Below are 121,896 nucleotides of genomic sequence, written 5' to 3' on the forward strand. Positions count from 1 at the left end.
TTGCAGCTTTCAAAATCCTCTCTTTATCTTTACTTTTTGACATTTAAATTTTAATGTCTTGGTGTGGATCTTTTTGGATACATCTTGTTTGGGACTCGCTTTGATTTCTGGACCTGGAAATGTGTTTTCTTCCCCAGATTAGGGAAGTTTCCAGTTATTATTTTTTTCAAACAACTTTTGTGCCCCATTCTCTTCTCCTTCTGAGATCCTTATAATATTAATGTTAGTGTGCTTGATGTTTTCCCAGAAGTCCCTTATACTAATGTTATTTTAAAAATCCTTTTTTCTTTTTGCTATTCTGTTTAGATGATTTCCATTACCCTGTCTCCCAGACTGTGAATCCATTCTTCTGTATTATTTAATTTGTTGTATATTCCCTCTAGTGTATTTTTCATTTCTGTTGCTATATTCTTCAGCTCTGGCTGGTACTTTGTTTCATTTTCCATCTCTTTATTAACATTCTGGTTTCATCTATTCTTCTCCTGAGTTCAGTAAACATCTTTATGATCATTTCTTTGAAGTGTTACCTGTATCCTCCTGATGAGGCTGGGTGTGGGTGCTGTGGGCATGCTGGTCAGTTGGGGTGGCCCTAGCCTGGCTGGCTGCAGACCCTGCCAGGACTGTTGTAGCGTCCTGGTGGGGGGGGGGATTACTGTCTTGTTCGCTGTGAGGCCCAGCCCAGGCACAGCATTACATGGAGCTTTTAGCAGAACAGACCCCATAGTGTTAGGAGCCTAAGAGGGGGATTCCAAAATGGCATTCTTCAGTGCTGGGATCAGCATGCCTGAGTGAGAAGCAAAAACGGCAGCCACCAGGGTCTCAGTTCCATGGGGAAGCCCAGCTGCCTCCCCCTCCAGGTACTCCAAGGTCAATGAGTTTCCTTCATCTGTGGCCTATCAGCTTTTCAACCTGGTGTTTTTGCACTGGTTTCTGGCTTGTGCACGTCCTTTAAGAGTGATTTTTCCTTTTCCTGCAATTCTATAGTTTTCCTGGAATCCTGTTGGTTTTCAAAACCAGGTGTTTTGGGGCTCACTTCACCGGTAAGGATCTAATGGTTAGGGTGCCCGACATAGAGCTCAAACCTCTCGATCCACAAGAAAATTTCCCTTCCTGACTGTAGAATGTTGCAGGTGAGGTGTGATTTTTTTTTTTTTTCCTTGATGAGACTATACTTGTACTTTTCTGTCTTGGTCATGTCTCTTGTAAAGGCTCTGCTCTTTGAGTTCCTAGGTCTCCTTCAAGGGGAATTATTCCATATGTAGTTGTATATTTGTTGTGTCTGTGGGAGAAGGTGAGCTCAGGATCTTCCTATGCCACCATCCTGAATGGGAATCCCTCAATCTGGAATTCTTAAAAGCGGATGCAATCAAATATTTGCATTGGTGATAAAAAAAAAATGGTGATAAGAAGATAATCTTAAAAAAATTAAAATGAATAAAACCAACTTTCTTAAGCCATTGTTGAACTCGTTGAAGCTACTCTGCTCATTACCAGGACCTCAGTTATGTATAGCTAAGCTCCTGGAGAGAAGACAGGCAAACACCCTCGAGGCATACATCATGGAAACAGTGACTGAACAATGTCTGGAATACACAAGGCAGGGCAAATCTCTGGGTGGCTCAATGGTTTAGCACCTGCCTTCAGCCCGGGACCTGATCCTGGAGACCTGGGATCGAGTCCCACGTTGGGCTCCCTGCATGGAGCCTGCTTCTGCCTCTACCTGTGTCTCTGCCTCTCTCTCTCTCTGTGTCTATCATGAATAAATAAAATAAAATCTTAAAAAAAAATACAAGGGGGAAATTTTTTTGGGGGGGGGAGATTTTTAAAATATATTTTATTTAAATTCAATTTGTACAATGGGGAGATTATTTGCTCTTCTCAAAGTGCTTCCCCGAGAGCAGCAAACATGGAGGCCCCTGTCCAGAGACAGAGCAGTAACTGGTGCCGTTTCCCTCCCTTGCCCCTCAGCATAAACACGCAGCAGCAGCCACATGCAGTAAACAGCACAACCCCGACACTAGCTACCTAACCTGCCTGCACCAGGGCCCAAGCCTTGCTCTCTGCCACTCCTGTCCTTTCTGGTCAAGTTTGCCTCAGCCCCTGCACAGCAGGCCGTGCCCCTAGAAGGTCAGTGGAGGCCTCTGCCCACACCATGCCTCCTGACCAGAGTTCTGCAAGGCTTCAGTTTTAGGGGAAGTAGCATCAGGTCTCATTTAACAGATCAGAGCATGCCTCGTTAAGACTTGCCACACTCTGGCCAAGCACCAAACACTGCCCGCATAGGCAAGGAAAAGCTGTGTAGACAACGGCCCGAAGGCTAGAGAGGCCAAAGCATGGCAGCCAACTGAGGACAGCACGCACCGGAGACGCTCCATGAAGTCCCAGGCCCTGGACACTACAGGCCCTCTTCGCAAAGCCGGTATCTCAGGAGCAGGAAACCTACCGGGCTTTTCTGACACACAGAAGAAGGTGGAGACTCGGCATTTTGCCTAAGATGGAGGAATTAATCCCAATGAAACAACAAGATCAATTCACAGTTGGAGATCTAAGCAAAAGAGATGTAAGTAACACGCCTGGTAGAGAGTTTGAAGAAACAATCATAAGGCTACTCATCGGGCTTGAAAAGAGAATCGAAGACTCCAGGGAGGCCCTTACCACAGAGATAAAAGAGTTAAAGAACAATCAGGCAGAAATGAGAAAAACAAGAACAGATTTGAAACAGGCTGGATACAATGAACACAAGGAAGAAGCAGAGGAACAAGTAAATGATATAGGAAATAAAATAATGGAAAATAATAAGGCTGAACAGAAGAGAGAATGAAGAATTGTGGAACATGAGAATAGACTTAGGGAACTCAGTGACTCATTCAAATGTAATAATATTCATATTATAGGAGTCCCAAAAGAAGAGAGAAGAAAGGGAGCAGAAAACATATTTGATGTAATAATAGCTGAGAACTTCTCTAATCTGGGGAAAGAAGCAGGTATCCAGACCCAGGAGGTACAGAGAACTCCCATCAAAATCAACAAAAGCAGACCAACACCCAGACATGATGGAATTAAATTTATAAAATATAGCAATAAAGAAAAAATCCTAAAGGCAGCAAGACAAAAGAAATCCCTAATTTATAAGGGAAGAGCCATCAGGGTAGCTGCAGATCTCTCCCAGGAACTTGGCAAGCGGCGGGGCGGGGGGGATGGGGGTACATTCAATGTGCTGAATGGGAAAAATCTTCAGCCAATAATACTCTCTCCAGCAAGGCTGTCGTTTAGAAAAGAAATAGTGATAAAGAGGTTCCCAAACAAAAACTAAAGGCATTCGTGACCACTAAATTAGCTCCTCAAGAACTGTTAAAGAGGACTCTTTGAGTGGAAAGGAAGGACCAAAAGTGACAAAGACCAGAAAGGAACAGAGAAAAATCTCCAGAAACAATAACAAAACAAGTAATAAAATGGCACTAAAGACACATCTATGAATAAAGACTCTGAACGTAAATGGACTAAATTGCTCTAACCGAAGGACCGAAGGTATCAGAATGGATTTAAAAAAAAAAAAAAGGCAACCCATCATGGTGCCTACAAGTGACTCATTTTAGACCCAAATACGCCTCCAGATTGAAAGTGAGGGGTTGGACATTAACCATGGAAATGGACTACCAAGGAGAGCTGGAGTAGCAGCACTTACATACCAGACAAACTAGATTACAGACCAAGGACTGCAGCCAGAGATGAAGGAGGACTTAGTAGGGGACTGTCCAACAAGAAGATGGAACAATTGTAAATATTTATGCCCCTAACGTGGGAGCACCCAAATATACAGAACAGTAACAAACATAAAGGAACTCACCGATAGTCCTACAATAATAGTAGGGGGCTTTAACACCCCACTCACATTAATGGGCAGAAAATCCAAAGGAAACAATGGATGGATTTATATGTAAATGGGTAAATAAATATATGTAATGGGTAAATAAAACCCATTTACATATAAATCCATCCTGCTTTGTTGAAGATGAATTGACCATAGAGTTGTGGGTCCGTTTCTGGGTTTTCTGTTCTGTTCCATTGATCTGTGTGTCTCTTTTTGTGCCAGGACCATACCGTCTTGACCATAGCTTTGTAGTACAGCTTGAAGTCCAAAATGCAGATGCCTACAGGTTTGCTTTTCTTTTTCACCATTGTTTGGGTTATTCGAGGTCTCTCGTGGTTCCATCCAAATTTTAGGATTGTTCCAGCTCTGTGAAGAATGATGATGGTATTTTGATAGGGATTGCCTTAGATGCGTAGACTGCTCTGGGCAGCATAGACATTTTAACACTATTTGTCCTTGTGATCCATGAGTCTGGAATGTTTTTTCATTTCTTTGTGTCATTTCTTTCATTGATGTTTTACAGTTAGCAGAGTACAGATCTTCTACATCTTTGATTGGGTTCATTCCTAGGCATCTCAGTGTTTTAGATACAACTGTACATGGAATCAATTCCTTGATTTTTTTTTTCTTCTGCTTCATTATTGGTGTGTAGAAATGCAACAGATTTCTGTACATTGATTTGTATCCTGTGACTTTACTGAATTTGCCTGTCAGTTCTAGCAATTTTTTGGTGGAGTCTTTTGGATTTTCTGTATGGAGTGTCATGTCATCTGTAAATAGTCAAAGGGTTGTTACTTCTTTGCTGATTTGGACACTTTTTATTTCTTTCTGTTGTCTGATTTCTGAGACTAGGACTGCTTCTCCCACTTTCCCTCTGATCTCTCTGGCTCTCTCTCTCAAATAAATTGATGGTTGACTGGATAAAGCAGTAGTGTATAAAAAAAAAAAACTAAAAAAAAAAAAGCAGTAGTGTGTGTGTGAATATATATATTTTATATATTATATTATATTATATTATATTATATTATATTATATTATATTATATTATATATATCATATATAGGGTATGTTCCAGCATAATTATTTTGAGATTCATATATCAGTATTTCATTTTTGTTGTTAAGAAATGTTTCTTTGTGTGGAGAGACCATAGATTGCTTACCCTTTCACCTGTTGATGGACATTTGGGTTGTTTGCTGTTTTTGACAATTACATAAGAAACTGTGAACATTTATGTACAAGTTTTGTATGGTCTTAAGGAAATTGTATGTAAGGAAATATGTGGATTACACGATAGGTGTATGTTTGACTTCTTAAGAAACCGCCAAACTTTTCCAAAGTGGTTGTACTGTTTCATATTCCGATAGCACCGTAGAAGCGTTCCGGATCCTGCAGCTTCCAGCCAACACTAAAATGATTAGTCTTTTTAACGTTAGTGATTTTAGCCAATGCATATCATTGTGGTTTTAAGCATTGCCCTAATGACCGAGGATGTTGAGGTCATTTTGTGTGTTTGTCATATGTATGTCTTCTTGGTCAAGTGTCTTTTCAGATATTTTCCTTGATACTGAGGTTTTTGAATGTTTCTCTGTTTGGGTTTGTCTGATGTTTCCTTTTTTACTGCATTTAGGTTGTGCATATTCAGCTGGAATACCATAAAAATATTTCCTTCTCAGAGCATCCGATCTGGAGCCACACTCTTTCTCCCTCCTCCACGTTGGTAACATAATCACTTCATCAACGTGTGGCCCCGGCTTCCCACTCCATAGTTCCTCTTTCCCTCCTTGAAACTATAAGCCGTCTATGGAGGGAGACTTTGAGACCATGGTAATTGTCCTGCTCCTCATCACACTCCCCTACATTTAGTATCCCTGGATGATTACTTCCCGAGCAGTCCTTAGTAGTATCATTGCAAAATTTTGATTTTTATGACTTAGCAGTCCTCCTACATTAGTTCACATTCTACTGTGAGAGAGAGCCTGCTACAGCGACTTCTCCCTCCCTCTCCCTCCCTCTCCCCATCTCCTCCTCATACCCTCCTCCTTCCCTCCCTCTCCCTCCCTCCTCCCCCACCCCTTGTACATGCCATCTCTACCTCCCTCCCTTGCCTTTCTACCTATCATTAGTTTTGACTCCTGGATTTCTAATGTATTCAGTGAGTTACAGATCATTCCTGTCCTTATATTGGTGCCCCAGATTTGGACAGAGTGTGATGCTTTTTGCTACCTTGTGTGTCCTCATCATTTTTTGAAAATGCCCTCATTTTGCGTCACAGAAAGATGTTCTAAGCTCCTCTTGTAACTTTACTGTTGCAGCTCTGAATTTAGTCATTTTTTCTAAGTGGGGAATGATATTTAGAAACTATGATCTGAATATTACATGTGCTTATTTCCACTAGCGTATAATTGCTTCTAGACCTTTTAAACAGATGGAGCCAGGAAGCCTATTTATCTATTATTTATTACTGAACTGGAAAAGTTGAACTACAACCTGGTGGGGAGAGACAGGGAGGGGTGGAAAGCCCTGATTTTTAGCATGTGCCGATTTCCAAGGTGTAAGTGTTCCCACCATGGATGGTTTCAAGCTACCATTATGAAATCACTAAATGTCTCTCTGGAAATAAATGTACAATTGGCTCTCATAAGTCAGTAGGAATGAACTCGGGTCCACCACCCTAGCTAACCATACTCATCTATCCATCTGCCTATCTATCCTCCCATCTGCCAAATTCCAATCCAACCCCATAGGGTTTTTTCTTGACTTCACTCATTTCACATTTTAACTTCCCTTCTTCCATAGTAGAATCCTATCTCTCAACAACATCAACATTTTAACTCATTTGCTAATTCCTACAAAATACAAAGAATTGTTTAAGAATGGCCACATCCCTATCACTACTCAAAACAAACCAGTTAAAGATGTATTTGCATTTGCCTAGACTGTAGGCATACACGTGAATCAATTTTTTAAAGTTCCTCGAATTTGTCCTCCTTTCCCCTTCAATTTGGTTATGTAGTTTATTCAAAATATAGTTGGCTTCACTTATAATTTTTTGAATTAATTTGGGGGGTTTCTCTTCATCTTTGACGATTCTTTGAATATGTAGAACATTAACATGATCCCAAAACTACAAAAATACATACCTTCAGTAATTTTCCTCTCTCCTCTATCCCTTCTACCCCATTCTACCCTATGGGGTCTCCAATTTCCTTAATTTCTCATTCTTGTGTTTCCTTTTGCAAAAACAAACAAACATGTATACTCTTATTTCCTTGCATTTTTTAGGCAAAGGTACCTTTCTACAGTTATTCTTTTGAACTTTTCATTGTTCTCTTTATAATATATCCTAGAAACCCCTTCCATAGCAGTTTATATAGATTTTTCTTTAAAAAAAAAAAAAAAACTTAAATCAGGGCAGCCCGGGTGGCTCAAGTGGTTTAGCACCGCCTTCGGCCCAGAGTCTGGTCCTGGAGACCCGGGATTGAGTCCCACGTCGGGCTCCCTGCATGGAGCCTGCTTCTCCCTCTGCCTGTGTCTCTGCTTCTCTCTCTCCTCTGTGTGTATTCTCAGAAATAAATAAATAAAATCTTAAAAAAAAAACCTTTAATCATCTTACTAGCTACTTAGTGCTCTACTGAGTATAAACTATAGTTTATAAAATCAGTGTCCGATAAGTGAGCAGTTAGGTTGTTTATAGTATTTTGAAATTACAACTAATGCTGCAGTGACCAACTTTGTGCATATGTGCCTGTGTATTTGCATAGTGTTGACGTGGAGCCCTCCTGCCGCAGCCATCCTGGCTAGGGGTATGCTCTACCAGCAGACATCCTGTGGCTAGGTTTCTCAGCCCCACCAGTGTCCTCTTCTCCAGGAGACCTACCCTGCCTACCCTGTTGAATACTGCAACTCTCCTGCTGCTGCCACCGCACTCTTGATTCCTCTTACCCTGTTCTGCTTTGTCCTTTATGCTGTAACATATCTCCTTCTAACATACTGTAACATTTACTTATATTAGGAGTTTATTGTCTATCTTTCCCTACTAGAATCAAATCCTCCTGAAGTCAAGAACTCTAATTTACTAACTGAAATGCAAGGAACAAAGCCTAGTACCTTTTAAGTGCCCAGTGGATTTTTGTTGAACAATGGGGGTTTGTGTTGAACTCATGTGGCTGGCTCATAGGATTTTTATTCAGGCAGGCTGAAGGGAAGATGACAAAGAGGATCGCAGTGTTCCATTAGTGGAAGAGTTGAACCTGGCATCTACTCACATTGAAATTACAGGCTTGCAGTTCACCAAGAGAGAAACTGGGCTGCCTTTTAAATGGACTGCTTAAGCCAATAGGTCTGTAATTTGTGGGATGCAATGAGTTGTTCTTTAAAAAAATGAGATAGGTGAGACAATAAATCCATTGGACAGCACATCTGTATATTTTTTAAATGTTATTTATTTGATGGGGGGAGAAAGAGAGAGAAAAAGAGAACAAGCAGGAGAGGGGCAGAGGGAGAGGGAAAAGCAGACTCCTCTCTGAGCAGGGAGCCCGATGTAGGGCTGGATCCCAGGACCCTGGGATCATGACCTGAGCTGAAGGCAGATGCTCAACCACTGAGCCACCCAGGCGCCCCTCAAAAACACTTTAAACTTTCACTATTGAAATGCACTTTTGACTTTTAAACATGTATTTTATGCCCATGTTGCAATTAATTAAAACGTGATACTAAAAATCCTAACTAGAAATCTTACTGCATAGTATCATGATTACATTCTTTAAATTATCATATACACATTACACTGGAGTGTCTCCAAACCCTATGTACAGTTTGTATGTCTGGATGCTGATTTATTAAGCAGAAAATAAATGGAAGGAAGAGCAAAGTATAGTTGACCCTTGAACAACTGAGCTTGAACTGCATGGATTTTTTTAAACATGGATTAAACATGGATTTTTTTTTCAGTAAATAAAGTACAGCACTATAAATACATTGTCCTTCTGATTTTCTTAATAACATTTTCTTTTCTCTAGCTTTATTATCAGAATACAGTATATTAATACATATACAAAATATGTTAATTGACTGTTTTTCTGGTCAACGGTAGGCTATTAATAGTTAAGTTCTGGGGGAAGTCAAAAGTTTTTCATAGATTTTTCTGACTGGTGGGGTGGTGGGTGGTGTCCCAAGGCTCCTTCACTGTTCAAGGGTCAGCTGTAGTCATTATCAGTGCTAGCTAGGTTTCCTTTGTCAAGAAAAATTTCTTTGGGGAGGGCAGTTTGAGGAATGTCTTCAATACAAGACATGGAATTAAAGTCGGTGTGGCTAGTATTTTGCTCAGAGGTATATAATCATCATATAATCAAATTTGTTTTCCTCAGCTTGGTGTCAGGATACAGGTTAGCTTCTAGCTGGGCTGAGCATTCAAGATGTGTGTGTTTTTAAAATTTCACTGGATTGCAAACCATTTGATAGCAACTTGGGCAAAATAGTATTGAAAAAATACTGTGTATGAATGGCCACCTGAACACCTTTCTCCTTTAAATCCTGAGTCTGGAGGCTGGGACAGGAGTTTTTATGTTAAGACTTATTCACACCATGGCATGCCAGGTTTTGTTGCCAAAAAGTTATGATTCAGAAGGACTGAAAACTAGGCTCTGGAGTTTCTTTAATTGGAGAATTACTGCTTGGATTCAGTTTTTATGGCTTGATCCCATAATGGATGAATTGGCCTACTTCTGAGAGAACACATTTCATGTAGGGTGGATCTGTGGGTGCGTATTTATCCCCTGGATTTATATAGTGTATATTTTATCCCAAAGAATGCTAAAAATATTTACTTGTTTAAGTAATAGAATAATGAACAAAAGTAGAAAGAGAAAGGAGGAAAGAAATAAATACGGCTACTTGGAAGAAGTAAGATAGAAAATAAAGCAAAGGCAATGTCAAAAAACAAATCCTACCAGCAGTCAGTGTAACCGATGTATTAAGAAACTAAGGTTATTTGATATTCGGTGCTGGAAAGTGTGATTATTACTGTTGTAATTTAAGGAAAGGGACAATCGCTTTGTTAGATGATGGATTTTACTTTTGACATTTTATATAGCAGATTTAAATACATCGAAGTATTGTTCAGTTCTAGAAGTCCAAATATTTACTTTGCAAACTTCTCAAATTTCACATCCGGAAAGTCATGCAAACTAAGTGAATAAGCTCCCCGAAAGCATTTCAGTGGCTCCTGAAGGTTATTAGTATAAAACAAATTTCTTAAAAAAATTTTTTTTTTCTTTTGCTCTTGAAGTCCTAACAATCTACTTGGGAAGACCACATATGGAATATTTGGAGAATAATACAGGGCTGAATAAAAACTAGTGCTTTCTTATAAACAAATACAAAGTTATGTGGTAGAGAGATATTTTTAGAAATTTAGAAATTGATATGTAATACAGACATCAGTAAAGGCTTCACAAAGGAAGATTGGATTTAAAGGATGAGGTGTAGGATGAAAAAGGCATCAAAACGGGACAATACTATGAAATGGGTATGAAAATATAAGTTAGTCAACTTCCCATAAAATAAATTGGTATGGAAAAAGTTATTAAAAAGCTGCAAATGTGGGGCACTGGGTGGCTCAGGGGTTGAACAACTGGCTTCGGCTCAGGGTGTGATCCTGGGGTCCTGGGATCCGGTCCCCGCAGGGAGCCTGCTTCTCCCTCTGCCTGTGTCTGCCTCTCTCTCTCTGTATCTCCCATGAATAAATAAATAAAATTCTAAGTAACCCACAAAACTGTAAATGTGCAAATCAAAACCACAGGGTATCCCCTCACATTCATTAGGATGCCTACTGTGCAACAGAAAAGAGCAAGGCCCGGGTGAAGATTTACAGAAATTGGAATGCTTGTGAACTGTTGGTAGGGATGTAAAATGGTGTGGCTACTGTGGAAAACATTATGGGATCCCTCTGCAAACTAAAAATAGAATCACCACATGATCCAGCACTTCCAACTCTAGGTATATATCCAAAAGAATTGGAATCAGGGTGTCAGAGCTGTTTGTACATCCATGTTTACAGCAGCATTGTTGCTGATCGGTAGAAGCAATCTGAGCGTCCCCTTCATGGATACAAGGAAAAACAAAGTGAGGTATCTACACAGAATTGAATATTATTTAGTCTTCAGAAGAAAACTGACACATGCTGCCATATGGATGGACCTTGAGGACATGACGCCAGGTAAAATAAGCCAGTCATGGAAACACGGATACCGTATTACTCCATTTATGTGAGACCCACTGCAGCAAGCTTACAGACGCAGAAAGGGACATGGTGCTTGTCGGGGGCTTGGGGCAAGGGACGATGGGGAGCTGTTGTTTAATGGGTGTAGAGTTTTTGGTTTGCGAGAAGAAAAAGTTCTGGAGATTGATTGTACAACCATGTGAAATAAACTTGGCACTACTGTCGTGCACCTAAGAATAATTAAGACAGTAAATTTCCTGTTCTGTGTAGCTAGTCACCATTTTAGAAAACTAAAAGGAATCAAGAGTTCTAAGGAATACACTTTATTGACTTGAAACATCCCTCCCTCCAAAAATAAAACCTAGATATGCTTGATATTCTTGCAGAGAATCCATAGATACTTCTCCGAGTCTAAATACTTGACCGTAGGTCTCATCCCTGTGTACAGGGAGAAGAACAATCACTAACTCTAAGTGATCATAAAGCCCCAGAACATGACAGCCATTCTAGAAGACTTCTATATGGTCTACATCCCATTGTCCCAGAAGGGAAGTTACCTGGATTTCCCCTGAGATAAACTGAAGTCCGTTGGGCTGGGCGCAGCTTGCTGACTTCTGTTCTCCTCCAGAACTAAAGGTCACAGATATGACCAATACTTGTGGGAGGATTGATTACCGGTATCTCTTGCTGACATTTCTCATTCTGGGATAGTAGTTCAGGTCTCCATCCTTTCTAAATATTTTTCAACTTTTAATACTTCTTAGTTATCCCTTCTTATTTTTAGTCTTCTTTTTTCTCAAACAGTTGCTCTTAAAAAAAAATTGTTACACTTATATCTGAGATTTTATTGGAATTGTTTATCCTAGTTTTCTACGAATCGTTACTTCAACTGAGAGGCATCTAATTTCTTTTTTTTTTTTTTTTTTATGATAGTCACAGAGAGAGAAAGAGAGAGAGAGGCAGAGACACAGGCAGAGGGAGAAGCAGGCTCCATGCACTGGGAGCCCGATGTGGGATTCGATCCCGGGTCTCCAGGATCGCGCCCTGGGCCAAAGGCAGGCGCCAAACCGCTGCGCCACCCAGGGATCCCAGGCATCTAATTTCTAAAACATTGTTTGCCTAGTAAATATATTATGACTACATCTTTATTCCTAAACCTATTTTGACTAAATTGTATTTTTTTTTTCCAGTTGAAGTTGAAACTGCTCATGACCAAGCATGTAAGCCTTCAGTAGTGGTCTTGCATAGAAAGGCCTAGACCTAGTCTATGGCTCTGCTGGCACATTTTTGTGCCGACTCATGGACTGTTCAGTGTTGTTTATAGGTTTCTCTGAACTTCTTGAACAGCAGAACTTGACTATTCAGAAGTCAGATGCCAGGTAGTTTGCAGATAAAGTTGACCTACGCTATTTCCTTCTACAATTTCTAGAGCCTTGTGAAGCAGAGACCCCAGTGACTAGTGGGTGTTGAGTCCCTTGCTCAAAAGTGGTGGTAATACCCATAAGTTTGAATTCCCTCTAGTGTTCACGTGACCGGTGGGGATGCGCCTGATTTAGAACTAGGACTTGCAGTTGTAGAAATACTGAGGGGTTAGGCTAAGGCTGGTGCTTAGGTGAATATATTCTCTAGCTGGTCCCAGCCAATATTTTTTTCAATGAATAAGAGGGGTTTGTTTTGTTTTTTAGATAATTCTCTTTTAACTTGAACTTTACCATGTACATCGGCTATCACCCCAGTTTATATTTTGTATTGCAAAAGGAGACAGGTGATCCTTATCAAACTACCACTAATATTGATTCTCCCAAACCACTAGTCCCTTTTGTGGAGTGGTTACTCATTCTGACCCTTTCATTCACACATTGGAGCTCTCATCTGCTGATTCGAGTGGCACTTTCTCTTCATAGTCTCTAAAAATAATTATTCATAGACTGCTGTGAAATATGAAAACAATATTATAGCAAACATTTAGGTGATTGACTCCTCAATTTTCTCCTCTCAAACCAAAGAAATTTCCTCCTTGATAGCTATTAAACTTAGTAGGACTGAATTTGTGCCTCCAGCTTGGGGCTCTGTGGCTGACCTAAGAAGGTTTCTGGGCCCAATGTGTATAGGGGTGCATCTATACCTCACGATGGGGTATGGAAGAAATCTTGAGAGTTGCTCCTAGGATTCCTGGAGGATTGAATTCAGGTAAAATCAAGAAGAATGATGGGCTCTACTCAATAACGCAGGGGAGGGTAAGGAAGACTGCGCCCTCCAAGGATTATGGAAACACATTCAAAGCCAGAAGAAAGTCTGCCTTAGAACGCAGAAGGAAGGAGTTAGAGGGGTAAGGGGGGGATGTACATTCTAGACTAGAACCCATGTGAGTCCACTTAGCTCATTAATGATATGATTATATACTGTTGTATCCATAGTGTCTTATATACCATGTTGGTTAAACAGGCGATATTGTTCAATAATCTTCAGAATCATCTGAGATGATGTGCAATGCACAAAACTCTCTTAAATAACTATAACTATTTCAAGGGAAGTCCAGTTTTTTTTTTTTTTTTTTTTTTTTTTTTAGAAACACAAGTTTTCGTACAGGAGTACTATTGCACTAAGGACACTGAGCCGATGAGCTGTAGAGAGAAAGAGATGGGATTGATCCAGGGCAGGAAAGAGTGATTCAGGTCAGGAAAAAGCACCCCTGGGAGGAGCAACCGCTGGTAGTTGGCTCTTTGAAGCTTTGGCAGCTCCATCAGGGGCAAGTGCTAGGTGCTGTGGGCCAAAGGACCATCCCTTGGGAGCAGGAGGAAAGGTGGCATTAGGAAGATGGTGGACCCTGCCCTCTCTGGCAGATTCAGTTAGATGGCCCTTGCAGAAGATGGTGAACCTGTGTCTAACGAGGCTTTAGCTCTATTAGTCTGGGTCCACCAGACAATCTCTAGTTAATTCTGTTTGGGAATTCAATCTTATGACCTGAGTAGGGAACGGGATCCTAATTTTCAGGCGTTCTGGTAGCTTGAGCCAATTACATAGGCCCTAAATAGTGAAGTGGCTCTCGGGCTCCAAGTTGGGAGGGAGTAATGAAAGGAAAATGAATCGCACATACTCTCTTCCAAAGTAGTCCTACTTCGTGCCAACCGATTCCATTTTTATCCTGTAATTTTCCTACCTCTCCTCACACACTGATTTCTCTGGCAGAGAGATGATCATAAATTTGTCATTTGGAGTTCTGCATGAACTTTCAACAATATCTTAGTTATAAAGACAACATTTTGCCTTTAAAAAATTAAACAGTTATTAAACTTTATTATGGCAATTTTCAAATAGAAAAAATGGAATTGTATAACCAACCCATATTTATCCATTATTCAGATCCAGTAAGATACAGTCACTCTTGTTTCACTTGACAACCACCTCCCGGATTATTATTTTTTTCTCTCCTCTGCTCCATCTTCCTCCAACATTCTGGTCACAGATGATTTTAAAGCAAATTCCAGACACTGTTATTTTGTAAATATTACTAGCACACCTGAACACCATTATTCCCTCTCCCCAAACAATATTCGGTTAATATCAAATGTCCAGCCAAGTGTTCTAAATAGCCTCAAATATTTCATAAATTTTTTGCAGTCAGTTTCTTCAAGTTAAAATCCACATAAAGTCTACACATTGCCTTTGGCTGATAGGACTCAAAAGTGTCTCTTTTAAATTTTTCTTTTAATCTATAAGTTCTCTTCCTCTTTTTTTCTTATTTTTCTTCATTAAGAAATCATGTCATTTGTTCTGCAAAATCCTCACATTCTTGATTTTTGCTGCTTGAGTATGTTTTTCTTACAAAACACATTATCTCATTTTATCTACGTGACAACTAGGCGGAAGAGATATTTTTGCTGTTAGCGTATGAATTGATCAGGATGCAGAAGATGAATTAAGCAGTTTGTCCAAACTTAGTAAGTAGCCGAACCACATCTAGAATCTCCACCATTCGTTGAAGAAACTGTCCTTTTTCCATTGGATATTCTTTTGAAGATTAGTTGACCACGGAGGTGAGGGTCCATTTCTGGGTTTTCTATTCTGTTCCATTGGACTCTGTGTTTGTTTTTGTGCCAGGACCATGCTGCCTTGATGACTACAGCTTTGTAATATAGCTTAAAGTCTGGAATTGTTGATGCTACCAGCTTTGGTTTTCTTTTTCAGCCTTCCTGTGGCTATTTGGGGTCTTTTCTCTTTCCATACAAATTTTGAGATTATTCCAGCTCGGAAAGAGGTCAATGGTATTTGGATAGAGATTGCATTGAATATGTAGATTGCTCTGCACAGTGTAGACATTTTAATAATATTTGTTCCTCCGATCCATGAGCATGAAATGTTTTTCCATTTCTTTGTGTCTTCCTCAGTTTCTTTCATAAATATGCCATAGTTTTAAGAGTATAGATCCTTTACCTCTTTGGTTAGGTTTATCCTTAGGTATCTTAGGGTTTTGGGTGCAATTGTAAAGGGATCGAGTCTGTGATTTCTCTTCTGTCACACAGTTAGTGTATAGAAATGCAACTGACTTCTGTGCATTGATTTTCTATCTTGCTACTTTGCTGAATTCCTATATGAATGAGTCCTAGCCCTTTTGGGTGGAGTCTTTGGATTTTCAACATCTGTGAAGAGTGAAAGTTTGACTTCTTTGCTAATTTAGATGCCTGTTATTTCTTTTTGTTGTCTGACTGCTGAGGCCAGGACTTCCAGCACTATGTTGAACAACAGCTGTGAGGGTGGACGTCCCTGTCGTGTTCCTGACCTTAGAGGAAATGCTCTTAGTTTTTCCCCATCACAGATGCTATTCAATGTGGGTTTTTTGTATATGGCTTTTGTGTTATTGAGTATGTTCCCTCTATCCCTACACCGAAGGGGGTTTTAATCAAGAAAGGATGCTGTGTTATGTCAAATGCTGTTTCTGCATCTATTGAGAGGATCATGTGGTTCTTGTCCTTTATTAATGTTGTGTCACATTGATTGATTTGCGGATGTTGAACCACCCTTGCAGCCCAGGAAAGGATCATTTGCTCATTTGGTTGAGGTGAATAATCCTCTTAATGCACTATTGGATCCTATTGACTAGTATCTTGGTGAGAACCTTTGCATCCATGCTCATCAGGGATATTGGGCTGTAATTCTCCTCTTTGGTGGGGTCTTTGGTTTCGGGAACAAGGTAATGCTGGCCTCATAGAATGCGCTTGGAAGTTTTCCTTTCATTTCTATTTTTTTGAAACAGCTTCAGCAGAATAGATATTAATGTTTGGTTAATAGGTATTAAGCGTTTGGTAGAATTCTGCTGGGAGGCCATCTGGCCCTAGAGTCCTGTTTGGGCGATTTTTGATAACTTCTTCAATTTCTTTGCTGGTTATAGGTCTGTTCAGGTTTTCTATTTCTTCCTGTTTCAGTTTTGGTAGTTTATATGTTTCTAGAAATGCATCCATTTCTTCCAGATTGCCTAATTTGTTGGCATTTAGGTGCTCGAAATATGTTCTTATAATTGTATTTCTTCAGTGTTGACTGTGATCTCTCCTCTTTCCCTTATAATTTTGAGTCCTTTTTCTTTTTGATAAATCTGGCTAGAGGTTTATCTCATTAATTATTTCAAAGGATCAGCTCCTGGTTTCATTTATTTGTTTGACTGTTCTTTTGATTTCTATTTCATTGATTTCTGCTCTAATATTTCCTGTTTCTCTTCTCCTTCTGCATTTAGGCTTTATTTGGTGTTCTTTCTCCAGCTCCTTTAGGTGTAAGGTTAGGTTGTGTAGTTGAGACTTTTCTTATTTCTTGAGAAGGCCTGTATTGCTGTATACTTCCCTCTCAGGACCATCTTTGCTGCATCCCAAAGGTTCTGAATTATTTTTTTCATTTCCATGAATTAAAAAAATATTTAAATTTCCTGTTGACCTATTTGCTAGTAGGATGCTCCTCAACCTTCATGTATTTGTGTTCCTTTCAAATTTTCTCTGTGATCGAGTTCAAGCTTTAAAACATCATAGTTTGTGGGGCGCCTGGGTGGCTCAGTGGTTGAGCATCTGCCTTCAGCTCAGGGTCCCAGGATCGAGTCCCACATTGGGCTCTCTGCGTGGAACCTGCTTCTCCCTCTGCCTGTGTCTCTGCCTCTGTGTGTCTATCATGAGTAAATACATAAAATATTTAATAATAAATAAAAATAAAAAAACATTATGGTCTGAAAATATGCAGTGGAATAATCCCAATCTTTTGGTCCTGGTTGAGACCTGATTTGTGTCCCAGTATGTGATCTATTCTGGAGAATGTTCCATGTGCACTAGAGAAGAATGTGTGTTTTATTGCTCTAGGATGGAAGGCTCTGAATAGGTCTGTGAAGCCCGTCCTGTAATGTGTCATTAAAGCCCTCGTTTCCTTGTTGATCTTCTGCTTAGATGATCTGCCCATTGCTGTGAGTAGGGTGTTAAAGTGCCCTACTATTATTGTATTATTCTCAATGTGTTTCTTTAATGTTGTTATTAATTAGTTTACATAATTGCTGCTCCTATGTTGGCATAAATATTTACAATTGTTAGATCTTGTTGGATTTTTTTGTGACGTAGTGTCCTTCATCTCTTATAGTTTTTGGGTTTTTGGTTTAAAATCCAGTTTGACCACCATTTGCTTCAACGTGGATGGAACTGGAGGGTATTATGCTGAGTGAAGTAAGTCAATCGGAGAAGGACAAACATTATATGGTCTCACTCATTTGGGGAATATAAATAATAGTTAAAGGGAATAGAAGGGAAGGGAGAAGAAATGGGTAGGAAATATCAGAAAGGGAGACAGAACATAAAGACTCCTAACTCTGGGAAATGAACTAGGGGTGGTGGAGGGGGGAGGAGGGCAGAGGGTGGGGGTGACTGGGTGATGGGCACTGAGGGGGACACTTGACACAAATAACACTGGGTGTTATTCTGTATGTTGGCAAATTGAACACCAATAAAAAATAAATTTATTATTAAAAAAATAAAATCCAGTTTGATATAAGGATGGCTACCCCAGCTTTCTCTTGATGTCCATTAGGATGATAAATGCCTCTCCACCCCTTCACTTTCAATCTGGAGGTGTCTTTGGGTCTAAAATGAGTCTCTTATAGACAACATATTGATGGGTCTTGTTTTATTTTATTTTTTATTTTTTTTAATTTTTTAATTATTTTTTTATTTATTTATGATAGGCACACAGTGAGAGAGAGAGAGGCAGAGACACAGGCAGAGGGAGAAGCAGGCTCCATGCACCGGGAGCCTGACGTGGGATTCGATCCCGGGTCTCCAGGATCGAGCCCTGGGCCAAAGGCAGGTGCTAAACTGCTGCGCCACCCAGGGATCCCTGGGTCTTGTTTTATTATCTAATCTGATACCCTGTGTCTTTTGATTGGCGCATTTAGTCCATTTACATTCGGAGTAATTATTGACAGATAATGAATTTATTTATTTATTTATTTATTTATTTATTTATTTATTTATTTATTTATTTTTCAGATCATGAATGTAGTGCAGTTATATTACCTGTAAGGCTGTTGTTTCTGTAGATTGTTCCTGTCTGGTCATTGTTACTTTTGGGCTCTCTTCACTCAAAAAATCCCCTTTAATATTCTTGTAGGGCTGAGTTAGTGATCACAAACTCTTAGTATCTGTTTGTCCTGGAAGCTCTTTATCTCCCCTTCTATTCTGAATGACAGCCTTGCTGGATAGAGTATTCTTGGCTGCATGCATCTCTCATTTAGCACCTGAATATATCATGCCAGTCCTTTCTGGCCTGCCAGGTCTCTGTGGACAGATCTGCTGGCAGCCTTACATTTCTACCCTTGTAGGTTAAGGACCTCTTGTCCTGAGCTGCTTTTAGGATTTTCTCTTTATCTCTGAAATTTGCAAGCTTCACTATTATATGTCAGATATTGGCCTGCTTTTGTTGATTTTGATGGGAGTTCTCTGTACCTCCTGGACTTGAATACCTGTTTCCTTCCCCAGATTAGGGAAGTTTTCAACTAGAATTTGTTCAAATATACCTTCATTTTCCCCCCACCCCTATCTCTCCTGTTCCTCAAGGACCCGTATTATTCTAATATTATTTCACTTTCTGGTATCATTGATTTCTCAAATCCTGCCTTCATAATCCAGTAGTTTTTTTTTCTTTCTCAGCTTCCTTATTTTCCATCACTTTGTCTTCTATATCACTGAGTCTCTCTTCTGCCTCATTTACCCTAACAGGTAGAGCCTCCATATTTTACTATGTCTATTAATAGCCTTTTAAAATTTCAGCTTGATTTGATTTTAGTTCTTTTATTTCTACAGCAGGCATTCTAGTGACTTCTATGCTTTTTTCAAGCCCAGCTAGTATCTTTATAATCATTGTTTTGAATTCTAGGCCCAACCTCTTAGTTATATCCATATTAATCTGATTAAATCCCTCACAGTGAATGCGGCCTCCTGTTCTTTCTTTTGGGGTGAGTTATTCAGTCTCATCATTATGTCCAGAAAAGAATAGATGAGAGAGAAAATACAAAAAATAGTAACAACAGCACCAGAAAGATACAAACAAAACAAATCAGAAGAAAACAAATGCCCCCCCCTCCAAAAATGAGGAAAAAAAAATCAAACAAGAAGTAAAACAGAACACAACAATAAGCTAAATGATGAATGCATTTTGGTCTGTTTATTAGAAGAAAGGAAACCAAAAGTATAATTTATATATATCATAAATGAAAAAAAAAGCAAAAATACTTAAAAAAAGAATTGATAAAATAAGAAAACAGCTGAAAAGGAAGAAAAATAAAATGGAAACACTAATGACTAAACAACCCCACACATGCTATGTACTGTTTTCCCCAAGGTCTGAAGCCTTACAGTCGTCTGGGTGGTAAACCTGGTATTAGCTGATGTTCTGTGGGTCTTCCAAGGGAGGGGACTTTGTGTTGGTTCTCAGGTGTCTTTGCCCCTGGGCAGAACTGTTACCCCCATTGCCAGGCTCCTGGGCTCAGTGTAAGCGGCTCCGGGTTGCACTAGGTGGCACTGTTTTGCTCCCTGAAGGCTTCCAGCACTTCAGAAGGCCTAGCTTCCCATCTGTGGCCTTGGACTCCCCTCTCTGCACCTCCTATCTCGCTAAAGGTGGTCGCCTGTCTATTTGTAGGGTGGCAGCAATTCTTTTCTCGGGTCTCAGGTTGATTCCACAGACCTATGTCGCTTTAAAATTTCCTATTAGAACTGCTTTTGCTGAATCCCAAAGGTTCAGAATGATCTGATGACTATGTAGCCGAATCCCAGGGACCAGAGGAAATTAGGGTCCTCTACTCCTCAGCCATCTGAACTCCTCCCCAAGACTTTCTTGAATTTATTCTTCTATGTCACTGCTCATTTGATTATTCCTTGGCCTTATTTGCTGTAGATTATAAACTAGATTATAAACTTTGGGATTCAAAATCCAGTGTTAGTTTATTTGCAGTTTTTCAGTCGAAAGCATGTGACTGATATTCAGGATCTTTATAGTGAAAAACAAAGGCCGGGCAGCCTGGGTGGCTCAGCGGTTTAGTGCCTGCCTTCAGCCCAGGACATAATCCCGGGGTCCTGGATCGAGTCCCACATTGGGCTCCCTGCATGGAGCCTGCTTCTCTCTCTGCCTGTGTCTCTGCCTCTCTGTGTCTCTCATAAATAAAGTCTTAAAAAAAAAAAAAAGAAAGAAAGAAAAACAAAGGCAAACAAGGCTGTGTAAATTCTCATCCACCACTGGGGTAGAAACAGCATTTTCTCGGAGTAATGAAATATCTTCTATGTCTCTGCTTATTTTTCACTGCCATCTACTGGTGCCTGATTTTTGGACTAAAATTTTTTAAAGGAAATTTGTCAGAAGGACTTACACAGAGAGAAAAATTATGAAGTCATAAAAATTATTAGAGAAATTTCCTTTTGAAGGAATAATTGCTTTCTTGATAGGTAAAGCTACCTTAAATACAATAAAAAATCACTCACCTCTAAAAAAAAAAGTTCCCATTTTATCTACTACAATCCGCTTAAGCACTGTAAGGGCTGCCAACTTACAGACCATTACCTGCAACTTTTATGGCATAAAATAATTATAACTTCTGTTAATAATTCTTCTCACAGTTGAATTCGTGGAAAATTAATTTTAAACTTAAAAATATAGTACAGTATTTCTGGTTGTTAATTAGAGTCTACACTTTACATGTGTGAGGTTCTGAAAACCGAGGAGGACATAAGAGAGCCATGGCTTATCCTCAGAGAAGATCATTGTAAATTAATGGGGGGAGGTGGACAAAATTTCTTATTTAGCTTTTTCTAAGTTTAGACAACATACATCCTTCTGCTGACTTTAGGTTTTATTTTTTGTTCTTTTTTTCCAGCTCCTTTAGGCACTAGAATTAGGTTGAGATTTTTCTTGCTTCTCAAAGTAGACCTATATTGCTTTAAAATTTCCTCTTAGAATTGCTTTTGCTGCATCCCACAGGTTTTGAATCATTGTTTCCATTTTTAGTTGTTTTTGTGTACTTTTACATTTCTTTTCTTTTTTTTTCTGGTTGATACATTCATTATTTTGTAGCACATTATTTAACCTCCATTTGTTTGTGGTCTTTCCCGATTTTTTCTTGTGGTAGGCTTGTGGTCAGAAAGATGCATGGCAGGACTTTGATCTTTCAGAATTTGTTGAGGCTTGATTTGTGGCCTAATAGGTAATCTGTTCTGGAGAATGTCCCATGGGTGCTTGAAATTAATGTGTATTCTGCTGTTTTAGTACAGGTTTTTGTTTTTTGTGTTTTCTTTTTTTTTTTTAAAGTAGGCTCCACGTCCAGCAGGGAGCCCAATGTGGGGCTTGAATTCACAACCCTAAGATCAAGACCTGAGCTGAGATCAAGAGTCAAAGGCCTAATGAACTAAGCCACTCAGGCGTCCCTAGGATGGACCGTTCTGAATATATCAGTTACATCCATCTGGTCCAGTGTGTCATTCAGAGCCATTGTTTCCTTATTAATTTTCTGTTTAGATGATCTGGCAATTGATTTAAGTGGAATGTTAAAGTCTCCTACTAACGTATTATAATTCCTTTATGTTTGTCATTAACTGTTTTATGTATTTGGGTGTTCCCATGTTGGGTGCATAAATATTTACAATTGTGCCTTCTGGTTGGATTGTCCCTTTTATTATTATACAGTGTCCTTCTTTGATCTAAAGTCTATTTTAAGTACTGCTACTCAGCTTTCTTTTGACATCCATTTGCATGGTACATGTTTTTCCATCCCCTCACTTTTTAATCTGCAGGTGTCCTTAGGTCTACAGTCTCCTATAGGCAGCATACACATGGGTCTTTATTTTTTTAATTCATTTTGTCACCCTATGTATTCTGATTATTGCATTCAGTCCATTGATATTCGAATGGACTTGATATGTATTTATTTTTTAAGATTTTATTTTATTTTTTTTAATTTTTTATTTATTTATGATAGTCAGAGAGAGAGAGAGAGAGAGAGAGAGAGGCAGAGACACAGGCGGAGGGAGAAGCAGGCTCCATGCACCGGGAGCCCGACGTGGGATTCGATCCCGGGTCTCCAGGATCGCGCCCTGGGCCAAAGGCAGGAGCTAAACCACTGCGCCACCCAGAGATCCCAAGATTTTATTTATTTTTTCATGAGATACACAGAGGGAGAGAGAGAGGCAGAGACACAGGCAGAGGGAGCAGCAGGCTCCATGCAGGGAGCCCGACGTGGGACTCGATCCCGCGTCCCCAGGATCACGCCCTGGGCCAAAGGCAGGCGCTAAACCACTGAGCCACCCAGGGATCCCAATAGATATGTATTTATTACTTTATTACTTGTTTTGTGGTTTCTGAAGATTTTTTCTAATCCTTTCTTGTCTGTCTTTTATGGTTTGTTGTTTACTGATATGTTTGGATTTCTTTCTCTTTATTCTTTGCATATTTATTAGTGGTTTTTGATATATGGCTACCATAAGGCTTGTAGATAACCTCTTCTGTACAGAGCAGTATGTATTAAGTTGATGGTTGTTTAGGTTTGAACTTCTTCTTTACTCCTTTCTTCTCCATGGTTTAGGTATATGGTGTCATATTTTATATCTTTTGAGTTCCCTGATTTTTTTTTTTTACAGAAATATTCATTTTTACTGCTTTTGTGTTTCCTACTTTCATGCTGTGATTTTTGGTCTTTTCTTTCCAAAGAGTCTCCTTTAATATTTCTTCCAGGGCTGGTTTAGTGGTCATGAACTCCTTTAGTTTTTGTTTGCCTGGGAAATTCTCTCTCCTTCTATTCTTAATGATAGCCTTGCTGGATAGAGTATTCCTGGCTGCAGGTTTTCCCCCATTCAGCACTTTGAATATATCATGCCACTCACTTCTGGCTTTGAAAGTTTCTGCTGAAAAATCCGGTGATAGCCTTAATGGGATTTCTTTTGTATGTATTTAACTGTCTTCTGTTGTCTTGCTGACTTTAAAGTTTTATCACTAAATTTTGCTGTTTTAATGACTATGTCTTGGTATGGATTTGCTTTTGTTGATTTTGGGGGGATTCTCTGTGCCTCTAGGATCTGGGTATGTTTTCTTTCCCCAGATTAGGAAAGCTTTCAGCTATTTTTTTCTTCAAATAAATTATCTTAAAAAAATATTTTATTTATTTGGCCACAGAACACACAAGCAGGTGGGGAGTGGCAGGCAGAGGGACAGGGAGAAGCAGGCTCTTTGCTGAGCAGGGAACTTGATGCAGAGCTCCATCCAGGACCCGGGATCATGACCTGAGCTGAAGGCAGATGCTTAACTGACTGAGCTACCCAGGCACCCCTCTTCAAATAAATTATTTCCTCTCTTTTCTCTTCTTCTTCTTCTTCTGGAATTCCTACAACATGAATGTTGGTACATTTGATGGAGTTCCTTATGTATATTTTTGTTTTGCATTATTCTTTTTTCTCTCTTTGGTTCAGCTTGATTACTTTCTATTACTTTGTCTTCTAGGTCATTAATTCATTCTTCTGCTTCTTCCTGCCTGTTTTTTTCTACCAAACACATGTCTCATTTTGGTTTTTGAGCCCTTTATCTGTGCTACATTACTCCTTATCTCTGTGTTAATGGTCTCACTGATGTTCTCCACTCTTTCCTCAAGTCTGGGTAGTATCTCTATGATCATTGTTTTAAATTTTCCATTAGGCACATTGCTTATATCTATTGCATCTAGATCTCTAGGCATGGCCTTGTCCTGTTCTTTTATTTGGGACAAATCCCTCTGTGTTCTCATTTTGTCTAAGTCTCTGTGCCTATTTATCTGTAATATAAGCCAGCCATATCTCCTGTTCTTGAGGATAATGGCTTTATGAAGAATAGGTCCTATATGCCATACAGTCTAGTATCCCTTGTTCCCCAGGACTTGGAGCTTTTGGGATTGTCTCCAGTGTGGGCTGTGTGCTCTGCTGTTGTGTTCTGGCCCCTTTATTCTTTAGGGCAGTCGTCTGCAGAGGCTCTCTTTGCCTGTCATGAGTAGTGTTTGGTCTTTGGCCTGAAGGTGGTGCATTTTATCTAGGTGTGCTCTGGTCTGTACCTGAGAGTTGTCACCACTCCCCCTGGAAGCAAGACCTCAGAAACCTGTGCCAGGAATTGTGGTGTTGGCAGGGGTTTAGGCCTGTCTTCTGGCGGAGGCCCCACCGTCCTGAGACTCAGGCAAGCAGGACTACGAAGGGCAGTTCCAGTGGAGTGCAGGGGACAGGGCTTGGTAGTGAGTGTGGGTGCTGTGCTGGTTCTCACAGATGGCCCAGTGCTTATGCTGAGGGGTGGGTGAAAGAAATGGCTCTGCCAATTCCTTTGTTCCTGGGTGGGGGGGGGTCTCTAGGTATTTCCTCTCTGGGATGTGCTCCAAGATGAACAATTAATCTGTGTGCCCCAGGTGCTCTTCAGATCACCATTTCCACATTGTGTGTCCATGGGGTGTTTGTCCTTTCTTTTTTCCAAGAGTAGTCTCAGGGTCCCCAGGCTCTCCCAGAGCCAAATATGCTGACCTTTAATAATCCAGGTGTAAGGGGGATCCCTGGGTGGCTCAGAGGTTTATCACCTGCCTTTGGTCCGGGGTGTGATCCTGGAGTCCCGGGATTGAGTCCTGCATCTGGCTCCCTGCATGGAGTCTGCTTCTCCCTCTGCCTGTGTCTCTGCCTCTCTCTCTCTGTCTCTCTTGTGAATGAATAAATAACATCTTTAAAAAAAAACAAACAAACCCAAAAAACAATCTGGGTTTAAGTCCTGCTGTTTGCAAGAAGTCATGAAACTTGGGCCCTTGTGCGTTCCAAGCCAGTTGCTATAGGGATCCATGTTGCCTGTGTGCTAGTTTGTCTCTTGCCCTTTCCCAGGCCTGTGGCTCCCTCTCCACTGCAGTGGCCACAATCTGTCTCTCTCAAGCTGCCCACGCCTCTGCATTTCCTACCTTCTGTGATGTGGCCCCTCTTCTACCTTTAGTGTGGAGTTTGTTCGGCCAGTCTTCAGATTGACTTTGGGGGTATTTAGGACATGATAGTTATCTAGCTGTATCTGTGGGACACGGTGAGCCTGGGGTCCTCCTATTTGGCTGCCATCTTCCCCTCTCCGAAGATCTTTCGTTTTTCTTAAAGTAGGTTTTTTTTTTTTTTTTTTTTTTTATCACTATAAACTTTTATTGGAACTGCTTTTGCTGCATCCTATAGGATTTGGTATGTTGTATTTTCATTTTCATTTGTTTTGAGGCATTTACAAAATTTGACCATTGATAGCTTGGTAGCAGGTTAATTAATGTTCTGTATGATTATTACTAATATCATTTCATAATTGTTCTGTTTTAGAGTTCTCTTGTTCTTCCTCTTTTGTGGTCTTCCTTTGTGAGCTGTTAATGTTTTGTAGTGATCCACTTTAATTCCATTCTCTAACTTCTGTGACTCTATTACAGGTTTTGCCGTGTGGTTACCATGAATTTTAATGTAGAACATCTTTAAACACCTCAGTCTATTTTATGCTAACAATTTACTCTCCTACAAAAACCTTACCCCTTTACTTCCCTTTTGTGAATCTGATGACACAATTTAAACCTTATCTTTAGTATGAACAAACTGTCATAGTTATTACTACCTTTGTCTTTCCACTTTTATATTAGATTTATAAATGATGGACCCACCAGCATCACATTATTCTGAATCTAAGTATTACTTTGGCCAGTGAGACTGATACTTTCATATTCTTTGTATTTACTAATTAATGCCCTTTCAAGAAAGAAAGAAATTCCTTTAACATTCCTTGTAAGGCTTGCTTAGTGGTGACTTCCTCCAGCTTTTGCTTCTCTGGAACTCTCACTTTTAATTCTGAAGGACAATTTTGCCAGGTATTCTTGGTTGGAAGTCATGAGTTCCTCCTTGTTGTGACCTAGCACAGGGGGATGGGTTTTATGGGATTGTGTCATAGCTGCTTCTGCCCAGTTCAGTGTGGGTTTTTCTCTCATTAACCTGATGGACAGGAGTCACTTGGCTAGGGTCTGGATTTCTTTTAGAGGGAATGGTTTTGTACACAGCTGTAGATTCAGTGTCCATGGGAGGAGGTGGGCTCAGGAGACTCCTATTACACCATCTTCTACTAGAATCAACTCTTTATTTTCTCTATTTGAGGAGGTCAAATATTAAAATGTTTGGAATAGCAGTTCTTTACCAGTAGTTGATAGGGAACGAGTTTTTTGTGGACCTTAGCACAGATCTTTTTGAATAGGTTTTTTTTATCTGTATCTTTTTTTTTTAACAGGACAGCAAGTACTAAAAAAATGTATTCAAGTGACTAGACAGTGTAAGCAAGTGATCAGGATTTTCGTATTGGTTAGTCTGACATTAGCTTGCAGCCATAACTCAGGTTTATGACCCCTCACAAAGCAGATAAACCTCTAAGAAGGGGATTGTATGACAGTACAAGAATCTAAGTGCAAATCTAGTGTTAAATATAAAAAAGACTCAAGTTGTGAATGACTAACATTTTTGTATATGATCAGTAATACATTTCTATTTAGCCTGGTGGCAGACCTGAATTGTCATTACTTTTACTGAAAACAAGCTATTCACCAGAGGAATTTGGGTGTATTTAAGTTTCAGTTTATGTGTAGAGTAGCATGCTACTAGAAAGATCATTTTCTTCTCATCCTCAGAATCAGTTACAGGAATCATTATAGAAAATTGAAAATACATTTTGTTAACTTGACCTCTGTACTATTTAACAATCATGATGGACTGGATATGTCTAATTTAAGACATTTACCTGAGTTTGGTAGACCTAGGGCCTAATTATACAAAAAACCTGTTTTAAAAAGGGCTGAAAAATACCTCATTAAAAGCCTTTCATATTCTAAGCATCTTTGTAAATATGTTCCATAGGAAAAAACATAGCAATTCTGATAACTATACTTAGAAAATTCCTGCTTTGAATACCATTAGAAAACAAAGCACAAATCTAAAGAAAACTTTTACAATATAAAAATAATATCATTTTCGTTTATCTTAATCACATACATTAAGTAAAAAAGATATAAAAGATTCTAAATAAAATTTGGGAAATTGGAATAGATAAGCATCATTAATATTAAAACACAAACTCCAAATTGTTTTACATATTTAAATATACCTAATTTTCAAATATAGTTGCCTGACAATGGTCTCTGGTATGCTAGAAATGATGCTTTGTTACCCAAGGCACACAAAAATGGTGTTGCTGAGAGAAATGGCCTATTTCAGCTGGCACTCTTCAGGGTGCTCTATTGCACTTACGTTAAAACCTTAATTCTGCCAGCTGTTTTTGAGATACTCAATGACACTGATTTGACTGCAGAAAATAGCCTCCTGATGGATACTGTAGGATATATATTTAACACGACTCCCAGTAGCCCTGGCTTTAGAGCCAATTCCACAAGTACATACTGAGACCAAGTTACAGGATATATAGTGTTCACTATTTTTTTTTTTTTTTTTTTTACTGCCTAAGATGTTTTTCAGTAAGTTTGGAATTCTATTTACAGGTAACAGTATAGGTACCTATAACCTATTTATGAGTTCAGTGTCAGAACTGTGAATTACAGATGCTCAGGAGACAGGAATCATCCCTTGGATTCCTACATATGCTTCAGGGTCCAGCACAGTGGTATTCACATAATTGGTACAATAATTCAATAAACACTAAGACTTCTTTAGGTCTTCCATTTTAGGATTATTGTAGAAAGCCAATTTTGAGATTTCTAGGCAATGAAAATTTAATACATGAAAGGTACTTTACTTGCCATTACTGATCATATTTCTAAAAAGTGGTATTAAATTTAGATTAGAAGTGGAGATTGTTCTGTAACTGCCCACATATATGAAGGATTCAAATGAAGCAAATGGGAGAGGATATGAATAGGATTAGACTAGAAAATAAATTTTTATACAAATTGTAGTGATAATTATGAGGAAATACTGGGGAAGGAAAGTGACATTAAAAAATAAAACTCTTCCATATAATAAGGCATAATCCTAATGTTTCTGGGAAAACTTTTTTTTTAATTTGCTGACTTCTTTTGATCAAACAGAATTTTTACCATTCCATAGACTTTGAATTGTAACTAAACAACTGCATGTGTTGACGTTTGTTAAAATGCAAGGAAAAAAAAAAATCCCATCCTTAGATTTATATACTTAATTTTTTTAAAAAAATAAGTTCAGTTATGCCAGTATTTATCTGAAAACAGCAGCATCCAACAGTAAACTAATAAATGGAATAACCACAGTGTCATTATGAGCTATAGTGAAACAAAACTGCAAAGTTACTTTTCCTATTTGAATAATGAAGAAATCAGATCAGTGAAAAAACACAACTATGGAGCAGGGGGAAAAAGCAAATGTAAATAAAAGATCTGTATCAAAACTAAGTCCAGAAGGCAAAACCATACATATTAGAATTATGCTTCAAAAGTCATTTAGTATCACAGGGAAAACTTTTAAGAAAGCAATTCAGAAAATAAATGAACACACATGTTTAAAATATAGAACTCTAAATACTTGATATATTTGGGATACTCTACAGTGCCAGTTAATAGCTACAAATATGGTTTTCCTCAGGTATTTGTAGATGCTGTAGAAATCTATTGGGTTTATTTATTGTTACAAAAATTCTTCTCAATTGTGAAAAATTAAAATCAGTTCTTTAACCTTTAGAAAGAAAAGAATCGCTTTACTGTAATACAGCATTGAAAATAGGATATCTGTTTGCTATGTTGTGTTTTCAAAATGAAACAGGATCATTTTCATCCAATTTTTAGAATAAGTGACTAAATCAAGTTTTCAGGCCAGCCACAAAACTTTAAGGAAGAGAGTCCCGTTTTGTACAACTTAGACAGGTATGTACGTCATAGGGCAGGTTCCTGTCTGAGCCAGCCAGTCTTAACATCATTTCCAGGGGTCAGTAATCAATGACCCATGGACTGAATGTGGCTCGTGGCCAACTGTTTGTGAATGGCCCTGAGCTAAGAATGGTCTTTACATTTTTTAAAGGGTCGTAAACAAAACAAAAACAGAATATGTGACAACTGTATATGGTCTACAAAGCCAAGGATCTTCACGATCTGGCCTTTTACAGAAAAAGCTTGCAGCCCCTTCATTTATACCAGTGTTGTACAGAATTCAGACAGTGCAATTACAAGTCCAAGATAATGTTCATTTATTCCCATGAAGACTGTAGTAACATCCTGAAAAGACGTCTTCTGATGTCATTTGTTAGAACTCCTTTTCTTTTCTCTTCATCTTCAACATCATTAAAGTTCATCCTACAATAATGTACAAGTCATTGAAAGCAAAAGTATGAATTGAAATTAAAATTTTTTCTACCTTTAAAAAAATAATTACTATTTAATGGATGGATCGTTGTATGAAATACACATTGCTTAACTGTAACAATGGAAAAGAAAAGGGTGTCTCTCAGTTCTTTCCTGTCCATGCAGATGCTACAAATTACACTTTTACAGTCATATTGGTATGTTTAACTTAATTTCAATTATGATATTCTGACTTATGACTAATAACATCTTCTATTTCAAATATTCAACAACTTGAGATAAGAGTCAGATTTTCAAACCTCTTGAGGAAGCTAACATAGTCAAAACATGAGAAAAATATTTCTGTAAACCCAAGAAAATAAAGATTTGTAACTTTCTTTTAGATTTGGATAAAATGTAACTCTCAAAACGGTATGTAAGGCTTCTTTCTATATTGGAGTCTGCAGTTCTAATACGGTTCTATAAAGCCAGACGTCTCCCTGTCTCTAGCCCTCTCCAGAATCTGTGTTTTTTTCTGTCCTTTTTTCACCTTACAGGGAAAGAATCTAAAAAAATCTCATAGGCCATTTTATTGAATTCCACTCAGAAAGCATTCCAGCATTCATGGACTCGAAGTATGTCCTGGGATGACAATGATTTAAAAAAGGGAGAAATCAACAGTTCTTCCACAGAATAGCAAAGGGGCTTCACTGCCTCTTGACAGGTAAATTTCAAGGAGGGGCCAAGATGAATACGGTTCTGATACATCCTGACTCTACACCAGAAGAAAATCTGCTATGCAAAATATATTATGAGGCTCCAGTATATTTATTCCCAACAAGTCAATGCTTTATTTGTATTTGAACAAAATTTAAATAATTTATGGCCATAGTTCACTATTTTGTGTTAAATGGTATTACTTGTCCAAATTGCTAAGCTTATCAGTGTATACAGGCTACAGTCTAATGGTCATATTTTCCAATCAAGAAACTTCAACTTTACTATTTTTTTGAAGCTTCCATTGTACGTGTTTATTGATGGATATAAGGTACAGTAAGGATAGATAATGTTTGCCAAGTCACCTCTACATTGTAGTCCTTACCTTATCTCTCTTTCCATGATTTTGGAGATTTTTCAATTTTTCATGTATTAAGGTAGCAATTTCTTTTGCATCTCTGGCATCTATCTGCTCTCCCCAAATATTTCTCTGAAATTAGAAACACTCCTCTTATAATCAAAACATGACATTTCCATCTAAGAAACTTGATTAATCCTTTAAAGTTCTAAATATTTGAAACTCCAATTTCCTCAAGGAAATAATGCCACAAAAGCAGTTAACTTCTAACTTCGTTAATTAAATACAATACCGTAGTGGCAACATGTAAAACAATTCCTTGGAAAAAATGCATCGCTAACTCCAATTGCCTTAAAACACAACTGAACTGTAAAGAGAGAGACATTCCTCAGAGGACTCCAATCACTCTAATACACGTCACAGGCACAGCCAACACCCTGACCAACAACACTGGAGAGTAATGTCTGTCTCTAGGTTCTCATCTGCTCAGGGCAGAGAGGTGGCTTTGAAAAGCGGGGAAGGGGGCAGGTCAATATATCAGGCTTGCTCCTCCTGGATCTGGAGTCATTTATTTCCTCCTTCCTGGTGGGGGCTCCACACTGTGTGTCAGGATCTTGTTTTTGTGTGTTACTGCCCACCGGAGCTGTACTGCCGTTTACCACAGTCATTACTCCGCTGTGGTCTTCACCCTGGCCTGGTCTCCCACCTCGTCTCTTGGTTTACACGGGCATATCTGCAGTCCTCATGTCCTCTGGGCTCTTCTACACACAGGATAACATCATCTTTTCAAACAGCTCCTGCTATGGCCTGATTAATTCTGTGACTGCTCATTATACTGATACCTCCCTAATATCATTCTGAGTAGGACCCCTATCGAGGTCACCCATTTCTCAGCTGTTCTGAGAATCAGAGAGGAGAGCCAGCGATTCCAAAGGAATGAAGACTCAGGTACTGGGATAAGCTCCTTTACTCTGAGTTCTGCTTACTACAGGCCATTCTTAAGACAGAATTAACCTCTCTGAAAAATCAAAATCCTTCACTGAAAAATCTAGATGTCAATACTAGACTTCTGAAATTCATCATCAAATTTCATTAACTCTACTTCAAAATATAATTTTTAATAAATAGCAAGATCTTAAGCTGATGTTCTTTCTCAAAAAGTATAAACATATTTGAAATTACTTATTTCAAATATTTTACCAGAAAACATGAATACACGGCAAATCCTCACATAGTTACAGTTTTGTTGTCAAAAATGTCATGGTTTTACTCAGAAGATAGCTAAAGTCGTGAGTACTTTCAGTTAGCAATTATATTGGTTGAAAGATCATTTATATAAATGGCTGTAGGGGTTATCACCTGAATTTTAAGACCCACTGGTAGATGTCTAGGTTTCTTTTTGGGGGGAGAAAACACATTATTGTCAGTGGCACAGAGAAAGGAGTTATCACCAAACCAAGGAACCCTAACTTTTATTTTGTAGTATAAATCACCAATAGATATTTCTCAAGATAAATGTTCAGGTACTAGTCTATTTCAAAAATATCATGATAGTATTCTTTTAATTTTTTTCTTTTCCTGGAAAAAATAATTACAAAGGTAATATGCATTATTTTTACAAAAGTAGGAAATATAGAACTTCACAGAAAATAATTATCTTGAATTCTCAACTCACAGAAAATTACTACTAGTATTCTGGTATGTTTCTTTAGTAGTTTCTATAATTCAGGAGTATAAAAATTTTAAGGCAATGGATCATACCAACTTTGAGACAGAAAAACTTCTTAAAATCATTTGATGCCTATGCTGAAGCTTTCTTTTACATATACATAGAAGAAAAAATAACAAAAGGGAAAAAAAGGCTAATACAAACATTCAGACTAGTAACAAACCTTTTCAACTTGGTCTGCTAAAGGAAAGGCACATGTAGGAAAGCCTTGTACATACCTTTGCTCTTTCATAGGGATAAAATTTAACAGTTGGATAGGCTCTGATACCAGCTTTCTGGCATGTTTGACCATAAGCCTGACAATCTACTTTTCCAGCTTTCACTTTTCCTTTAATCATCTGAAAAGAGAGAAATATGGTTTGCCATTCTCTGTGGCATAAACTATTTTGGTAATCATAAAGCAACATGATACTAAAATTTTAAATCTTTATAATTTTAAGGACCTGTTTTAAAAACTTAAGCTTTTATCCTTTCCACCCTAACAAGATCGCTTCCAACTTTTTACTGGCTCCTTAAATGCCTATTTACCCAGAACCACCTCTCCAAGAGTAAATAAACTCTTATCAGGAAAAACTCTTTCTTGGTACCCACACCTTGTCCCTCACACCACAAACACCTCAGATTCTGTCCTCACTCGCCTTCCTCCTTTCTCTGGTCTTACGTGTGGACGTAGCACTCTTCATCCTGTGGAAGCCTGACAACTACACCTACGTCCTCCATTTCCTCTCTATCAGGTTTCTTACTTGCTCTACAGGGTATGATCTGCTATATTCAAGATATGGCTGCATTACAAAATAAGCTAAGTTTTTCAGTGAACAAGGGAGTAAAAACTTTTTGATAGAATTACTAGAGAAAAAGGAAGCATGAGAGGAGAAGAAGATCTAATATAACTAAAATAATCTTTTGTAACTCCTGGGAGCTTTGAAATCCCTTTGCTAAAGAAATCCTCCAGGCTTGGGATTTTTGCTTTTGTTTTAGGCTGGTGAACAGAATTTTCTCACCCTAGTGAGTGTTTTACAGCCCATGGCAAAGCTCCTTGAAGCAAGGAAGCTAACAATCTGGATTAGCTAGTGAGCAGGATGACGGTGACAGAAACCACAAAAACTTTCAGTTTATGCATTCACTTAAATTTTATAAGCATTTACTGAGTTAGACACAGAAAAGACCTGTACACCTTGCCCTCAAGAAGTTCAGTCTTACGGAGGAGACACGTAACTAAATAAATATTTAACATTCATTGTGTAACTACACCAATGGAGTCCAAGATATCAAAGTGAACTGACTGAGGAGTGTGAACACAGAAGTGCCAGTTGAAGCTGGGTTTTGTAGGATAAGGAGAAAAAGATCCAGATGACCATGGTAAGGAAAAGGCATTTTAGACAGAGGGAACAGCACATACTTGTTTAACAAACCTGGAGTACTCTGTTGTGCCTGAACTGTAAGGTGTGGGGTGGGGACAGAGATAGAGCTGAAGAGGGAGGAAGGGTCCCATCAGAGACCTGCGATCAAGGATGCAAGCCCAGAAACTTATTGACACGAAGCTGGAGAAGGCAGTCTGGCAACAGAAGACTAGCTAAAAGGTACGCATGAGCAGTCTAGATGAGAGGATGAAGGCTTGAGCAGAGAGGGGACGGTGAGGAGACCACAGATTTGAAAGGCATTAAGGAGGCAGTGATGGCCTGGTGGGCAGCAGAGTAATGGTGATAAAGGAAAGAAATAGGAAACAAGCAGGAGAAGTGAGGTGTCTGGCTGTCAGGGGTAGGTAGATGATGTCATCCATCAAGATAGGAGATGCTGCTAAAAGCATTCATAAAGAAGGAAGAAATCTGCAAAGATTAGAGTCATAGAAATGAAATGGAGTTTCAAAAAATACACAGGAAACTTTTAAGAAAAAAGAATCATATTTAAAATTGTATCTAATTATTTTATCTAATTTTAAAATAAATGTTATTTTATCTAATTACTGAAACATGCATGTGACTACAAGTTATTTAAGTAGATAGACGAGACTTACTCTAGCCAAGAGCTCAAACTCTGGAGCAAAATTTTGGCAAGGTCCACACCAAGGAGCATAGAAATCAACCACCCAGTGATTTTTCCCTTGTAGAACTTTTTCATTGAAAGTCTGAGGAGTTAAGTCTATGGATGCTTGAGGTAAAAATCTGTGGCAAGGGATCAAAATTATTTTTCATTATATGAAGCCAAAGCAAACATCTAAAATATAATTTTGCAAAAAGTTTCTAAAAAGGACTTCAAAGTTATCTTGGTAAATTATAATTCTTTACCAGGTAGTTTAAAATGCTATAGCCTTAAACAACTCATAATATATGTAACTACAGACATAAAAGGAAGGTCAAAAGCAATAAAGTCAATTTACAATGATGCATATTTTGATTACTCACCCTAGACCCCAAATTCTCAGGGAATAAGCATCTCTATTCCAACCGTTGTAACTACTGAAAGAAAAAAAATATGTAAGTTGTAAATACTATTTTCTAATATTGGATATGTTCAGAAAACCATCTCTCTGCAGCAATTTAAAAGTTTAACTTATTGACCACGTAGCGCTTCACCTAGCTGTAAACGGTGCTTATATGGCTTCCCAAATACATTTTTCTCTAAGTCTTGATGTTTTTTTTTTTTTTTTGTGCTCCAGATAGCCCTGAATGTCTGGCTGCCTGCTGGGCATCTACAGACGCATGGGAATGGCAAAACTTCAGATGTCTACGACCTCATCTTCAGAGACTTCACTCTGGTCGTTACGTCCATCAAATTCCTACATACTTAAGGCCCATGTCAAAAGCCGCCTCATCAACGCAGCCTTCCATGATGTCCTCTCATAGCTGTGATCCTCTCCTCCTTTGAAATCCATGGGCCAGTATAATACTCCTTCTACTCTGCCTTGCACTGGCCTCTTCTACCTCCAATACCATGTGGTGTTACAGGCACGGAGACAGATGGGCTCATCCCCACTTACACACCTTAGCGGCCGTGTGCCGTGGGAAAGTCGTTGAAGGGCTGTCCGTCAGTTTACTCATCTAATAGTGGGAAGGACAAGCATTCTTATTTCTCAGGGTACATGTGAGGACTCGTGGAAATAACGTGAGCAAAGGGTCTAGTATAGTACCTGGTACCAAATACTGATTTCCTAAATATCAGCACTTCCTCTCTATCTTCTGTACCAGCGTGCCAGTTTCATGAACACTGGGATTGTTCAATTCTTTTTTCATCTGCTGAGGTTCTCACCAGCACACGATCCTAAAACATGGTGGGCTCCCCAAAAATACTTGTTGGGTTAACTTTTATTTAGTCAAGATAACTTTTTTTTTTTTTAAAGCTTATTTATTGTATTTAAGTAATCTCTACGCCCAATGTAGGGCTTGAACGCAAGACCCTGAGACCAAGAGTCACATACTTTTCTGACTGAAGTAACCAGGCACCAGAGTAAGATAACTTTAACTGTTTAAATAAATGGTTATAATAAATTGTCTTTAAATTTTAGGCAACACTTACTGATACTGATAAGCTTTATTTGATTTTTGGGGGTAAAATCTTATCTCAGGGTATCTCCGAACATTTTCTTGGGCACAAAAAGAATGATACTGTTGGCAGTCTATGCTGCCCACATTGATCAGTCCAGTTAATGTCTATAAAAGAGAAAAGAGGAGATAAATAGATCAAAGTGATTAGAATAAAATTACCTCCATAACTATTTGTTTACATTAGAGAAATCATCACTGTGAGATGGTTATGTTATTTATCAGTGATTTTCACCAAATAAAAATAGGTAAGGGTTTAAAACATTATAGTAATGAATTGAAAATGTAATGTTGAAGTTAAGACCTTACTGCAGATTAAACAATAGATTTCGTTCATGTTCTATGCAGGGGGAAAATTTGGTATCTCTAAAATTTAATGTAAGAAACCAGGAACTAATGAAGGTCTCTGCAATGGTATTTCCAATGTATTTTTCAAATAGAGTCTGGCATTGCAGCACATTGAATCATGCTCAACTTTAAAAATTTTACTGAAAAGAGAACTCTTTTGAACTCTTTGGCTTATGCATTTTTTTCTTAGAAATATAGTGATTTCATTTTCCATTATCATATTTAAATAACTTTTTTCCAATCTTTTGTGCTTTATATAACACTCTGTATAGAAAATAGATTTTTGGAAAAAAAAAAAAAGAAAATAGATTTTTGGGATGACTTTGGCAGAAATTTGGTCATATATGTAACAAATAAGTGACGCAGGAAAAAAAAGATTCTATTCACTCAACCAGACAGAAACAGAGTTGAAATCTAACTGGTATAACTGGAACTGTTAAATGATAATCTGGAGGTGGGTTCATCTCAGTTTCAAAATAGTTCTGTTAAATAAACATTCATGCTACATGTTAAGATTTAAAATAAATTACTATACTATACCCGGGCCATTCTTTTCCATTCTGGCATTAGGACTTGACATGGATGACACCATGGAGAATAGAAATCAACCATCCAGACTTCGTCATGTTTTCTCTGTTTAACCAGTTCATTGAAAGTGGTGGGTGTCAGGGAGATCACTGAAGGATTCATAAGGTCCTACAGAGAATGGAACTTTCATTATAACAAATACATTCTTGGCAAACTGCTGTCACTTAGAAAGTTCCTTTTCTGAATAATCAAAAGATACGGATATTTAAAAGACAATCTACAGTGAATTATTTTAAAAAAGGAAAAAATTAAGTTTGGACTCTGCCCATCAACCTTCCTGAATCAAGGGATATTTTCTTCTTACTTCTATGTATCATTAAAATCATCTCAGAAAGGGAACAAAGGCAATTTTATTTAAGGTGATAGTAGATGGGACAAAAGTTCTAAGAGATGCCCCGATGTCTACACAGGCCATATAGTTCTGTTTCAGAATCAATGATTGGTTTGGAAATGATCCTTTAATTATTAATGGAAAGCCTATTATTCTATTTTTCTGACAGTCTGACTGGAGATACTGCTCGATCTCCCCATGCGGTGTTAATAGAATTTCAGTCTACCACGATGGGGTAATACTAACAAAAAGGTTAGCTTTACTAGGGAGATAATAAAAAAACAACACAAAACCAAAAGCCATTTAAAGATCATTTACTTCTATAATTTACAATACTGTAAATTAATTTAAAATTACCTCTATGAATTCCAAGATCTGTTCAGCAGAGTGATGGCCTTCGTATTCATGAACGTTGGACTGGTTGAACACCACTGTTGTTGGATAAGCCTGAATGTTATACTGTTAGGAATGAGAATACAAATGAAAGATTTTATGCATCTTACCTATTGGTTTCAAATTTATAACCATCTTGCTTTTAAGTAACAACAACATTTAAAAAACCCACTGCTATACTGCTGGCGATTAAAAATTTTTAGCCTGGCCAAATGCGGCAAAGAAAGTGGGTTCACGGTTGCACTGGTAAATGACCCTTTTTTATAGCTACTCTCTTAGCCAGAAAATCCACGGGCAAAGAAACATGGAGAGGTGCGCACGGCTAATTATGAACATGGGCCCTTTTGACTCTCCTGAACCATGACGGATAGATACGGCTGCAAAGAGCAGGCTAATCTCTAGCTTGAGTCTTTTTGAAACCATAAAAATGCTCCAATTTGTCTAGTAGCAGAAGAAAATAAAGGAAATACAGTAGCAAGGATAAGGAAATAAATTAATAATGTATATACAATCATATTTTAAGTTAAGAATTATGACTCATGTCCTAAGAATATGGTCACCTTTTATTACTCATTCAAGATAGCTTTTATGGTACAAAATACTGTAATTTCTATCTCAGAATTAACATGAACACTGGCCCAGGAAGAATTTCTTTGAAGTTTTAATTTTTATTTTTCTAAAAGTATATAAGGATATCTGTGTAAATTTACTGCAGCTGATCCTTGCATCCTTAAAGTTGACAAGCACTCAGCAAGCAAACTGGAATCTTTGACTAGGATTCAAAAATAGTTTTAGAAAAAAACAATGGAAATATCAAACTTTTGTAATCTGAGTGTAAATTCAAATAACTCATTAGGTATGACTGTTGTTCTATTAATCTAAGTGATTTGCCTGTGTTGGGCATCTTTTTTAGCACTTAAACATGTAGTTTCTTTTTTTTTTTTTTTTTTAAAGATTTACTTATTTGAGAGAGAGAGAATCTGAAGCAGAATCCATGCTGAGTGCAGAGTATGACACGAAGCTCGATCCCACGACCGTGAGATCATGACCTGAGCCAAAACCAAGAATCTGACGCTTAACTGACTAAGCCACCCAGGTGCCCCTGAAAAATGTAGTTTCTAATCTATTTTTTACAAGTCTATTCAGAAGCTAAATCAACTTTACAGATCTGAAAACAGAGGTACTGAGAGGCTATGTGACTTGGTGTAGGTACCGATTAGTGAGTCATGATTCCTGGCCTCTATTCCAGGTAAGAGGACACCACAGTTTTAAATCCTTACATTTTACTCAATTATCCAAAAGATATTTAACAATTTAGATAAAAGTAGAAAAACTAGAAGACTTCAAATTAAGGTAATTACTGTTATCACATCGTTTGCATCTTGCTCAGCATCTTTTCAACATCACATACAAGACACTCGAAACCAAAGATCTTATTTCATTTTTAAATATAGTTAAATGAAATTTCAAACAGAATCGAGAGGGGAAATCATCTAACAAATATCCACATATCCCTTCTCAATATTTAAGAAAGATTAAATTCTTTGTCACACTGGCAGATGGCTTACATCTTTTTCATGATCCCATTTCCTTTCCTCCCTGAAAGCAGGAGCAATCAATATCCTCAAGTAAGTATGTATCCAATCCACTAATGCTTTATACTTTTGTGACATGCATATGTATCCTTGGGCAGTATAGTGGAATGTCGTACAGAAAATTTTTCTGTAATTCTATCATACTCTGTAAACTATTCTGTAATACACTTTTGTCATCTCACAATGTATTTCTGAGACTCACCCATGCTGGTAAAGATAGATCTAGTTTTAAATGCTCTATGGTCGGGGGAGGAGCAAGACGGCGGAAGAGCAGGGTCTCCAAATCACCTGTCTCCACCAAACTACCTAGAAAACCTTCAAATTATCCTGAAAATCTATGAATTCGGCCTGAGATTTAAAGAGAGACCAGCTGGAATGCAACAGTGAGAAGAGTTCGCGCTTCTATCAAGGTAGGAAGGCGGGGAAAAAGAAATAAAGAAACAAAGGCCTCCAAGGGGGAGGGGCCCCGCGAGGAGCCGGGCTGAGGCCGGGGCGAGTGTCCCCAGGACAGGAGAGCCCCGTCCCGGAGACGCAGGAGCTGCACCGACCTTCCCGGCGGAAAGGGGCTCGCAGGGAGTTGGAGCAGGACCCAGGAGGGCGGGGATGCCCTCGGGCTCCCCGGGACAGTAACAGACACCTGCGCCCCGGGAGAGTGCGCCGAGCTCCCTAAGGGCTGCAGCGCGCACGGCGGACCCGGAGCAGCTCGGGGGGCTCGGGGGCGGCTCCGCGGAGGGGGCTGCGCGGCCCCGGGAGCAGCTCGGCCGGGCTCGGGCAGAGGAAGAGGCTCCGTGCAGAGGGGCCTGCGCGGTTCCAGGAGCAGCTCGGAGGGGCTCGGGCGGCGGCTCCGCGGAGGGGGTTGCGCGGCCCGGGAGCGCGAATCCACCAGCGCAGGCTCCGGAGCACAGGGCGCCGGGACACAGCCCAGGATCCGGCCTCCCCCGGGACAGGCAGAGGCCGGGAGGGCCCAGGACAGCCAGGACGCTCCTGCCCCAGCTGAGCAGATCAGCGGCCCCGCCCGGAGCCTCCAGGCCCTGCAGACGGAGTTCCTGCCGGAGCTGAATCCAGGTTTCCAGAGCTGCCCCGCCACTGGGGCTGTTCCTCTTGCGGCCTCACGGGGTAAACAACCCCCACCGAGCCCTGCACCAGGCAGGGGCACAGCAGCTCCCCCAACTGCTAACACCTGAAAATCAGCACAACAGGCCCCTCCCCCAGAAGATCAGCTAGACTGACAACTTCCAGGAGAAGCCAAGGGACTTAAAGTACACAGAATCAGAAGATACTCCCCCGTGGTTCTTTTTTTGGGGGGGGGGGGGTTTGTTTTTGTTTTGTTTTGTTTTGCTTTTTGATTTGTTTCCTTCCCCCACCCCCCTTTTTTTTCTTTCTTTTTCTTTCTCTTTTTCTTCTTTTTTTTTTCTTTCGTTTTTTTCTCTTCCCTTTTTTTTCTCTTTCTCTTTTCTTTCCTTCTTTCTCTCCTCTCTTTTTCTCTTTTTCCCAATACAATTTGCTTTTGGCCACTCTGCACTGAGCAAAATGACTAGAAGGAAAACCTCACCTCAAAAGAAAGAATCAGAAACAGTCCTCTCTCCCACAGAGTTACAAAATCTGGATTACAATTCAATGTCAGAAAGCCAATTCAGAAGCACTATTATACAGCTACTGGTGGCTCTAGAAAAAAGTATAAAGGACTCAAGAGACTTCATGACTGCAGAATTTAGAGCTAATCAGGCAGAAATTAAAAATCAATTGAATGAGATGCAATCCAAACTAGAAGTCCTAACGACGAGGGTTAACGAGGTGGAAGAACGAGTGAGTGACCTAGAAGACAAGTTGATAGCAAAGAGGGAAACTGAGGAAAAAAGAGACAAACAATTAAAAGACCATGAAGATAGATTAAGGGAAATAAACGACAGCCTGAGGAAGAAAAACCTACGTTTAATTGGGGTTCCCGAGGGCGCCGAAAGGGACAGAGGGCCAGAATATGTATTTGAACAAATTCTAGCTGAAAACTTTCCTAATCTGGGAAGGGAAACAGGCATTCAGATCCAGGAAATAGAGAAATCCCCCCCTAAAATCAATAAAAACCGTTCAACACCTCGACATTTAATTGTGAAGCTTGCAAATTCCAAAGATAAGGAGAAGATCCTTAAAGCAGCAAGAGACAAGAAATCCCTGACTTTTATGGGGAGGAGTATTAGGGTAACAGCAGACCTCTCCACAGAGACCTGGCAGGCCAGAAAGGGCTGGCAGGATATATTCAGGGTCCTAAAGGAGAAGAACATGCAACCAAGAATACTTTATCCAGCAAGGCTCTCATTCAAAATGGAAGGAGAGATAAAGAGCTTCCAAGACAGGCAGCAACTAAAAGAATATGTGACCTCCAAACCAGCTCTGCAAGAAATTTTAAGGGGGACTCTTAAAATTCCCCTTTAAGAAGAAGTTCAGTGGAACAGTCCACAAAAACAAGGACTGAATAGATATCATGATGACACTAAACTCATATCTCTCAATAGTAACTCTGAATGTGAACGGGCTTAATGACCCCATCAAAAGGCGCAGGATTTCAGACTGGATAAAAAAGCAGGACCCATCTATTTGCTGTCTACAAGAGACTCATTTTAGACAGAAGGACACCTACAGCCTGAAAATAAAAGGTTGGAGAACCATTTACCATTCGAATGGTCCTCAAAAGAAAGCAGGGGTAGCCATCCTTATATCAGATAAACTAAAATTTACCCCAAAGACTGTAGTGAGAGATGAAGAGGGACACTATATCATACTTAAAGGATCTATTCAACAAGAGGACTTAACAATCCTCAATATATATGCTCCGAATGTGGGAGCTGCCAAATATATAAATCAATTATTAACCAAAGTGAAGAAATACTTAGATAATAATACACTTATACTTGGTGACTTCAATCTAGCTCTTTCTATACTCGATAGGTCTTCTAAGCACAACATCTCCAAAGAAACGAGAGCTTTAAATGATACACTGGACCAGATGGATTTCACAGATATCTACAGAACTTTACATCCAAACTCAACTGAATACACATTCTTCTCAAGCGCACATGGAACTTTCTCCAGAATAGACCACATATTGGGACACAAATCGGGTCTGAACCGATACCAAAAGATTGGGATTGTCCCCTGCATATTCTCGGACCATAATGCCTTGAAATTAGAACTAAATCACAACAAGAAGTTTGGAAGGACCTCAAACACGTGGAGGTTAAGGACCATCCTGCTAAAAGATAAAAGGGTCAACCAGGAAATTAAGGAAGAATTAAAAAGATTCATGGAAACTAATGAGAATGAAGATACAACCGTTCAAAATCTTTGGGATGCAGCAAAAGCAGTCCTAAGGGGGAAATACATCGCAATACAAGCATCCATTCAAAAACTGGAAAGAACTCAAATACAAAAGCTAACCTTACACATAAAGGAGCTAGAGAAAAAACAGCAAATAGATCCTACACCCAAGAGAAGAAGGGAGTTAATAAAGATTCGAGCAGAACTCAACGAAATCGAGACCAGAAGAACTGTGGAACAGATCAACAGAACCAGGAGTTGGTTCTTTGAAAGAATTAATAAGATAGATAAACCATTAGCCAGCCTTATTAAAAAGAAGAGAGAGAAGACTCAAATTAATAAAATCATGAATGAGAAAGGAGAGATCACTACCAACACCAAGGAAATACAAACGATTTTAAAAACATATTATGGGGATCCCTGGGTGGCGCAGCAGTTTGGTGCCTGCCTTTGGCCCAGGGCGCGATCCTGTAAACCCGGGATCGAATCCCACATCGGGCTCCCAGTGCCTGGAGCCTGCTTCTCCCTCTGCCTGTGTCTCTGCTTCTCTCTCTCTCTCTCTGTGTGTGACTATCATAAATAAAAAAAATTAAAAAAAATTTAAAAACATATTATGAACAGCTATACGCCAATAAATTAGGCAATCTAGAAGAAATGGACGCATTCCTGGAAAGCCACAAACTACCAAAACTGGAACAGGAAGAAATAGAAAACCTGAACAGGCCAATAACCAGGGAGGAAATTGAAGCAGTCATCAAAAACCTCCCAAGACACAAGAGTCCAGGGCCAGATGGCTTCCCAGGGGAGTTCTATCAAACGTTTAAAGAAGAAATCATACCTATTCTCCTAAAGCTGTTTGGAAAGATAGAAAGAGATGGAGTACTTCCAAATTCGTTCTATGAAGCCAGCATCACCTTAATTCCAAAGCCAGACAAAGACCCCACCAAAAAGGAGAATTACAGACCAATATCCCTGATGAACATGGATGCAAAAATTCTCAACAAGATACTGGCCAATAGGATCCAACAGTACATTAAGAAAATTATTCACCATGACCAAGTAGGATTTATCCCTGGGACACAAGGCTGGTTCAACACCCGTAAAACAATCAATGTGATTCATCATATCAGCAAGAGAAAAACCAAGAACCATATGATCCTCTCATTGGATGCAGAGAAAGCATTTGACAAAATACAGCATCCATTCCTGATCAAAACTCTTCAGAGTGTAGGGATAGAGGGAACATTCCTCGACATCTTAAAAGCCATCTATGAAAAGCCCACAGCAAATATCATTCTCAATGGGGAAGCACTGGGAGCCTTTCCCCTAAGATCAGGAACAAGACAGGGATGTCCACTCTCACCACTGCTGTTCAACATAGTACTGGAAGTCCTAGCCTCAGCAATCAGACAACAAAAAGACATTAAAGGCATTCAAATTGGCAAAGAAGAAGTCAAACTCTCCCTCTTCGCCGATGACATGATACTCTACATAGAAAACCCAAAAGTCTCCACCCCAAGATTGCTAGAACTCATACAGCAATTCGGTAGCGTGGCAGGATACAAAATCAATGCCCAGAAGTCAGTGGCATTTCTATACACTAACAATGAGACTGAAGAAAGAGAAATTAAGGAGTCAATCCCATTTACAATTGCACCCAAAAGCATAAGATACCTAGGAATAAACCTAACCAAAGATGTAAAGGATCTATACCCTCAAAACTATAGAACACTTCTGAAAGAAATTGAGGAAGACACAAAGAGATGGAAAAATATTCCATGCTCATGGATTGGCAGAATTAATATTGTGAAAATGTCAATGTTACCCAGGGCAATATACACGTTTAATGCAATCCCTATCAAAATACCATGGACTTTCTTCAGAGAGTTAGAACAAATTATTTTAAGATTTGTGTGGAATCAGAAAAGACCCCGAATAGCCAGGGGAATTTTAAAAAAGAAAACCATATCTGGGGGCATCACAATGCCAGATTTCAGGTTGTACTACAAAGCTGTGGTCATCAAGACAGTGTGGTACTGGCACAAAAACAGACACATAGATCAGTGGAACAGAATAGAGAACCCAGAAGTGGACCCTGAACTTTATGGGCAACTAATATTCGATAAAGGAGGAAAGACTATCCATTGGAAGAAAGACAGTGTCTTCAATAAATGGTGCTGGGAAAATTGGACATCCACATGCAGAAGAATGAAACTAGACCACTCTCTTTCACCATACACAAAGATAAAATGGATGAAAGATCTAAATGTGAGACAAGATTCCATCAAAATCCTAGAGGAGAACACAGGCAACACCCTTTTTGAACTCAGCCATAGTAACTTCTTGCAAGATACATCCACGAAGGCAAAAGAAACAAAAGCAAAAATGAACTATTGGGACTTCATCAAGATAAGAAGCTTTTGCACAGCAAAGGATACAGTCAACAAAACTCAAAGACAACCTACAGAATGGGAGAAGATATTTGCAAATGACATATCAGATAAAGGGCTAGTTTCCAAGATCTATAAAGAACTTATTAAACTCAACACCAAAGAAACAAACAATCCAATCATGAAATGGGCAAAAGACATGAACAGAAATCTCACAGAGGAAGACATAGACATGGCCAACATGCACATGAGAAAATGCTCTGCATCACTTGCCATCAGGGAAATACAAATCAAAACCACAATGAGATACCACCTCACACCAGTGAGAATGGGGAAAATTAACAAGGCAGGAAACAACAAATGTTGGAGAGGATGTGGAGAAAAGGGAACCCTCCTGCACTGTTGGTGGGAATGTGAACTGGTGCAGCCACTCTGGAAAACTGTGTGGAGGTTCCTCAAACAGTTAAAAATATACCTGCCCTACGACCCAGCAATTGCACTGTTGGGGATTTACCCCAAAGATACAAATGCAATGAAAAGCCGGGACACCTGCACCCCGATGTTTATAGCAGCAATGGCCACGATAGCCAAACTGTGGAAGGAGCCTCAGTGTCCAACGAAAGATGAATGGATAAAGAAGATGTGGTTTATGTATACAATGGAATATTACTCAGCTATTAGAAATGACAAATACCCACCATTTGCTTCAACGTGGATGGAACTGGAGGGTATTATGCTGAGTGAAGTAAGTCAGTCGGAGAAGGACAAACATTATATGTTCTCATTCATTTGGGGAATATAAATAATAGTGAAAGGGAATATAAGGGAAGGGAGAAGAAATGTGTGGGAAATATCAGAAAGGGAGACAGAACGTAAAGACTGCTAACTCTGGGAAACGAACTAGGGGTGGTAGAAGGGGAGGAGGGCGGGGGGTGGGAGTGAATGGGTGACGGGCACTGGGTGTTATTCTGTATGTTAGTAAATTGAACACCAATAAAAAATAAATTAAAAAAAATAAATAAATTAAAAAAAAAAATAAATGCTCTATGGTATTCCATTATGTGACTGGATAATTCATTCATATACTTGCTATTGTCAGATTTCCAAATTTTTGTTAATTTGATGGATTGTTATAATTTGTACTTTCCTGGGACACCTGGGTGGCAAAGCGGTTGAGCGCCTGCCTTTCACTCAGGCCGTGATTCCGGGATCAAGGCCTGTATTGGGCTCCCTTCGAGGAGCCTGCTTCTCCCTCTGCCTGTGTCTCTGCCTCTCTCATGAATAAATATAAATCTTAAAAAAAAAAAATTGTACTATCTTAAGGGCTAGTGAAGTGCAAGATTTTTTTTTTTTTTTTTATAAATTTTTATTTATTTATGATAGTCACACAGAGAAAGAGAGGCAGAGACACAGGCAGAGGGAGAAGCAGGCTCCATGCACCGGGAGCCTGACATGGGATTCAATCCCGGGTCTCCAGGATCGTGCCCTGGGCCAAAGGCAGGCGCCAAACCGCTGCCCACCCAGGGATTCCAAGATTTTTTATATTCATTGGTTTTTTCTAAAAAGAAAGTCTCAACTTTCTCACTTTATCTATTTAAAAAAATTGACTTGTAGTCAAATATTCTGGCACCAAGGTATTCCATCAGTTAAGTGCACTGTAAATATTTAGCTTGTTTCCTAATTTCATAGTGTCTTATTCTTTGGAAATAGGTTTAACACTTCATGTACTCAAAATCATTCACATTAATTTTTACCCTGTATGTTGTGGACTGGGAAATTCTTGCTCACACAGAGCCAAAAAGATCTCCTCTACATTTACTTCTGTTTTTAAAACCCATCGTTTTCTTTCCTTTCCTTCTCCCCCTTTTTTCTTTTTTAAAACGTTTGCTTTTATAAAATATTTAAATTACAAACAAAAGCAGAGAGCAATAAACTCTCGTACTCTCATAGCTACCACAGGCATCCACTCAAGTGCACGCTAACTTCATTTATACTTCCTTCCAACTCTACTCCTACACAAAGATTACTTTAAAGCAAATTCCAGATAATTTATCATTTCATCTATATTTCAGTATATTTAAAACATAAACTTTCCCACAAATGTAACTACACTTTCATTTTTTCCCCTAAAAATGAACAATTCCTGATTATCATCAGATACCCTGTCAATGTTCAAATTTCCCCAATTCATGCTTGCTCATTTTTTTGCAGTTTGTTTGGTCCAAATGAGACCTAAACACTGCACTTTGAATATGTCTTTTGAGTCTCTTTCATCTCTTTTCCCACGTTTCAGTGTATCTGTCCAATAAATTAGGTGTTTGTCCTGTCAAATCCTCTATATGCTGGGACTTGCAGATTTCATGCCCATGGTGTCAATATATTCCTCTATACTGATTTCCTATACACGGATAGATCTCAAAGTGTGATTTGATTTAGGTTTCACACACTTGTTCCAAGAATATTTCATAGGTGCTATTATATACTTTCATGATGAGATATATAATTTCTAGTTATTCCTGGAATTGAAGAGTGAATATCAACATAAGAAAATATTTTTATGTAAACAAAGGTTCAAAAAGCTTTTTCATTTTAAAAATTTCTATCTCCTTAGAAGACAATTATGAGGAAAACCTGAGAATCAAACTATAAAGTGCCAAAAGGTAATACTGAGTCAAGAATTATAAATAATTGAAAAATCATGTATTTTATCAAGTGAACTAAATATTTTCCCAAGTTTGACAAATAATACCATTTCTACATTGAACTATGTCTGTTCATGTTTTTAATCCAATAATTTTGTATCACTTTGTTAAAATTGATTAAATAATTTACTACTCTAAATGTGGACATACATTTAAAATAGAGACCTCTGTCAGTGTAACTTAAAAATCATTTTACAAAATAAAAATAAAGTATTTTATACTTACCATGTTACAGAGTCCCTCATGAATTGTACAATCTAGTGTACCAAATTTAAGCTGACCATAAAGATGCTTTGATGCTTTTCGTAACTCTGGCAATAAAGCTCGACACGGTGGACACCACTATGAAACAAAAATTCATACGCACTGAGCTAAATGAAACAAAAAACCCAAATTTCTACAATAAGCAATATATATTAAAATAAACTATACTTAGTGGCAAATCTTATGCGTGTGTGTATTTAATCCTTGGAGGGGCTACGACAACCCTGCTATTATTTTTAAAGATTTTATTTATTTATTCATGAGAGACACACAGAGAGAGGGAGAGAGACACAGGCAGAGGGAGAAGCAGGCTCCATGCAGGGAGCCTGATGTGGGACTCGATCCCAGGAACCTGGGATCACCCCTGAGCCGAAGGCAGATGGTCAACTGCTGAGCCACCCAGGCGTCCCCATCCTTGCTAATCTTAGAAGCACTATGTATAGGGACCAAAACTGAGTAACACAATTCCAGTACTCATGGTTCAAGACTATTTAGAAAATGCCTTTTTGCTATGACAAGAGAAAATCTGACAACACCGAAATTTGACATGTAAAAATAACTTACTGGGGCAAAGAAATCAACAAGCCACGGTTCCTTGTCATTGGCAGGAAAATTTTGAGGTCCAAGTGTGGTAACATGAGAATTAACACTTTCTTTGGCAAAGGCAAGTATATCATATAGAATCTTCTTTCCTTTGAAATTGAAGAGAAAAATTAAAATCCACATTCTATCCACAGAAACATTTCAAAGTTTTTATATTTAATATAATAAAGAAATGAAGACAAACTTATTGAACACATTGATTTTGGTGAGGGTCCGAGTGTTCTGTATACTATATGTAAATAGGTTTGCTCTGGCCAGAGTACCTTTCTTACATGCTTTGTTTCTTGGAGGACCTATCTTTCCAATGTTCCTTCATTCTCAGTGGCTGAGTAATCACTATTTGCAGTATTTGTGTTCTTTACGCTCACCTGAACTATTACTGTGGCCTAACTACTAACTTTGTTTCTTCAAACTCAACTTCCCTTATGAATTCAAATCCTGTATCACCAATTGCCCAGTGAAAATATTCATATGGATGTCATACAAACATTTCAAATATATTATAATTGAAGCTGTTTCCCCCCAAATTTGCCCCTTTTCTCAGCTTCCCTATCTTGGCAATGGCATAATCATCCACTAGGTGCCTAGGTAAAATTTTCCAGAGTGATCTTTGTATTCTTTCTTTGTCCTTGTATCATAACTCCATCCATTCCATCTGTTATATCTCTGAAACCAATTTTGTCTACTGCCGAAATTCAGTTGTGCCTATTATGATAACCAAGCTGGTCTTTGTGTAACATCTTCCTTAACTAATCCATTTTCAACACTGCTACCACAGTCAATTTACAAAACCATTTATCTGATTATACTGTCCCTGGCTTAGAGGCCTCTGATGATTTCCTCTTGTCTGAAGAATATACTCCATGGCTTGGCAAATAATTTTTTCAACCAGCACATAGTCCATTTTATTATGTGCCCTTTGACTTATTCACCTGATAGTCAATACTAAGACACCTATTATGTGTGACACCTATTTTTTTTTTTTTTTTTTTTTTTACAATTTTATTTATTTGACAGAGAGGCTGCACAAGCAGGGGGAGTAGCAGAGAGGGGAGGAGAAGCAGACTCCCCCTGAGCAAAGAGCCTGATGCGGGGTTTGATCCCAGGATCCTGGGATCATGACCTAAGCTGAAGGCAGACACTTAACCAACTGAGCTACCCAGGTACCCTGACACCTGATTTAAATGTCATAGGGCAGGCAAAACAAAATAAAACAAAACAAAAAACAACAATTCACAGCCCTGCAGAAATATTTTCACAAATATTTCAATATGGTTATAAATGACACTACATTCCCCTGCTTTTTCTCTTACTCTGTAGCTGCTGCTGCTTGAATGCTTTACAAACTCCTCTATCTTTGACCATCCTTTACAAGTGATCCTTGGGGTTCTGCTCTTGTCTCTCTATTCACTCTTAGATAAGCTCATTCTCATCCAAGCTTCCATTATGATGGATATGATGATTATTTTTATCTACATTTTCAGTTCAAATTCCTCTCCTGAGGCCTAGGCCTATATTCAACTGCGAGCTAGGGGTGTCTACTCCCTGTCAACTCCTCCCCTCAGTATTCTCTTTCTTACTCAACGGTGCAGTCATCAACTGCCAACTGAGTGTCAGAAACCTGAGCTTCCTTCTCTTCCCCACATCTAAATCATCATCAAGTTATACTATTTTTTTTAAAGATTTGTTAGAGAGAGGGACTATGCACACAGAGGGAGAAGGAGAGGCAGACTTCCTGCATGCTGGAATCATGACCTGAGCCAAAGGTAGATGCTTAACAGACTGACCCACCCTAGTGCCCCTTAACTTTCTATTTAAATACTGACTTTGTATTTAAAAATCAGTTCACTTCCTTTCAACCACACTACCATTATTTAAACAAGGCAGCCGTTTTCTCTTAGATGGATACATCAGGCTTCCGTCTTCCATCCCTTCCTCTAACCATGCTTCTATCCATTCTAGGCAGCCACCTTCCTAAAATGTACTACTAGTTAAATCCTATGTCTCCTTAAATCTATGAGTGCATCTGTTTTCCTTCAGGATGAAGTCCAAATTCCTTTGTCTGACAGATGCCACACAGACTTTAGAACCCTCTAACCTTGTCTCAATCCTTTCCAACACTCAATCCAGTTATCCTGAAATCTTGCTTTCTAAGAATGAATAAGGCTCTCTCTTCAGAGTCCATGAGTACGTGTGCTGGTTCTGGTGCTTGGAACATGCTTGCTAACTCTTCAATTGGTTAGCCATTACTTACACCTTAGATCTCGACAAAGAGATTGCTTTCTCTAACCTCAGATTGTCCCTCCTAAGTGTTCTTCCTCTTGAGTGCAACCCGTGCTTGTCTCGGTAGTCGTCAGTCTCCAAGATTATCCTCAATGATGGTTATTACCTCAGGTATTCATACCACTGTTGAATCAGGGTTTGGTGTATGTGACCAATAGAATATGGCGGATGTGATGGCGTGTCCTGACTGACATTAGATTACATAAAAGATGTTGTTGCTTCTGTGTGTCTCTCTCTGGTCATTCATTCTGGGAGAAGCCAGCTGCCACGCTGTGAGCAGCTCTACAGAGAAATCCATGTGATAAGGAACTGAGGCTTTTGGCTGACAGCCATTAAGAACTAAGGCCCCCAAACTATCCCATGAATCAGCCTGGTACCAATTCCTCTAGCCATGGTCTAATCTTTAAATGACTATTGCTCCTGCCTATCCCGACTGCAAGCTCATGAGAATACCTGAGCCACAACCACTCAGTTAAGCTGTCCTCAGATTCCTGAATACCAGAAACTGGGACTGTGGACGAATGTTTGTTGCCTTAAGCCACTAAGTTTTAAGATGATTTATTATTCAAAAACAGATTATTACTCTTCACTTTGGATATTTTAAAATTTACTCATTTACTTGGTTTTCCTTACTAGTCCTGTTCCTTAAGGTAGAGATTTAGTTCACATTTTTCCCTATTCCCCAGGACTGTACTTGGTATAAGTAAACGCTCATTATCTATTTATTTAAATCCAAGGAAATTAACAGCAGGTATGCTATAAAGTTATTGATGGCACAAAAAAGGAAGTACATGGAAATCTGTGGTATATTACCAGGGTGGGGAGGAGTTTTCAGTGGGTGATTTGGAGTTTGCTAAATATTTTTAGAGGCAAGAAGGAATGATAAAATAAGAGGAAGAAAAATCTTGTGTGAAGGCACAGAGGAGTCAAAGAACATGGTATTTTTGAAGGATATACAAACAGCCAGGGCAAAGATTATTTGGAGGGGAAGAAATGGGATAAGACTAGAAACTGGGCAGAGGCAGTACCCTATTAACAACTGTTTACAGAGCCTACTATGCACCAGTCACCATTCTAAGTGCTGGAGGAGATAGACTGGTGAGGGAACCAGACAAAGTCATTGCTCATGTGAGAAGGAATCTGAAAATTACCTTAAAAGAAGTCAGGAGATGGCAGGTGGCTTCAGTTGGGTCTGATGCCCCCAAGGGAGTGGCTCTTACACTGGAGTGGGGGGGGGGGCGGTAGGGGTGGCCTCTACCAACCAGCATACCAGCAACAGTCATGGCCAGTCTTGAAGCCAGCTGTGCTGGGAGCTAACCCTGCCCACCAGTGTGACCACAGTAACCATGGCTGGCCCCTTACCCAACCCAGCAGTGTACCTGCAGCAACTGTGGCTCGGTTCAACAGGAGGGCACATGTCACCACCAGGGGAGCCCCCACCCCTCAAGCACCTGGCTCTGGTGATTGGGGTGGGGGAGTGGGCCAAGAAGACACTTTCTACAGAAGGCCACTCCTTCCTGACCACATGTAATTGATCTACCAGATACACGAAACAAACACAGAGTTAGGCATAATAAATGTTCTAAGTATTGGTTATAAAGATGCTCACTGAAGTCAGGAGAAGAATGGATGAACACAGTGAGAACTTAAAGAAATAAAATATATCAAAAATGAGTCAGAGCCAAAGAATTCAAAAAACAGATACTAAAAAGACACTAGAGGGAATCAACAGCAAGTTAAAGGTAGCAGAATTTACCAGGGATCTGGAAGATAGGGTTGAGGAAATCCCCCAGGCTGAACAACAGAAAGAAAGGAGAATAAAAAAGAAATATAGGTTAGATAAAGGAATCTTTAGGACAACATCAAGCATCCTAATATTGACATTATAGGTCTCAAAAGGAGAAGAAAGAGAATAAAAGGCAGGAAACTTATTTGAGGAAATCATAGCTGAAAAACTTCCTTACCAGGGGAAAGCAGAGACTTAGGGGGCACAGAGAAGACCAAAGAAGTAGAACTCAAATAAATCTACGCCCAGACACATTTAAAAAATTCTTTCAAAGTTTGAAACTAAAGAGAAAGAAAATCTTAAAAGCTGCAAGAACCATGCAACTAGTTACATATAAGAGTACCCTCATAAGATTATGAGCTGATTCTTCAGCAAAAACACAGCAGGTCAAGAGGGAGTGGCATGATTTATTAAAAGTGCTGAGAGGAAAAGTTCTACAACCAAGAGTACCCGACCCAACAAAGATCTCATTCAGAATTGAATTGTTTATAGAGATACAGGCCTACCTCAGGAAACAAGAAAACTCTCAATCTAATCTTACATCTTAAAGGAACTAGAAAAAGAAATGAAGTTCCAAGTTAACAGAAGGAAAAAATAAAGAGCAGAGCAGAAATAAATGAAATAGAGACTAAAAAAACAAAAAATGTTAAGAGATGGTTCTCTGAAAATATAAACAAAATTGATAAACCTTTAGCCAGACACATCGAGGGGAAAAAAAAGAAACAGGCCTAAATAAAATCAGAAATGAAAGAGAAGTTAAAACCAACATCACAGAAATAAAAAGAGTTATATAAAGAACTACTAAAAACAATTATATGCCAACAAAGTGGACAATCCAGAAGAAATAGATAAATTCCTAGAAACATATAATCTTCCAAGACTGAATTAGGAAGAAACAGACAATCTAAACAGACCAATTATTAGCTGGGAAATTGAATCAATAATCAAAACATTGCCAACAAAAGTTCGGGACCAGGTGCCTTCAAAAGTGAATTGTACCAAACATTTAAAGAAGAGTTAATAACTATTTTTCTCAAACTTCCAAAAACACTGACGAGAAAAGAATGCTTCTGAACTCATTTTACAAGGCCATCATTACCTGGATATCTAAACCAGACAAAGACACTACAAAACAAGAACATTGGAGGCTAATATCTCTAATGAACACAGATGTAAAAATCCTCAGCAAACTATTAGCATACTAAATTCATTAACAGATTAAAAGAATCCTTCAAAATGATCAAGTAAAACTTATCCCAGTAATGCAAGGATGGTTCAATATCTGCAAATAAATCAATGTGATACATCACAATAATGAAGGATAAAAACTGTATGATAATCTGAACACATGCAGAAAAAAAGCATTTGACAAAATTCAACATCCATGTGTGATAAAAACTCTCAACAAAGTGGGTAGAAGGAAGACACATCAACATAATAAAGGCCATATATGACAAACCCATAGCTAACATACTCAATTATGAAAAGCTGAAAGCTTTTCCTTTAAGATCAGAAATAGGACAAGGATGTCCAATCTCCCTATTTTTATCCAACAGAGTCCTGAAGTCCTAGCCACAGCAATCAGAGAAGAAATAAAAGGCATCCAATTTGATAAAAAACAAACTTCGCTATGGGCAGATGCCATGATACTAATATGGTAAACCCTAAAGGCTCTACTGAAAAACTAATAGAACACATCAACTCAGTAAAGTAACAGGATATAAATTAATACACAGATATCTGTGTTCTCTCTTCTTTTAAGGGTAGAGAGGGGAGAAGGGAGAGGGAGAGAGAGAATCTTATTAAGCAGGCTCCACACCCAGTGTGGAGTGCAACACAGGGCTCAACCTCACAACCCTGAGATCATAAACTGAGTTGAAATCAAGAGTCAGATACTTAACTGAGCCATGCAGACACTCTTAAGAGTTGGACACTTAATCAACTGAACCACCTGGTGCCTCAATCTGTGCTATTTCTTTTTTAAAAAGATTTTATTTATTTATTCATGAGAAACACAGAGAGGAGAGAGAAAGAGGCAGAGACACAGGCAGAGGGAGAAGCAGGCTCCATGCAGGGGGCCCGACATGGGACTCGATCCGGGGTCTCCAGGATCAGGCTCTGGGCTGAAGGCAGCACTAAACTTCTGATCCACTTGGGCTGCCCAATCTGTGCTATTTCTATACTCTAATAACCACACTATCAGAGAAATTATGAAGACAATCCCATTTACAATTGCATCAAAAAGGATAAAATACCTAGGAATAAATGTAACCAAGGAGATAAAAGACTTGTACTCTGAAAACTACAAGACATTGTTGAAAAAAATTAAAGAGGACACAAACAAATGGAAATATATACAGTCTTCATGGATTGGAAGGATTATCAAAATGTCTATATGATCTCTGAAAATCTACATATTCAATGCAATTCCTAGCAAAACATCAAAGGCACTTTTTACAGAATTAGAATAATCTTAAAATTTGTATGGAACCATGAAAGACTGTGAAGAATCAAAGTAATCATGAAAAAAAGAATTAAAAAAAAAAAAGAAAAAAGAATTTCAGAAAAGGTATTTCAAATCTTTGTAATTGCAATTGTATGTACATGAATGCAGAGCTAAAGTCCCAAACAAGCTGAAATGTAAAAATGTTAATTATAAATTCAAGAGAGCTAAAAGTAACCATTGAAATATCTAATAGTCTTAGTAGAAGGAAAATCTGGAAAATGCCCATGGTTGAGATGCTACTCAACCATGGGCACATAGAAATGGAAACTATAGGTATTGCTTACATTTCTTAAGACCATCCTTAAATTCTGCACTAACCTGTTTTGTCACCAGCATTCTTGCTGAAACATTAATCAAAACAGTGAGCAGAAAAAAGTGAATTATTTAAAAGAGAATAAAAGAACTAAATTCAAAATATCCTTCTCCAAAAGAAACCTATTTACTAATAAAAGCAAAATTATTTACAGGAAGTATATATTCATATAAAACAAGGTAAAAAATAAACCCACAAAATACCCCCAAAAGCCAAAGCAATCTTGAAAAAAAAAGAACAAAGCTAGAGGTATCATGCACCCTGATTTCAAGATAAATTACAAAGCTATAGTAAAGACAGTATGGTACTGGCACAAAAACAGACACTAGGTCAATGGAACAGAATACAGAGCCCAGAAATAAACTCATGCTTATATGGCCAATTAATCTTTGACATTAATCAGTGCCTGCCTGGGTGGCTCAGTAGGTTAAGCACCTGCCTTTGGCTCAGCAGGGAGCCCACTTTCCCCCCTCCCTCTGTTGCTCTCCCTGCTTGTGCTTTCTAGCGCTCTCTCTCAAATAAATACATAAATAAAATCCTAAAGAAAATTAATCTTTGACAAAGGAGGCAAGATCATACAATGGGGAAAAAGGAGTCTCCTCAGTGAATGGTGCTGGGAAAACTCGACAGCTACCTGCAAAAGAATGAAATTCAACCACTTCCTTACAGGTTTACAAAAACAAACTCAAATGGATCAAAGACCTAAATGTGAAACCTGAAACCAAAGAAGTACTGTTAGAAAACATAGGCAGTAATCTCTGACATTGGCCTTAGCAATAATTTTTCTAGATTTGTCTAGGCAAGGGAAATAAAAGCAAAAGTAAACTATCAGGACTTCACCAAAATAAAATGCCTTTGCACAGTGAAGGAAATAGTCAACAAAAAGAAAAGGCAACCTACTGAAAGGGAGAGGCTATTTTCAAATGATTTTTTTTTTAAACTTTATATATAGGGATAGAGTGTGTGCAAGTGGGGGTGGTGAGAGGCAGAAGGAATCTTTTTTTTAGATTTATTTTATATATATAGAGAGAGAATATCCTGAGCAAGTTGGGGAGAAGTAGAGGGAGAGACTCTTCAAGCAGACTCCCTGTTGAGCACGGAGCCTAATAAGGGATTCGATCTCACAACCCATGAGTTCATGACCCAAGCTAACCAAGAGTCGGGTGCCCAACCAACTGAGATGCCTACACGTCCCGAGAAGAAGAGAGAATCTTAAGTTGCATGGAGTCTGACCCAGGGCTGGATCTCGTGACCCCGAGATCACGACCTGAATCAAAATTAAGACTTGCACACTTAAATGACTGAGTCACCAAGGCACCCCTCAAGTAAATCCAGTATCATCAGGGAAAAGCAGGTCAAACCCACAATGAGATATCACCTTACACCTGTCGGAACACCTAATACCACAAAGACAAAATGGGCAGAGCTGGCATGGATATAGAGAAAAAGAACCCTTGTGTGCTGAGGGAAATATAAATTGGTGCAGCCACTGTGGAAAACAGTAGACAGGTTCCCCCTAAAATAAAAAAAGCCATTATTTACCTTCAAAGAAATCAGAAACACTAATTTGAAAAGATATATGCACCCCTATGTTTATTGTAGCATTATTTGTAATAGCCAAGATATGGAAGCAATACAAGTGTCTGATAGATAAAGATGTGTGTATGTACACAGAAATACACACAAATGGAGTATTATTACTCAGTCATGAAAAAGTTGAAGATCTTGTCATTTGTGACCATATGGATGAACCTAGAATATATGATGCTAACTGAAATAAGTCTGAGAAGATAGGATTTCACTTATATGTGGAATCTCAAAAAACAAAACAAGTAGAAACAGACTCATAGATACAGAGAAGTTGGTGGTTACCGAAGGAGAGAGGGATGAGCAGATGGGCAAAATGGGTGAAATGGCATGGGAGTTATAGGCTTTGAGCTATGGAACGAATAAGTCATGGAGAAGAAAGTACAGCATCGGAACAGAGTCACTAGTAATGTTAACAGCACCACGTGGTGACAGATGGTAACCACACCTGTGGTGAGCAAAGCATAATGCACATAATGTACACAATGAATCACTGTTGAACACCTGAAACTAATAAAACAGTGTGTCAACCTCATGCAAATTAAAGAATACTTTAAAAAACCAAAGTAAAAACTACAATTAAAAAATTACTATTTGAAGATAAATACAATTTAAAAAAATTTCTTCTCTTCTTACCATGATGAATTTCATATTCTTTGGTCCCTTGTCCTTTAAATACTGCTAGACATGGCTGAAATACATACAGATTACTGCAGACATCTGGTGCAGAGGAACAGTCAAACCTGCCAACCTAAAGTAGAAAATTTAATTTGATGAAAACAAAATCATATGCACTCATTTTTAAAATATTCATAAAGAAATAACATTGCTCTAACAACAGTTTCTAAATAGAAGCTAACTGGCCATGAAAATAAAAGATAGAAATAATTAATGTATTTTATTTATTTATTTTTATTTTTTAAAGATTTTATTTATTTATTTATGATAGAGAGAGAGAGAGAGAGAGGCAGAGACACAGGCAGAGGGAGAAGCAGGCTCCATGCCTGGAGCCTGACGCGGGACTTGATCCCGGGGACTCCAGGATCACGCCCTGGGCCAAAGGCAGGCGCCAAACCGCTGAGCCACCCAGGGATCCCCAGAAATAATTAATTTACATTTAACAATGAAATTCAATTTAGTTAAGGAAAAAAAAAAAAAAGCATCCTACAGTGTTCAAAAACCTTATAGAAAACCTTCTGGAAAATAGTCAGTTGTTTAAGAAATCCACTCTCCTAAATATATAGAGGATATCTGTATAACCTTGGAGTGGGGGGAGAGAGAAAACTTTTTCAGACTCCAGAAGCAGAAATAATAAAGCAAAGGCTGACAGTTTCATACGGTGTAAAGGAAAACAGCCTAAAAAATGCTAAGAGGGAAATGATAAACCATGAAAAAATATCTGAAGATTTCAAAGGACCCACTAAGAAATAAAAGATAAACATCCTTTCAGAAGAAAGACTATGGGCCAGAGGCAGAGAGAAAATGGAGAAGAATGATTATTTGATAATAATCACAAAAAACTTTTTCAACCCCATTAGGAAGCAAATGAAAATGATAATTATTAACATATCACTTTCAGCCTATCAGAATGGTGATTAAAAAAATAACACTATCATGGTTGGCACAGACGTGGAGAAATGGTTACTGACATTGTAAGAATATATTCTGGAGAACACTGGTAATGAGGACAATTTAAGGAAAAACATAATCTTGGTTAAAAAAATTCTTCATACTGAATTTTTGCAGTATATAGTTTTGATATAAAAAATAATGGAGACAATGTTAGTAAAAGAGAATTTACTAAACAACTATGGTGTAACTACCATATAGTGAAATACTACGTAGACTTTAGAGATGATGACATCCCTATGATGAAAAATATCTATATCCTGTGTTTAATAATGTGTTTGATATATTTATATACACGTGTATATATTTATCATCTCTAAAGACCAGGAAGTACACTTGATATACACATACCTACACATGCACACAGGCCCATACACACACACACACATATACATGTTATATATACACATACAAATGTATACACGTATATATATACACATATATCTACATCATGTAAAAAAAACATAGGATACTGTCAAGTGAAAAATTTTACAGAAGAGAATACGGCAACTCCCCCCTTATCAGTGGTTTCGCTTTCCACAGTTTCAGTTCCCAACTGGTCAAACTGTACTCCAGCCAGAGGTATAGGATTCTCCTTCTCTCACACTGTCAGGTCGGTAGTAGCTTAACACCACGCCACAATGCCTGTGTCATTCACCTCACTTCTTCTCAGCACGAAGGCATTTTACCTGTAACTGCATATGTGAACTTTTTAAATAAAAACGGGCCTCACTATGGCGGTGCCTCGATGGCGCAGTCAGTTAAGCATCTGATTCTCCTATCAATTCTCAAGGGTGAATTACAATATAGTAAGATACTTGGAGAGATACCATACATAACTTTCATGATAGTATATTATTACAGCTGTCCATTTTATTATTATTGTTAATCTTTTTTTGTGCCCGATTTATGAATTAAACTTTATTATGGATACAGGCGCACAGGAAAAAACATAGTATACATAGGATTTGGTACTATCTGTGGTTTCAGGCATCCACTGGAGGCTTCAGAACATATCCCCTGCAGAAAAGAAAGGACTACTGTATAGTGAATCCATTTTTTGTTTGGGTTTTGTTTTTATAGGTTTATTTTAGGGAGAGAGAGAGAGAATGAGAACAGGGGGAGGGGCGGAGGGAGAGGGCAAGAGAAACTCCAACAGACGTCATGCTATGTGCAGAGCTGGACGTGGGGATTGATCTCACGACCCTGAGGATCACGACCTGGGCTGAAACCAAGAGTCAGATGCTTAACTGCGCCACCCAGGCACCCCTATAGTGAAATCCGTTTTTATTAAAAAAGTTCATATACACAGTTACAAATACATCTAATGTGATGGCCATTACAATATGCATGTGTACACACATACACTTATGTCCACATACTAAAACATATGCAGAAAAAGTGTGAAAAGTTACACAGTAAGTTTATAGTAGGGCTATTAACAGTCGTGAGAATATGGGTGATTTTTAAATAATTCATTTTTGTCCTCATTTATATATCCTAATTTTTAAACTATGAGTTCAAATTTATTACATAAAAAATAACTTAAAAAAGGGAACGATATTCTTCTACAGTATGCATTCCAGAAAAATTGTCTGATAGAGGTAGATACACCAGCTACTCAAGAGCAATGAAAGCTAATTGCTTTCAGGTATCACTGTGGATTTTTAATAGAAAAACAAAATCACAACAGAAGGACAAAGGCACTTTGTGGTTTCTTAACCTAGTTTCAAATAAACATTTTTATGTTACTTAAAATATGATTTTATGTATTGAATTGGTAAGAAAGCACACCAGCAGGAGGCTTGGGAGAATGCATTTTTCTTACTTGAATATGTTCATTTTTAAGTAGAGTTTTTAGTTTCTTCAGCTCAGGATCATTTGAATTTTCATGTTTTCCAAAATTAAAAAATAAGAGCCACCGATGATGAGCCAACCGATCCTTAGAAGTGATAAAAAGGGAAGAATAATAAAATAACGTCAGAGTCAAGAAAGTCTAAGGGTTCTATTTTTTATTTCTTTGACTTAAAGTTAATTTTAGCCGTCATACCCATTACTTTGAAATACTGTCTAAAATTCAGACCCATTCATGCTTCTATTTTGTATTTCTTTGGAATGCTGCTATGTAAATCAATCCTAGATTAAAAGATAAAAATCACTAAATTATAAAATCTTAAAGCAGACAACTGTGCCAAAACAATATATGGTTTTAACAATATATAGCTAAAAAGTCGGAAGTAAGGAAGTAAGCCTTTTCAGGCTTAGCAGAGTCTGGTAGGCAAACAGACTTAGCTCTGGGATCACGAAGCAGGAAAAAAAAAGATTTTACTACTAACTCAGTCTTTCTAGAGCTGCTTGTATTTAATTCTCAGTGAACAATATAAATAGTTCTGTAAGCAAGAACTTAAAATTCTAAATCAGATCCAAAGCTGCTCTGTGACCAAAATCTTGGCTTTTCTGACACTCTCCCTGAGCCCTCCATTCAGGACTGGTTATGTCATCCTCAACTCCAGACCGACCCTGAAGTTGCACCTCAGAGTAGCTGATACACGTGTACATACACACATACACACATATACATATATACTATCCTTTGAAACTGCTACTTCCGCTCTAGTGATGAATAAACAAATGCTGATTTTAAAATGTTAAGACTTGAGATGTTACCAACATTTACTACCATTTATTATTATTAACGGAAATATTACCTCTAGTGTGTTTGCCGAAAGTAGTTCAAAGTCTGGAAGATTATGCATTATTTCCAAATATATTTCTTTAGCATCCAATGAGTTAAGGAACTAAAATAAGAGAATCATATTGTAATCTTTTGAATTAACATCCATTTATTTTAGTGTCTTTTCTCCATAGAACTCTTAATTAAAAAAATCACAAAAGTTAAAAACGGTTTTTAAGCTATTTATTCTAAAGGTATTTTTTAAAGTATATGGTATTTGGGCAACTAATAAAAACCTGTGTAACTGATCTGTTTCTTAAAAATACTGATGTCGATGTAAAATTCCATTATGTGGAATTTTCTCTTAATTGTGGTGTGCGTTCTATAATAATCCTCACAATAACCTGGAATAACCTCTGAATTATCGAGGAAAAAAAACTGTATTATGTTCAGATTAATTTTAATGCTCATCATGTTCTGCAGAATGCCAACACTTTACAAATTTTTTAAAGACTTGGTAATTAAAACACTGGAATCTTTGGTGATCCAAGACACTGCACACCCAAACAATAATAGGAATTAAAAATTTATACCTGGAAAGTTGAAATATTCTTTACTGTAGGGATTTTCTGAAATAAAGTCCAAAAACCTAACCACCTAGGAGTTTGGCAGAGTAAAGCATCCTGATAAAGGCCTTATCTTAAAAGGTTTAAAACACAAAACAAGTGCAAAAGGCACACTTCCTTCCTAACAAATTTCCTTTCTTTCTGTCCACATTTTATCCTCCTATTTTTCTCACACTCTCCCTGCTCGTAAATCTCAAAGAAAGCAGCCGTTACGACAACGATGAAGTAACGGGCACATCAGGAATATGTATTTGGGGGCTGACCAAAAGCTTACTTATGAACCACCTGTGCCTGAGCTTCCAAGTACTACACCTGGAAGACCTGAAACTCCATTAAAAACTTGTAGTTTTGGGGGATCCCTGGGTGGTACAGCGGTTTGGCGCCTGCCTTTGGCCCAGGGCGCGATCCTGGAGACCCGGGATCGAATCCCACGTCGGGCTCCCAGTGCATGGAGCCTGCTTCTCCCTCTGCCTGTATCTCTGCCTCTCTCTCTCTCTCTCTCTTTCTCTGTGACTATCATAAATAAATAAAAAATTAAAAAAAAAAAAAAAAAAAAACTTGTAGTTTTGTCATGACAGTTCATGGTATTCAGAGCTTCCCTGTGCCCAGCATGAGAATAACCATATGGAAAGAACAATGGGTACAACATTAGAATAGAGAACTGTTTTCCCTAAGTTTCTTCTCTTAAAACTTGTTTTCCTTTTTTTTTTTTTTTTTTTTTTTTCTTAAATCTTAGGCCACAGTACTCCAGGTCATTGACATCCATCACTTTTATTAGAAAGATTTTACTAAAAATACTCATATAGCAGCTTATATGAATATGTGGCTAATACACTACAACCTCATTATAAACCTGTCACAGAGTAAAACTTGGTAGTTACGCTTACAAGGGATATGGTCTAGCCTCTGAATTTCTTCCTCCCTCCCTCCCTAAGTTACTTATTCATTATACACAGAACATATCCCCTATAAAATGTACATGCAAATCATTTTTAAAGGTGTAATGTGGTGTACATTTCTCAACTATAGAACATACACATCAGTTGGGACAATAACTGTGCCTCAAAATAACCTAATTATAGCACCCAGAATTTTCTTTATTATCTAATGCAAAGTTACATGCTTATTTTTGGGATTATTTCCCAATATGAGTTTGGGGAGACAGAGTTTTCACAATTATAACTCCACTATATTACAATCACTACACACTAAACCAGTTTATTACAGATTGAATTTTTTTTCATTACTGATGGAATGCAAACAGAAACACTGGGTACTTTTAAATGGCAGATAACCACAAAATTACCTTTGACAGTATATGGGGTTTTAGAATTACACTAGGATATGAGTGGTGTAAAACGCTGTTATAAATAATACATCCCCAAACAAGGAGGCCATGCTGTATGTAATGATTCACTATACTGTGTGGACCATTTATTAAATAAGTGAATCTTATCTGTTTTTCTCCCCAATTACCCAGTACAATTTTGTCCACAGTCAGGGCCTGGTAAATAAATGTTTGCTGAATATACGGACTAGGAAAGAGGGAAGAGAAGGGCGTTCTTAGCTGGGTGTCAAGTATTATAATTGGAATTTACCTGGGAAAGACAGTGTTAAGGAAGACATAAACTACCTATGGCATAGGAATAAATGGAACTCACATGCCAACAAAACAAACCATTAAGCAGAAAACACTGCCACTGGAATAAACAAGGCGAGATTTGCCAACAGTGAAAATAGAACTGACTTTGAGGGATAACCAAGATGTTTATGTTTGACCATACCTTTGCACACCCAATTCAGTTTGAGGCAACAGATGTTTTACTTTCCTAAAAACTTGAATGTTTTGAGGAGTGACAAGGACTACTTAATTCATCACTCCCTGTTATTACATTTCCGGTATCACTCATTTATGTCTTTCCTAAGTTCTCCTGAGTTTGCAGTTTTATATCAAAAAGCAGAAAGATCTATTAAAATAGGAGATTGTAGCACCGAAGGCAAGAATCTATATTAAGGGAATGAATGGGCATGCTTATGAACTGTGGCACAATATAAAATTTTCTTTAAGTGCAACCTGGCAAAACAAATTGAAATGAAAATTGCCAAGGCTATTTCATCTAAACAGGTAACTAAAGAAGTGCACAAAGATGAACAACCATTGTTCATTACAACACTTCTTATACTCATGAAAAAGTACGTAACTTAAACATCAAAAGAGGACTGATTAAATTAGGTAATGGAATATGTCACATTTATTCATTTATTTATTATCATTATATTTTTAAAGATTTTATTTATTTATTCATGAGAGACAGAGAGAGAGAGAGAGAGAGGCAGAGACACAGGTAGAGGGAGAAGCAGGCTCCCTGCAAGGAGCCTGACGCAGGGCTTGATCCTGGATCCCAGGATCACGCCCTGAGCCGAAGGCAGACGCTCAACCACTGAGCCACCAGCTGTCCTCTAAGTATGTCACATTTAGTCAGTGGATTGTAACTTACAGTTGTTGATTTATATATTTATGTGTAAGTATATCTAAATCCCTAGCACATAGTATGTAATATACATTGGCACAATGTAGAGTGTCCACTATGTGCCAGATATTCCTCTAGGGATTTGAGGTATTATAATAAAAAAATTCAAACTTAAAAATATACTGTGGGAGAAAAATATAAATACAAATATATTAGTGTATATTACAAGGTGATAAAAGCTCTGGTAGCAGTGGAAGTGGATTTTAGAAAGATTATGACAGAGCCACAGATTCTCTTTGATAACTAGCTTGAATCTGTCTCCTCATTCATGAAATTAGGGAGGTGAACCATACAGTAGATATCCAAACTGAGTTTATACCAGAATCTAACTGGGTGGTTTAAAGAAAAACAGATACCGAGTCCCAGCCAAACCTACCAATGATCTGTATTTTAATATTAGAAAATACACATATAAATACAGACCACTAAAAATTCACATGACCTAAGAATGTTTCCCATACTTCTGGGTTATAAAATGTAATGGTCTATATCACTGTAAAAATAATACTTATAATAGACTTTACTATTAAATTAAATACCTATTCTAAATACTTGCTTATTATAAATGGATTTGTTTCCTTGTTCACCGTTTACAAAATGATATATTATGCCTGAATGTGTGTGTTCACATATACATAAAGAAATTAGTAATTCATACCAAAACACTGCTTTTCTCTTTGTTATTTAAAGTGGCTCCAGGAGGAAAATAGGCAGTAGTACTTGTTGTAATATCCAAGCTTTTACAAAGGTTGTCCTGGGTGGCACAGTCCATCCATCCTACATTAACAAGACCGTCCTACAATGGAAAGAAATAGGTCACATGTAAGTGAAAGAGAAAGTTAAAGGGATTTAGCTTTATTTAAAAAACCCCAACTTTCTACTGTAAATTTAAAACATTTTTTAAAAGTTTACTCAAAAAATAAATGATGCAGATTTGAATTACATGATTAATAAAGTTGGCCTTATGGTATAAAAATTATAGCTGACAGACACACACAACATATTTTTGAGCACACATAGATTTTTCACAATTTTCATAATTGATAAATTCCCAGGCTGCAAAGGGAGATCCGATAGTGTTAAAGTATCAACAACATACAGATTATATTCCCCAACCATAGTGTGATGAGAGGTAAATATACAACAAAATAACAACAAAACAGAACAGTAAGAAATAAAGTTTGGAGGTGACACAAACACTAATATATACCTCTTTGATTAAAGAAGAATTCATAATTAAATTACAGGATAGTTAGAAGTGAATAACAATGGAAACATCACATGTCAAATTTCTAATTAGGAAGAAAAGTTTTATAGCTATGAACACATTTATCCAAAAACGAAATTTACAAATAAGTGAGTTAAGTGTTTAAGAACCACAAAGATATACTTAGAATCAATTTTTAAGTATCTTTCTTAACGTGGCCATAGAGTTTTACAAAATAATTGATGCTTACCAACATGCCACTCAGCCTGAGTCGTGTCTGTGAAGTCAAACAGTCTAGTGAGGAAAAAGAAATTATGAGATAATTTTAGCTTTATTAAGTATGTACTTTCTTTTGCCTTCCCCCTCCAAATTACCATGTTAGTTCCAAGGCAACTGACTGGACTTCACTGGTAAACAGTGACACATTCATTTACTAGGTAGATAGATACTGAGACCCAAGTCTTACTACACACATACACACACACACACACACACACATACACATGCACACACGCACATTTTTCCATTCTCTCCCCTTAGCTTCCCAGGTTTCTAGCTATAGGAAATCTCTTTGGGATCTTCTCAAATCTCTGCTCCTACCAACAATCTCATTTAACCAGGAGATCTCACGGTTTTGGCAGAAATAAAATGCAATGGCTCTATTTGATAAAAATGTATAAAGAATCTTTAAGTTTAGAATACAACAGTCCCTTTACTTATTTAATTTTAATTCCAGTAGTTAAGTGTTAGTTTCAGGTGTACAATATAGGAATTCAGCAATTCTATACATTACAGTGCTCATCATGGTAAGTGTACTCTTTAATCTCCATTACTTATTTCACCCATTCCCCACCCACCTCCCCCCTGGTAACCATTAGTTTGTTCTCTGTACTTAAGAGTTTGTTCCTTGATGTCTCTTTTTTCCTATTTCTTAAATTCCACATGTGAGTGAAATCATGTGGTATTGTCTTTCTCTGATTGAATTCTTTTATTTTTAAATATTTATTTATTTATTCATGAGAGGTGCACACACACACACACACACACACACACACACACACAGAGGCAGAGACACAGGCAGAGGGAGAAGCAGGCTCCATGCAGGGAGCCCAACGTGGGACTCGATCCTGGGTCTTCAGGATCACGCCCTGGGCTGAAGGTAGTGCTAACCCGCTGAGCCACCTGGGGCTGCCTTTATTTATTTATTTTTATTTTTTAAAGATTATTTACTTATTTATTCATGAGAGACACACACAGAGAGACAGAGAGAGAGAGAGAGAGAGAGAGACAGAGACAGAGAGAGAGAGAGAGGCAGAGACACAGGCAGAGGGAGAAGCAGGCTCCATGCAGGGAGCCCGACGTGGGACTCAACTCCGGGTCTCTAGGACAACACCCTGGGCTGAAGGCAGGCGCTAAATGGCTGAGCCACCAGGGCTGCCCTCTGACTGAATTTCACTTAGGATTATACTCTCTAGATCCATTTATGTTGTTGCCAATGGCAAGATTTCATTCCTTTTTAAATGGCTGAGTAACATTCCATTATGTACATATATGCCACTTCTTTATCCATTCATCTCTTGATGGACACTTGGGCTGCTTCCATAATTTGGATATTATAAATAATGCTGCAATAAACACAGGAGGATATAAAGATATAAAAAGATATAAAAATATATCTTTTTAAACTAGTGTTTTCATATTCTTTGGGCATAATTACCCAGTAGAGGAATTACTGGATCATATGGTAATTCTATTTTCAACTTTTGGAGGAACCTCCATATTGTCACAGTGGCTGCACAGGTTTGCATTCCCACCAACAGCACACAAGGGTTCCTTTTTCTCCACATCCTCACCCACACTTGTTTCTTGTGTTTTTGATTTTAGCCATCCTGATAGGTGTCAGGTGTGAAATGCTCAACATAACTCATCATCTTTTTCATGTGTCGGCCACCTGTGTGTCTCCTTTGGTAAAACGTCTGTTCATATCTCCTCCCCATTTGTAAATGTAAATTGGATTATTTTTCTTTTAATTTTTAAATTTTTGGGGGGATTATTTGTTTTTCTTGCGTGTGTGTTAAGTTGTAGAAGTTCTTTATGTGTTTTGGATACTAATCCTTTATTGGATATGTCATTTGCAAATATCTTCTCCCATTCCATATATACGTCTTTTAGTTTTGTTTCCTTTGCTGTGCAGAACACGTTTATTTTGATGTAGTCCCAATAGTTTGCTTTTGCTTTTGTTTCCCTTGCCTCAGGAGACATATCTAGAAAAATGTTACTGTGGCTGATGTCAGAGAAATTACTACCTGGGCTCTCTTCTAGGATTTTTATAGTCTCAGGTCTCATTTTTAGGTCCTTACTTCATTTTATTTTTGTGTATGGTGTAAGAAAGTGGTCCAGTTTTCCTAACACTATTTGCAGAAGAAACTGCCTTTTTCCCCTCTGCATATTCTTGCCATTATTGTAGATTAATTGATCATATAAGCATGGCTTTGTTTTTGGGCTCCCCATCATGTTCTATTGATCTATTTTTGTCTATTTTTATGCTAGTACCACACTGTTTTGATTACTACAGCATTATAGACTATCTTGAAATCTGGGATTGTCATACCTCCAGTTTTGTTCTTTTTCAAGATTGCTTTGGCTACTTGGGGTCTTTGTGGTTCCATACAAATTTTAGGATTATTTGTTCTATTTCTTTGAAAAATGCTGTTGATATTTTGATAGGGATTGCAGTAAATCTGTAGATGGATTTGGATAGAATGGAGATTTTAACAATAGTTGTTCTTCCAATGAGTATGGAATAATGTCTTTCCACTTATAGCATCTTCAGTTTCTTTCAACAATGTTTTATGGTTTTTAGAATACAGGACTTTCACCTCTTTGGCTAAGTTTATTCTTAAGTACTTCATTATTCTTGGTGCAATTCTAAATGGAATTATTTTCTTAATTTCTTTCTGTTGCTTCATTATTAGGGTATAGAAATGCAACAGATTTCTGCATATCGATTTTGTATCCTACTTTACTGAATTCATTTATCAGTACTAGTAGTTTTTGATACTGAATATCATGTCATCTGCAAATAGTGAAAGTTTTACTTCTTTCTTACTGATCTGGATGCCTTTTATTTCTTTTTCTTATCTGACTGCTGTGGCTAGAACTTCCAGTACTATATTGAATAAAAGTGGTGAGAATGGACATTCTTGTCTTGGCCCTGACCTAAGGAAGGAAGCCCTTAATTTGTTACCATGGAGTATGATGTTAGCTGTAGCTTAGCACATGGCCTTTATTATGCTGAAATATGTTCCTTCCAAACCTACTTTGTTGAAGTAGGTATCATGAATGGATGTCGTACTGTGTCAAAAGCCTGCATCTACTGAAATGATCATACAGTTTTTATCTTCTCTCTTGCTGGTATGATGTATCACACTGACTGATTTGCTCATGTTGAACCACCCTTGCATCCCAGGAATAAATCCCACTTGATCACACTGAATAATTTTTTTTAGTATATTATTGGACTTGATTGCTAATATTTTGTTGAGGATTTTTCATCTATGTTCATCAGAGATATTGGCCTATAGCTCTCTCTCTCTCTCTTTTTCTTTTTTTTTTTTTTTGTAGTGTCTTCTGATTTTGGTATCAGAATAATGCTGGCCTCACAGAACGAATATGCGAGTTTTCCTTCCTAAAATATAATCTTAAAATAACTTCATCATTTTCATGAAAGTTTTTAAATAAGAATGCTAGGACACAATAAGACAGATTTAGAAGCGAGGGAACTATAATACTGCAGAACCTATAAAGATAGGTAAAATCAATCTACCTGGGATGAAAAGTAAAAGAATGCCAGAAAGTTTAAAAAGTTTTCTAAATGTGTGGAATGAATAGAAATCTGTGCATTAGACCAAAAGGAGGCAAAATCCCTCAATGATAGACTAAATTAAGGGTTTGTTTGATGGCACTACCTTCCTAAGATGGGCCTTACAGGATAGGGTGAGTGGTTGATTTTGGCTTCACGGCAATTTATTCTCAATAAGCAGCAGGAAGCTGATGGGGTTCCTTTGGGTTAAAGACCCATCTTTGGGATTAAACATATGATAATGTGTTAATGAACTGGGCATTCAGTAATCCTGGGGCTGATTTTTAACTAATCTCATTGTTTGAATAGAGTTTATAATTTGTGGTTTGGCACACAAGAGTATTGAATTTTCAGATTAATTTGCTGATGGAAAGGTTCCTAGAAATGGAACATTGTCATCTTCAAGTATATAATTTTATAAGGCAAATATGTATACATTTGTGATATGTTAAGAATGAGGCAAAGTCTGTAATACCAAAAAATTATTTTGGGAGGGTTACACCTGTCAACGCTAATTTTTGCAAACATCTGTGGCTATCTGAAGGTACAATTTATAATAATTAAGCTGAAAACCTTGTCCACCAAACAAAGTCATAAATGACCTTTAACAAACTAATAATTTTATAATATACGTGTAAATTAATAAAAAATAGAAGTATTCATTAAATAAATTGTCATCAGATAAAAACTGTAGCTTGAGGTACTGAGTCAATCATAGTAGCATACTTAATGCTGACAGCTGGTCAAAGGGTATCACCTTCCTGTTATAAGATTAACACGTTCTGGGAATGTGATGTATAGCATGGTAGATTTTAAATGCTCTTAGCATGAAAGAGAAACAGCACTTATGTGACAGGAGGGTGGTGTCAGCAAATGCTATGATGGATCATTTTGCAATATGTAAGTGTACCAACAGGTCGTATGCCCTTAAGTTATATAATGTTACATGACAATTATATCTCAATAAAGCTGGTAAAAAGAATAAAAAGAGTGTCACCTAAAAAATTAAATACTTGGTTTCTTCATCATTAACAAAATAATGAATAAAATTACCTCCGCCTTTGGAACAAAAAGTGATCAACCAGCCGACACCAGCAGCAAAAGCAGTTTGTATGGAGTTAACAAAATTTCCTAAGAAGAAAATAAAGCAAATTTCTGATTATCTATTACTTGAATTCAGGAATTCATAAAAGTCCTCTTGAAGCACACTGAATTCCTACACTGACTTTCCATTGTTTTCATCATATAAAATCTAAATTCATTATTTCATCAAGAAAGAAATCGGTAACTAAGATTCGTACGAAGGCCCATGTGATCTGAGCTTTGTCTATCCATGTAGCTAGCTGTGTTTTTCCCCATATCACAATACCCAACCACCTGTCTTTTCGTTAGACTCTGGGTGAAGTACCGCCAGTTTACCACGTTCACAGGGATCTCTGAAGGCTTCCTCCTCATTTTCATGACAGACTGGTCTGACTTCATTCAAGAAGTATTTTTTAATTCTTCCTCTTTTTCCCATCTGTTTTTTTTTTTTTTTTTTAATGTTCTTCATGTTTCTCTAAGATTGCCTCTATCATAATAACTACTACATTGCATTAATGGTTTACTAATGCCTTCCTTGCTAAAATAATGAGGCCCTTGAAGCAGGGATTACATATTATTGCAGCCCCAACATGTAACAGTTTCAGAGACATGAGTTGTACTCACTGAATGATGTGAGTATCTTACTAGATGTGAGTACTATCATTTCATGGGTATCACAGAGTAGTTAACCCACCTAAAGCCACTTGATGAATCAGAAGTCTAAGGTTAGAGGAAAGAGTTTTTCAACTTTAAAATTAAACTGGATAGGGAGGTAGTCACTGCCTGATACAGTACATTTATGAAAGCAATAAAACACCTGGTTAACTAAACATTTAGCTGCACTTTAAAAGCTGCTATCCCACCTAGCATCACATTTTTTATTTCCCACATCTTAACTATTTTAGTTCCTAAACAAACATGATTCATTTGTTAAATACCAACTATTTTGCAGAACAAATGACAAAATTCCCTTCTAAAAAGCATGGAAAAGAAACTTTAAAAATTTTAATATTATGACCAACATGTTAAAACTGTTATTTATTTATTTATTTATTTATTTATTTATTTATTTATTTATTTATTTATTTATTTATTTAATGTTTATTTATTTATGATAGTCACAGAGAGAGAAAGAGAGAGAGGCAGAGACACAGGCAGAGGGAGAAGCAGGCTCCATGCACCGGGAGCCCGACGTGAGATTCGATCCCGGGTCTCCAGGATCGCGCCCTGGGCCAAAGGCAGGCGCCAAACCCCTGCGCCACCCAGGGATCCCTAAAACTGTTATTTAAAAAAAAAACAAAAACACAAACCCCAACAAAACGCCAATTTCAAAGTATCCTTGAAAATCAAACAAATGAAGACAATAAAATTACCTGTCCATAATTCTGTCACTGTGCTTCTAACATGCTGCATGGCGAAACTCACTAAACTTTCCTTGGATCTGTCACCATGATATTTCACTGCGGCCTATTTTTTTTATAAAATGAAAAACATCTTCTATTATTTCTTTCAAAAACTCATTAAAATAATACCAAATACTTTTAACTGTACATTATTTTGAATACAATGAGATTAATCTCTTAATAGTATAGTGTATTTCCAAGTAATATCCTAAGCATCTTGGTTGTACAGATTCTATTAGAGACATTTTAATAACACCAGTTTTCCTGTTTCTGTTTTATCACTTAAAACTGGAAAAAAAAACTAGAAAAAAAATGGGATATTAGAACTTTATACGCAGTGAGACAACGTAAAATATTTTGTGACTATAAAGTACAATATTCACACTGGTTCAATTGTGTTAAGACAGAAACTGATGGTAAACATTTAATTTTGAAATAAAGAAAGGTCAAAGTAATGGCATTTAAAAAGCATTCACAGTATGATTCAAAATATTTATTATGCCTAGACCTAGTTAGATGGCACCTAAAATCAGATTTAAAAATCAAAACATTCTACAATATCATGTATTGTGTTTTCTCTAGTATTTTCCTTGTCAGAAAGTTCCAAATGAAAAAAACACCGACTTTACCCCTTACCATTCCAGACCTAAAAATGAAGAGGCTGGGATAACTGTTGACTCCTTTCATTCGGCAAAGCATTCTATCATCACCACAGTTAACGGCACCAATTCGAAGTAATCCATCCACTTCTTTAGCAAAGTCTCTCCACTATGAGGAAAAAAAGAACAAGTATTTCCATGATAAGATAATTTTTCGTTAACACTCTTCAAGCTGTACATTCTTTTTTTTTTTTTTTTTTTTTGAAGATTTTTAATTTATTTATTCATGAGAGGCAGAGACAGAGACAGAGGGAGAAATAGGCTCCATGCAGGGAGCCTGATGAGGGTGGGCCTCAATCCCGGGACCCCAGGATCACGCCCCAAGCCCAAAGACAGACGCTCAACCGCTGAGCCACCCTACTGTCCCAAACTGTACATTCTTAAAAGGAGAGTAATTTTATCAAATAAAACCATACATGTGTCAAAGTATTTGATAATTGATAGTTATCATTACTATTAATAGAAAAAAATCCTAACATATTTAAAGAACACTCAACAGATTAGAATAAAACTTTAAAAATCAGGATGTAAAAAATACATACCGTGGGAGCTAAATCATGGCAGTGTGAACATCCCGGGGAGTAAAAGTTCACAAACCACAGTTCTCCAGAATTAACAGCAGCATCTAAAATACATAAAACCAAAACAGCTTAGAAGTATGTACTAAGATTCATGCTTATTTTAGTTAAAATTTTGTTGAGATTAGAAGAAGATACTCATATACTACTTTTGTCATTTTCTGTATAAGTTTTTTTTTTTTTTAATAAAAAAGGGAACATATTATAGCTGACCCTTGAACAACATGGGCTTGGATTTTTCTTGATATAGTACTGTAAATGTTTTTTGTCTTCCTTATGATTTTAATAAGTTTTCTGTATTGTATAAATACAGTCTATAACATATATATGGAATACGTGTTAAACAACTGTTATGTTACTGTAAAGCTTCTAGTCAACAGAAGGGTATTAGTAGTTACGTGTGGGATTTTCAATTGCGTGAGGGGTCAGTATCCCTAAGCCTTGCGTTGTTCAAGGGTCAACTGTGTATCAACTGTCTAAGAACATCTTAAAAAAAACTCCTCTGGGCACCTACTTGAATAAGACCAACCCTGACCTGTAAGACACTTGTCACTATGAAGCTGTGAGAAGAAGGGGCATAAGGAATTGGCAGCCAAACCTCAGACAAGAGTTTGTATGGATGAGAGAAATGAAGAAGACAAACAGTGAGAGCTAGAAATTTAAGTTCATCTACTATCTGCAGCACAGGATAAATACCTGGGTCAATCAGTTCTGACAGCTACTTCAAATTCTGAAAGAATGAAATAAGAGAACTACACAATATAGTAAAGACTATGGGGATTAAATTTAATCTTTGTCCTTAAATAAGTCATATACCTTGGAAAAATATATTATTAGAAAAGCATTAGTCAAAGTTTTTAACAATTTAAAACACAAATACATATTTGCTAAAATAACAGATCTGAATACCACATGATATCCAGCCAACAATACATTATGCATTATAATCTATAAAATGACTGATGTTCTAAAAAAAAAAAAAAAATGACTGATGTAAACTCTAAGAAGAGAATATAGGCAGTAATTTCTTTGACACTAGCTGCAGCAACATTGTTCTAGATACACCACCTAAGGCAAGGGAAACAAAAGCAAAAATAAACTACTGGGATTATATCAGAACAAAAAGTTTTGCATAGCAAAGAAAACCATCAACAAAATAAGCAACCTGCTAAATTGGAGGAGATAGTTACAAATGGTATATCTGATAAAGGGTTAATATCCAAAATATATAAAATATTTATACAACCCAACACCGAAAAAATACATAATCTGATTTAAAATGCAGAGGATCTGAATATTTTTCCAAAGAAGACATACAGATGGCCATTAGACATATGAAAATATGGCTCCACATCACCAATCATCAGAGAAAGGCAAATCATAACCACTATGAGATACCACTTTACATCTATCAGAACAGCTCGAGTCAAGAAGACAAGAGATAACAAATGTTGGCAAGGGTGTGGAGAAAAAGGAACCCTCGTGCGTGTGGATGAGAATGTAAAGTGTACGGGGCTGTTCCTCAAAAAACTAAAAATAGAAATACCATAGGATCCAACAGTTTCCCTGAGTATTTACCTAAAAAAACCCAAAAACACTAATTTGAAAGATAACATGCACCTTTTTGGTTATTGCAGCATTATTTATAATAGCCAAGATATGGAAGCAGCCCAAGTGTCCACTGATAGATTGATAGGTTAAAAAAATCTTCCATATACAATGGAAGATTAGCCATAAAAGGGATGAAACTCTGCCATTTGTGACAATACAGATGGACCTAAAGGGTATTATGCTAAGTGAAGTCAGAGAAAAACAAACACCATATGATTTCACTTACATGTACGGTCTAAATAATAGAGCAGATGAATCAACAAACAAAAAGTAGAATCAGACACAGGAGTACAAACTGATGGTCCCCAGTGGGGAGGAAGGTGGGTGGGAAAGGGCAAAATGGGAAGGGACATGGGAGTTATGGGCTGCCAGTTATGGAATAAGTCAGTCCTGGGAATAAGAGACACAGTTATAGAGACTGCATCTGTGGGGCTGTAACAGCACTGCACGGGGACAGATGGCGACTACACGTGTGAGGAGCGTGGCATACCTACAGAGCTGTTGGACGCTATGATGTATACCTGAAGTTAACACTGTATGTCAACTATACTCAAAAAACAACAACACAAATTTTTTTTTTTAACTCTGTAAGGATGCACTCAACATTTAAGAAGAAAAAGTAAAGACAATTTGCTTTTGGTTGAAATGTTTCTGTGTAATTCCATATCAAAATCACTTAATAGTAATTTTTAAATAAAAGTTTCATAAATTATATGAGTAACTTATTGTAAGATATCAAAACAAACATACTATTTTAAATATGTATAACCAATTCACATTAAATAGAAACATGCTCAAGACTCCATGTTCACTTTCAATGATAAGACACATAGATCTGTGGGAAAAAGTTAATCTGTACATTACTGATAAAGTGTATAATTTAGGATTTTATCAGCTGATCCCTGGCAATGTTTAGAAAATGTGACTAAGAGATGGTTACAATGTGACTAAGAGATGGTTGAGATAATTGCCACTAACACTTGCCATTAATATCTACACGACTAAGCTAATAACTCGTTAGCCCAGAAAAATGTAAATATAGGATGAGGTCACAAAGGCATGAGATAACAGAGATCCAAGAGTTAAAAGCATCCATTACTGAGCAAGAGAAAACTAAATGTACAAGTATAGGGTCAATAAGAAAACACTGATGAATAACTCTAATGCTGACAGGTTTATTTCCTTTAAGAAAAAAAGAGCAGCACAAGCACGGGCTTTAAGGGGAACCTGAGTTGAGTGTTACGTCCTGCCTCCGGTACGGTGTCGGTCAGGAAGGGTTATGCTATAGGAAACAAATGATTCCAGTCATGTCATGGGCTGACAATGAAGGTTTATCTCTACCACCTACTACACGTCTATACTGAGTTAGCCGCAACTCGCCTCCGTCTCTTTCACCACTGACCCCAGGCTGGTGGAGCAGGCTCTACCTTGAACACCACTATTTTTCACAACAGAGCAGAATGGTAAACCACACGCTGGCTCTTAAAGCTTCTGCCCAGAAGTGGCTTCTGCTCGCACTTCACGGGCCAACACGAGTCACGTGGTCATGCCTGAGGTCTACAGAGTGGGATGTGCAATTCTCCCTCCTAGAGAGGCACTTCACGAAGAAACAATCAATGTGAATAAATATAGTAAAATATACCACAAACACCTATTAGCTGAACTTAGGCATGTAATTTTTCTCCCCCTGAAATGCAGTTTGTAATTTGTGGAAAAAAACCCCTAATATCATTACTGAGGTTTGTTGTCAAGATTAAATATGGTAAGTGTTAATTGTGTGGAATAGGAACACTCACAAATTATAGCAATGTTTTATTATTCTCTTCTAGTTACCTACAAAACATTCTTATAGTACGACTACATATTATTTGATAGGACTTCAAGAACTCACACAGAGGCAGCACAGGACCTGCTGGCAGACAGCATGGCTGTGAAATCAACAGCGGCTCCATGAAATTGCACATTAAAAAAAAAATTTTGCCACAATTTTTATCCCTCAGGGTGAAGACTTTTAAGAGGAGACTTATTCATTCATTGATTCATTTTATTTTTGAGAAATAATTTACTCCTTGATGTATTATGGAAAAAAATGAGAAAGTTTAGGATATTAGTTAAGGAAGTTTGAGTCATTATTCCGAATGGTAGAATTTCATCTTTCTTGGCTCAAGAAGGTTCTCAAAAGGAGCCTAAATCAATGGGAAGCAATCCAGTATAGCTGAGATCTCCAAAACCTTACCAAGAATCCAGTTATTGCACACACCCTTGCAAAATGGGCCTCAAACGCCCAGAAGTTCATCTTATGTGGGCTATGCTTTGCATCATTTCCACACTGAATGGGCAGTCTTGTTAGATGCCCTCACATCTTGTATAACTAGAGTAAGCACGTGTGGTTCATATAAACAAGACCCTGCCATTAACACAACTACTCTCCCAAGAAGAGTTCTCTGACAAACCCTAACTGAACAAAATCCTAGACTTCACTTTGCTAGGAGAGGATGGGGATTAAAAAAAAAAAGAAAGAAAGAAAAAGAAAACAAAGAGAGGGAGAGAGAGGTGCTGTGAGCTCCTCTGTAATTTCCGGAGCTTGTCTGGAAAAGGATGCCTGTGTTGTGTACGTACTCTTCAGAATGACAGTGAAAGTCAGAGACGCCCTCTGCATTTGCAGATACTGTCTAGAATTTGCTTATAATGACTGATATCACACTTCTCTGTGACATAGGAAAAGACAATATGCACCATGTTTAATGGGAAGGATGAGGACAGTTTTAAAGCTTTCAAAGTGGAATTTATTAATCACATTTTCTTTTTCTGTACTATAAACATTCTAGAGTTCACTCCTGATAAAAGTGAACTATGTAATTTGGACTAACTCTCCCACTACAGCTACAAAATTGGACAAAATAGAAAAGATTTCCGTTGAAAGCATCAGACCATCACCAATACAGCGAAGGATCAGGGGGCCCAAAGTACGGGAGGAGGTGGAAATCACAGAGCCGGTGTTTGCCACCTGGAGAAGAGGTCGTTACTAGGCAAGAAACTGAGCCAGCTTTCAATATATTCATGAGTTCAGGGCACCCCAAGAAAGGGCCCTGTAAATACAGAGGAACCGGAAAGTGACCAGTCCTTTCCAAGTCCAAACCCCAGCTTTTGAATCCTTTCAGTTTGGATAAAACTGATCTGACTGATCATTAATAATTACTCGGCTTGCAAGTTTTGTTCAGTTCCTCCAATTCTATCTGTGATTGCAGTTTTCTGTCCTGCCGGGCTGCCCGGCAAGCAGATGAGCGACGACGACGGCCATCCAGGAATCCCACAGGTTCACCCGACTGCGTGCAGCACTTCTGTTTCTGTCAGCTCATGACATGGGGGTCACTTCTGCCTACCAACAATCCAAAACTGAGCAGATTTTTTTTTTTTGGATTCTCTTTGTACAGAAGGTGTGTCTTGTATTCACTTTACTCAGAGCTCATTCGAGTGTTCATGTAGAAGACTATTAAAGTGATACACTGAATATCTACTTTGTAGGTCTGAGCTCACCAACCAGATGTAGAAAATATGAATAAATCCAATTCTAGGTCAGAAGAAACTGATCAAAATCAAATGACTATACTATATCTTTGATAATGAAGATACATGAGAAATACTCTATGTGCTATTTTTTGAAGCTAGTACGCTATTTTTGTTTTCTAAATTAAATAAGATTGTAATAGAAAATAAAATTGACACTTGAGGTAAAATATATTGATTGGAAATACAAAAGAAAGAGTTAATTCTATTTTATTATACCTGTACAAACTCTGCAAGTGTAAGAATCTAATCCAATATTTAAGATTTTCTAAAATGCAATGGAAAATTACAATAGAACTGTATCTTATGTCCATTTTCACATAAATCAGAGTCAAAAATAAATCTGCTTCTAAAATAACCACAAAGTTACCCGAAACTCTGAAATCCAGAAACTCCCAAACTGGGAATTTATCTGCAAGTTTGCAGCAAGTTCCCCTAGCACCCAAACCTGTCTTGAACTGATCTGGGGCTACATGTTATTTTTACTTTCTTTTTTCCTTTTCTTTTTTTAGCATACATACTTATATATTTATCTGCAGAAATATTAATGCTCCCATCTCTCCTGAATCTATTTAAACCTGCCCCCTTAGAGACTTCCGAGGATCCTAATAAGCCCCAAATTTCTTAGGTTCCCTGGACTAAGGCTGAATTGCAAGCCATAGTTAGAGAGTCTCCTAAAGTGAGAAAGGACCCATTAGGTCTGCTGAAGATTTTAGTAGTTACTCAAACTTACCAACCTGGTTTCTCAGATATATGTATCAGTTAGTCTACCTGCTTGTTCACGAAGGCCAGGCCAAACCCTGGATGAAACTAGCCCAATGGGAACATCCTGAAAGGGATTCAGAGAAACAGGCCCCCTAACTTTTGGCAAGATGTGAGAACACTCGGCTGGAAACCTCCACTGTGCCTTTCCTAAGCCTGTTGATTGGAAAAAAATTCAGACTCACACACAAAAGCCTGATGAGCCTGTTCATGACTACTGCAATCAATTTCAAAGTACCTTTTTTTTTTTTTTTTCCCAAATTATCTTTAAAGAAAATTCTGATCTTGCTGTGCGTGTTGAATCCATATAGATAGCATTTAACTTTATGCTTATTAGCAGGCTGAACTGGGGTCTTTCTCTTTTAGTTAAAAGAACCAAGAAAAGATGAGAAACTATGTCCACTCCAGGGTTAATTTGGCAAACCATCACTTGCACCCTAGATGAGTCACTTCAAAGACTGATAAAATTCTTAATTTTCAACCCCAGCAAATGAAAGCCTCTCAGCAAAACCAAAAACCTCCTAATTTCTGCTATTACTGCAAAAAGCCAGGAGATTGGGAGAAAGGCTATTACCCTCCTAAGCGCTTCAGATGTCTTCGGCCCTCTACCTCTCCAGTGTCCTGCTAATTCCCAGTGATGGGGCTCCAAGGAACCACAAGGGGTCTTTCTCCATCCTCCCACTTAACCAGCTTGGAGAAACTACTCTCCAGATTGGGAATGAGTTTTTCCCTGTCCTCGACACCACAGCTACTGTGCTGGTGCTCAACCTCACTGCTATAAAGTAAAGCCGCCTCAGAGTTCTACAACAGTTCAAATAGTGGGGGCGTCTAATCAGCCCCAACAGGTTCCTATCTCTGACATCCCACTCATTTACCAGGCCAAGATTTTTTTTTTTTTTTTTTAAGATTTTGTTTATTTACTCATGAGAGACAGAGAGAGAGAGAAGAGAGAGAGAGGGACAGAGACACAGGCAGAGGGAGAAGCAGGCTCCCTGCAGGGAGCCTGACGTGGGACTCGATCCCAGGTCTCCAGGATCAGGCCCTGGGCTGAAGGTGGTGCTAAACCTCTGAGCGACCCGGGCTGCCCCAGGCCAAGATTTCTTAGAAAAATATTATGCCAGAATTCCTTTCTTCCAAAAGGGAGAAATAGTTTTACAGTTTGACTGTGGTAATTAAAGCAGCCAACCAGGTGAATTAAATGACCCTTTGACATCTTTTATTCGTTCTGACGGTACATAGAGGAGTCTGGGGACCAGGATCATCTGTCTTTATTGGATCAGCTACTGTCCTCTTTAAGGGCAAGATCTTCGACTAATATGGGCAGAATCCACAGCGCATCCCCCAATGAGATTCAAATGAGATCCCTCAGAATATCTCCCCAGGTTAATGAGCACCCTATAAATAAAGAAGCCCTTCAAGGCATCAAGCCTGTAACAGAAGGTCACAGGCTCAGGGCCTCATTATTCCCAGTGCTAGTACCTATAACACACTTACTTTACCTGTGAGAAAACCTAAATAACCGAAGATGGAGGTTTGCTCAGGACCTCCACGCAACAAGTACCACTGTAATCACTGGGTACGCAGCTGTCCCTAACCCCCCACATACTAGTCATATCCATTCCCACAAAAGCACGGTAGCTGGTCTATGCAGGACACTTTTAGTATTCTAGTCGCTAAGGCCATCTGGAGGAACAGAAATACACCTGGACGGTAATGTCCTAGGGTATCCCGGAGAGGTTCTTCCCGACCTGGAGAGCTGATTTTGGATGACACCAAGTTTTCTGCAGGCTCTAATTTGTTATGATAGCAGATTATTTGCTTCTCTGCTGCCTTCTCCAACCTCTTCATAGGAAGACAGCATCTACCCCTCAAAACTTGTGGACTTAAGGGACATAAAGTCTTCAAAGAAAAACTGCATTTTACTCAAATCTATTCAAGATCTCAGAAGAAGGTCTATATTTGAATTCAGGTAGGAGTTACTACATCCTGCACTTCCCCCAAATCTAAAACTAATCTCTAATTACGAGGTTTTCCTGGACTCACTGGACACTGTTGAAAGTTGATTCCAACCTTCTCTCTTCAGGCTCAGTATGCCTTACCAAAAAAAAAAAAAAAAAAAGACAAACCTGACCCTGCTACTTGGAAAGACTAGACAGATGCAGCTTTGGGACTTTAAAAAGCCTGCTGCTTTTCAACATCCAACTTCCCTTTTTCCTCTTTGCATGTGAGAGAGAGGGAAGGTTTTGTCTGCATTTCCCAAGCCTCTGCAATAGGAGGAAACCTCTTCTTTTAGTTATGGCCTTTTGGAAATAGCCTCATAGTGATCCTGTGATAAAATTAATTTTTTACCTGTTTTTTCCTAAAGGGTTAGAAGGTTCAGAATTCACAAGTCTGCCTTTTATCTGATGTATTATCTGACTCTGGAACTCTTATCCAAATTCATGGTCTCTGAATTTGCAACCTTACAGCTGTATTATTAGACACCACTTGTTTCCAAACAGTTCATTTGTGATAACAAGACTGTTTCAATCTTTGAGGTTTTGCTATTTTTTGCAACAAACTCATTAGCTATTGCTTCATGTTTATACTTGCACTATATCATCCCAAATGCACTTGGTTAATTCAGTGTGCTCTTGCAGTATCTAAAGTTTTGCTTTCATGGCCACTTTAAGCAGGAACTTCCAGGGGGCATCCATAACTCTGGGTTTGTTTCTGTAGGGGGGACTTTTCTCCCCTAAGTTGGAATAAGTGCCAATAAATATTTTCAGTTAGCTACTTTCTGATCTAGGGTCTCGGCTCTGCCGTCATAAAACTTGGAATTACAGGGATGCCTGGGTGGCTCAGCGGTTTAGCGCCTGCCTTTGGCTCAGGGCGTGATCCCGGAATCCGGGATCAAGTCCCACATCTGGCTCCCTGCATGGAGCCTGCTTCTCCCTCTGCCTGTGTCTCTCATGAATGTATAGATAAAATCTTTAAAAAAAACAAAAACAAAAAACCTTGGAATCACGTTACTATTCCTGTTTTGCATAATATATTTTAAATTTTATATTTTGTTGCCTGTCAAACTTTTATAAAAAGGGAGATGATCTCCCTTGCTTACAATCTTGATAAATGCACGTGAGAAGTGCCTGAGAGCTCTCCTTTCTAACCTTTCTTGTTATGCCAAAGGCCATAAGTAGTTTTTAACGGCAATGTGCTTTTCTCCAGGTAGGATGGGAAGACCAGAAAAGGTCCTTCCTGGCACTGAGGAACAAAATCATTCAATATGGAAAGCCTGAGTTTTGATCAGAGATACTTTCAGAAAAAGATCTTGATCTAAAGGGGGAAATGTTAAAATTAATAAAGGAAAATCTCACTTAGGTAGACTAGGGAAGCTAAAAGGGGGGGAGCTACAGACTTCCTCAAAGTCTAGAGGAAGAACTGTCAACTGAAGGCACTAACAAAAGAACCATCAATAGGACAAAATGATCAATTACAGGCCCCAACAGGAAAAGATGTACATTGACTCTTCTACAAGGAACTCACTATCCCTGAAAATCAGCTAATGAGAAACTGTTGTCACCTTGAATTCTTGCTTTTCTCTAAAGGACTTTCACTTAAAACAACTCTTCCCAACTTCCTTCTTCTCCATGAAATAAGGTTCCTTTTATTTCTTTAACTTGCCTATGGTCTGACTGTGGCTTGCATGTCCTGAATTACAATGTTCTGCTATTCCTGAATGAACCCATTTTTGCTAGCAAAATAACTATTTTATTTTAAAAGTTAACAAAACCACAGTACCATGCTAAAATACAAAATATTTCTAAATTCCAAATACATTGGTCCCCAAGAGTTTTAGGTAAGAGAGTGGTCTTGGAGTAGTTTTAGAAAATCATATGCCCACGAACTTACCAAATTCTCTTCTATCCAATGTTATGATTTCAGGATCATCATCATAAATACCTAATTTAAAAGTTAAAATGATAAATTAATGTTCATCATAAAAAAATAAATTACCACATAAAATAGGTTATTTACTCTCGTTTTATCATCAAAAATCAGATTACTATATTACATCTCAAAGTGGAAGTATGTGTAACAAACAAAAACCAAGAGTAAATAATACCACTGGTGATGTACCTAAAGAGTGATAAAAAATTCGTTTCCAGATCTGGATATTGCTGTGTATAGGAGTTCCTAATATTCCCATTTCATCTCCACAGAAAACTATTATTATTAACTGTTTATTTTGCAGTAATTATAGACTCACAGAAAGTTGTAAAAATAGCAGACTTCTACGTACCCTTCCTCTCAGCTTCCCCTAATGGTGACTTAATGTAGTTTTAATAAAAATATTAAAGCTATGAAATGGACACAGGTATGTTACTGTTAGCTAGACTACACACCTCACTTCCTTCTCAGATTATGTGGTTTTTAAAATAAATGTTATCACTAAAATACTTTGTTTTTTAACAGTCTTGGAATATTTATAGAGACCAACTTACTTAGTAAATATAAATTTTGTCACAATTAAAACCAACATAAGAAAGTCTCATTAGTATATATATCAAAATACTACTGGTGATGGATATAGACCAGATGTCAGCAAACTTTTTCTGTAGAGGCCAGTTAAATAGGCCTTGTGGGACATTCAGTTTCTCTCACAACTATTCAACTCTGTCCCTGAAGTGAAAGAAGCCATAAACGATATGTAAGTAAATGGGCATAATTTTATCCTAATTATCATATTCTCATAATTCCATGATTAATAAAACTTTTACAAAAATAGGTGGCAGGCCAGATTTAGCCTCTGAAATGTAGATTGCTGACACCTGATACATACTATCGAGCTGCAGTGAATATCCTTGAAAATTCTATTTTGAAAAGAAACCTCAGTCTTGAGAAAGAAATACTCCAAATATGAACTGAAAGTATTTATGTGGTCTATTACAGAAGCATACCTCAGTTCTTAGCCTGCAGTTAAGGCTAATAATGAAGAGAAATATGGGTAAGTGAATGCTCCCTTTTGCCTTGACACCTGTGTTTATTTTACTCTCTCCTTTAACTTGCTTCCTCCCTCTGCTCTTCCCTCATTTCTTATTTCTGTCAAAACATCAAACCATTATTAAGGATTCCACATGAGAAGGATTGCATTTCTGCTGAATTGACCACTATTAAAGGAAACTTTAGCTTTCCTTGGAAAACATGATGCTTTAAAAATATCGAAAGGCATCAATATTTAAACATCCAATTCAATTATTATTATTTTTTAAAAAGATATGACGGGGGGAGAGAGAGAGAGTACATAAGGAGTGAGAGTGGCAGGCCAGGGGAGAAGGAGAAGCAGGCTCCCTGCTCAGCGAGGAGGGAGCCCCGAGTGGGGACCTTGACCTGAGCTGAAGGCAGACACTTAACTGACTGAGCCACCAAAGCAACCCCCAATGCAATTATTCTGTAATAGCAGTCCATATTTTAAAAGTACCTAACATGATTATGACCAAAACACCTTCACATCTGTGCAACAGATATTTACATACTGACTTTCCTTTTGAATTTTGTTCCAATGTTATATTAAAAAAAGAGTCAAGGTGACACATATTAACTACAGATGCTTAGTGGTAAAACAAAATTAATTTTCTCAACTTACTCAAATAAAATGCAGTATTTCATATAGAGTATATCATCTTACCAAAATCATAACGATAATAATTCCAGCTTTCATACTGGCCTCCTTCTTGATTATCTGCAAGTCCCTTTTCTCCATATTTGTCATACTTTTTCCGCAGATCTTCATCTTTGAGTACTTCATATGCTCTGTTTATTTTTAAAAAATCACTATGTGCGTTTGGGTTATTCTATTAAAAATATTAGATATAACAGTTTTAGTTACGTGATCAAGTCTTCAAAACCTATATGAAGATTTAGTTTAAGATTCCTGGGATAAAGGATACCAAAATAAGGAGGAGGAGTACAATATGAAATGGGATATCATGAGTTAAAATAAGAAAGTATTTCTAAAGAACTACAATCTTCCAAAAACCCCCAACCAACAAAAGAATAAGGAAAGTAACAGAGATGAGAATTGATGCCTCAAAAGGCTGACAGATATGGTCTTCCAATAGAAGTCTTATTGTGGCCCCAAGGAACAGAGCCTTAGAAGAAGTCACTCCTAAGAAATACAACTGAGAAAAACTGACTAATAAAACCTTAGGAACATTTAATTTTGTAAATATTATGTTACCCTTAAAACAATTACAAAGAAATTTGTAGGTTCTTTTTCTATTTGAGGCAAAATCAATATATTAATTTAAAAAAAACAAACTGCAAAAATAAAAAACAAAAGGTATGTGCCCCAATCCATCTGATAATTAAATGCGACTAATATCAGAGTAAAATTCAAACTGGATTAGAAAGGTTCCTCATTTGTTACGGTTTCACAGGACTGACTTTTGAAGAATGCTTTCATCTGAATAATAATTAGTCGTAAAAGGTCAACCATCTTTCATATGGAAACTTAAAAAATCATACTCTGAAATTTTAAAGAAAAATAATGAGAAATAAAAATCCTAAATCAAGAGATCTCGGAAAGATAACCAACTAACAAGAGTTTTAGAGAATTATTGATTCTATCGCTGAGTGTTACACAATCAGAATAAAATAACTCTTTTAAAAATTCTATAAGGAAAACAAAATTATAAACCATACCCTTCTCCTTGATAAGCCAAAAAAGTCAGTAAGTTATTAAGTCATTAAAAAGTTAAATTATAAAGAAAACTCTAAGTATTAAAACATTTAGTTTTGAAAAATTACGTTATTGAATATGTAATCTATATTTATGCCTGGAATTAACTGGATTTGGCTGCTCCAAAGTTTTAATTTATAATAATTTGACTGGTCTGGGATTTGTATATGGGAGAAAACAAAGTTGAAACATGTTATTATTAGCTATTACCACCATTTTCAGCAAGAACCTTCCAAGTTCTAAGAAAATAATTTTTGTTACAGCTCTGAAATAGCTGATCTTAACTTACTTTATTAAAAAAAAATACTTGAACTACTTCACAGACATTATTTGTCAGCTTTGAAATTAACCCCTGTAACGCAACTGTTGTAAATCAGTTTTCAAATTTGGTATCTGCATTCTTCGCACACTGTTCTCAACTAGAATGTGTTGCTGCTTCTTAGCACAGAACTTGGATTGTGATGTTTTTTTCTTAACCATTTTGAGTACTTATTTGAAATTTAAGTATGTATCAAAAGCTTACTAAAATACATGAACTAGATACATTTAAAAAGAAAATTTTACCTACCGGGTTTTTATCAGGATGTAGCTTCAATGCCAATTTCTTGAAAGCTTGTCTTATTTCTCTACTGCTTGCAGTTTTGGATACTCCAAGCAAACTGTAAAAATCCTGATCTGTGCCCACTAAAATGGCCATATACACTATTAGAAAACAGAGAATGACCCTTTTCAAGTCTCTGACATAGTCATTTTTATTTAACCAGACTCCCATTCTTTTTCTTACACAAGTTCTGATTTAAGTGAACATTAAGATACGACGCTGGTTCCAGTTGATATGATATGCAAGATCGAGGACTTCTGTTCACTTTACTCCAAGAGTGAATCGAGCATCATGAAATGGCCTCCCAAAATGTCAATCTAAAGAGAAGAAACCAGGTCGTTAAAATGACATTTCAAAAAAATTGCAGTAACAGTACTAAATAAACATGATCAGTAACATAATCTCCATTCAATGGCAAATCAGGGTGACTGCCTCGGCGCTGTTCCTTGGGGGCTCCCTTTCCTGCTTCCAGATCCAATTTGTGAAGCCACTCAAGACAGGAGGTGAAAGGGCAGCCCGGGTGGCCCAGCGGGTTTAGCCCAGCGGTTTAGTGTCGCCTTCGGCCCAGGGCGTGACCCTGGGGTCCCGGGATTGAGTCCCGGGTGGAGCTCCCTGCATGGAGCCTGCTTCTCCCTCTGCCCGTGTCTCTGCCTCTCTCTCTCTGTGTCTCTCATGAATAAATAAACAAAATCTTAAGGAAAAAAAAAGATAGGAGGTAAAAGGTGGTATGTAGTTGTAGCTAGAAGACTTCAAAAACAAGCAAATTCAATGATTTGCTATAATCAGCACCAGCACACCAAAAAAGCTTGGGGAAAAGGCTGTTTCCTTCCTTCTCCTATCTAGCTTAAGCACTGTTCTTTTGTATTATCACTTCCTTTTCAGCTACTTTTTTTTTTTTTTAAATCACTTAAAGCTACATTGTTTTAATTTTACTCAGATTTCACTGGTAGGAAATATTCTTTGGAAATATTCTTCGGAGGGGCTGGCAGGAAGCATCAGGGCCTTTCAGTCTTTTTCATGTAGCTCTTCCAACAACGGCTCGAGTTTTTATCCTCATAGTAGACAACACGCTTGGTAGGGACGTTTTTTTCCGAGTTTTCTCAACTCAGAAGTAGTAGTAGATACTACATCCAAGGAGAGGCTATAATGACAAGTTAACAGTGTAATTTTACTGCAAAGTTGACGTTTGAGATAGATATAGGGGGGAAAAACCCTAGAAAAGGAGATGAAATCAGTGACCTTGACATGCTCAGCTGTACAGGGTCTATCACCTCCACTTCATCTGATCACAAAAGACCTCAGACTGCTTTGGAAAAGTGTCACCTCCTTAGGCATTCTCGGCTTCTCTTTCCTTGTTTATATATTAGATTTTATGTATTTATTCATGAGAGACACAGAGAGAGGCAGAGGGAGAAGCAGGCTCCATGCAGGGAGCCCACGTGGGACTCGATCCGGGACCCCGAGGTCACGCCCGGAGTCAAAGGCAGACGCTCAACCGCTGAGCCACCCGGGGATCCCTCTTTCCTTCGTTTAATTCCAAGTGTCTCTGTCCCGATTTTTCTCCTTACCTGAGAATGGTCCTCGGCTCACACCTGACTCCCCCTTTTCACGCAACCAAGACGCACCTTTGCGAAGTACAGTGATGGAGGGTGACAAGTGTGCAGGCTAGACCGCAGGGGCTGGGGCGGGGGGGGGGGGGGGAGAAGGTGCCTTACGCGGGGACAGGTGCCTGGGGGCAGGTACGTTGGGGGACAGGTGCCCAGGTGCGCCGGGGGACAGGTGCCCAGGTGACAGCTACCTAGGAGGGAGCCCGAGGACAGGTGCCCAGGTGCGCCGGGGGACAGGTACCTAGGAGCGCCGGGGTGGGGCGGGGGGCCAGGTGCGTTGCCTGCCGGCGGTCGTCCCCCGCGGGGGTGTGGCCGGCGGCTCGCGGGCAGGTGGCCGCGCAGGCTCGCAGCGGCCCGGCTCCGGCCGGGATGCGGGAGACGGAGGACGGGAGGCCTCGCGCCGCGGGGACGGGACGGGATGGGGACGAGGACGGGGACGGGGACGGGCGGCCGCGGGACCCTGGGCGCCGGGGGCAGGCGCGGGGAGCCGGGGTCGGCAGCGGACAGGACACGGCGCCCGGCGGGGCGGGAAGGGGCGGACCCTCCGGGCGGACCCCCCACCCCCGCCGTCCCCCCCGGCGCGGACCCCCCCCCGCCGTCCCCCCCGGACCCCCCTCCCGCCCCCCCGGCCCCCCCCGCCCGCCGCCGGCCCCGCTCCTGCCCACCTCGCCGCGGCCGGGTGGCCTCGTGCGGCTACTCCCCCATCCTCGGGCCCCGCCGGCGGCCCCGCCGACCGAGGCAAGCTGCGCGCGGACCAAGCCGGCCCCACGGCCCCCCACGGCCCCCCACGGCCCCCCACGGCCGCCGGCCGCCGCCTCGGGACGCGGGAGGAGCGGCCGCCGCGGCAGCGAGGAGCGGGGCGGGGCCCGGCGCGGGGCACTGTGGGAAGGGCGCGGCGGCCCGGGCGGCGCGGGGTTAGGTTGACGTGGCCGTCCGCGCGGAATCCGGCTGCGGCTCCGGCTCCGGCTCCGGCTCCGGCTCCGGCTCCGGCTCCACGCCGCGGCGGAGAAAGCCGAGAAGCGCGCGCCCCCGCGCCCGAGCGGCCGGCGCCGGCGGCGAGCAACACGCAGGACGACGGGGCCCGCCCCTTCCGGCTGCGGTTGCCATGGCGACGGGGAACCCCGGCGGGCGCGTCGCGGCGGGCGGGCCTCGAGAGGCTCGGTTCTTAAAGGGGACGCACCGCCGGGAGCCTTTTCCGGGCTGGTGGGTGGGAAATTTCCGGGGAGAAGGGCAGCTCGCTGAAGTGACGTGGGCTACGGCGGCCTGGGTCTGCGGGGCCGAGGAGGAGACCGGGGAGGCACGAAACCAGCTGGGCGTGGGGACGGAGCCTTCCCCTGGACTGCCTGGATTCCCGGACCCCGAGCCAGCCTCTCCGTCTCACCTTCACCTGTAAGCGACGGGGGGCAAAAAGCCTGCAGCTGCGCACAACAGCTCAAGTAGCTCCATCTGCAACCATCAAAACCAGAAATGCATGATGAGGGAGCCTGCTGGAGACCTTGACCGCAACATGTAATAAATCCTAGTTTCGTGGGTAGGACAGCCAATGTAAGCTCGTAAAGAACCGATTGATCAACCCATCGCTGAACTGATACATCAGAGGAAGAGGAGGAAGGAGATGGACAACGGCAGAAACATTACAAGAGCCTAATTTTTTTTTTTTTTTGAAAAACAAGCATTTGTGTTTATTAACCAAAGGGAGAGGAGTCAGAGCGGTACAGACTCCTACTAGTCCCTCCTGTGGTCTACCCTCCTGGGTCGGCCAGGCCGCCACGGGCCTGCCCCCACCCACTGGGAACCAGGGCCCACTGGGAAAGGAAGAGGGAGTCCGCAAAGGTTAGGGGCCAAGGAAGAAGGAAACAGAACCGCTAGGTCTGCCTAGTAAGGACAGGTACCTATCTCACAGGTAGTAAGATCCTTTGGTCCTTCACTGTCAGTGGACAAGGTGGAGTGCCCGGATCCAAACCCTCAAGAAGAACCAGGCAGGGCTCCTGTCAAAGCCCCTGCATGTGAGGAGGGTAGAAGGTGGCCCAAGGTCCAGAGGCAACTCTCTCCAAGGTGGGTCCTTGCCAGATGGATGCTGGCCCAGCCTCTGAGTTCTGCCTCCATGCCGGGCTCACACAAGGTAGCAGCCTCTGGTCTGCCCCAAGCCAGGGAAATGATACTGAAGAGGTCAAGGGGCCAGTGGGCTCCCTAAGATCTGTCCTGTGGCAAATGCCAAGTCCAGTGGAGGCCTAGCCCTCAGCGGCTGGGGTATCCCGTGCTGGCCGCACCCCGTAACCATGTACCAGGACCTGGTGTAAGCACACGTGTGTTATGGTCCTCCGAGCAATCTGGTATTACAGTGACTGTTACTTCACCCATTTCACCTTTGAGGAAACTGGGGTGAATATGTGATAGACCTGGGATTCACCTGTAAGCAGCCCGGCTGCAAAGACTGTGATTTTTTTTTTTAAGATTTATTTATTTATTTATTTATTCATGAGACACACACACACACAGAGGCAGAGACACAGGCAGAGGGAGAAGCAGGCTCCATGCAGGGAACCTGATGTGGGACTGGATCCCAGGACCCCGGGGTCACGACCTGGGCTGAAGGCGGCGCTAACCGCTGAGCCACCCGGGCTGCCCCAAAGACTGTGATGTTAATTATTAGCCACACTGTGTGTGTGACCCAACAAAACCTTTAGAGTAAGTTGGAAAGCAAAGCAAAACACTGGAGAATCAAGCAGAGACCAGATCACAGCGGGTTTTATGCTATGATGAAGAAAAAGCTATTTAAAGCTTTTAAATAAGAGACTGAGATTGTATTTGTGATTGTTCTGGTAGCTACTGGAAAGTGAATACAAAGGGAACCAGGTGAGAAAGGAAGAACGGTTAGAAGAGGGCTAGAGAAAGTCAATTTGGCAGGAGATGGTGATTGATTGGATACGGGAAATAAAAAAGAGGAAGGATCTAAGGTTACTTCTCGTTTTGGTAGCTGAGTACATCCACTGAATGAGAATCTGGGAAAAAATAAAGGGTTCTGGTTCCGGGTATATCTATTTCAAAGTTCCTAGATTACGTCCGAATAAATACATCCAGCCTAAGACTCATGGGAAGTGTCTAGACTGAAGGAAAAACATTGGAAATTATCAATTAATCTGTGGTAGTCAAACCATGAATATAAATAGAAAGTATGCTGTAGAAAGTATGCAGAATAAAAACTGTGAGTGAAGGATAAAATCTTGGGGAATTCTCATATCAAGATTGTTGCACAGCATAGGAAACCTCAACAAAATGAAAAGATAGCCTATGGAATGGAAGAAAATCTTTGCAGATAATATATCTAATAAAGGGTTAATATTCAAACTATATAAAGAACTTATACAATTCAAATAGCAAAAAAATAAAAACCCCAAATAATTTGATTAAAAAATGAGCAGAGGATCTGAATAGATATTTTTTGAGAAGACCTACAGATGGCCAACAAGCATATGAAAAGGTGCTCAGCATCATTAATCATCAAGGAAATGCAAATCAAAACCACAATGAGATGTCACTTCATACCAGCAAGAATGACTATTATAAAAAGACAAAAAAATTACAGGAATTAGCAAGGCTGTGGAGAAAAGCGGACGCTCATACTATAGGTGAGAATGTAAATTGGTGTAGTCACCTTGGAAAACAGTATGGAGGTTCCTCAAAAAATTAAAAATAGAATTACCATAGGATTCAGCAATTCTACTTCTGAGTATTCATCCTAAGGGAGGGAAAAACATTAGAAAAGATATATGCACCCTCATATTCATTGCAGCATTATTCACGATAGCCAAGATATGAAAACAACCTAAATTTTGATTAACAGATGAACAGATGAAGAGAATGTGGTATATATGTAAAATGGAATATTAGCCATAAAAGAACGAAATCTTGTCATTTGTGGCAACATGGATGGATTTTGAGGACGTTATGCTAAGTAAAAAAGAACACACAGAAAAAGATAAATCCCATGTGATCCTACTTATATGTGGAATCTAAAACACATATGACACCAAACTTACAGATACAGAGAACAGATTGTTGGTTGCCAGAGGCTGAGAGTAGGGGGTGGGTGAGATGGATGCAGCAAGCCAGCAGGTACAAATTTTCATTTATAAAATATATGAGTCTTAGGGATGTAATAAACAGCAAGGTGACTATCGTTAATAACACTAAAATGCATGCTTGAGAGGTACGAAGAGAGTAGATGCTAAAAGTTCTCTTCATAAAAAAATTCTCTTTCTTTATGGGATAGATGTTAATTAGACTGTGGTGATCATTTCACAATACGTATAAATATCAGGTCATTATAGCATTATATTGTCTATCTGAAACAAAATAATGTCAATTATACCTTAATAAAAAATTTACAAATAAAAAAAAGTAAGCTCTATGAAGATAGGATTTTGAATTATTGTTTTGTTTGTTTGAATTATTGTTGTATCCCCAGGTGCTCCTGGCACATGGTGGGTACTAAATAAATATTTCTTAAATGTAACAGATTAATTTGAGAACAGGGTTGAAAAAGAAGACCTCATAAAGGAATCAAAAAGGAGAAGATCAGAGATGTACAAAGAGACCTAAATGTCCAGGAAGTTGTAAGAGTGATTCAGGTAAGACAGTGACTACACTTGTTAATTCTTCACAAGTATCACGGTCTTGAAAGTGAAGAGAAAACTGAAGAATTGGTCCTGACTGAAGGAGCTAAGGAGTCACGACAGCTAAGGGAAACGGTAGTTGCAGGCTGGATCCTGTTAAGACATTATCGGGACAACTGGCAAAGCCTGAAGGGAAATGAGGATTAGAAGGTACTAATGTGTCAATGTTATTTTTCAGATTTTGATGATTGTGTTGTGGATTATAGAAGGACATTCTTCCTTCTGTAAAAGCACACCACAGTTTTGGGGGAATAATGGGAAAACATGTCTGCGATTTACTCAAAAGGCTGCAGGTCTTTTTGTTCCTCAAACAGTCCTTATGCTTTAGAAATATAAAGCCTATGTATTTGCTAACACCTCTGCCTCAAACCTCCCCCAATCCCTTGCCCACATTCAATGAATTTTTTTTCATTTTATTTTATATATTTTGGCAATACCTTTTCAAAACCTTTGCACCCAGGACTAGATCAGTTCCCCATTATTCATTCACACAGCACTAAGTATTTTCCCTTCATAATTATGTTTGTTTTTATAATTGATTGATGTGCCCCCCCCTCCCATTATCCTGCTTCTCCAGGACAGAGCTATGTCTTTGCTCACCACAGCATCCCAGGGATCTAGCCCAGGGGACAATAAACAATTTATTGAATAAATGGACTGTTTAACTCATCCGCCTCTGTCCCTGCTTCTGACCCACTCTCCTTTATCTGCAGCCATTCTTTCCCATCCTCCTCCTCTCCTCACCTTGGTTTAGCTCTGACACTGTGCCTGTTCCACCTGATGGCTTTTGGTCTGAATTATTCAGAATGGGAAAGGGCCATGATTATGTTTAATAATCACTTAGCTATAGTTTGAAGAATGTATTGTAGGAGGGCGATAGTAAGTATAGGAACACTGGCGAGAAGACATTGCAGTGGCCTGGGTGATAGATGATGATGGCTTGGACTATGACGGAGTTAAGCACAGATGTAGAGGAATGAATAGATTCAAGAAAAAAGTAAGGGGTAATATGTAGAGAGAATTTGGTAATGAGTTGGTCATGGTGGGGAAGAAAAAGATATTTGGAGACCCATTCCTACTTCAGAGAATTGACATCAGGGATGTCCATCTGCTTCAGGGAAACCAAAGCCTTACTAGCCTCAGTAGAATAAAGCAAAACTTGATACAATAGTTCTATCATATATGCATGAGATATGTTATAACAGGGGGACTGTTTTGTTTCTTATTCCATCTGGGGCATTGGTACTCATCCAAGACCAGTTCATGTTTCTTCCGGAAAACAAATTTCTATGAGCCATTCAAGCATATTTGAGCATTTCATCCTCTATTATTGCATTTATCACACCATATAGTAATTATGTTTCATTGGTTGTCCTACTATAATGAATTCTTTGAGATCAGGAATCAGGTTTTATTTACTTTTTTCCCTCAATGTCTAGCTAGAACAGTGCTTGGCACCTCTTCAATGCGTGCATTATGATGGAATGAAGAATCAATATTTATCATGTGCAAAGAGGAAAGAATAGCCCTTTGTTCCTAAAGTCATTATTATCTGGCCTTGAGGAAGGAACATGAAGAACACATATTCACATGTAGAAACATAATATAATAAATGTCAAAAGAGTGGTATAAACAATATGTTCCATAAGGAATCAATTTTGGGCTCAAGTGCTCAGAACAGAATGAGAGTACAGTGTGGGTGTTTCTGAATTTCAAAAAAATGCCTAATAAATTTGAAATTTCAGGACAGGTAAAATCTTTGAGGCCATGGAGTTCTTTCTTTAAATTCATAGAGGAGGAAACTAAGGCCCAGAAAAGTTGATGTGTCACCTGCTGAAAGACACTGAAGTGTAAATGGATGAAATGAGAATATAAGCTGGGTCTTTTGTTTAAGTACTTGGTGTAAAATGATAATGATAATCATAATAACTAAAACTTACATGTCTCGGGCACTATATCAAGCTCTTGTATCAACACATGTAATTGTCATAACCACTCTATGTGGAAAGCACAGTTATTGTATCAATACAATATATCATGATATATTGATCATGAGACATGATCATTGTCTCATCAATACAATTATAGATGGAGAAACTGAGGCTAAATACTTAACCAATGTTACAGTTAGAAAGTGGTAGAAATTTGGATTATGGGCAGTCTGGATCTGTAGTCCAGAAGGAACACCACAATTAATTAATTGAAATATTTTTGACAGCATTTACTTAAGTTAAACAAAGTGTTATTTTCATATAACTTTTCATAACAACATAATCACCTGTCATAAGTGCTTGATTTGGGGGGTAAATTGTAATAGCTCATTAGGTCAGATCAAATGTATACAAATGAAGTAGTTGATGTCTTAAAATTACCCACAGCATCTACTAATGGAATTGATATTTAATATATGTGTTGTATTAGTTGTATTTAGTTGAATTTGTGGTGTCTTAAATCTCCATAATAATTACAATCTCAAATTTTCATCTCCAATAAATAGGTCAACCTTTAGCTATAGCCGACCTTTTAAGCTTATTTCCCTACATCCCAATTATTTTGACACTACAGTTTTTAGTGTTAAAAAAGGTCACGTGGTAGGGTGGTGCAGTGGGTTAAGCATACAACTCTTGGCTTCGGCTCAGGTGGTGATCTCACAGTGGTGAGATCAGTTCCGGTTGGGCCGGGCTCCGTGCTCAGTGGGGACAGTCTGCTTTTTGAGTTTCTCTCTCCTTCTCCCTCTGCCTCACGCCACCCCCTGGTGTGTTCTCTCTCTCTCTCCCTAAAATAAATAAATCTTTAAAAGAAAAAAACGTTATGTGGTAATTAAACCCTTAAAACGAATAAGTTAAAATAAAGCAGACATAGGCATGTACACACATGTATACACGTGTACATATAAAAGTAGATGTATATATATATATATATATATATATATATATATATATATATATATTTGTAAACATTGGTTTTTCTTGGCACTATTTCCTCCATAAATACTTGCTAAATATAACTGAATGCAAATAAAAAAAGCAAATATGGACTGACAGGCCTAGTGAAATATTTTCTTTCTATTTTACTCGATAAACAATAGGGGACAAGGAGATCAGAATATAAACTGATAAAAGGTGCCTGCCAGCCTAGCTACATCCCAAATCTTTGAAGATGATAGAGAAGTTTATTAAAAAAAAAAAAATCAACATCGTTGTTGCAGAACAAGTGCCTTCCTTAATGGACCAGAAACTTTGAGGAATCCCTGAAATGTAGAAGACAGAAGGTGTTGAGTCGACAGAAGAATTCACTGAACAAAGCACAAAAAATGCTATAAAATGTGAGAATGGATTGGATGTAAGGAAAGAAGAAAATGACATGACAGTGGGGGAACTTGTAATGTCTGTTGGTCGAGGCATTGCCTTTAGAGTAGCTATGCAGGCTGGCCCCTACATTGGATGTCCCCAAGACTATCCCCGGGTTTGATGATTTACTAGAATAAGAATATATGGTACTCATGGCTAAGATTTATTATAGCAAAAGGGAACAAAGCAGAATCAGCAAAGAGAGAAGGCACATGGGCAGAGGCTGGAGGAAATCAGGTGGAGGCTCCCAAAGGTCCTCTCGCAGTGGAGTCACCTAGGACACAGGACGCCAGCCATGAGCTGTGGTAACAAGTGCAAAGGGTTGTAGGGTCTCTACAGAGGAAGCTCAGTAGAGACTAAATAACCAAAGTGTCTACTGGGAGCTGGACCCGTGGGCATCCTTCACTTAGCATGCACCCACATTCCAGCCCCCCAGAAGGAAAAGAGATGTTCAGCATGAACTATATTGTTTCTGGGGTTCCGATACAGTGAGCCATGCTTGTTACTTAAGATTTTTTTTTTTTTTTTAAACAGGAAGTTGTTTATTAAGCAAGTTCCCAGACACCAGGCAAGGACCAATCTTCCAAGCAGGACTTTCAAAAAATAGCAGTCTCAGGTTTGCTATGCTAACTGTCTCCTGTGTAGCCTCCTCTGATCACCCGCTCCAACCAATCAAGTAGTACATCATGGACACAGCTTCCGCCAGACAGGTACAATGAGGTTACAAGCATCTGTGAGGTGTCAAGGAAAGGCCCTGGTTTGCCAAGAGGAAGAAGAAGATGCCACATTCAGAAAATTAATGATTGGCACAAGTCTCCCAGCAACCTGTGTTCCCTTCCTTTGTGAACACAAAGGAGACTGTAAAGGGCATAGGATTAGCAAAAGGAGCTAAGGTGTGTACACAGAGTGGGGTGTGTGCATCCCAGGAGGTGTACATTTGATTGTCTGGGGGTGGGGGCAGGGAGAAAATGCTTTACCCCTTTATTTTTAATAAAAAATGATTTTCAAAATCTAACTTGTACTAACATGTATCACTTGTACGTTACTAGAATATACAAAATACAACTTGTATTACTTGTATTACTTGGAGTCAGGGATCCAGAACCCTGATCATGACAGAGGGACTAATGTTTTCCCAATTAAAATCCTCACAGCTCCAAGACCAGGATACTTTTTCTGAACCTGATGTCTGGCCTTCTAAATGCCTGGGTCCTTGCCCAGAATGTGATAGGCAATGGAAGGCCCCCATTACTACCACTTCTTCCTTAGACATTTTATCACAAGCCTGGTGTGTTCATTGTCTCGTCACTTGACTTTGTTCCTTCAACAGTTGACACACAAAAAAATTAGGGCATCTGGGCCAGCATTCCAAGGTCTGCAGATAAAGGCCTACTCTAGAAATGAGGAAGGCCCAAATAGGGCAGCATGACTAGCTTTGAGGATCGAGAAGGATAATTACTAACATTACAAGAACTAGTCCCTTGAAGTTCCACGTTTCTGAAACAATAAACTTGCTGAGAATATCAAGACTGGGGAGATGGATTGTCAATATTCCACGGCTGTTATTAAGGCCTCCAAAGGAGTTGCGTAAGACGTGAAGCAGAAGGATAAGGGTGAACCGGAACTGCAGGTGAAACTACTAGTTGAATATTTTTGTGGGTGGAATGTGCAAAGAATTTCAGATAAAGTAAGACCAAGCAAACGGATCATTTGCCTAATCCGCTGCATTCTTTAACTAGAGCAACACAGGCTGTCATGCAGCCAGGGTGTACACTCTGCAGTATGAGACAGAGCATGCTACCAGGGCACTACATAGAGCAAGAAGAAGGGGAAATAGAAAGCTGGCGGTCCTTATTATCATCATCTCTGCTCCACAGTTCCATGAATGTGACAACCTTAAATCAGACCAAGCAAACAGATCCTGGGGTCCTGGAACCGAGTCCCATGTCGGGCTCCCTGCATGGAGTCTGCTTCTCCCTCTACCTGGGTCTCTGCCTCTTTCTCTGTGTCTCTCATGAATAAATAAATAAAATCTTTAAAAAAAATAAAGCATTGAGAGGATGATACTGTTTCCTTTGGGGCTATCTAGGAACTCTCCAGTCGGACATGGATTACCCTTTTGGCCCAGGAAATAATAAGGCAGGCCTTTTAGCATAGGATCCTATGCGCATATCACCTGCAGAGTATGTGGCAATAAAGTGCTGGGAAGGTGCCTGAAAAGGACAAATTTCACCAGTCTGCTGCTCAGCATGCCATTGTAGCCTGGCTGGACCTTCTGCTAATGGTTTATCTGCCCTGGGTACATCTCCTCAAAGGTTTATCTGTTTTCAATAATCTTCTAGCAATCCAGAAAATTGGGGACATGAAAGTATCTGGAGTGGAACAAATACAGAGCAGGACCCAAGCCCACAATCCCTCCTCTTCTTTCCTACCCTGACTAGATCAATGAGTTAGGAATCCCAGACTGCATTCTGTGCCAGTGGGTGGAGGGACACCAACCTAGATGCAGTGCCATCTCCTGACCCAATGCAGCGGCCACCCATCCGTGTAATATATTACACTTCTAGATGCAGACCTTGCACTTATGCAGACACTCTATTGCGTGGACACTGCACTTACGCTTATGACACACGCACTGCACTCATTCTTATCTCTATGAAAGGTAGGAGAATGTGGTGGCAATAGGGGAAGTCCTAGATCCCAGAGAAATTGATTTATGGTTTGGTGGATTAGATAATAGTTTGTGGTTCAGTGTGAATTTCATAATCACGTGGTAGCCCGTGGTCAGGCATTCACTCTCTGCCAGGCTCTGATAGAAAACTGATGATTGCTGATGTTGATGATAACTGCTGCAAAAGGACACCATTGCCATGTAACAAAACTCTAGGGACCTAGGCTGTGATTTTCCTAGTGGGGCATATCGGAAGCACCTTATAGTATTTCAATCTGCCAAAGGCCCTTTTGGTATCATTGGATCTATTGGTGATAAGATCCAAGAGATGGGACCGTCACATGACAGCTTAGAGCTACATACTTCAGACTCTTTCGTAATTCAGGTCCATCTGAACACGCCAGTCTACACGTTAGTTGGTAAGCAAGTCGGAGTAATACGACTATATATTGTAGATACACTCTCTCCATAACTTAAGAAGCCATCAAATGTTGAACCTCTTCCTACATGATAGATACAGCAGCTCGCACCATTATACCGTTACGCCATCTATGCCGCTCATACCATGATGACTTAAAGCAACTCATATCATTACACAACTGAAAAAGAAATATTCTAACATGTCCCGGACCACTGGGCCTCTAGAAACTTTACCAGTATGGCAGGGTCCTGAAGTTTATCTCCTGTTCTCTGGCACATGGAGGCCTTAGCAAGCCTTGGTACGTTCTGCTTCTCTGTTCCAATCCATATGGATCCAGTATGATCCAATGGATCCAGTTGCAATCCAATGGATCAGTATGACGGTCTTTTCCTAAAGAGGGAACCTGATCCTATCAGAATGATCGAATTCCTTCCAAACTCTATTATGACAGTAAGATCTTTGACATAGTCCTGGCATAAGGTAATAAAGACGTGCTGTGCCGGGTGGTGTCAGGTACATGCAAATTGCTTCGCTTTCTCATATACAAGTAAAACACCTAGCATTTAACAGGTTAATTACTAACTGCATATGAGGTGCCAGACTGTGCTAGATTTTTTTCAGCTGAGAAAATATATTTGAAAATGTATCTGTCTTTGGCATTCCCATTTTATTCTCCCGACGGCCCATGACTTTTGCCTTAGCAAAGGGAGCAAGTTAAATGAGAGCCCTGCAGGTCTCAGGCCTTTAATAGTGGTTTTATGTCAAAATTCACCCCGAGATGTAACTTCACTTTTGGTTTACTTGCTCCGTGTCTGTGGGAGCAGTTTCAAATGCTTCCGTTTGGCCCTCGCTAGCATGAAAGCCCTGGTCCCCTCACGGAGGCAATGCTGGGACGCTGCCAGTTACTACGCACGACCAGCTAAAGCATACATTCGAGGACAGGGAAATAACCATAGGACGGTGCTCGTCCTCTTGGGGCTACTATTAGACTCAGGCTACCCTCTGTGAGCCCCACTCTGCTTAGCGGATTATGGTGGCATTTTAGGTTTCTAGGGATCCACAAAAACTCAGAATTACTGTATAAAAATTCCCAGAAGGTCTGGTTGTTTCCCTTTCCTAAGGGCTATGTCAGTCTGGACAAGGGCCCTGGTAGCCTGGGGCAGGCTCATGGGGGAACACTCAGTATATTTCTGCTCTCCTGTTGCAAGTCTCTTCCTCACTTGAGGCCTCAGGGGTTGGTTCTATCTGGGAGCTAAGCAAGAGTGTGAATCTCCACCATAGGTAACTTATTTTTCTGTCCAGCATATCCAGAGGTTTTCTTTTTTTTGAGACACAGAAAGAGAGGCAGAGACACAGGCAGAGGGAGAAGCAGGCTCCATGCAGGGGAGCCCAATGTGGGACTTGATCCCAGAATCCCGGGATCATGCCCTGAGCTGAAGCCAGATGTTCAACCGCTGAGCCCCCCAAGACCCCCAGAAGTTTTCCTTCTATATATGTCAAACAGTACCCCTAATTCCTGCCTATTGTTTATATTTCTTGGGACCTGATAGTCAATTAGCCACTGTTACAGATCACTGCAGGTCAAAATACCTGATTTTCATCCATCTCTATAGTAATTACACCTTTCTATCCCTGCTAGTTCAATCCTACCGTCTGGCCTCTACAATTTTGGGACCTTATTGTTCTCAACGAGATCAACAACTCATTTCTATCTCAACGTTCTCCACCAGTATTTCCAGCTGTTAGAGCTCTTCAAGGTTGCTGGCGTCCCCCCACCCTCACCCCAGTGTACTTATTAATACTTTGGTGAAGTTAATGTTCTTTTGATCCTTCTGAGGGGGCGGTTTGGGAGTGACAGAGCACGTCGACCATCCTAGATCCCCTTTCAACTTCTCTTTTTTTCCTGAGCCTTTAGACGGCTTCCCCTGTAGTATTCCAGGAAAGTTCTGACATTCTGACTTCATTAACCGAGAGCCATCATTTAACCTAGGCTTCAATTAGCAGGTACTGAAGCCAAAATATTAAACATGATGTCCTTGAGGGGGAGTGCACTTATGTAAGTGAATTTGGCTCTACTGAGTTGCATATTCTAGACCTCTTGGTATAAATATTTATAGAACTCATCCTTCTATGTGCTTCCCAGCCTCTGGTCAGTAAAAGTTGGAAGTTCTAGTAGTTTTTAAATTTTTATTTATTTTTTTATTGAAAAAATTGGAATAACTTTGATTTATAAAAAAGGCACAAAGATAGTACAGAGAGTTCTTATATATTCTTTATCTAGGTTCCCCAGAGATTTATACCTCACATAATCATGGGCCATTTGTGAAACTCATGTTTTAACTTTGGTACGACACCATTAACTCTACTACAGACTTTATTTGGATCTTGCCAGTTTTCCCACTAATAATTGACAGTTCTTCTATCTCATTTTGTGTGCACACTATTTCCTGGGGAAACAGGTCTTGTACTGCTCCATCTGGACTATGTTGGGCCTTGAATGAATAAGTCCTAGCACGTTATGGGCCTATAATGAATGAGTAGTAGCATAGGGGAGTTCTGGGAGTACCACTATGAGGAACCCAACACATCCAATATACAGGGGTAGAAAAGGGAAAAGATAGCTTCAATAAAAATTCACATTTGTAAAAAAGTACAATGGGAAACACATGCACGCAAACATATATATCAAAATTTTGAGCACATATCATACCCTTTTGGATGTGAAAAGCAAAGCAGGAAAAGTAAGCCCTATGAATGGTTAGCCAATGTGACAGCTCTCTAAGACGATCTCCTTTTTACCTTATTCTCCACGGTTCCTCGACTTTCTAGGAAAGGCTCCTTTCCTATTAACCTCTATACCACATCTGAGGGGCCACTGAGAAGGAAAAGTGAAAAGAGTGAGCTTATTAAGGATAAAGAGAGAAAAAAAATAAATTGAAAACCAGGAAATAGCTAACACAGATGAGAGGATAACTATAAGCCAGGCACATTGCAAGTACTTCTCACACAATAATCCGTTTAATTCTTACAAAATCCTCAGAGGTAGATATTATTGTGCAAGTTTTACAGAGGGGAAAGTGAGGCACAGAGAAGTCACTAACTTGCCCAAGGTTGGACAGCTAGTGCGGATAGAACTGGAACTTGAACCTGGGGAGCCTGGTTCTAGAGTCTGCACTTCTGCACAGGGGTAATGCCGGCATCATAGAATGAATTGGGAAGTGTATTCTTTTCCTTTATTTTAAAGACACATTAATTTTATTTTTTCTTTATATAATAGAAATCACTGTGGGGCAGCCCGGGTGGCTCTGTGGTTAGGCGCCGCCTTCAGCCCAGGGCCTGATCCCGGGTGCCAGGATCAAGTCCCATGTCAGGCTCTCGGCATGGAGCCTGCTTCTCCCTCTGCCTGTGTCTCTGCCTGTGTCTCTGTCTCTCTCTCTCATGAATAAATAAATAAAATCTTAAAAAAAATAAATTGCTTTTAAAATTTTTTTGCTTCTCAAACTTCAGATGGAAGTCTAAATTATTGATTTATTTCTTTTTCTAGAATAAACACTTAAAGCTAGGAGTTTCCTTTTCTTTCAGCTTTCTGAGATATCATAGACAATGTTGTAATATATTTGTTGGTATATGTATACATTATGAAAGGATTCCCACCACTGAATTAATTAACATATCTATCACCTAATATATTTATCGAATTTTTTGTGTGTGTGAATGCATAGGTTCTATTCTGTTAGCAAATTTCAACTACACAATGCAGTATTATCAATTATCGTCACTCTATTATATATTAGATTGTCACTTACCCATCTGATAAATGAAAGTTTGTACCTAACAGCCTCTCTCAATTATCTCCATTCCCCAGTTCTGGCAACTGCCATTCTACTCTCTGTATCTAACAGTTCAAAAAAAATTTTTTTAATTCTACATAGAAGTGATATAATGCAGTTATTTGTTTTTCTGTGTCTGGCTTATTTCACTTAGCATAATGTTCTCTAGGTTCACCCATGTTATTGCAAATGGCAATATTTCCTCCTTTTCAAAGGCTAAATGATGTTCCATTGTATATGTATGTGTGTGTGTATCATATTTCCTTTATCCATTCATTCACTGACAGACACTCAGGTTGTTTCCATACCTTGACTATTGTGAATAATGCTGAAATGAACATGGGAGTATATCTTTTGAAGAAAATTATTTCCTTTGCATATAAATTCAGAAATGGGATTGCTAAATAATGTTAGTTCTGTTTTCAATTTTTTTCAGGAGCCTCCATACTGTTTTCCATAGTGACTGCACCAACGATAGCTGTGGTGAGTGATAGCTGTGGTGAGCACATGCTCATGTACCTTTTAAGAACTGTGGCTTTGTTTCTAGTCTCATGAATTTACGGATGGCATGCCACATTGACCCTCAAGAGCCACATGCCTTGAGCTCCTGTCCCTTGGATGGAAGTCTTAAAGTCGGGATGCTAGATATATGGCCCAAACTCCTCATTTCTCAGGGAGAAGCTGGAAACTGGGCGATCCCCCCTGATTGCATGGTGCTGTGCCAGGGTAGGGGCCAGGGTAGGGCTTGTGGTGACAATGTGTCTTAGCTTTTCTTGCCCATCTTGATGTTGGTACTACTCTCTCATTTTCCCAATGTGTAGGAGTCCATCAGTAGTTTCTGGATTTATTTCAGAGGGAATTTTTCTGTATGTAGCTGTATATTTGGTCCATTTGTGGGAGGAGGAAAGTTCAGGAACCTCATGTGTCACCACCTTGGTCTCTCCTCCTCCTTCAATTTCTTTCTAAGTACAGTTTTTATCCTATAAATTTTGATATATTGTGTTTTTATTCTCACTCAGTTCAAAATATTTTCTGATGTTTCTTGTAATTCTTCTTTGACTTATGGATCATTTAGATGTAACAAGGAGAATCGATTAGTGCTTACGTCAAGGAATTGTTGTGAAGAAGTAAATGGCCCATTGTCAAAGTGATGTGTGTAGGAACAGTGCCTGCCACGTAATAATTGTTATGCAGTAGCTTTTGTTGTCACCTCCAAATTTATCTTTGGGTTTCCTCATTCTGCTTTAAGGAGAAATCTAAATTGTCTCTTAACTTTTGCTAGTATAAACCCTGCTTAGTCTTTCATACTCCTTTGTTACCACCAGTGTGGGATAGGAATACTTTGAGGGCCCAGGCTTTCTTATATTGCTAACAGGTACTTGGACTCTTTAATTAATCAGATTCTGTAGATAAGAGGAATAACAATTTGGTTTTTATAACTTTTGTTTGCTTTAGCAGCCATGTGCCCTTTAAAATGCTGTGACTAGAACAGGAGAATGAGAAAAGAGTATGTGTGTGTGTGTGTGTGTGTGTGTGTGTGTGTGTGTTTTAACCATATTGCTTCTTAGATTGTCTTTTTCAAACAGAAAAAGTTACTTTGGCCGCCTTGGAATATATTACTCATAACTAGTTTCAAGTTAAAGGCTCTCTCCTTCTTAATGAATTTATTTTATACCAAAAGAGTTGTTTTTTTTTTTTTTTCACTAAATGCTATTTCCAGGGGTTATTTCATTTTTCTCCTCAACATTTTGAAACACCAACCAGAACTGAATGTGCCTCTTGCCCAAATTAATATATTCAAAGCTAAGATTACATAAAAATGTGAAAACTTCATCTGCACACTAATATGCAAAAAACCATCCTCCATGTTGAGTAAAGATGCTAAATCAGTAGCACAGAATTCTCTATCCCTAAGTGAGGGAATAGGATTTCAGGGAAGAAAGTGGTCGCTGAAAGGCTCTTTCAGATTTTTCAACCTGAATCACTGTTCCTGTTTGTCTAGATACAAATGCCTAACCTGATGATGATATATTTTGGATTTTTCATACCTAACAGCCAGCCTCTCACATTTTGATATAGGTTTCTATTCTGTTCTCCAAGGAAGAGTTCCAATTTTTAGAATAGACTTTCAACAAGAAGTATTAGATTGAACAATTCTGTTGGCATAACTAAGCACACAAACTTGGTATATTCCCTCTCAATAGTAGTGGATACTTTAATGCAGTTTATTCCATTTATAAGAACATTTTGTAGCATAATAATGGAATCAGCAATAATTCTGCAGTTAAATATAACTGTTTAATTCTATTGTCAGACATTTTTCATTTGAAGACTTAGTCCTCATCAAGATAAATTTCTATCCCAAAGACCTAATCTACTCCTTGTAAAAATATCCTCTTTAATTAGTTGAGTAACTTCTTTTTAAAATTTATACAACTAAAGGGCAGATTGTCACCAAATTGGTGGCAACAAACATGCTCTCACTAGGCCTATCCTTCTGTTTCCATTATTACTGTTTTTGTTCAATTTGTAAAAATCTCAGTGAGCCAGCAAAATGCGCCACCCACTAATAATTAGGTAAAATAAGTTGCCAAAGTATCCTGGGGGAAAAAAAGGCATCTTTCCAGTGGGCAAGACTTCATAGAATTTTTGTTTGAAAAATTATTATACATGATATTTGGTCCTGAAGATAATTGGAGATTTTGCATTTTTTTCTGAACTCTTCAAGGTAAACACTGAAACTTTTATTTGATTTTACTTTTGCTTCATCAATTTGACAGTAGCAAAAGCAAGAAAACTACCAGGCTGTAGTTTGCCATATTCTCTAGGACATACTTGAAGGAAAAAAAAAATCTTTAAATACTTCAATTAATCATCAGAACATGAAGTATGATCTAGGGACTCTTGGGGACCCCAAACTCTTTCCATATATCCAAGAGGTCAATATATATAATATTATCATATTATTTCCATGATAATATGACATGTTAATTATTTATAAACTATTTTCCTAATAGGAAGATGTAAATTGTCTATAAATGATTTTCATAATAGTGAGTTATTAATTATGCTTTGTTTACTCTTATTCTGTTACAAGTATCCAGTGAAGTTTTCCATAAGCTACACAATGTATCATATCTACAGTAGGCTAAATATAGAAACAGGTATAAAAATCCAGCCCTCATTTCTAAGGGCCAGACATTAGACAGGAATATAAGGTATTGTCATCTTTCCGATTAATTTTCTTTAGGGAAAAATTTCATAGACATGTTAATATGTAATGGGTTTATTATATTTTAAATGAATTAATAAATATTTTAAGTTTCCTAGTGTAATTTCTAATGTGGTAAATATCAGTAGGCATGATGGACTCACAAAAAGATCTTTGAAGTCCTCAATAATTTTAAGTATGTAAAAGGGTCTTGAGACAAGAGTTTGAGAACCACCAATCAATCCAATTGCCAAGGAAACTTCCTACTCTTATTCTATCCCAGAAATTGTGCACGTGGATTTTTACTTAACGATTTTACTCGTTTTAATGACCTCAACTCCATTTCTAGTTCATGTGGCCCATGCCTCCTTCCTCTCCCCACTTTCTAGATTCACTGCTAAATCAATTACCTTGGATCCTGAATTTTTAGAGTCCTGAATACTTGTAGCAATTTGGTGACCTGAGAGGCAAAATTCCTTGATAAGGTATGAGGAGATAAGAGTACAAAGAGTAAGCTTCAAAGACCTGAAGTTTTGTAACTGGTAACATTTCTCCTGTAACTCCTACATTCATGTAACCAGGACAACAAGAACTGACCAGGGCTAGAACCTTACCATCCATGGGTGGTCTATAATACGTCAGACATTCTATTAGCCACTTTGTCTTTTGTTTTTAATCCTTACAGTTTAGAGCTACGCATAATTGACTTATTCATGGGTAAGGACCTGTAGGTTTGGAAATGATTTGTTCAAGACAAAGTTTGTAGAGTTGGGATTCCTGGACCAGCCTCATTAGTGCACAGGCCAGGCCTTTCAATTCTTTTTGTGATGTGTCTCCTTACATTTTACACTGAGGGAGGTCTGGACCATAATAGTCATTTAATAAATACATTTTTGTAGAATGGAGAAATGAATTTGACCCCACCTAAGAGTTAAGTTCTGCTTAGCAGTTTTAGGATTCCTTCTCTTTTCTCTCAGATCGTTTCAGCTCTCTGATCAGAATCAGAAATTCTAAATGTTCCCTCTGCTCATCAAAGCATTGTAATCAGAGATCTTTTAGCAGCACGGAGAGTCACTGACCTTTCAAAGGCTGAAAAAATTAATGAATAAAGATGGGCCTGTTTCTTCCAGAATGTAAATTGGAATTAGTCTGAAAGGAACTTAAAAATAAATTGCCACTGGGGTCTGAAGAGCTATTAGATATAAAGACCCCTCCCCGCCCAAAAAAAGACTAAATGTCAAGTAGGACTTTTTTTACATAACATGTAATATCTATCCTGAAATATTTTCCCACACCCCCTCCTTTAAAGAAATTCTATCTTGTTTTCACTGTCTGTCTAGAACAGTTTGGTTGGTTCAATTCTGCTTTAACAATTGGCTTAAAGTACATGAACAGTTTCATGTCATTAACTTTCATCTCTATTTGCCATTATAACTTGAAATCTTAAAAAGTAATAGTTATGCTTCAAGAAAGTACTTTGTGTGACTTTCCTATATCTGAAAGATCACAAGGGAGAGAGTGAATAGTTCACGCAAATCCAAACTGATATATTTTAACTATCTACTTACTTTATTTTCAACAGGATAGGACTTCAATTTAAACCAGTTACATCAATAGTAGCAGGTGAGTAACACCAGCCATGCTGCTCTAAAGAGTTTAGGCTGATTCAAAGTAAAAATTATTAAGATGGCATATGAAAATAAGTTAAGATAAATCTAACTAAGAAAATTACTTTAAAATTAGCTTTTAGGATGCCTGGGTGGCTCAGTCAGTTAGGCATCTGCCTTCGTCTCAGGTCACGATCCCAGGGTCCTGAGATTGAACACCACCTCCAGCAGGGACTCTGCTTCTCCCTCTCCCTCTTCCTGCCATTCTCCCTGCTTGTGTGCGCTCTCTCTCTCCATCAGATAAATAAATAAAATCTTAAAAAAAGGAAAATAGCTTTTAAAATTATTTCTCTGATTTAATACCAATTCCTTATTTATTTCCTTATTCAGAAATATTTTTATAGCTTTTATAATTATGAAAAATAAGACAATGAGTATCTATTTCCTCTGACCTCATCTTTAATTCTTTGCACATATTTTATGATGTGCATCACACTTAACCTCCTGTGCACATTTCCTCTCCCTCACTACAGTGCAAGCTCGTAAGACCAGAGAACATACCGTTCATCTTTGCATCTCTCACTAAAAGCAGTATGGTATTTTGCATATTGTATACGTCCAATAAATATTCATATGAATAAATTATTACTCACCACGCATGCTAATGTATCTCTCACATTAATTCTATATTGGATTCTTTAGAGAAACCTAGACTCTAGAGCCCCAAATTTAATTGAGTTTTGCTTAGATTTTGCTTATTTCTTTGTAGTCTTTAAGTGAGTGTTAACATAAAATGCAAGAATCTCCTAAGCAGTAATTGGAATTGGTCTTATTAGAATTGTCTTGGCCAGTTACCCTTGCTGGAATAAAAGTTCTGTTCTTTGATCACACCCTGGAGATTGCATCTCCTTTGTCATATCTTTGACGGGGGCCTAGAATCACAAGACAGTGAAAGTGAATAGGTAATCTCAGACCAGTCTAGCACTGTTTGTCTTTTGGGCACAGGTTTAAAAGATAAGCACGCTTTCACTTTTAGAATGAAATAAGATATAACTAAAACTGGGCCGAGAGTAAACACAGTACTAGTGTCAGGAGAGTTTTTCATTAAAGGAGTTTTTCCTTTAATGAAAACTAATGAGGGTATGTATTCCATGGATAACTTTTTTTTTTTTTTTTTTTTACTGGGAAAATTCCCCAGAACTAATTTGCCACATGTTGTATTTTGGAGACCGCTAAGTCATGAGAGTAAGGTATCCCCTCAGCGCAGCCAACCTGAGTTAGCCACTAATTTTTGTTCTCGGGAAATGTGACTTCCTATAAAAGAACTTGTGTTGTTAAGAAGAGTGATAGGATGGTGATAAAGAAAAGTAGTTTTCCTCATGAGAAGAGAGAGTTGGAGAATAAAGTCTTGTCCCATCCCCCCCTTTTTTAAGGAGAAACATGGAGCCAGCAGGACCAGCAGCCTGAGCACCATGATCAAGAGCAAGATCACAGGAGAAGGAGACAGACTCGGATTTGAATCCCAGCCGTGCCCTTTCAATTAACAAAGCGATTAACCCCTTTCTTCCTCATCTGTGAAATAGTCATAACGATGGTTTCGTAGATTGTTTTGAGAATGATAAAAGGCCATGTTTTCAAAAAGCATGGTACATAATAAACATTTACGGATGTTAACAAAGGAAAAAACAAACGTTCTTTCTACAGAAACATTCTTACAGCAGAGAGTGGTATTTCATCATGCTATTTTAGCTTAGTGGAAATATCTCGTAAGAGCCTATCACTGTCATCAAAAAGCACTCTGAGTAACCTCCTATGTTCTCTTGCTTTTTTGAAGATGAATTAACTCACCAGATAGCAAATATGATGCAATATAAAATCATACACCTGTATTCTTGATTTTAAATCAGTTTCTTGTCAAAAAAAAAAAAAAAAAAGCACCAACTAGGACTTTATTATCCCCTCAGGGAACTGATAAGATCAATGTTCAGAAACTAAAAAAAAAAAAAGTAAGAAAAATTCAGTCCTGAATTTGGTATATTTACCAAAAGGCAGTACCTTGGCGGTGGTGGTGGTGGGGGCGGTGGTTTGCTGAAACAATCAGCAGATCATACTAATTTCCTTCCTGGGAAAAGAAAGTGTGAATTGTCACCTGATGTGGAGAGTGGATAGTACAGAGTTTTGTCTGGTAGTGTTAGTTATCCTGCTGAATCCAATTCCTAGCCCTGTTTCCCTTGTGAAGGTTCAGGGTAAGAGCTGGAGCCTGAATATCACCACTTACCCCTCTGTCCTCGAGTTATAACTAAAAAAGAATAATCGCAGACATTTGACTCAAGCAGGGATCAAGACAGCGACATTATTATTGATAAAGGGCTACGCCAAGGATAGACATACAGCCTTTAATCCTTAAGAATAACTGAAATACCTTCCTGCCTGGTCCTCCTGTTGGATGGTAAGTATTGCCGAGTGTCTGAAGAGGTTCCTTGGGAAGTAGAGGTCTCAGGGCCAAATACACTGTGTTCTCATGTTCTCCCACATGATATATTTAGAGATGAAATCAGCTTGAAATGAACAGTAAGAACAGCCTTAAAGGGGAGATGAAGTCATAGCCCAGCAGTTTTATCTCTTTGCTTTGGTAATGGGGTAGGTTATGTGCTCACTGTGTGCAAATGTCTCTGGACTTTAAAAGGAAACATATTTTTACAGGATAAGCATAGGCATAAAAAGGAATAGAGAAAGAAAAATTGTTCATCTATCCCCTGCCCCATTATGATGACACTCTTCTGGGTATCATTTAGTTTTTACAAATCTGTAAAAGTTTTGAAAAAAATTTTATTCTGTTCTTTCTGCTCGAGAATATAAATAATATAAATATAAATATAAATGTTGTTAGTGTCATAGCATAATCCTTATAAATATATTTAATGATAGTGTAGTGTATAAATATTTCACTAAGTGGATTCAACATAAGTTATTTAACGAGTCACTTTAAGGTTATTTTCAGTTTTTAAACTTGTTTCCAGATTTCCCTTTGCTAATATAAAGAATGCTGGTGTATCATTCTGCATAAAACCTTTGCTGTTCTAGATTTTTTTTTTAACCTTACAATAGATTCTCAAGAGTTGGATTTTAAGGTCCTGGGTATATTTAGAGTATAGTGCCACAAGACATTTTTAGTAGGGGACAAAGGATCACTTTCTCCTAATAAAAATCCAATTAGATCTCTAAAACTTAGTGTCTGAAGGTTGTTCAGAGAAGCTGTATTTTGGGAATGGCATCAGGACGTACACGACAGGTATATGAGAATTGCATTCTGTCTCAGATGATAACCACTTAGCAGTACTGTTTCTAGGAGGAAAAGCTGCCTTTGCCACTCTTCTGATGCATTAGAGTACTTTAACAGAAAATAACATATTTTCAACTTGATAAATTCTTTAAGCAGAAGAAGAGAAACTCGTATTTGTTGAGTGCCTACTTGGCTCCAAGCACAGTATTTCCATTTTCACATTTATTATTGTTGGAGCTACACAGTAGGGTTTGTTTCCTCAATTGTACCCCTCTTTTTTTCCCTCCATGGTTCTGGTCAACAGAGCATCAAAGACCTGAGTGTAATAGGACTCAAGACTTCAGTCATGTTACTGGTAAAGCTGGATTAAAAGGTGTGAAACACCTCCAAGTTCCTTCCAAACCTGGACTTTGGAATGCATACGTCCGTCATTTATTTACTTGCTGACAGGTGGGAAGCTGGAGTGGAGAAAGCAGGCCCTCTTGGTCTGCCTATTATGTAAAGATTAAAAGCACAGGTGCCCACTGGGTAAGAGAGCAGGACTCTGGAGGACAAGAGGCAGTCTCCAGTCTGAATGGCAATGTCGTCTTGCCTTTTGGTTATAACTGATCAATGAAGAGCTGCCTTCCTGTAAACCAATCAGGTTACCCACTCCTCCCGTCCTGATGAGGGACGGGTGTAGAAAAGACCTGCTCTTGTGGAAACATGGCTGAAGGAGGGTCTGGAGCCCTTACTTTCCCAAATTATCACAAATAGTCTTCAAAAGAATACCATAAAGATTAGAATCCTATTTGTAGGTAAGGAGCCTGACGTTCAGATATGTCAAGCAATTCCTAAGTTCACATAGGTAGCAAGTGAGCCAACATTCAAACCGAGATGTGTCAGACTCCAAGGCCTGCAATCCTTTCATTGGACTGATGAGTACTATTGCCTTCATGACCCTCACCAACCACCGTCCCTCCATTCTTATTTAATAGAGGCTTTTTAGAGACACAATCACTTACAGTGTAGGAGTGACTCTCACGGTGGGAATTTCAGGCATCTTGGTAGTCTAGAGGGATTGAGGTTTAGGGCAGTTTGACCTTTGACATTCTCAAATGACGAATCTCTCTGTAACTTTTGGAACAGCTATAGCAACACAACTCTATGTAAGACTTCCCCTTGTCTAGAGATGTCTCTCATCGTTTAGACCCAGACTGTAAGACCCTGATTGCTCTTTCACCTGGCACATTTGCCAGGATTGTTTACATCAAATAGGTGAGAGGATGAGATACGCTCTCCTCTGGATGAAGAGCAGACTTGCTCACTGCTTGCTGTAAAAGCTGTGTGTTCCTCGAACTAAGTGTCCTCTGGACACAACACAAGACTACTACATGCACAGCATCCGTTTGAGCCCATTGTATCATTAAGATTTTTTTTTTAAGATTTTATTTATTTATTCATGAGAGACAGAGAGAGAGAGAGAGGGAGAGGGAGAAGCACGTTCCATGCAGGGAGCCTGATGTGGGACTCGATCCCAGGTCTCCAGGATCATACCCCGGGCTGTAGGTGGCACTTAAACCGCCGAGCTACCGGGGCTGCCTGTATCATTAAGATTGTGTGACTACTGATTTTCAGGGTTGCTAGACAGTTTAACATTTGGAAATCTATTAATATAAATCCTTATTTTAGCAGATTAAAGAAGAAACACCAGGTCATTGTATTAATTGATGTTTTTCTCTTTTGGGTATTGTTGGCATATTTGGAAGGTGCATTTTAGGTCAATTCTCACCTCAGTTTGCAGATACCTTCTGGAGTACTCAGCGAATTTTCTAGTCCATACACATATATAGAGAAGAGCAAGGAAAGGAAGAGTATGGAGAATCTTTTTTAGTTCCTCTAGAAAATCAGGTTGCTAAGGCCAGTTAAATCAGGTTCAGATCGGTTCAAATCAAGCTCATTATCTATCACAGAATCATTATATGATATATGATGATTAAGATTGCTCCAGTGACTAATGGAATAGATTTTGTGTCTCATTAAAATGCAAATTGTCTTGGCAGGGGCAATATATTCAGCTTCATTTGTCAATTACAACAGAGGAGACGGTTAGGGAAGTGGAGAGGAGGAAAAATAAATTGGATACTTAGGATGGGGAGAAAAGTGTACCATCAAGAAGGCAAAAGTACCTCAGGAGATCAATTTTACTGATCTAATACTTTGGCTTAGGTGAGTCCTGAGAGTGTAGGCCCTAAACACAGAGGCCTTCGTGAGAAAGGGAAGGGTAGATTCAGAGGATGGGCAGACAGGACACGGAGATTAGCATTCAAGAAGCGCCTTCCACGTCCCGGCTTTTAACAGGCCTTTTAATAATAGCAAGTGCTATGATTGGTAACAATTTATAGATGAGGAGGCTGAATTTTGGGGACGTTATCATGCACAAGGTGACCCAGCTCTTAACATGTTAAGCCAAATTTTAATTCCAAGTTTGTCTCTAAAGTCAGTTTTGCTTCCATTGAAATAATTAAGGAAAGGAGAGTCCATGGAGGAATTGTCTTCAATAATGAGAACAGGAGAGGAGTATTACATAAGCATATTATACAAAGCATGTAAGTATCTCCTTAGCTGATTTACTAAAAACTTCAGTGAAATTCAGAAGCAAAAAATGTCCTTTTTGTCAAACACAAAGCAACAAAATAGTCAGTAGGGATTATTTTATTTCTCTAATATATGTCTCAGTAAACACTGAAACCTCTCTTTTTGATAGCCAAGGTTTTACAAAGTTAGTTTCTGGATATATATTCTCTCTCTCTCTGAGTTTTATGTGTACATAGGTGACACAGATATATCCTCTCTGATATGTCATTTAACAAATCATGATTTTAATATTTATATGGCTGATCAAAAATGACATGTTTTGCATTTTAAAAAATTAGAAAGATCCCTACTTCAGGAAAGCCATCCTTGAAGTCCTTGACCTGATTACTTACATAAGAGTTTCCAGGTTGGGTTTGTAGTCTACTTTATTTTAATTTTTTAAAGATTGTATTTCTTTATTCATGAGAGACACAGAAAGAGGCAGAGACACAGGCAGAGGGAGAAGCAGGCTCCATGTAGGGAGCCCGATGCGGGACTCCATCCCAGGCCCCAGGGTCATGCCCTGAGCCGGAGGCAGACACTCAACCATTGAGCCACCCAGGTGCCCCTGTAGTCTACTTTAAAGCAAAATAAAAAATAATGAGTTTTTCCTAGTTAGAATTGTTTAGCTTAAATCTCTAGATAGTTTATTTTTCTCATATATTTAATTAGCAGTCTATATTGGTCAGAAAATAAAATATATAATATTTAATATGTAACATATATATTACGTGAGTGTATCAAACCATTTGCCTTAATTTTTTGCCAGTTTAACTTTGGAATGCAGTTTTAGAAATAATTTTGGTTTGTCATATATATGTGTGTGTGTGTGTGTGTGTGTGTGTATAAAACTTTAAAAAATATTGTAAATTGATTCTCTGTTGTACCATTTTGCATTGTCATCAGCCATTTGCTCAAAGCCTTGCCAGTAGAAGGTGTTGTTATACTTTGGTCGCCAATCTGAGAGTTAGAGGTGGTGTCTTTTTTTTTTTTTTTTTTTTTTTTTTAGAGGTGGTGTCTTAATTGCATTTTTCTTGTTATGAATCAGGTCCAGCATATTCTTATATATTTAAGGGCCATTTGTGTTTCATTCAGTTCACTTTTTCTACGCTGATTGTGTCTTTTGTCTGTTTTTTTATTTGGTTGTTTCTCTCTCTCTCTCTCTCTCTCTTTTTTTTTGTTCTTCAGGTCTTTATCTAGAAAGTAGTTAAGCCCTTGGTCAGTGAAAAGTTGCAAGCCTTTTTCCCTCTTTATTTTTTTTCATCGACTTAATTTTTGAGTCACAATTAAAAATTTGGATAACATAAGGGGTGTCTGGCTGGCTCAGTCTGCAGAGGATGCGACTCGACCTCTGAGCTGTGAGTTCAAGTCCCATGTTGGATGTAGGGCTTATTTTAAAAATTTGAATAATGTCAAACTTGTCAATTTTCTTTTGTTTATTGTTTCTAGATTTTGAGTTAGTGTTATTAGAAAACTTCTCCACTCCTAGGATATATAGAAATTCTTCTGGTTTTTTACTTGTCTTCTTCGCGAAATTGTATAGTTCCATTTTTTTAACAGTAAGATGTTTGATCTATTTGGAGTTTATCTTTGTGGACTCCGTTTTTATTTATCCATATTTAGAAAGTGCAGCCAGTTCTACTGTAGCGCTTGTTTTGAAGACACAAGTTGTTCCAATGTAATTGATATATTAGGGAACACTGTAAACATAACAGTAATTTTTACATTTGCTAATGAACAGTTCTGTGTGCAGGCAATACTAAATGCATCTGGAAAATTACCTAGATGATCTGAACTACACTATTAAGGAATACATAATATGCATGTATATACACATACCCCTCAGCTGTCTACCAGCTACCTTAGTTCACCACATTTTACCTTACAAGGTTGTGTTTTGGTACTACTTCACACATTTGTAAACTTTCTGTGTTACAAAAAACCAGAACCATTCATTCTACATCCCAAACATGTCTAAGCATCCCGGTTCCAAAATGTCAAGCAGTGTATAGAAGAGGAAAGCTATAAAACCTGAAATAGTAAAGATTTTCAAAGAAATGAGAAAGCATGCCATTCCTTCCAAGCAAAAGACATGAAGGAATTTACATTGCAGACAATCAGAGACTCTACAAATATAAAAGAAACACCTATGGCCTGAACAACGTCAAGTGCTGTGAGGTCAATAACAATAACATTTTAAAGAAATGGAAACAACGCAAAGACTATGGAATACAGATTGAAGACTAAACTGTGTTGCCTAAAACTTTTCTCACAATCAAAGAAAAAAAGATCATCTACAAATGAGGCCTTATGCAGACATTTCCAAATCCTGAAGAACTGATTTCTTCTTATTTAGGACTGTTAGTTTGGTGATTTGAAACGTCACTACAGTTTCAAAGTCTTTTGCTGTCTGGCAAAGCCAAGGGTACAAAAAGGAAAGCCACAAAAGAATTTCCAGCAATGAAGCAGATATTAGCTGAAAGTAGGCTATACGATGCATCACATTGCAGTTTTGATGAAACAGGTACCTATTAAAAATGCATGCCCATCTCAAAGGCAGAAAAAACAGGCTATTTAAGTATTTAAGGCTGTGAAATGGATAATTGTCTATCTATTTCATAGTGACTTATAGATGGCACCCCTTCCTACAAGCCAACTCCAGGTCATTTTCAAGGTTGAGTGCCATTTTCATTACAGTGTTTATATATTTCTTAACCATTAAGCATTTACAAAATTGTGCTATACTTTTAAAAATTAAATTCCTGTCTTTTTTATGTCACTGATGAAGTTTTTTGAGTGTTGAATTCTGTCATATTTTTTATTGTGTGATTTTGCATAATGGGGAGATTTTTAGGAACATGTACTTTCTGTTACAGCAGAACTGCTTACATATATTTTCTGATTATATGAAATACTGCCTTTTGATTTATTTTTATTTATTATTATTATTATTTTTAAAAAATATTTTATTTATTTATTCATGAGAGAGAGACACAGAGAGAGAGAGAGAGAGAGAGAGAAAGGCAGAAGGAGAAACAGGTTACAGGCGCGGAGTAGGATGTGGGACTCGATCCTGCATCTCCAGGATCATGCCCTGAGCCAAAGGCAGATGCTCAACTACTGAGCCACCCAGGCACCCCAAAATGCTTTATTTTTTAAAAAATAAAGATTTTATTTATTTATTTATTTATTTATTTATTTATTTGAGAGAGAGAGAGAGAGAGAGAGAATGAACAGGGGAAGGGGCAGAGGAAAGGGACAAGCAGACTCCCTGCCAAGGGAGGAGCCCAACGCAGGGTTCAATGTGGGGCTTGATCCCAGGACCCTGAGATGATGACCTGAATGGAAGGCAGATACTTAACTGACCAAGCCATCAAGATGCACCTTGAAATGCTGCTTTTATGTTTAAATTTCTATGTGTACTTTTTCTATTTCTGGACATTCAATTTTGTTTCATGGTCAGTCTGATTATTCATATGCCAATACCATGTTACTTTAATTTTTGAGGCTTGATAATATTTTGAATCTAGTAGAGTTAGCTAATCTTCATCCTTCTGCCCGCCTGCCCTGCCATAGCACCTATATTTTAGGATTTTCCTGTCCTATTTTTGCTTGCTTATTTTTTCATGTGGACTTTTGAATGAATTTCATGAGCTCTAGGAAGAGAGATGTTGATAATTTAAATGGAATTAAATTCATGAATCAACACAGAAAAAACTGACATCTTTCTGATATTGAGTCTTCCTCTTCATGAAATATCTCCAGAACATGCCTTCCCTTTGTTCAAGTCTGTATTTGTTTATTTTGGAAGTGTTTTGATAATTTTTTCTTTATAGAGCCTTTAATATTTCTTAAGTATATTTCTACTACTTTATATTTTTAGTTGCTATGCTAAATGGGATTTTACTTTCCATTATGTTATTTAAATGGTGGTTGTTTTAATAAAGTCAATTGATTTCTGTGTGTTAATTGTATATTGTGTTACCTTACTAAGTTATCTTACTGTTTGTGCTTGTTTTTCCATTGATTTTCTTGGGATTTTCAGGTATACATCATAAACATTATGTAATACTTATGTTAGTAAGCAAGAGAAAGCATTGAGAAAATTTTCCAATTCATATGCCATAAGTGCCTTTTTTTCCTTAATGGAATTAACATTAATACTTCCAATAAGTTGTAAAATAGTAGTGATGGTGTTTATCCTCCTCTCATTAGCAATGGCCCCATATTTTCCTATTGTATGAGGTCCTGGCTTTTGGACTGTGATAGATTGAGCAAGTTTCTACCTACCACCATTTTAATTAGTGTTTTGTTGTTGTTGTTGTTTTGCAAGGAGAAGGAAATTTCTGGGCCTGAGCATCATTTGATAAAATAGGCTGTCAAGAATGTACAGAAGTAACATGGTAAGTAGAAAGTAGGCTTCTTGACTTTTTATATATCGTTGTGAAAATAATACTTCTTTGAATATATGCCTTTGAATGTACCACTAAATTTGCTTCATGTTTCACTATGATGTGAAGTGGCAGTTCTGAATAGACTATGGACAAGTCTGTATGTGGGACTGGGTGGATGGTGTATATATATATATATATATATATATATAACTTGATTATTAATGAATGTGATTAGATCCATAACTGCATGTCAATTTTTATTTTGCCCTAGACTCTGCATCCTAATGATACTGGCTTTTTACTTACCAATCCTACACACAGCTACCAGATTATTATAAATTAAGGTTAAGAGCATAGATTAAAGTAATAAGAATTTCAAAGGGATAATTAGGGGATGATTTATTGGAGACTGGTACCCTGTGTTTGTCTATATTTGTATAAAGAGATGAATCTGGGTGCAAATTTGAAAACAATACAATTGCATTTGTATTTCATAGTGGTTTAGTATACAGAGTAACATACTGTTTTAGTATATACTGTTTCCTACTGTTTGGTGGCAGACATTGTGGGTTTTTTTTTTTTAATTTATTTATTTATTTATTTATGATAGTCACAGAGAGAGAGGCAGAGACATAGGCAGAGGGAGAGGGAGAAGCAGGCTCCATGCACCGGGAGCCCGATGTGGGACTCGATCCCGGGTCTCCAGGATCGCGCCCTGGGCCAAAGGCAGGCGCTAAACCGCTGCGCCACCCAGGGTTCCCGACATTGTGGGTTTAATTCCTTGGCTATACCACTTACTAAGTCTGTGATTATGGTCAAATTCTATACATGTTCCATGCCTTAGCTTTCTTATTCGTAAATACAAGATAATAGTGTCTACCTCACAGGTTGTTGGTAGGTTTAAATCAGTTTGTATATAGAGAATTCAAAATATTGCCTAGCACATAATAAGTACTCTGTATTTTTATTGGATGGCAAATTTTAGCATTAGTATGGCTAACTGCTCCTATTCATGACTACTTTTTTTAGAGTGACAAATCTCGAAAATACAGGTCATTTGTTTTATTAACCAAGAAATTAGGATGTTTTTCTTATAGGATGTTTTTATTATAGTTAAGTTTTCTTATATAATATTCTCAGTTTTTATTATATCAGAGAACGTGTCCTAGGGATTTGGGTTGAATAAGCAGCATATTTAAGGAAACGAAATCTAAAGAAGCCTGTGATTAATTGTCATATATAAAACGGAGTGCGTAAAACAAAATGAAAAACTAAATCTCAAATAGAATTAAATTTCCACATATTTACAAATTATTTATTTAAAATATTTAATAAAACTATATCGAAATGCTTCCCCATTGTGCTATTAAGATGAAATAGATAATTCCTAAAGAAAAAGTATTTTTTTAAGTGACACATTTTTTGAAAAACTATTCTCATGATTTTTTGTTTAACTTTTCTTTGCATGCTGTAGGCTAGATCTAGATCTAGAGAAGGTACATCATGGTAAAAAGAAGTGGTGTCATATTATGTCTTTGGGCTTCATTACCTTTTCCTAAAAGTAGAAATTTATATTAGATATCTTTCATATCCTGCCCAATTCTAAAATTTCATGAATTTCTTATGAAGGAAATCTTTACCTTTAAAGTATATGGATATAGAAAAGGACTGAAATTTATTGATCATTTTAAGGTTGGCTAAATTTAGGTAAATAGCATGTGTGCACGCTGTGTCTCTAAAGTAAATAAATAAATCTTAAAAGAAGTACTTTAAGGAAAAGCCTGCTTTCATTACAATGACATGTTTGGTAGCAACTGGTGGTGTGACTCCCGCTCTAGAAAAACGTAAATGATTCATTGTAACCTGGAATCAATATAGCAACTTCAACAGACTATTTCTTATTCTCAAGAAATTTTAAGGATTTGAAATTTCAGAAAATACAGGACTCCTAGATTCAAGATAAAGGACCATTTATTAACCACAGCAATAGTGGTGGCCAGAAGATCGGCATTTTTAAGATAGGTTTCTTGAGCCACTATTCCCACAATATTATGTGGATAGGACTAGGTAATACCTGTTTACATAGTAGGCTGGTTTATAGGAGAGAAACCCTGAACTTACGGAAATCACCACCTCTTATAATGGACAATAAGATACTTATCATTTGCAAGAGAAACATTATCTCTATTTACCATAGCTGTTCACTCTCCAAAATCCCTGAAAAGATAGTCTGAACAATAGATATTCAGTGCTTCTGCTCACAAGAAGTGCAGAAATATGAGAGACCCTTAAAGAATGCTTAACACCTCTTGATAATAACTTTTACATTTTCTGACTTGTTTTTAGGTAACTCTTAAATGTTCAGATGAAGACATGTCAAAACTTGAAATTTTAAGCTCAGTCAAATACATTTTCAATGTCATCAGTTTGGGATAATCAGAATTATAGAAGTTTCCATATTGGGTTAGACAATGATGTGTCTAAACTGGCATGGCTAATTATAAAGTGATATATCTTCATTAATATTTGGCAGCAACTGAATTCTGCTAACATTATGTGCATCGTTATAATTCTTTTCTGTCCTATTGTCATTCTTTTCAGTCTGGGGAAATTACTTTGATATTTTCTAAAAGTCAATCCTGGAGTGAAGTGAGAAGCAGAATGACAACTCCCCAAGTCAGCTGACTACTGACAACTGCTTGATATACACATAAGAAGATGAAATAGATGATGCTTTAGAATGAGGCTCCCAACCTGGGGCAGCAAGACGAGGGGCCATATAATTATTATTACAAATCAGAATGAAGATCACAAGTTGCTTATTGAATTGAGAAATTTCTGAGGGGGCAAATGGTACAAGTTTAGCTTAAAGTAGGATGTTTCTTTTTTAAAGATTCTATCTATCTATCATCTATCTATCATCTATCTATCTATCTATCTATCTATCTATCTATCTATCTATCTACCATCTATCTATTTATTTAGAAAATGTGAGCAGGGGAAGGTGCAGTGGGAGAAGAAGAGAATCCCAAGCAGACACCAAGCTGAGCATGGAGCCGAGCACAGAGCCTGATGTGGGCCTGTCCTCATGATCCTGAATTCAGGACCACAGCTGAAATCAGGAGCTGGAGGCTCAATCGACTGAGCCACCCAGGCACCCCTAAAGTGGTCATGTTAACAGAACTCTGGCAGGCATCACAGAATAGTCTGTCATGAATACTGCTCAGCTAAACTCCTAAGGTCTCTCAAAGAACACAGAAGTCATTAGAATAGGTTTTACTAATGACTAATCAACCATACCCAGAGCAGGCCATTGATACCTGGTTGGGTTCCTCTTCCACCACCCCTCAGGTGATCACCTTCAGCAAAAATCCTGTTAGGTGGGTTTAGCCAGAATCCTCCTCTAGTCCTAATGTTTCCTTCCAGAAATCTTCCATCCACTGACCCCCACCCTACTCTTTGACTAAAAAT

The 121,896-nt window shown here is 38.5% G+C and overlaps 1 protein-coding gene and 4 long non-coding RNA genes across 11 annotated transcripts; 4 read left to right on the forward strand and 1 right to left on the reverse strand.

The window, feature by feature from the left end:
- Window positions 1–11,632: 11,632 nt before the first annotated feature.
- On the forward strand, window positions 11,633–37,175 carry LOC144304515 (uncharacterized). 2 transcript variants are annotated; one of them, XR_013371466.1, is made up of 3 exons: window positions 11,633–11,812; window positions 12,033–13,283; window positions 35,366–37,175. It is a non-coding gene; the product is annotated as an uncharacterized LOC144304515 (long non-coding RNA). The 2 variants fall into 2 exon arrangements; XR_013371465.1 differs by lacking the exon at window positions 12,033–13,283 and adding an exon at window positions 30,459–30,625 and having other exon boundaries at window positions 35,362–37,175.
- DNAJC10 (DnaJ heat shock protein family (Hsp40) member C10) lies at window positions 29,126–107,090 on the reverse strand. Of its 3 annotated transcripts, XM_077883048.1 has the most exons (24): window positions 106,936–107,090; window positions 102,284–102,359; window positions 86,727–87,076; window positions 85,106–85,271; window positions 83,329–83,379; window positions 73,462–73,544; window positions 72,897–73,028; window positions 72,231–72,324; window positions 70,828–70,905; window positions 66,163–66,206; window positions 65,364–65,501; window positions 61,583–61,672; window positions 60,703–60,816; window positions 57,882–57,996; window positions 48,732–48,859; window positions 48,129–48,245; window positions 37,869–37,970; window positions 37,133–37,288; window positions 36,219–36,352; window positions 35,108–35,161; window positions 34,720–34,867; window positions 32,924–33,043; window positions 31,004–31,108; window positions 29,126–29,913 (listed from the first exon to the last, which is right to left on the reverse strand). In XM_077883048.1, the coding sequence occupies exons 3-24, from the start codon at window positions 86,928–86,930 to the stop codon at window positions 29,902–29,904; spliced, it is 2,385 nt and encodes a 794-aa protein (XP_077739174.1). In that variant the 5' UTR covers window positions 86,931–87,076; window positions 102,284–102,359; window positions 106,936–107,090; the 3' UTR covers window positions 29,126–29,901. The 3 variants fall into 3 exon arrangements, with proteins under 3 accessions (XP_077739174.1, XP_077739173.1, XP_077739175.1); XM_077883047.1 differs by lacking the exons at window positions 102,284–102,359; window positions 106,936–107,090 and adding an exon at window positions 89,032–89,183; XM_077883049.1 differs by lacking the exons at window positions 102,284–102,359; window positions 106,936–107,090 and adding an exon at window positions 88,328–88,444.
- Window positions 89,452–98,398, forward strand: LOC144304511 (uncharacterized). Of its 3 annotated transcripts, XR_013371458.1 has the most exons (3): window positions 89,452–91,995; window positions 92,886–92,997; window positions 96,131–96,268. It is a non-coding gene; the product is annotated as an uncharacterized LOC144304511 (long non-coding RNA). The 3 variants fall into 3 exon arrangements; XR_013371457.1 differs by lacking the exon at window positions 96,131–96,268 and adding an exon at window positions 96,927–98,398 and having other exon boundaries at window positions 89,452–92,997; XR_013371456.1 differs by having other exon boundaries at window positions 89,452–92,997.
- Window positions 107,091–107,109: 19 nt separating the features above from the next.
- On the forward strand, window positions 107,110–109,822 carry LOC144304514 (uncharacterized). Its single transcript, XR_013371464.1, has 3 exons — window positions 107,110–107,242; window positions 108,108–108,148; window positions 109,566–109,822. It is a non-coding gene; the product is annotated as an uncharacterized LOC144304514 (long non-coding RNA).
- A 399-nt stretch (window positions 109,823–110,221) lies between these two features.
- On the forward strand, window positions 110,222–121,193 carry LOC144304516 (uncharacterized). Of its 2 annotated transcripts, none has more exons than XR_013371469.1 (3): window positions 110,222–110,581; window positions 118,365–118,434; window positions 121,027–121,193. It is a non-coding gene; the product is annotated as an uncharacterized LOC144304516 (long non-coding RNA). The 2 variants fall into 2 exon arrangements; XR_013371468.1 differs by lacking the exon at window positions 110,222–110,581 and adding an exon at window positions 113,714–114,003.
- The last annotated feature ends 703 nt before the right edge of the window (window positions 121,194–121,896 follow it).

Source organism: Canis aureus, chromosome 34 (genome assembly GCF_053574225.1).
Source record: "Canis aureus isolate CA01 chromosome 34, VMU_Caureus_v.1.0, whole genome shotgun sequence".
Classification (NCBI taxonomy): domain Eukaryota; kingdom Metazoa; phylum Chordata; class Mammalia; order Carnivora; family Canidae; genus Canis; species Canis aureus.

Bases quoted from the DNA above. Each gene is read 5' to 3' on its own strand.
- DNAJC10 (XM_077883048.1), bottom strand. From the start codon at position 86,930: ATGGGAGTCTGGTTAAATAAAAATGACTATGTCAGAGACTTGAAAAGG. The intron at 73,029-73,461 runs GTATGTATTTTT...TTTTCCTCATAG, and splicing joins GCCATGATTTAGCTCCCACG to TGGAGAGACTTTGCTAAAGA. The intron at 65,502-66,162 runs GTAAGCATCAAT...TTTCCATTGTAG, and splicing joins TCAGGCTGAGTGGCATGTTG to GACGGTCTTGTTAATGTAGG.